This window comes from Nothobranchius furzeri, chromosome 3, assembly GCF_043380555.1.
Source record: "Nothobranchius furzeri strain GRZ-AD chromosome 3, NfurGRZ-RIMD1, whole genome shotgun sequence".
NCBI lineage: Eukaryota > Metazoa > Chordata > Actinopteri > Cyprinodontiformes > Nothobranchiidae > Nothobranchius > Nothobranchius furzeri.
The window spans coordinates 81,513,793-81,631,469 of NC_091743.1; the positions used below are offsets into that span (position 1 = coordinate 81,513,793).

Below are 117,677 nucleotides of genomic sequence, written 5' to 3' on the forward strand. Positions count from 1 at the left end.
CAAAAAGATCTAGTTTAGGCCTTTTGGCCGGTAAAATAAAAATAATCACCATAACAGAATTGTTTGCATTTGAGTTTTTCATTGAAACTCTCCTCTTTCTATTGGTGGTGTACAGAGTAAGTGCCTTAGAGTCTAACTCACAGATAGACTCCCCTCATCTCCTCACATCCATCCTCAAGTCAAGAATCCTCAAAACCTTTTACTAGCCACCATGGAAAGCATCCTGACCGCGAGTATCATGTCATGGTTTGAGCTGACATACCTGGTGCTACAGTCTGGTTCTTGCACATTTCCTGCATGTTGTAGATAATGAGCACAGCTGATTTGTTTAATTTAGTGATCAGTCACTCTTGTAGACACGTATGAAGGCTGGGGAGACATTTCAGCTGTTAGATTTAAGTGTTCAAAACACCAACACACATTGAGAAGATCGGTTTTGCTTTTGGATTTACTAAACAGACACTAGGGGGTGCTAAAAGCAAGCCAAAACTGCCTAATCTCCATTTTAAAAAATATGACCCATTTTTATTATTTCTAGCCTGTTTTGGAGGGTCCAAAGGCCCACTTGTGTCTCCAGAGCTACAGGTTGCAGACACCTGATCTAGAAGAAGTAAGCTAGCATTGGCCTGACTTTAGCTAACTCTTTACATGGAAACAACACTCCTCCCTATGCTACTGTTAACTGCTTTACAGGTCAACATCTTCTTTCTTCTTAGCCTTTAACACCTTTTTGTCTGGAGCTTTGGGTTGATCTATTGCCTCTCTACCCACTGAGCTCAAGAGACTCCTTCAATATCCCTGCACAGATCAACAACTTTTAGTTTAATCAGGAACTTAAAGAATTTATTGTCCTAATTATAATGATGGAGCCGCAGCTAATCAGGTCAGCCATGGCTGAAGTGGAAGCATCCATACTGCTGTCATGGTGCAGGATGAAGACCTCCTGCTGGGACCTCTGTTGTCTCAGAAACACTTCAGTAAACGACCAAGAGCTAACATTTTTGGAAAAGTTGTCATCAGTTTTCTGCCTACATTTTTCTACTTGTATAAACTCCAAGATGTTCAGAAGAGAGGTCAGATCAATTAACAAACTGTTCCTTCTTTGTTATGAAAATGAACCACTTTCTTTTGCGTTTGTGTAGATGACCTGAGGCCAGGGTTCCTAAAGCGGGTTGGTGTCCCTTTGAGGGTCCTGAGCGTATATTCAGAGATCAAATAAAAGAGATAAATAATAACTTCTACTGTGGTTGATGTAAAAAGGTATAGGTAGAGGTTGGAAGGATTAGAGATTTTTTTCTACAATTGTTTTTTTATTTTAGAAGGCTTACAAGTGGCTCTACATCACCCAGAGTCCTCAGCAGCTGCTACATCTGCATCACTGAGTCCATCTTGACCTGCTGCATCACTGTGGTATTGGAACACCGCACATAATGAGAACCAGCGCCTGCAGAGAGCGGCAAAGACCGCTTCAAAGTTTACCAGGACTCCACAAGCCTCTCTGCAGAGCATATATACCATCACAGAGTTCACAGGAGAGCCACCTCCATCAACAGCAACCCCACCCACTCCCAACTTAGACTGTTCACACTCTCATCTTCTGGTCAGAGGTACAAAAGTGTGATGTGCAAAACCCATCAGACTCAAGAACCCACCACCATCAGAGGACTACTGAGCCCCCCACTCCTACCATCACCCCCTTGCCACAAAGTACACTTTATTCCATTTGTACATGAATACTTGCACCGGCACTCCTGTAAAGTTTTTAGTTTTGATTTGCCTCCTTTTATTTCCTTTTACCTTTAGTATTTTTATATATGATTAGAGTTTGGCATCCAGTGTGGGTAGCAAAGCAAGAATGTCACTGTGCAGGAAAACACATTTCTTTCTGCACATTTGACAATAAAGTGTGAATTAGAAGATTAAAGGTATAAGAATCAATGGTCTAGATCGGGGGTCGGCAACCCGCGGCTCTGGAGCCGCATGCGGCTCTTCCATCCATCTGATGCGGCTCTCTGTGCTTGTAAAATAATGAATGGATATTTAAATAAAATGCTTTATATTTTACTGCATTAATTTTATATCTGTAAGCCAATTCTAAATGTAAAGATTGTCTGCGTGTACCGGAACAGGCCCAACCCGGTCTTACTATGAGACCGGGTTGACGCGTCACGCTTGTGCGTAATCATAGGCGCGTTCTGAGCTGACGAGGATGTGAGATTCTGGGATTCTCCACAGACGGCTCCTGGATGTGTCGCCACACTGGAGACAGGAACAAGCACTATTCAGCCAAAGTTTCATAATCAGGGAACATTTTCTAAGTGACAAGTCTCGCTTCAGTTGGAGGAATCTTCCTGCATGCGCTCTGGTTCTGCGACGTGCTCCAAGCCCCCCTCTACATCTTCAGCTCGCTGTGGACCGTAGGTACGCGCTGACAGTGAGCTGCGCTGAGTGGTGTCCAGCTCAGATGTTCAGATGGGAATCTTTTCTTGAGTGATTTAGCTGCATCTGCGATGTGTGTAGAATAAAATGTCAGTTCGTCTGCATGCGTCGGGGTAACAATGGCAATAATGGATTTAACAGAAAAAATATCTGAAGCGATAGACAATAGAGAATACTTTATTAGTGTTTTTATTGACTTAAAGAAAGCTTTTGACGTTATCGATCATTCAAGGTTACTGCAAAAATTATATCAGTATGGAATACGAGGGGTTGCTCATCAATGGGTTAGAAGTTATTTAGATAACAGAAAGCAAAATGTTCAGATAAATGGCATTACATCAGAGCTACAAAATATTGCTTATTGAGTGCCACAAGGGTCGGTCCTTGGACCAAAATTGTTCAACCTGTATATCAATGATTTGGTAAATGTGTCTGACAAACTAGGTTCTGTTTTGTTTGCAGATGATACAACATTGTTTTATTCAGGGTCTGATATAAATGAAGTAACTCATGTGATAAATATTGAACTGATAAAAGTTAAAAACTGGTTTGATATAAATAAATTAACACTTAATCTTAAAAAAACTAATTTCATTCTATTTAATGACAAAGAAAATATAGACGTAATATTTGAAATAGATAACATGGAAATTCAAAGGGTAAAAGAAATCAAATTTTTGGGAGTAATGATTGATGAAGCTCTAAGCTGGAAATCACATATAGGCTATATAAATGTAAAATGGCCAAAGCCATTGCAGTATTATTTAGCGTAAAGTTTGTACTAAATAGTGAAGGATTGTTATTACTATACAATGCACTGATTCTGCCATACTTAAATTATTGTGTAGAAATCTGGGGAACTGCATATAGAACGTATACACAACCTTTGTTTGTTTTGCAGAAAAGAGCAATGAGAATTATAGACAACACTCATAGTACAGCTCCATCTAACCCATTATTTATAAAATATAAAGTAATTAAATTTCATGATTTGGTCAACTGGAGAATATTGCATATAATGTATAAAGCAAATAAAGGTACATTGCCAAAGAATATTCAGAATATATTTGAAAAGAGAGATAGCAGTTATTCGTTGAAGGGATTTGAAATCTTCAAAAAACCTAGATTTAGAACAAGAATGAAGGAAATGAGCATATCTGTGAATGGTGTGAAGTTGTGGAATTGCCTGGACAGAGAATGGAAAGAGTCAAGAACTCTAAAAGTGTTCAGTCTACACATTAAATCACGTGTGTTGAGTGGATATGACAACGGACAATTGATGTGGACATAATAATTAACAAATGTGAACAGTTACGGGACTGAAAGAACTGGTGAGGGACTGCACAAATATAAATTGATATTTAAGTTTAAAAAGGGGGCAGAAATAATAAGATTTTTCTTCTATCTGCTCCCTTTCATTCAAATATATATTGTGTTTTTATGAATATTGTTTGTATCTGTTGTGTTATTTTTTTATTGAATGAAATAAAGATAATAAAAAAAAAATTCTTTCTATTCGTTCTCCGTCAAAATAAACGGCCAAATACGGGAACTATCTGGTCAACACAACACATGCCCTGCTTTTAACTGTTCTGTTTTCTTGTGAAAATTGTAGCAAAGAGATAAAATTTAACTTGATTAACACCAGAGCCAGGCGCACTGCGCCGGTATCTCCGTCGCTGTAAATGAGGGAAAAACAAAATGATCGGATCCTTTTCTGACCTTCCCCACCTACAAAGTTTAATTACAACAATCAAACGTGACAGAGCCTGGATTTGTATTCTGAACAGTCTAAACATGTTTTAAAAAGAAACGTATGACAAAAGTGGCACCTGCTCAGTAAAACCATCAACAGGGGGAAAAATATCAAAATATTGTAGGCATAGATGGGCTACAACTTCTGGATCCACTTTATATAAATTGTTTTATTGATTATCTTCTTATGAAAGATAACTTTGACGTACACGAGCGACCGGTACTGGCTGCTGTCACCTGTTGTGAGCAGCTCTCTGCTGTCTGAGGGTAGGCCCCGCCCACAACGCCGTGGCTGCTGTGGCTCCCAGTGTTTTCTTTACAGTGGGAAACGGGTAATAATGGCTCTTTGATGGGAACAGGTTGCCGACCACTGGTCTAGATAATCAGGAAAGGTCTAGCAGCTGCAGAACTGTCCCTTAAAGATGATCCATCTGTGCTACGGGTTCCACTAGGTCGTAGTTGGTCTGCTGCTCAGTGAGGAGACTTCTGGTGGATGGTCTGGTGTCAGGTAGGGCAGCAAAGAAGCCACTTCTATAAAACACCAGGGACAAAGTCCTGGGATAGGACTGCTGATGACTGGAGGAAAGTTATTTCATCTGATTGTTTGGAGCATCTGAAACAAGGATCATCTGGAGATGAGAAAGTGGGTACTCCAATCAGTCCTGTGTTCTCCAACAGTAAAGCATTCTGATATATTTTGGGCTAAGGGAGTGGACTCAATCACAGTTTAGTCTCAGAACAGCCGTGAATAAAGAATGATACCTAAACATCCTCCCAGAGGAACATAATGAGCTCCAGAAGTCGCTATCTGGACTAGAAGCTGGTTGACAGCAGTGCAGGTTGAACTAGAGAGCTCTAGAAGGACTGGCACTGGAGATACGGACTCAAACTCATGAAATGCTGATAATTCTACTATCAAACTTCACAAAAACTAACATTTGTTATATTCTCCAAATGCCCTCTTTAAGTGTCTCCTGTCCATGTGTTAGAAAGAGTTGTCTCTTGTTTTTGAGCCAAGTCATTTTATTGTGGAGCAAGAAAACATCTTGATAGCTTTGATAATTGATTACCTCATCAGGAGAGCTGCGTAATTGTTCGTGGAGGACTTTGCAGAGCCAAAACGTATAATTTGTTCTAATTGGTCCTTCATCTGGTGATTTGGTAAAAAGTACGTGTTGCCATGTTTATGTCTGAGTTTTTTGTGTATTACTGTATATGCAAAGCCTCAAATAACAAAATGAATAAATAGTTTGGATTTTATTTGTTCTTCATATTGGTATAATTTGCATTATTCTCAGACATTAATTTAATTATGCATTGTGTTGATTGTTTGTGTTGGTGGACTGTGGCTGGGCTGCATGGTATTTGTCTTTATTTCAGCCTTTTGTTGGAGGGCAGAAAATTGAATCCCATTTATGCAATTTTTGCCTACGGACCCCCGGATACCTGTTGTGAAAGCCCTTCTGCCGGGAAGTGACACATTTATTGTAAGGCCCATGAGGTACTGCTGCTGCTCACCTCCCTCTGGAGGAGCGTGCGCGTGCGACTGAAGTCAGGCAGGTGGAACAGCCAGCACACAATTAGCAGGAGGTTATTTTCTACCTGGCCAGCTGAGGGAATGCAGTCTCACATCAAAAGAAGGCATGAAACACAGACACAATTACACAACTCACCAGGTTTAGCAGCAGTGTTTAAGGACACACAGCTCTGCTGAAGGAAACCAGGTGAAGGTTCAGTAGCTAGTTTATCAGACAGGTCAAGTCTCAGATGCCTCAGGGACACAAAGATTTTATCACCTTTGGCAGTGATGGCTGTCAAAGACGGGACTCATTATTCTCTCTGAACCAGGTGGAGTTTGGACATGCGGTGTAGAAAATACTGGCATGTTTGACACCCATCAACTCTGTGACAGTGCTGTAAATCACTACAAGGATTAGCACCACAGCGCCCTAATAAAAGCCTCTCCTTGGCTCAAAGGTGAAATGAAAGGCCAGCCACCGAAACTTTCCCACATCCAATCACAAACTGGTACCACTGCTGGGGCTTTGGACTCTTTTAGCAATAAATACAGTCTTTGTGCTCTTGAACGATTCATTTAAGATTGTTTTGTTGTTTTGTATTCATGAATGTCCCATTTTTCTGATTTACCCTAATTGTACAATGTAGGGCTGGTGATAGTAGCTAGCAGCCCTGTTGCCTCACAGCAAGAAGGCTGCTGGTTCAAACCCCACCTGAATGGAGTTAGCATGTTAGCATGGTTGCTTTCTTTTAAAGGGATGTTCCAACCAAAAGTGAAATTTTGTCATTTGACATCAATCAATCAATCAAAGCTTTATTTATAAAGCGCCTTCCGCGACCATGTCGGGAAGCCCAAGGCGCTGACATGTTTCCCAGAGTTAGATACGTGGAAAAAAAACAATATGTAACCAGCCCCATCATTCTCCTGACCCAGCTGTACTACTTTAGATTTAGCTTAGCATAAAACACAGGAAGTGAATGGGTCCAATTATGTTATTAACTATTTTTCACTTAAGGTATGATTATTTAGGTCACCAAGCTGAATTAGGATTACTACTAAGTCATTTTAAAGAGCAAATTGCAGGTTAATTTTTTTTCCAATTCATATAAAATGCTGTCCAAAAAAATCCTATTTGAAATGTTTATCGTGGATATTTCGTTTTAAAATACATAACAGCAGAGTTTTCTAGTAAAAAGTGGCCTTTCTCAGCAAAGCTTCGAAAAAGGCTCTTTTTTCTAAATCTGAACCTCTGACGTAACCAAAGGGAGTTAGAAGCTTGGCGCTGCCTCAGCTCCGTGTGGAGAGTGGCTAGTTTTAGGGTAGAGAGGTCCTGTTAACCAGTCAGTGTGTGTGTTAGTGGTGGGTTGTGTTCATGTTGATAAACTATAGTTTATGAAGGTAGTTCCAACTCCAGCCTGTCTAGACATCGAGTCCACGGGTTTCCAGATAACAGAAACAACGCCTCTATCTCCGTGCCTGAGGGCGTTTTATGCAGCTGAAAAGACGGATTTCTGTAGCCCACATTGGTCGTTACTGGGACAGAGAGGTGCGCGCCGGGCTCCAGAGACCCGTGGTGGGGTTTAAAAAATGAAATGCGGATTTCTGGAGCTCAGATCACCATCAGAACCAGGTCAGAACCGACCACCAGAAGAGATGCGTGGCTCAGCAGGCCAGTTGGTTTCCGGGTCAGAACCGGATCAGAACCGCCGCCCGGACAACCAGGAGAGGATCATGTGCAGCTTTTAAAAATATCAACTGGACTGGCTCGCTGGAGTTTGGGTCGGGTCCAGCTCGCAGAAGCCCGCATGAGCTCCAGAACTGGATGACAGGCGTCTCTCTAAGCTCAACTACGTTAGGTGAATGGATATTAATGAGTATGAGACTGCTGACAGATGCTCATTAGTATTAATATATTAACTGACCAATACTGTTTTAATTGTCTGGTACATGATAGTAATCTGTACTATATTTTAATGTAAGCACATGAGTTTAAGCTAGCATCGTGAACTCACCAGCTGCCCCCCGCTGCTTCTCCTCCTCAATCTCTCTGCTTTGGCCGATGGTTTCTCCCTCTGGTTTGTCTCTGCTCTCTGGGACGAGCAGCAAACTCATAACTTTATGGTTTTAGTCCATCATAAGTATAATTATAAACATTTAAAGTTTCCTCTTTGTCAGAGCCACATTTGAGTCCGTATTTTTCTCTGGATGAAGCTTACAGGACTCCCTCAGCTGACATCACTTGGTTTGGCCCCCAAAAAACTCTCACAAGAATGACTCTAAAAGCCTAAATAATTCATGTAAATGTAAAAAAAATTTTTAAATGAGTTTCTGTTATGTTTCTCTAAACATTGGTTCATGGGAGTCTCTAACCTGCAATTTGCTCTTTAAGGACTTTTTGCTCACAATAGCTACGTTTACATGCACCAAATTTCCCCTATCCGATTCAAACGCTGGTTGATCAGAAATCCCAAATCTCTGTTTACATGGACACTAACTGGAATGATCCGATCATGCCATGAGGATACATACACCGAGCATTCAGTCAGATTAAATAGGTAGAGCATGTGCAGAGTTGTCTTTCCCGGGAAAAAATATTATAAACAAAAACCATCTTGTCTGCACATCTTTCCCCTCGCATTTTATTTTCTTATTCTCTAACTTTGTCCGTTGACTTACGTCTTTCCCCCGTTGTGGACCTTCGTCGCATTTTTACCTGTATGCTTTTGATTTTACTGATTGCTTTAAGTAAGCTGCAGGCTCAGTAGTACTACTACGCTACTGCTCCTCCGCCACAGGAGAGGAGAGCAGGATTACTTCTGTTTACCTCCTGCCATGTTTTCGACTTTTTCTGAGCGTCTGCAAAGGCGGAAAGACGTCACGACGAAGTTGCACACATGCGCAGTGGGCACTATTGTACTCCAAGAATCGGAAAGAGTGTGTACATTGACATCAATCAGAATGGAGATCGGACAAAACGACCTCTCTCAATCTGCCTACATGGAGCTAACTGGAGTTCTGGACCTGGCTCGCTGCAGGCTGGCATGGCCTGAGTCAGGGGTAGGCAACGCTGGTACTAGAGAGCCGAAGGCCTGCATGTTTTCCAGCCATGCATGAACTTGCAGCTTCTAACTGGCTGAACTAACCTGATGCAGATAATCAGCAGCAGGAACAACAAATATAATTGGAAAACTACCCCTGGCCTGGGTGATAAACTGTGTGTGTACACATCATAAGTCATATATTAAAAGTGGAGATGCCGCTGACCTTTGGTGGAACTTCCTCCCACTGGTAAGCCTACACTACTTGTATTAAATGTTTTATTTTTTCCTAACTGATTTTAATTGCTTTTAATGGATTTTATTCATAATAAATCATAGTTTTAACTAAATGTACGGAACCAGGCCTCTTGCCTTCTTGAGCAACATGAATTATTCACTGACTACTACATAAGTAAATAGCAGGTACTAATTAAAAGCAGGGTTACGGGCTCTAAAACAACTTAACCATTTAAATAAATGCTTTGAAAAATAGTCACTAATTTTGTTTGTAATCTTTAGGAATAAAGCTTGCTGATAGGAATGAAAATTGTTGCTATGAAAGAAATTTTGGAATAACTCTTTTCCTGCAGATCGTATATTTTAAACTTGCCGTTGGAGAAGTACAGAAAATCATGAATAAAACTCAAAAACAAGCTATTACCATGCTAAGAGTCCAAAATAAATGTCTGAAAGGAAAAGTCTCTAAACAAATCTAAATTCTGCATTATAAGTGTTGGTTTTTGGTATTTTTCAATGCAAAAACCCGGCCGTCTATTTGAGTTCAGCACATCAGATTAAATGCCGAATGTAAACGGTCACCTTCCAATCTAAGTGACAGGAAGACGGCCCTATAGAAAGTTCTTTTCCTTTCAGAACCCGCACCTTTCACAGCACCTGACAGCCAGAGCGGCTGAAGTAAGCATCGCTGCTGCTTTCATCTCTATTTGTTTCCATCTCTTATCTAACGCTGCTGTCAGAGTCGGCAGCGGTCCTAGCTGAGTAAAAAGCCTGCAGGCGTGTAGAGAAAACCCTACTGTACAAACTCATCTGACTGACTGACTTCTCTTCTTCACCTCCACAAAGATGAGGAGCAGGAATCAAACAAAGAGAAGACTCAGAATAGCACCAAAGACAACTAGAGTGAATGAATGAGGAATGAATGGAGATGTTTCTGTTCTGAGCTCCCAGCAGATGGCTTAGTGTCTTCAGCCCTAAAGAGAAACCCCCTTCTGCTAGTCCCACACAGCTGAGCTCTGGAAGCTCCACTGGTTAATTTAATGCTGTTCCTGCTGGCTGTGATCTGGGCTCACCACCGTGCCCCGCTCTGGACACAGTGTGAGTTCATACAAGCCAGCTCCTACAGAAACATCCGCCAAACAGGATAATTAGAAATTAGCTGTTTTTCTTCTATTGAGCAACAAACTGCACCAGTGAGCATCATCAATCACCGGAGAACAGGAGATCAAACAGCAAAAATTCATCATTGTAGTTGCTATGCAACACAAACAACCCCATGAGCTGTGTTTTTAGTATCAGAGATGTAGCCGCTGGTAGTGTTAGGGTAGTGAAAGATTTACGAAATCTTTGCAGTCAGCCTGCTCCCTAAGAGAAACATAAAAAATGAGACCTTAAGAACGTTTAGAGGTGTGTGTGATGTTCAAGTGTAGGACCTTGCACCTGAAGCTCTGATGTACATGCTAAATCTGACCTGGAAAACTCTTTAAAAGTTCAGAGAAAGTTGTGTTGAGATCAACAGATAATGTAGATTTTACAAGACTGGAACAAGGTGGTTTTACCAGAAGCTGAGGGGAGAAACAGAGATGCTGTGATGCTGCTATGCTAACATGTCCAGTACACCAGGGGTGTTTCTCAATGTCAAGGCGTCTGGCCTTGCGAGGCGATATCTTGCAAGGCCAGGTGCCTTGCTTACGAGGACACTGTCCTTCCTTGGTCAAAGAAAATAGTTAAATTGAACAGACTCGCATCACGTGACCGCGGCTTTCACGACGGTCACGTAACGTCACGTGACACGGGACGTTATATTTTACACGTATGAGTTTCAATATAAATTCATAATGAGACTTTTACTTTTTAAATTGTGTATATTTTTGTTAAATAACATATTTAAGTGAGTCAAGTTACTACCCACTAGCCACCGAAGCTGTAACTAAAAAGCAACTAACCAACCATAGACACCTCCCGTGCTCAGCTAGCTAAACGGCTAACAAACGGAGAACACACGCCTCGGTAGAACATAAACATTGGAACACGTCTTGGCGGTTCATGATGATGTATCTCCTAGGCAACCGGGGCAGGCCAGGACATCAAGGCGAGGTTCCTTGGCATTGAGAAACACCCCAGGTTTAATGTGGATGACAGAAGACTTACGGGGACTTTAGTTGTTGTATGACATTCTGTCAGATCATCATTTGTGTCCCTCAGTTTTAGATGCTGCTCAACGTCAAACAAAAACTGTTTCTTTACACACAAGAGAAGGATTTTGATGTTAACAGGCCACTGGTGGTTGCCATGTTGACCATGACAAGGAACTGGTGGTTACCACAGTGACCTTATTGAGCCACTTTTCATAATGACTTAACTAGCTAGCTGTGGTCACCACTGAAACATTAAAGAGCAAGTCACCCCCACATCAACATTTTTTGGCCGATAAACTGCTTAAATGGCTGTGTCTGATAGTGCTGTAACCATTATTTTGGCATTTTAGAACATCTTATTTCAAATTCAAAAATTTGGCCTAAAACCATCATTGTTGCTCATTGTTTTTTTTTTTTCTTTTTTCTTTTTTTTTTAACCGTGTCCTGTCTGGCTGTGAAGCAAGCAGAATTGATGTCTGAATGCTGGTAACAAGCCTTACAGATTTATTCTCAGGTGGAGCATCAAAGCGTCTGCTTTAAATGTCACGCCTGATACTTCAAATTTTATTGTTATTGTTTTTGAATGCTTTGTAATTCCAACCAGACACGGAGACAGAGGTGAAAGAGAAAGGAAAAGACAAATGGTGGGAAGGGGGGGGGGGGGTCCACAAAAATAAACAATAATGAACAAGAACCTGCTTCTAGACCTGCAGAAAGAGAAGAGCAGCAAAAAATGGGACACACAATACAATACAATACTGTGTCAATGTGATGATGAAATATATAATCAACATTGTTTAACTGAACAATCACATGATAATAAATCACAGTGCATTAAGTGCCCACCATAGCCTTAAGACATGTGTTGAACGTGCCCAAGTCTATACTTATGAGAGCACCATGTGAGCACCTGTGTGTGTACACACGCTTGTTTATGTAAGGTTTCTCTATAGGAGTGTCCAATAGAGAGTGTAAGGGGCCACATATCTGCCCCCTAAAGATGTGCAGGAGACGGAGGGAGCTCCAAGTCCCAGAGATCCAGGAGCTGCCTCAGAGCACAGCGACCCCAGGGAGACTGCGACCAGAAAAGCCCCCGTCCCCCTCGAGAGGCACAGAGGATCGCCCTGGGGGGCCACAACCAGCAGCCGGCAGAGTCCCGGAAGATATCGGTGGCAAACCCACCGGCCCGCCCGCAGCCTCCCACCCCCTAGCCAGCCGAGCCCGGGACCCAGCGACCCAGAACCCAGGGGTGACCACCTCCGCCGGGGACCCAGCAGAGCCCAGGGACCAAGACCTCACCAGGCATCCACCGGGATTGGTCAGGCAGATGCCAAAAATCTTAAACTCCCTGACACGGGGGCCACGACCCAGGCAGACCAAGGCACCGCACTCCACACCAGGTGTGGCAGGGAGAGGGGAGACGAAGATCTATATCATCAAAAGAAGTCCCAGGAGAAGGGAGGAGTCAAAGGCCCCACCTGACATATACAGTCAGCTTCCGGTTTGCTATCGCTCACAATTCAAAATCCTCGTCTTTGTTCATCATTTCTTCCAGGGTGGTGGTCCCCCCCTATCTAGCCACACTCCTGAACAGACATTCCCCATCACTCGCTCTGCGCTCCTCTGACCAAGGCCTGCTCGCTGTCCCTCGTTCGAGGTGTCGTACTTGCGGGGACTGGGCTTTCTCAGTCCTAGCACCGTCACTCTGGAACCAGTTGCCACCCTCAGTTATGCTGTCCCCATCTCTGCCAGTCTTTAAGAGTCGCCTAAAAACACACCTCCTCCGCTTGGCGTTTCCTGAACATGTTTGATTTTGGCCCTCTTTTATGTTGAATTTATTTCACAGTTTTCATTGGTTCACTCTATCCATTGTTTTACACATTTGTCCTGTACCAGAATGGTTCACCTATTTTGTAATTTGTATTTTGTAATTTGAATTGCTTTTATTTTTGATTTATTCAATATATTTACCTTCAACTGAACCATGTTCAGCGCTTTGGGCTTCCTGACAGGGTTGCGGAAGGCGCTTTATAAATAAAGCTTTGATTGATTGATTGATTGATTGATTGATTGATTGATTGCAGTCATACACAAACACAGTCACACACTCCCTCCCTCATGCTCACACATACACATACAACCAAAGACTTACAAAAATGCACGCCGGACACCCACTCATGCTCCCCATACACACCCTCTTCACTCTGGTCCCGGTACTGCTGCACATGGGGTACAACCATTACCGGTTCCCAGAGTTCGACCCTTTCTGCTGGGGTGCTGATGAGCAGGCTCCCCCGCCCAACGCTGAGCACAGCAACCCACCACCACAGACCCCAACAGGACGGCCGGATCTCCCTCCTAGCCTCCAGCCCCAGGAAGCCAAGCGACAACAAGTTTGAGTTGGAATAGTAAGCGAGTGTGCCACTGCAGATCTTGTGGCACATTTTTCAAACAGGACATAGGATTGTTACAAAGGTGACCTTAATGAGCCAATGGTGGTTACAATGGTTACTTTGTTGAGCCATTTGTGGTTATAACAGTGACCTTAACAAGTAACTAGTTGTTACAATAATTATCTTGATGAGCCAATGAGGGTTTACAACAGTAGACTTATTAATATATTGGTGGTAATAACGATTGCCATAACAATGTATTGGTAGTAATAATAGAGATGTTACCAGGACATTGTTGGTTACAAGTGGCCTTATTGAGCTAGTAGTGGTTACAGTGGCGATCGTTATGAACCACAGGTGGTTTCAACTGTGACCTTAACAAGCCACTGGTGGCTACAACTCAATCTTAATGAGCCATTGGTGTCATGGTCTGTGTCTGCGTCTCACCTCATGTGTCTCCTTTTGTCCTCATTCGTCTCTAGGTGCTCCTTTTGTGTCTTCTAGCGCCCTCATGTGTCGTGTCTGCGTCTTCCTCATGTGTCTCCTGGTGTTCCCCATTTGCCCTCTAGGTTTCCCTCCTCAGACTTCCCTCTCCCAGGTCCTGTGCTCTCCTGGCCCCCTCTTAGCCACGCCCCTGTAGTTTCTTTCTGTAGTGTTTTCCTTTAGTGTCAGCTTCCCCTTAGAATATTAGTTATGGTTCATGCCTTCTGGACTTTTGTTTTTCTCTTAGGTCATTTTCCTTTGTTACAGCCTTTCATTATTTAGTGTGTTTTTTCCCCACCAGTGTTTTCTTCCTCCTCCCTGAGTTAGTAATTGTGTTTACCTGGTCCCTCTCCCCACACACCTGCAATTCATCTCCCTCTCATCTTCCCAGTCTATATAAGCCCTGTCTTGTCTCTGTGTGGTTGTCGAATAGAATTTAGTTTTTGTTTTTTGGGGGGGGGGTTTTATACGCTCTTACTCTGACTCACACTCCAGCACAGTAGGTGGCGGAAATGCACCTAGAAGTTAGATGCCACCCGCCAATAAACAAGAAGAAGAAGAAGAAGAAGAAGAATGTGTGGTTGTCGGTCCATTGTATTGTTGTCAGCGTTTGTTCGTGCTCTAGTTGAGCTTTGTGTCTCTAGTCTTTGGTGCTCTGTGTGAGCTTACGGTGTCCTGTGTTCCAGGACTTTTGGATTTTTGGCTCACTGGCTGTGGATTTATTTTGTTTCGTCCTGCCAAATACAAGGATTTTTACTTTTTACCAACTCCTGCCTCTTGTCGTCTGGGTAATCTGCACTTTGGGTCCTAAACATCCCCGCAACATGACAATTGGTGGTTAAAACGGTGACCTTAACAAGTCAGTGGTGGTTACATTAGTGACCTTAATGAGCCACTAGCGGCTACAAAGGTGAGTTTAATTAGTTACTCTTTGATATAACAATGACCCAAATGAGCAAATGGCAGTTACAACATTGGCCATAACAAGTGGTGGTGGTTACAATGGGACCCTTATGAGCTATCGGTGGTCACCAAGGTGAGCTTACTAAGCCACTGGTGGTTACAAAAGTGATGCTAATAATCTTCTGACAAAAGCTTTAACTTGTTTTTTTTATTCTGAGTTTCTAATCCATTTCTACAGTTCATGTCACACTGGAGCATCTTAAGAGTAGAGTATTATAAAAGTAGGTCCTTTATTTATTACAGACATTATAGGAAATTTCAACTTCTAGAAGCTGCATTGTTGCCAATAAAAGTTCCTTTAGACAAGTCCTGTTTTCTGTTTTCTGCTCTCAATATCTGAGATGTGGACATAAACCTATTCTAACGACCGCGTGTTTTATTTACAACTATATTAAATATAAGTCAAATGCTGTCAGTTGTGAAGAATGTTTGGTACATTTCTTTAAAGCAGTGTGTTGTTAAAGTGATTGTTTACCTAATTGTCCGGTACTAAGCCAATATCTCAAGGATCTACTGATCCCTGTGGTCTCGTCTCTTTCTCATTTCACTGCACAACTAACAATATTGCCGTAATTTCTCCTGGGCACACTGATCATCTCCTCCACTCATCCTTTCTGCTTTGGAGTTGAAATTCTGGACTGACAGCAGCTCACAACTATGAGTGTATAGTATAACCATCATTACAATGACCATTCTCTGAAATCAGACCATAACCAGTAACACACCAGTGACTTTCTATCTCAAATCCTAGTAACACTTGCTAATATAATCTCAGACTTTTTCACATTTCTGCTGCTCTAGGTCTAAGATCTACCTAACCCCTAATGGCTCATGTAGTTTTGGTTTTCTGTGTTTAATCTACTTTAGAATTCCCAAAATGGTTGATCCATTCACTGCCTTTCTCTCAATTGTTGCATTGCCACCTCTCTTCCTGATTTTCAATTTCTTATTTGCAACAATAGTCTATAAGAGGTTAAAGCATTGGTGTTAGCTTGTGTTTAATTTGCTTCTGACTCCAACGACCAACAATTCACCATGACGATGAATGAAATGCAACATCCAACAGCCTAAAATCAGCCACAGACTCAGAAGCTATCCAAGAGGTGGTGTGACAGGAGCAGAGAAAATAGGGCAGAAAAAACTTCAGATAAAGAAATTACACACGCACAACTTAATTGGCTTTGTTCCAGTTTTTATGACGCCAAATGTGTCATGTGCAGGTTTCTAAAGTCACTTGTATCAGGAACTATGACCATTCCCTGAGGAATGACTGGGCATACAGAGGAACAGGGCAATTATCCAGCAGCACTTTCATATCTGCTTAGCTGCAGGACTCTGGAGTTTGAGAGAACTGGTTTGAACTTTGGTCATCTTCTAGTGACTTGGAGCTCCACACCTGTCACTTCCTAGTAACTGGCTGTGGTGGTTGAGAATTTTAAATGAACCTTAAATGTTGCATTCTGTCTTAGAGATTCTGACTGGAGAAAGAATACCTATCAGTGTTGTGTTACCTGTTGCAGATTAATGTCATAAAGATAGATCATTTGCATATTAGTAAGGAAGAGAGAGAGACAAATCACTCTGTCTGAAGCCCATTAAATTGAATTATTTAATTAAGACATTCAGTTGTCAGTCCTTGAGTCACTTGTTTCATTAGGAGGTGAAACCATCACTGGACTGGAGCATACAGGTGTTTGTGTAGCTTCCAATCAAACTAAGTAGGAGCAAACATATGGAGTCAATCAATCTACACAGAGACAGGTTATTATTTAGAACAGCTGATGGTCTCCACTCCAAGGACAGAGGTCAACCCTAGGAGAACATCTTGGAATTAAATGACTTATCAGACAAGACAAATTTGAGATATGTACCCATAATGCACAATGCTAGGGATGTCCCAATACAACCTTTTCACTTCCATTACGATACCAATATTGCAACCTTCAGTATTGACCAATACCGATATCAGCACCATTCATACATACTTTTTACCTATTTCATAGTGTGGAATGTATAAAAGCCTTGATCAACTGTTATTGCTCAGAGAACAAGAGCCAATAACAGTAAGTATGCTGTGCAAAAATGTGAACCTTAGCGGATTGCTTATATCGGAGATTTTTTATGCCGTCCGATATAATCCGATCTCCTGATGCACACAAGCTGTTTTAACAGACTTACTGATAAAATATAAATAAGATATGGACACAGATTTGAGTGATAATCTTTTAGCAAAATCATTTCTACTTTCTCTACAGCAGATAGAACCCAGAGAACCAGAGAGAAAAGCCACTGTGTGTGTGTGTGTCTGAAACATATTTTTGCCATTTCCCAAAGGCTCAGATATCTACACGTCAACTGTGCCTGGCTGTTCTGCATAATAACTCAAATTCACAATCTCAAGAGCAACAGATGAGGTGCAACCAGTTGGGGTTATATAATACACACAAATACTTAGAACCCCATAGGTGGTTTTACTAATTTTTCTGTATATTTGCATCATAAAAATACAATTTTAGGATATTTTTAATCAGGAGTGAAAGCTCAAAGATGCTTAAGTAACATGTGAAGCATAGATACAAAAATATTTATGGTTATGCTTAGACATAAACAGTCTAACCAGTCAGAAACGAGACGTTTAAAACCAGCTTTGTAAGCTAACAGTGCCACCTTGTGTACTTCTAGAATGTCTATAGAGCTGAGAGCAGACAGGAGGAGGAGTTGGAATGTTATCTTTTAAATTCCTGAAAGGATCCCTGATATGTAGCATATGAACAAATACAAGAATATTTTATAACAAATAGATGAAACACAATTTATCAACATGCATATAAGGCGGGTCACTCCACTACTACTGCACTTGCTCAGATTACTGATCATTGGTTAGAAGAAATAGATGATAAAAAGTTAGTTGGCACTATATTTTTAGATTTAAGTGCAGCTTTTGATGTGATTGATCATAAAATCTTATAAAAAAAATTAGAACGTTATAGATTTCAGTCATCCGCCATTAAGTGGACAGAAAGTTATTTAACGAATCGTAAATTCAACTTCTATTTTAATGACAGTTATTCTGAAACAGGTCAGTTAGATTGTGGAGTGACACAGGGCAGTTGTTTGGGCCCTCTTTTGTTTTCTATTTTTATTAATGACTTACCTTGGATTTTAAAACATGCAACCATGGCTATATATGCAGATGACACTACATTATTTGCATCAGCAAAAACAGAAGGCCAATTAAATTATATTTTTAAAAAGGAGTTGAATTTAGTTACACAATGGATTAGAATGAACAAACTAGAAATCAACGCAGAAAAAACTAAATGTATAATAGTTAGAAATAAATGAACACTACAGATGACACCTAGACTGCATTTGAAGCTAGGTAATATAGAGATAGAGCAGGTAGAAGAAGAAGAAAATATCATTTCTATAGTGCCTCTCAAGATAAAAATCACGAGGCGCTTCACAAAAACAAAAAAATGTTAAAATATAAAAAAGCATTTAGAAAATATTTAAAAATATATTTAAAATGAGCAAAAATAGGCAATTGGGATATAAAAGAAAATATGTTAAGAAAGAGAGAGAGTGAATAGGAAAGAGGGAAATCAGTGGATCCTGAGGAAGGTGGAATAGGTGGGGAGAGCAGAATAAAGAGAGAGTGGTGAAGAAGGTCATACAAAAGCCAGCTTGAACGTGACTCTTCAGCTGCTTTTTGAAGGAGACCACTGAGTCTACTGATCTCAGACTCAGGGGGAGAGAGTTCCAGAGTCTGGGGGCCACAGCAGCAAATGATCTGTCACCTTTGGTCTTTAGCCTGGTGCGCTGCACAACCAGTAGGCTTTGATCACTGGACCTCAGGGACCTGCTGGGGGTGTAGGGACAAAGAAGATCACCAATGTATGATGGTGCTTGTCCATGTAAGGCCCTATAGACCAGAACCAGGATCTTGAAATGAACCCTGAAGTTGACTGGCAGCCAGTGAAGCTGGAGAAGCGGGGTGATGTGGGTGTGTTTGGAGGATTTGGTCAGAAGCCGAGCACAGGCATTCTGAACCACCTGTAGACGGTTCAGGGAGGTTCTGCTCAGACACGTGAAAAGAGAGTCACAGTAGTCTAAGCGTGAGGAGATGAAGGAGTGGATAACTCTCAAGTTCAGAGCGAGACAGAATGGGACTCAGCTTAGCAATGTTCCTGAGATGGAAGAAGGAAGAGCGAACAAGAGAACTGACATGAGAATCCAGGGTGAGAGCTGGGTCAAAGGTCACGCCAAGATTCCTGACAGAAGGTTTGGTGTGAAAAGCAAGTCGACCAAGAGAGTCTCTGACTTTGGGAACCAGCTTGTCTGGGGCACAGATGAGGATCTCAGTCTTATCTTCATTCAGCTGCAGAAAGCTCCCAGCCATGCATGTTTTGATAGAGTCTAAGCAGGTGTGTAACAGCTGCAGCTTAGACCTCTCATGGGGCTTAAAGGAGAAGTACAGTTGGATGTCATCTGCATAAAGATGGTTGGAGATTCCTTTGAAGGAGCTCAGGATGTGCTGAAGAGGAAGCAGATAGAGGAGGAAGAGCAGAGGCCCCAGCACAGAACCTTGTGGGACACCATGGGTAAGAGAGGTGGTGGAGGACCTAAACTTGGAGACGGCCACAGAAAAGGAGCGCTCAGAAAGATAAGAGGAGAACCAATCCAGAGCAGATCCTGATAGGCCTACCCAGTCTCTCAGCCTCTCCAGTAGCAGGTGATGGTCAACCATGTCAAAGGCTGCAGTCAGGTCCAGCAGGACCAGAACAGAACAGTCCCCTGCATCACTGTGAGTCAGAAGGTCATTAGAGACCCTAAGAAGAGCTGTTTCAGTAGAATGAGCTCTACGAAAACCTGACTGGAAGCTATCATAGATGTTATGTTCATCAAGAGCAGCTGTGAGTTGTTTAGCCACAACCTTTTCCAAGATCTTGGAGATGAACGGAAGTTTAGAGATGGGTCTGAAGCTGCTATGGAGAGAGGGGTCGAGACTCGGTTTTTTAAGAAGCGGGTGGATTACAGCATTCTTAAAGTAAGCAGGGACCTGACCAGAAACCAGAGAAGCATTAATTATAGAGAGCACGCTGGGACCGATGGACTGAAAAGCACTTTTAAACAAAGATGATGGTAAGATGTCGAGGGGGCATATAGAGTGCCCTGATTGGCCCACAACGCAGATAAAGCTCTGTGATTTGTTCACTAAGTAGATAGAGCACTATGATTGGCCCACCATTATGGACCAATCACAGCTCTTTATGTGTTTGAAACCCCTCTAGAGAGCTGTGATTGGCCAGCCAGAATGCTGTTGGGGGCTGCAGAGGTTCCAGTGGAACGTTCCTAGACCAAACTTTGCAAAGCAAGAATTTGGTCTAGTTCATTAGGCTAAGGCAGCGGGGTAAAATCCTCTTGCTTGCCTGATCCACTCCTGGCGTGCATCTACTGAGATGTCGAGGCAGGCTTCTTCCATGGCTTGGAGGAGGTGAACACAGACACAAAGTTCTCTGTCGAACACTTTCCACCGCCAGTCCGAAAAAAATTCTTCTATCAGGTTTAGAAAGGGAGGGTATGCAGGCAAAATATGTTTGAAAACCTTGGGTTATTGGTAAACCATTCTTGAACCAGAGTGAAATGACACACATTTGGCTGGACTTGTTGCCCCACCTCCTTCACAGTCACACCATAGACAAGGACTTGGTCAACTACTAAAGTGGCTTGAATTTCATCTGAGAAAACTTGTCATCTTGCCCTGGCTCTTCCCCTTTCGTGTCACTGTCATCTTCGACCTCCTCCCCCTCCTCAACCCTGGTGTCCTAGACCTCCTCCTCCTCTTCCTCGACCCTGGTGTGCTAGACCTCCTTCTCCTTCTCATCCTCCTCCTCCACTTACTTCACCTCCTCTACCCTGGTGTCCTAGACCTCCTTCTCCTCCTCCTCTTCCATCTCTTTCACTCTGATGTCCAATACCTCCTCCTCCTCTTGGTTTGCACCTCTTTGGCTCCATTGTTTCAAACCTAAATGAGTGGACTTTGGCCCTCTTATCTATCCGTCACAGTTTCTGATTTGTTGTGTGTTAAATTGTGATGCCTGGTGTTTCCAGATGGTTAATTGTGTGCTAATTGAGCTCAAGCTGTGCTGACTTCAGTTAACATTATTGCCTGCTAATGCCTTCTAAATGACCACATTGTCTCAGCACTGAAAAATGTAGGGATTTGTGTCTAGAGGTTTGCAGTAACAGTTCACCAAATCTGACTCGTGTTAAAACAGGGGAATTGTGAGTATGGTTCAGAGAAATGAGTGTGCTTCTTGAAAAATGGCATTATTGTGTTGGAATTTGAGTTTAAAAGGTTGGTTATAATGTTTAAGCAATCAAGAAAAACTGTAAAAAGAAACACAATATACAACAAGGGCCAGGTAAGGTCCTTCAGATTTATTGGCCACGTCTAGATTTTCAGGCTTCTATTAAATTCCTTCATAAAATGTGCAATCATCATTTCAACAAGAAACATTAACTATGGCAAATATAGTTATTACAATTTTAGATTTCCTGGTAGCTGTTACTGAGTGGTGTTTTGAAAGTAGCACATATCATAAATTCTTCCCCTTCTTTTGTGCTTGTTAGATATTTGACAGATCAGTGGATTTTCTTCAGCAATTCCATTCTGTCAGGTTACCAAGGTGTTGGCCAAAACAGCTTTTCAGAGCTGTGGAAACACAGAGCACTCAGCCATTGTGTGTCCCATTGATAAAAACTCAGAATGCTGATTCTGCTGAACTGCAGCCAGTCTCGTTACGTTTATGTGCGGTCTGTAGCCGCTAACAGCCTCGAACCCAACAGTCTGCCCAAGCTGCCCCTAAAACATCCTAACCCTTACTGCCTGGTCCAGTTGCTCTTGGCCTGGGGATGCATGGTGCTGCTAAGCCCCGTGTGCTGGCTGACCAAAGCCCCATAATAATAATGCAGACAATGGGAAGCCAGAGGGGTTGGAGCCAGAGACATGGGAAACTTACTTTAGAGTTCACTCCCAATAATGCACAATAACGTGTTGCACAGTATTTTTGTGTTAAGGCATCTTGAAAGACACTACCCAGAAGGGCAATAGAACCAAATTAGTTCATGCTTAAAGACAATATTAAGTATCTTGTGTTACTTTTTTCTTAAAATTTAGCTGTTATGTTTACAATTTAATTAAAATAAGAATTGAATGACACTACCTTCCATTGTGCAATGAAGACTTTAGAAATTCACATGTGAATTTCTAGACTGAATGTCCAAGATGGCAGGTAGATGTGGTATCACTTTTGTCTCAGGTGTTACAGTGGCTACTTCACTCTTGTGTAAATCAATATGTATTCTCTGTCCAAACTTTAATGTCTACAAAAGAGTACCCCTTATTCTTGAGATGGACAACTTAGGAGATTTTAGGAGTTGGCTTTATGAACTGAGAAGAAGTCCCAACACTTCTCTTCCTGGGAAACTGGAGTAGGAAAGTCCAGTTCTTCTACAGGTGTCATCAACCCTTTTCCAAAGTGCTGGCTAATGGTATCATTTATGTTTCAGTTTTATTAATTTTGTTGTGTTTTACAGCAAAAATACTTCCTATTTTAACCCATCTGTCTAAAGAACGTTTAGCATTAATTTATTTTTTTGTAATTTCTTAGACGATTGCTTCACTGGACCTCATAGTGGCCTTTGTCTGATTTCCACCTCTTAGAAGAACAATCTGTCAATATTTTTCGTTTCGTATTTTCGCATTTGGTCGTTCCGAGGTCTGGCTGTACTGTCAATACTTTTACGTGAGTCTGTTCCAGATTGATATTCCTGGTGATATTTATTTTTCTCTTAGACACCTGAATACTCAAGAGATGAGTGCTTACTTTCCCCCATAGCTGTATGTTCTCATTAACTTTGTTTCGGTTGGTGTTGGCCCATTGATCCTTGGAAGCATTGTTTCTAAAGCCCACTGCGCCCAGCCAGACAGGCAGCACATTGCTGCAGTATTGTGCTCCTGACTGACTGACTGATTTGTGTGTTTGCTACATGAATTACCATTCAGGTAAACACACCCAGTGCCTTTAGTTAGCTTCCTGGCCTTTTTGTCCCTGCCATGCCCTATTCCACCCTCCTCTCCATCAAGCTAGGCTTGTTTTGGCAGCCCTGTTTGTATTTTGTGTGTGTGTGTGGGGGGGGGGGGGGGGGGGGCATTGGGTCGTTCCAAGGTCTGGCTGTAGAGGAGGTGTGCCCCCACCCCACCCCAAATCATCCCTGATTCTGCTGACAAGGCCCAACTCACCATGAGATAATGCCATTCCAGAGGGATCGTGGTTAAAGCCTCTCTTTCTAGCTATCAGGTATATAAAGAGGACTCAGCTGTGGAACTAAGAACCGTGGAATCATTCTTCCCTCACTGGTCATTTTTTTCTCCAAATCTTGCTTTATTTCCATCACTTGACCTTCTGGACTCTGAACTGAGCAGACATTTCTGCTAGACTGAGCCACACCCAGCACAACGAGATCAAACTATCTCCCGTTACTATGGATATTGCTATCCAACACCCCTGGTTCAGACGTGCCCTGGGCTCCTTCTATCCCGCCCGCCTCTTTGACCAGTTTTTTGGAGAGGGAATCTTTGACTACGACCTTTTCCCCTATGCTTCTTCTACTATCAGCCCCTATTACAGACATTCACTGTTCCGCAACATTTTGGATTCCTCCAACTCTGGCATATCTCAGGTAACAGCATTGTGAAGCTGACATCATGCTTACTAAGTGAAATCTTGGTCAATATTTGGTCAGTGAAGTGCTCATCTTTCATTTATTGCTGAGTAATGTGCTAGTTTTGAGTTTACCTACACTGAATCATAGTTTCTGCTGTGCTCCATACAGTATAACGTCATGAAATGATCTTACACTGTATGCCCCTCAGGTGAGGTCTGACCGGGACAAGTTTACAGTCTACCTGGACGTCAAGCACTTTTCTCCCGAGGAGCTCAGTGTGAAGGTGACTGAAGACTATGTGGAGATCCAGGGAAAGCATGGAGAAAGACAGGTAATGCTCCTCTTTTTCTTCTGAGATGTTTAGTGAGACCAACAGGTATTGAAGGATTTATGTAATGCTCTGGGTTACAATTCTCTGATTCATAACTGCACATGAAATAAATAACATACTAATAAACTGACATAAACAATAATACTGGGTAAAAATACCTAAATAGTACAAGCTACTTGTCACGTTTGCTAATTTTTATCATTTTTGTTTCAAGAAGCCAAAAATAAAAGTACAAATAAGTTCCTTTTAAATGTGAAAGTAACAGGTAAAGATCACTGATATCTAAAAGGCTGGATACTGTTGGATATCTCACAACAAAAGCCAATGATGTTGGTCTACACGTCACGGTTAGTTCGAATCTAGTCTATGCAACAAACATTTTAATTCAATATGATTCTGTTGTTTTCCAGTCCAGTACAATTGTCCCAGTACATCTTTCATATATGCAAATGTCAGAAATAAGATTATTCTATTCATTCAAATCTAAATTGTGCAATTTTGAAAGAAATGCCACTTGCACAAGAACTAGACTCAAATATGGCTAATGATAGTGCTCATTGAGGCAAAGTATTTTGGTTCAAATTAAAGTTAGCAAGACTATTTTTAACAGTGCTTGATTTAGTGAAGTCTAGTCCTGTTGGAAGAAACACAAAAACATGTTCTCATCCAGCTTAGGAGACTGAATTTACCCTAAAGCACATGCTGTGGTCAACTTTTCCTCCTGTGAACTAATAGATGTGCTCAGTAGGTGAGTGAGTGATGATGGTATGTTACAAGCTCATACTTTTTTTTTTTTTTTTGTAAAAGTAGATTTGTTTTAAGCACATTGCACACCTCTGGGATCATCCTACAAGCAACCTAATAGGCTTATACATGGTCGGGGTGGGTCTATTACCCCATTGCAAGATGTTCTCTTTGCTCTCCTAAACTGACAGTAGTTGAAATGTTCATATGTAGGCTCTCACTTTATGTGTTGATATTCTGTTTTTATTGTGTGTATCACTCGTAATGTATATGTGCTCATGGATCTGAATGCAAACAGAAGACCATATATCTAAAATCTGATTTTTTTCTTGGTTTGATCATATACCACCTGGACTGTCTTAACAATGGCATTGCTTTTCAGGATGACCATGGTTACATCGCTCGTGAGTTTCACCGCCGCTACCGCCTCCCCTCCAGTGTTGATCAATCAGCCATTACCTGCACCCTGTCAGCTGATGGCATGCTAACTCTGACCGGGCCCAAGGTCAGCGGAGGGAGTGAATCTGGTCGCAGTGATCGCAACATCCCTGTTACCCGTGATGACAAGCCCAATGCTGCCTCATCCTCCTAGAGTGTAACGGATTCTGATGTGATTAAGTTCCCAAACAATTTGATTCGTCTGGGATAACCCACAACAGAATTGTTCCTCTCCCTTTTCCGAAGAGGATATCTGCTTCCTCACTTTTACTTCTGTAGTTCCTTCTTAGTTGATGCTTACAGCAACTAGCTTCATCGCTATTGAGTCTAATAAAAGTCAGCTCATAAGATAATGGTCTTAAGTGAAATGACACATTGAGACTTTTTTACCGATTGTTACCTGAGAATACAGATGGCTGGGGATAAGTATTTAATCCCATATATTCCACCAGTAACATCCTCTGAGGCCCTGCTGACTATGACCCTTTTCTTTGTCTTCTATATAACTTGTAATGTAGCGTAGACCTTGTTCAGCGAATACCTGAACCCCGCTGAGAAGTTCATATTAAAGAAACCTACAATAAAGCTGTACACTTAAAACACTTTGTGGATTTAGTCATCTTTCATCTCAACATGTTTTAAAGACTGGTTTGGGGTAGTGAGGAGTTCTTCATTATTTTAATTTAGTTTTCTTTCTCAATTGGTTTTCTAATTCTTATATCCATACACAGAGTAGCTACGTTTTTTCTACCTTGTTTGTTGATTAAACTTTCAGCAAAAAGCAAGTTAGATAAATAATTGTTAGACTGTGTATGGATATAAAAATGTGAAAAAGAAGTGATGAATTATGTTAACTATTGATCAGTTACTTTTACTTTTATAAATAATCATCGTTGTTGACTATGTTATGCACCAGACACTACTTTTATGCTCATTTCCTTTAAGGTCCCACCACCACCTCGCTTGAAGCTGAGATGAGATACTTGCTCTGACTGGTGTCCACCAACATATTGGTAAAATCTTCACTTCGGTCCAATGTGTCCAAAGGACATTGCTCCTGAAGTCATTCAGAAGCAAATTCCTGCTATCAAGTAGTTTTTGAAACCAGAGGATTTCTCCTGCAACCCATCCAAACAAATATCCTTGTTCAGTCTCTTTCCAGTTGTCCTGCCATGAACTTTAACCTGGAAACTCAGGCCTGAGATGGAGCTCTTTTTTTCATTTCTCTGAGTACGGCAGTCTGAATTGGATGTCCACAAGGATTGGCTGTTGTCCTAAATGTTTTTTCAGACGATATCTTTCCACGCTGGCAACACAGAACAAACACAAAATCGACAAAGTTCCAACACGAAGCTATGAGAGTGTGAACATCATCTTTAATATTTTAAAATCTAACAGTATCACAACATTCGTATTAAAATAAAACACTTTAATAGCTAAGACACGAGTCTCTTCTTTTGTTGTCTTTGCAAAATATGAACATGTGTAGAGAGATATGTTCTCTTCACCATGGCAACACAGAAACCTAACATGAAGGGGCTCTAACTGGTAGAAGACCGGACCCGGTTCTGTTGACCTCACCAGGTCCAGAACCAGAAGTAATTAGATCAAGTCTGCTCATTGGGAGCGGTGTGCCAGCTGAAGGGCCTGCAGGTCCTCAAGAGTCTGCTGAGCTGTGGCTCTAAGGCTGGGCTGAACACTGGAAGTGAGCTGGCTGACGCGAGCCTGGAGCTCTGGATCCAGCAGAAAAGAGCCCAGGGGGAGCAGCATGTCCTCCTCTAGAAGCACTGACTGCAGGAGGCGCAGACAGTGGAGGCACACCTCCCAGTGTCCATCTGACAGATAAAAACCCTAATTTAGTCTGAAGCAGAGATCTAATACAAACCTACTGACTTTACCAATAAATATATGTTCAGGTGCTTATTTAAATAATATCAAACTGATGGAACACTTCCTGTTTTCAAACACATCAAATTTAACTGTTTATCTTGTTTTCATCACGTGGACGTGTGTAACAACGGCTCCTCACCTTCAAGCAGGGTCCAGATAAGCTGAACGAGTCGTTTGTTCTCACTGATGTACTTCAGTCCTCTAATGCTGATGCTGACATTATACAAGATCATCAGCATCAACCTGCAGCAAAGCCACAATATTACTCTGTGCCAACAGTAGAGGGGCTGCTACATGCATTAGTATGGTTTATTCAGAATAACACCAGGGACTAAAGCCGATATACACGAGTCACAGATTATAGTTAAGTTACTAAAGATATAGGTTCTAATAGTCAGGAAATACTTACAAGTGTTGTTGAAATGCATTTGAAGCTCGTTAAAATCATGTTAAACTGAAAACAGGGTGCATCTGCCAGGACTCTTTAGCTAATTAAACTAAATATATTATAAATATATAATACAGCCCAAAGGTTTGGACACACCTTCTCATTCAATGTGTTTTCTTTATTTTCATGACCATTTACATCAGTAGATTCTCACTGAAGGCATCAAAATTAATTGAACACATGTGGAGTTATGTACTTAACCAAAAAAGGTGAAATTACTGAAAACATGTTTTCTATTCTATTTTCTTCAAGATAGCCACCCTTTGCTCTGATTACTGCTTTGCACACTCTTGGCATTCTCTTAATGAGCTTCAAGATGTAGTCACCTGACATGGTTTTCCAACTATACATATATATATATATATATATATATATATATATATATATATATATATATATATATATATATATATATATATATATATATATATATATATATATATATATGGGGGTGATGGAACACTTCCTATGTATGTATGGATGGATGGATGGATGGATGGATGGATGTATGGATGGATGGAATTAAGAACACTTCATTTCAAGGACCACATTAGGATAAAACATGAGACAACTTTGTATTTGCTGTATTCTAGCTAGCAGCCAGCTAGACAGATTCATGGTTTCCTCATCATATCCACTTACCCTCTTTGTAAATGATTGAGAGCTTATCTTCTACAACCTTCCCATCAACATTTCAATCACTATATAAATATAATCCATTTTATTAACAGAATATAAAACCCAGTCTGACAACAGATTTGGCCTCTGGAGAACAACACTTGAGTCCGCTCACTGCCCTCTCCTCACACCTGAGAATAAATACTGTAACCAGGAAATTTTACCACTTAACCATTCAAACTGATCAATTATCCTGACAATTCCAACACATAAAAATCAATAATACAGAATCACAGTTAAGAAGAATAAGCTGCGGTTGTCACGGTCTGGGGTGGTTTCTCCTCACTAATCTGTGCTGAGCCTTTCTTCCTGCAGGTGGGCGTGTCAGGGAGTGGGACAAGCTGCAGATCATCAGCCTGCCAGGAATATTTAAGCGACTGAGAGATGTCTTCATTTGCTGGATGATTAGCTCAACCTGGGTACCAGATAATCACAGCCTCTGTTTTCGTGATAACTAGTTTAAGACTTAGAATTTCAGCTCAGCCTTCGGAATGTTTTATTCCCACTCTCTCTCTCCTTTTGCAGACTTCTACCAACACCAACAACTGAACGCCTCTGACCTGGACTCAGATACTCACCACTTCATCTCTCAGTCCATCCCTGGCTTCCCCACTCTCCACTGCCCACCCTCAGCTCCTTGGATCTTCAGCACCATAAGTGCTCAGCTCCCTCAGCCCTTGTGTACAGGTTTACCCCCGTGGATCTTGTCTCACGTAAGCACCCCATACCGGACCTCCTCGCCTCACGAGCCTCCGCTTCTTCCTAACCATAAGTCCCCAAACTCCGTTATCCATCAGGATCCGAAAGGACCACATCTAACACCTTTGTCTCTAGATCATCCCGCCCATATCCCGGCTTTGGAAAACCCAGCAGGACTTTCTGCTGTGCCTTTAGTTCAACCTTTTTCTAATAAAATATTGTTTGTTTAATTCCTCCCTGATCTTGTGGACTGATTCTGTATGTAATGGGTTAGGCTTCTACCGCACAATATGACAGCGGTGTCCCACAGGGCTCAGTATTAGGACCTGGCTATCTGTTGTGTGACAGAAAGTTAAAAGCTGATAAATTGGATTTCACTAAATGATTTATAGAGCAACAAGCTGGGAGAAGATGGAAACTACAGAGGAATGTATCCGTAGTATGTTCTGGACAGCATTTACCTTTAAAAGGGATTGTTGCCCTTTCAAACACCAGTGTTTCACTGCTGCCACACAAATGACTTAAATGAATGAGTGATTAACAGGAGGTGATGTTAATCAGTTGCGTTGAAGCAGAGACATGGAAATCATGCAGGTCAGTGGGCCCTGAGAGGGTTGAGAAACACTGGTCTAGATTTCTGGGCTAGATCGTTGTAACAACAAACAGATTTGCAGAATGGAATTTCGTTTGTGCTCCTATAGCTTATGAGAGTACCATAAACATCATGTTACTGTACATTTATCATCTGTAATTCAAAATAAATTGTGATTCCAAGGCCCTGAATAGATTTAAACTATTATATGTAAAATGCTAATTAGGTGTAACTTATGAAGTATTTGGGATTTTTGATCCCTGTCTTGGTAATTGTTGTGTACATTGTTGAACTGCGTATACAAAAGCATCAGCTTCAGTCACTAAATGAACATGTGTGTTTTCTGATTGTCTAAATTTTAATTGACGCTATATATATATATATATATATATATATATATATATATATATATATATATATATATATATATATATATATGTATATATATATATATGTCTCTGAGTCGATGCTGTAAAAAAGTAGGCCTAAACTAGGTGACATGGGTGTGTCAGGACCAGTGCAAGTGTGTAATGCCACAGTCACACTCACACTTTGAGTTTGGGGTAGACACCAGGCTTCATCACCTCGAGCAGCATCATCAGAGTATCCAGTAAGACGTGTCCTGAGATGGACAGGAAGTCCCGCCCACATGTCACTGCTGCTATGTCTGATGGATGACAAATAAGAAGTTAGAAGAAGCCAGGTGACACCATGAAAAATGTGCCCAGGTGAGTGGTGAGAGTGTAAAGTAGCTCACTGGTGATAGTTCCAACCAGACCCAACACAAACTGATGCTCATGGGAGTTAAGGTCTTCAGCTTTAATCTCATCGTCCAGAGACTTGACAAAGCTCTCCAAAGTCTGAGCAGCTACCAACAGGAAGGGCTGTAGCTTCCCCTGCACCATCAAAACACACACATGACCTTATAACTACTATGAACACCAATCAGTCGAAACCACTGACCCCACTGAGTCATGGACTCCTCTGGAACCCTGAAGGTCTGCTGTGGTTGAGCACCAAGCTGCGAGACTGGGACTTTTGGTTAAACAATCACACCTTTTGTTCTGGAACCAGTTTATGGAGTCCACCCTTGAAGGGGTCAACTGAGTCAGCTCCAATTCAGTCTAGGACTCTCAAGAGTTACTCTGTTGTCCCGGTGACGATGATCAACCCAATCGTCCACCAAAAGCTGTGTTCACTGATGTAGTTCAGTCTTTAAACACTGAGGGTCAAATAGGGCTGTAGCGACGCATCGATGACGTCGACGGCTCGATTAATAAAATTTGTCGACGTCAGATCCGGAAGTCGACGCACCGCGCCCACTTCTTGCATCCCCAGGAGTTTGTAAATAGAGGAGGAATCTGCCTGTTTTTCCTCTAGTTCGCCCTCTTCTCCGCCTTCACTAACATCTCCGCCAAATACCGAAGACCCGGAACAATGTCCGTCCACTACTAGATTATTTTCCTGTTTTGCCCGCCTTCGTCTCCCGGCAACGGACAACAACTTCCGGGGTCAGATGCGCTGCTTCGTCTCTACCGCAGATGTAGAAAATCACTGGGAGCGTTTCTCCCTTCATAAAGGAGCTTCTTTCGGACATCAGGAGAGCTGTTTTGGTGGTGGCAGTCTCTTCTCCGTGCTGGTCTGTTTGCTGCTGGGTGTTTTTGGTTTATTTAAACTTGGTAACTTGAACTTAACGTTGGTAAAGCTACTGTTAGCATTTTCGCTAACAGCTTCTTGCTTTTGGATCAGCTGTTATGTTTTGGTTTAGAGTTCATCTTTTTTGTGGTGCAGATCTCCCTTTTATTACATTTAGAGTGTTGTGGGTTTTCGGTTTAGTTTAAAATATCACCTTGAGTTTGGTTTAACCACCCAGTTTAGAGTTTGGATCCCTACTTATTTGTACTTTGTTTTAATTCCCCACAGGCAGAATTAGTTTTATTATTCCCAACCTGTGGATGGAAAGATTTATGATTTTTGTTGTTGTAAATAAACCTGATCATCATTTTAACTTTTAAATCCCGTTATTGTCCCTTCCTTTTTGCGCACGAGCCAAACTCCCCAGGAAGAGTCGTAACACCACTCCCCTCCCGCACATAAGTGACCAAAACAAAGCAGCATGGAGACACTCCATCTTCTACCACCTCTCAGGCAGCAGCCTGCACTCCCAAGATCTACACGTCATCACAACATAACCAACCGCAACACAATAAAAGCAGTGTTATACAAAATGGAAGGCCCGTAGTGTTTATCCTCTCAGTAAGAATTTATCAATTTTTTTGATGAATTTATTTGAGATTTTCTGATTTTTGTTAATTGTGCAATAGAAAAATAATCATTAGATTAATTTTCTAAATAGTCATTAGAATAGTCGATTATTCGATAAAATAATCGTCAGAATAATCGTTTTAAAAATAATCGTTTACCCCCAGCCCTAGGGTCAAATGACATTTGTAGACCCATTCAGTGGTGTAGACCAGTGTTTCCCAACCCTCCGCCGACTTGTGGAGGACTCACATCAGCTAGCCAGAGGGTGACGGTGTCCTCCCTAGAAGAGCAGCTCCACAGTAAACTGCAGGCAGCAGATCCAATGGAAGAGCAGAAGTCTGCCTGCTGCTGCAGCTCAACTCCACTCTGCCACAGCTGGTCCCGCAGCAGCAGCTTCTCCTACAGGTGGTCAGAAACATCATCTGTACCAGACAAGACAACATCACCTCTGACAGGTGGTAAAAACACACATTGTGTGTGACAACAACCACACCTCACCTCTCTCTCCTTCTGACATTCAGTTTGTGCTGCATCCAGCCTGGACTGAAGATGCAAACAGTCCTGCTGCAGCTGCTCCTTCTCTGCACGCACGCACGCACACACACACACACACACACACACACACACACACACACACACACACACACACACCTCTAATAACCTCACATTATCAACATCAATGTGCCCCTGGGCAGCTGTGGCTAAACTGTAGCACATCACCAGTGTGTGGAAGGATGAATGTTTCACTGTAGTGTAAAGTGCATTAGAATCCTCTGACTCAGAAAGGTGCTCTAGAGGTGAAGATCATTCACCATCAATAATAATAAAACATGTAAACACAGCAGCGCATTTCACAACAGCAGGAGTTAATATCCATTTTGGGTGATTTAATCTAGAAAAAAATGCTGCCTGTTATTGTTGTTCAAGACATAAATGCAGATTCAGACTCCTGAAGTGACTTCCTGGACAACTTGGGTAAGTTTCTAGGTGGCGTACTTGTTTCTGCTCCCCGAGCTTTGTGCAGATCTCTGTTCAGAACTTTGGGGAGGAACTCTCTGAGCTGCATGACTTCTGTGGTTAGTTTCTCCAGATCCCTTTTCCTCACTCTGACAAAAACATCCTGGGATGGAAATAACAGCAGCAGAATGTATATCTGAGTCTCTGTATTTAAAATAGTAGTTTATCTTTACACCTCATACCTTTCCTTTGTGCTCAAGCAATTTCCCACCAAATAACGCTGATATTTTCTGTTCCTGCTTCTCCATTTGGCCGGTTCCAACCTGTTAGGATTGTCTAAAGCAGAAACAAAATGATTTGTTCCAGATTAACAAATAAATAGCTAGCACACCTCTATTGTAGCAGCAAATTAGAGGAAAAGTCACAACAAAGAAAAATAAATTGGAGTTATTTGCGTCAACTATGACATTTACTTATAAAAATAACGCTAAAAAACAATGTTCCTGATTTAAACTTTAGTAGTTACCTCACTGGTCCAGTACTACTAGCCTAAAACTAGCAAAGGAAAAGGCGCGAAATCCAAAAATCCAGTCCGCGTTTTCAGATTCTCCACACGTGCGGTGAGCGATGGCGGTGAAGCTTATGCCCCATTCAATGGACATCGGAATAATAATACTTACGTAAAAAATCACGTCATTTCCACCCTAAATGCTTTTTATCCATAAGGTGAATAAAGGTTTTCTGTGTTCCTGTGCCGTTTAAAACAAAAACTCGTCAAAAATGGTGCGTTTTACCTAGTTTGGAGAATGTTTAACTAAAATGCCTAGAACACATTTTACAAGATAAAAAAATAATACAAGACATGATATAAAAGTGGTGTAGTTGTTTGAACTAAGGTCAAATTTATGTTTGACAAATATGATTTTCATAATTGACCCTAAAATCGGACCACATTTTGGAATTAATTCGATTGTCCACTGTCGAGGTGAACATCCCGAGTTTCCTGTTGCCTTTGACCGCAGCATCATCCACCTTTCTTTTGTGTTTGAAACTGTCCTCTGAGACCAGAAGTTCGGTGGAGAATCTGCTGTTCTCTTATGTCTGTAGGAGTGGGGGCCGACCTGTGTGGGGATGAGGTGTTCTTCAGCCGGTTTCCGGTCCACCGAGCCTGTCGGGATGGAGACCTGGACGCTTTGATGTCTCTGTCAAAACGGACTCATCTGAATGCTGAGGACTCCTGCTACGGATGGACTCCTATTCACTGGGCTGCTCACTACGGACAGGTAACCGCTCACTTACGTTAGCTAAAGGAACACTGACCCCAGGTCCACCTGGGATTAAAAACACTAGAATATTAATTTTTAACTTCCGTCACAGAAGCCTTTTGCTCTGTAACTAGTTTTTACTACTCTATGGTGGTGCACTTAACAGCTACGACTTGAAAATAGTTTTAGATCGTTTTATTATTAAAATAAAACCTACTGTTTATTCCCTAACACTGTTATGTCTAGTTGTTAAAATGTTACAGTTCAATAAAGTTTTCTCAAAAGATAAAAAAATATATAAACCGGCGTAAGTTCTGATTGGTCATCACAAAGCCAATCACAGCGTAGGCGGCAAAGTGAAACCAGGAAATGACTTTCCGGCAGTTTAGAACGTTCATTTTTTAATATATTTTCAAGAATTTCGTCAAATGTAAACACAGTAAATGTTGGTGTAATGTTAAAAGCTAATGATGTTAGCCACAAATGTTTTGCAGAAGCACATTTTAACATTCTGAGATTTAAAAAAAAACGTTCAAACCCAAAGAACAAACACTTTCCCAATTGAACCAGTTGTTAGTTCAAACCATGGTTCAAACGTGAAAATTAAATATTTTGGACATTTTTATGGTGTTTCTATGTTAAAGGGTATAACTGGTTGTATTAATCTAGTTTTCTGAACAACCCCATTTGTAAAAACTGTCATATGGGACTGACAAGCTAAAGGCTAGTCTAAACGTGTTTGCTGTCTGATGTTGTGTGTGAACAGCTGGAGTGTGTGGTGTACCTGGTGCAGATGGGCTGTAAGGTGAACACGGCGACCAGCCGCTTCAAACAAACACCGACACACACCGCAGCGTTGGGAGGTCACCCTCACTGTGTAGTGTGGCTGACTCAGGCGGGGGCTGACATCAACAAGCAGGTCAGTGTGCCGGTACGGGGCTCAGGTGTTAGACGAAAGCACACAGCAGCTTGAGTTTCATTAATTACACTGATGTTTATATAAGTTTACAGCTGATCAGACACCAGCTAGATGAGTGGAGAGCATCAGAGCAGGATCAGATATGAGCAATAAATCACAGTCCTGCTGAACCTATCCTCAGTGTTAATCACACACACACACACACAAGTAACGTGATAAACTTTTTGTTTACAGGACTTGGTTGGTGAGGCTCCCATTCACAAGGCGGCTCGATCAGGCAGCCTGGAGTGTATCCAGGTTCTGCTGATCGCCGGAGCAGAACCACAGTAAGTGAGTTCAGGGTCCAGACAACAGACGGGCCGTCCTACAGAGAGTGAGATAGGGACTTTCAAATCCAATCAGCTGAAGAAGTCAGCAAAAAAAATGAAAAGTAGTTGTTGGCTCTGAGCTGTTTGGGTGGATGTATTTCCCACCTGGTTGGACTGAAGCAGCTGTGTCCTTCATTCCTTTGAAACAATCTTTTATAAAGAGCTTCTCAAGATAAGGTGCTTCGCAAGAACAAGAACAACAATAAAAAAAAGATTTAAAAAATATCATCAAAAAGAGAAAAATAAGACATCGTGGTTAAAAAGTGTGCAGAAAGGGAGAGAGAACATGAATAAAAAGAGGAAATCAGTGGATCCTGGGAAAGGTGGAATAGGTGGGGAGAGCAGAATAAGGAGAGGTGATGAAGGTCACGCAAAAGCCAGCCTGAACAGGTGAGTTTTCAGCTGCTTTTTAAAGGAGACCACTGATCTCAGGCTCAGGGGGGAGAGGTCCAGAGTCTGGGGGCCACAGCAGCAAATGATCTGTCACCTTTGACCTTTAGCCTGGTGCTGCACAAACAGTAGGCTTTGATCACTGGACCTCAGGGACCTGCTGGGGGTGTAGGAACTTAGAAGATCATCAATGTAAGATGGTGCTTGTCCATGTAAGGCCCTAAAGATCAGAACCAGGATCTTGAAATGAACCCTGAAGTTAGAGAATCACTTCCTGTTGACCCGTGGTTTGGTACCACCTTGGTGTTGTCAGGTGTTTTCACCTTTTATGAATCTGAAAAGAAGAGATCTAACTATCTGTAGAGGCCACACAACTCCAGCTCCTTCATCAGAGTCAGCCGCTGTCAGAACAGCTGTGCCACAGCGCCCCCTGCAGTCTACAACTAGCAGGCTAAGTCTGAGCTAACACTGTAATGTCGGTAACCTCAGGGTGATGGTGGATTTGGACCTGAAGCAGATTATCAGTTATTTAAATATTTTTTCTGTTGGACTCCAGATTTTTTTGAAATGAACTTTGACCCCTCTCACATTAGTGTCCAGCCATTAGCGACATCTTGGTCATGTTTTTCTTAATCCCCTGCCCATTGGGACCGGGATCCGATGCTTGAGATCAGATCTGGACCAGATGCTTCTCTTCCAGGTGGTGCCGTTCCTCCTCGTTAACACACACCAGTATGCTCCAGAGCAGAATTTTGCTGTAAAGGCAGACCTTTCACGGTCTATAATGGACCATAGAATAGTTTTATATTCAGCCCTGCTGATTGGTCCGGACCATCCTGCTCGTGTTCTTCAACACAAGTGTTGTTTGCCCCCTGGTCTAGTTTGAGGAACGCCAGCGGACAGACGGCAGCAGACCTCGCCCATGCTCACGGCTTCCACGACTGCTTCTGCTTCATCTCCAACACGCCGACACACAGGGAGGGGGCGCCGCTCAGCAGGAAGAGGACGCTGCCCACCAAGGAAGCCTGCAACTTCATGAAGAAAGCCAGGAGAGCTGAGGGTGAGCAAACATCCTGAGAATCAGAACGCCCCTCAGCCAGAGCGAGTTGTCCAGTAATCGGAAGGTTGCAGGTTCGATCCGGGTTCCAACCAGAGAATTCTGCCGTTGTGTCCTTGGGCAAGACACTTTCCGCCTTTCCTGCTGGTGGTGGTCAGAGGGACCGGTGGCGCCAGTGCTCGGCAGCCTCGCCTCTGGCAGTGCACCTCGGGGCAGCTGTGGCTACATCGTAGCTCATCACCACCAAGCATGTGAATGGGTGAATGGCTGATTGTGTTGTGAAGCGCCATGGGGAGGTTGTAGAACCCTAAGATGGCGCTATACAAATACAGACCATTTAACTTTTTCTTTACCAGAGCTTCAGCAGCCACCGGCTGATCAGCTTCATGAGGTTTGCAAACACCAGAGCTTGTGGTTCCGATGTTGAACCAAACAGGAAGGAAGTTCTGGTTCATCTCAGACTGACAGTCTCACTACCTGATTTCTGTTTCTATGGAAACGTGATCTCCATCAGTTGTCCTCTGATTAGTCCTCCTCGTCCACGTAGGAACGCAGCAACATCTAAACCTCACATGAAGCTCAAACGTCAGCTGAGGATTATGGGTAGAGGACAAACTACCGACTAACTTTATTTCTCTCACAGGAGAGTCATTTCCTGCAGCCCTTCACAACAAGTCTTAGATACAGAGGTTTTCCAAACATCTAGCAGCAGAACGTTCTGTTAATGGGTTCCACTAATGGAAGGTTTTGTCTCCATCTTTGAAACTCCTCCAGTGTTGGAGCAGCAGGTGGTGCAGAGCAGCTCAGGCGAGGAGGAGGAGAACATGGACCTCAGCTCAGGTGGGTTCTCAAATTCTTTTGGATTTTGTTAGTCTAACGGAGTTAAAAGAAACAAGGACATGTTTTTGTTTGAGTAGATGACATCACCAGAGCTGGACTCCACCACAGCCCGTCCTCTGGTCACAACAAATGCCCCTCCTCCCCGCCCTCGCCTCCGCCCACTTCAGCAGAAATGTGCGGCTCGCTGCACCTGAGCAGCAGCCCGGGCAGGTCCGGGTCCCACCAGCTGAGGGGCGTGGACTGTGGGGACTTCCTGCTTTATGGACACTACCATGGCTTTGGAGACACAGCGGAGGACCTGAGCGACAGTTGTGAGTTCCAAACTGAGGGCGGCTACAAGCAACCTGGCCACGCCCACCTCTACCTCGGCTCATAGGACTGATGCTTCCTCCAGTCACCCCCAGATTCTTCACTGCAACACGTGATCTTCATCATGGTTCTCCAGATCAGAGACTGGCTCATTCACAGTTAAATGGTCTTCATCAGACGTCCTGAAGGTCTTTCAAAGACCTTTTGGGACATTAGCGTCGTTTTGTGGTATTTTCAGTCAGTCATTCCCCATTTCTGGGAAATGGTTTTGATTTTGCTTTTAAGGAACTCTGACCAATTTAACTCAAGGGATGAGCCAGTGTGAAATATAAATTTTATTAAGTTATATCAGAAAGATGACTAAATAAAAACTATAGTAGTGTTTCTGCACCAACAAGAAGATAACCAATCTGGTCCCGTTTCATGAAAAACCGATGTTCAGTCTGGAGAACCAATGATCCAGACCACTTCAGTGGTCATGAAGAACACGAAGGCACCGTGTATGAACTGTACTGGGAGGTGGGGGTCTGATTCCTGAATGGGAGCTAGACCAGAGTCAGCTATGATGTCATCATCTTGCTGTAGATGGTCCTAGACAATCCAGACCAGCAGGGTGGGGTAGGGTTCAGGTATTTAAAGTCCTTTCACTTCGTCGGAGTAGGTGGAGTTTGAACCCCCACCCAATAGAGGACATTCAAAGCTGAGTTTTTTTTTTATATAAGTAGAGATGATTCCAGAAGCAGATCACTACAGGCACTAGTGGAGCAGAGTTCTTCTAAACCAAGGGCTGCTTCTCTGGTTGGTGTCCTTCCTGCTCCACCTTTACTCTGCTTTGCACTACCGAGGGCCGCCATGTTGGGTTGTCCTCCACATAAATAAGGTTCTCCGTCCGTTAGCGAGAGGAACAAACCTGCACTGAGACGGCCCACAGCAGCCCTCGCTCTACCAAAGGGACTGTAGATAGTTTAGTACGGTGCTGATGTGGGTGTGTTCGGTCCGAGCTGTGCACCAGCCTGCCTTACAGCAGCACGCCAGGGTCAGAGGTCACCGCTGCCCTTTCAACGACCGTTTTCTACTGTCTCCTGGTTTTCTTAATAAAAACCTTTTTCACTTTTGCAAACAAACGTCTGCTTTTTCATTCGGTGTTTTTGGATGCCGTGACTTGTCCAAGGCTGGGTCATGGAGGGGACAGAACCCAGTGATCTGTCCCACAGGGGCACCCATAGTGCTTCAGGGCTAGAGATGCTCCATCAGGTGGGCTTTATTCAGAGTATAAAATGTTTGGTAAAATTTAAAACTGAACTTTAAAAACACAGTTCTGGATTTTGTTCATCTTGGTTTTCCCAGACGGCTCCTTTAGAACTTGGAGGACCAGCAGGTGAAGCAAAATGAGAATATGGCCTCACACAAACCACCACCCACAGTACACCGGGCCTCTTCCACTGGAGAGGCCTGGCTGGAGTCCCAGCTGAGCAGAAGAGGCTGTAACAACGAACAAGTCTGAAGTTTCAGCTCGAATCAGAGCAGGGCCACCCGACACGTCTAATGGATGAAATGTAGAAGCTCAACATCAAACTGCTGTCAGATCTGAGACAGAACAGGGCCAAGTGGAGACGTATCATTCATCCTCCCATCACGACAGGGGAACTCCTGAACTGGGTGGAGAATAAATTATTAAATAATGTTTTAATGGGCAGTACTTTATGCCGGCTCATTTGAGAAAGAGAAGGCAGAAACATCTGTACCGGGTCGGCCCGGGCCAGTCAGCCCCAGCCTGGCCCGGTTGATTCCACACATCCTTGTCTTAAGCCCATGTGAGCTGATCCTACCCACCAATCAGAGGCTTGCTCTAATGGAAGGTGTGAATTTGCTGTCAGCAGTGGGCGTGTTGGCCCTGGTCGGCCTGAAGCAGACCCCCTCGAGAAGAGGGCTGAGAATGAGCCTTGGTTGGCCCGGAAAAATACCAGGCCACCCAGATATGTAAACAACCTACGCTACCCGGCCCGGGCCGACCCGGTACAGGTGGGAATGGGGCTTAAAAGCGCCGAGTTATGGGTCTTTTTCAGCCTGTCCCTCTGTTTTTACGTCTCCACGACCCGGGACAACAAGAGGACGGGGACGAGACGACGTGATGTTCTGAAAACCCGACCAGGAAAAAACAGCAAATCCTTCAGACACCTGATGAAATCTGATTAGTTTATTTCAGTTTGTTCAAAGTAAAACAAGGAGAGCGTATCTGGGTGTAGAGTTGGGGACTGGTGTCACTTCTTCAAATCCAGTCTGATGGTCTTCTGCAGACTGGCTATGCTGGCGTCCAGAGCAGCAAGTCCATCACGAAACGCCAGCTCGTCTCTGGTGTCGAAGGTGGAGCCTGATCTCACGCTCCAGCTGGAGCAAACAGACTCCAGGTCACAGGTAGACATGTCCATCACTCGCCCATGAGGCTGGATGACCTCTGACCTGGACAGGCTGAGATGAGGTGGATGTTTAGACGGACCTTGCTGAGGTCTGATGAGCTGATGTGGTGTGTTTTCATCTGTCTCTGCAGCCAAACGCACCAGCCCTGGGTGTGTGTGCTCCACCTGGCTCAAAGACATCAGGTAGTGTTTGATCAGGTCACTGGGGGGCGCTGGTGGGTCCTGTTCAGGAGACTGGCGGACCTCATCTGATCTCTTCTGACTCTGAAGACATCTAGAAGCAGACAGAAGGACTAAAGTCACCCACGTACACCCAAATATTACCTGTAGGGGTCCTGGATCAGAAAAATGCTCAGCATCACAGATCAGGTCCACTCAGACCTGCTGAGGTACCACGCTTTAGTTCCTGCCACAGCGGACTAAAGGACAACGTAGGGGCCATCTTGAATGGTGCTAAGTTTTCAGTTTTTGACGTTCATCCAAATTATACCATCTAAGACTTCTTTAAACAACACTCACACACACACACACACACACACACCTCTGAAGGGCTCCTATCTCCTCTAGTCTCTGCTGGGCGAGCGAGGCTAGCTCCATCTTCTGTTGCTGCGTTTGCTGCAGATGTTCTCTGGTGGCCTTCAGGTCTGAAGACACACACACACACACACACACACATCCCATCAGTAACATCAGTGCCATCCTCACACGAGACTAGACTGAACATCTGGACTGTTGCTGCACAGATGTTCCTTTTAACTGCTTCATTTAAAGACACACTAACAAACGGAGCCCCAGAACTCAGAAGAAATGTTTATCTGATAAAAAAATATATAAAAAGAACGTGCGACCACAACAGGACCACAGCTTTGAGTTGGTTATAAACCTATGATGAGGATAAACTCTAATGAGTGAATTTACAGTCAGATTTCCTTCATCTGAGGCAGCTCAGCTGTTATTGAGGACACCTCCAGCACCAGGAGGCTAAGATCATTCCAGACATAATCTGTTCAAGGTGCTTCCTGCTGGCAGGAGGTTGAGATCCATCAGAACATCAAAACAACTTTGTTCCTTCTGCTACTGGGCTCGTGAACAGAGGCCCTGCTGTCCTTCTCAGGTCTTTGGGACCTCACTGGTCCATCTAGTGCCTGATGCTGCACAGCTCTGGTCCCTTTAGTTCATCAACATTTAACATTGTTGCTGCTGGTGGTCAACACCATGATTGTTATGATTCTGAACCTGTCTTTAGGAGTGTGTTCTCCTCTTCTTTGTCCCTCAGCTGGCTCTGGGTGTCCTGGAGGGCTTTCCGTAGCTCTGTGAAGTCCTCCTGGAGCTCCTGGAGTCTGGACTGAGCAGCCAGAAGGTCCTCCTTCAGACTCACCGCTGTAAACATGACAGGAAGCTGCTTTAGCTACAAGAACACAGCTATCGCCTCCAGATGGGTCAGAGGAAACTGTTGTGGTACCATTCAGCAATGGGCCCACACCCAAATGTGGCTGAGGACTCGCAGGTGGTCGTAATGTTACTGCTGAGCAGTGTGTTTACCTCCTAAGTTGGAAAGTAGTTCCTGTTTCTGGTGTTCATCCGCCTTGCCAGAAATCTTCACACACCTGAAAACACAAACACACACCTTGTGAGGAGTCGACTCTGACTGGCTACAATCCAAAGTTAAGGAGCGGGTTTTACCTGCACAGGTGAGCACTCTGACCCGGCAGCCATGATGGATCTGATGGACTTCCTGTTGGGACGTTTGAACAACCGACATTTATCTGTGAAGACACAACCTGCTCCAGACGGAGGAGCAGCCTCTCTGCTACACTGCCTACACACACACACACACACACACACACACACACACACACACACACACACACACACACACTGAGTACTGAGCTTTCACACGGTAGTCGGGAGACATCTGTTCAGGTTGGACAGAAATGTCCTCACGTTGGACTGAGACGGCTGGTGGAAGAACATCTAAACACCAGGAGGTGGTCTCAGGTCCCACCCACACGGCTTTAAATCTGATCTCAAACATCCACGCCTTCATGCACGTGACCAGGACGTGATGTCATGCAGACCAAAAGGGGGGTGGGGTGTAAATTAGCTCACATTAATGGCGCTTTAAGAACCGTGCAACAGATCTTTCCCTGGATGAGATCCAAGGCGTCTTCAAGAAAGTAAAAACGTCCAGTACCTACCAGTCCATGTCCAACGCTGAACCAGTAAGAGGGTCCACCTCATCAGGACCAGTCCTTGGTCCCCATTAGGACTTACAGTTTCTGATTCACAACCACACCAAACCCATGCTGTTTAGTACTGGGTCCAGTTACCTTGACCAGCAATCAGAGCTTTGAGTTCTCCCAGCAGACAATCAATCGTCTCTGCTTCTGTCCTCCGGCTGTCCTCCCCTCTGACGGACGAGTTCTCAGGGACTCCAGGATCTACCTGCAGGTTTAGCCCCATCGTGGTATGGGAGTCTTCATGTGGGACCTGGACATCAGAGTCTTTGACGGGAACTTCCTTTAGTCCATCCCACTCTGTCGTGGAACGTGGAACTTCAGGACCAGAAGGGCAGCTGGTCTGGACGTGGACGGAGGTCTGAGGTGGAGGGACCAAGCTGAGTGGGGGCCGAGGGGTTTGGTTCTGAGCAGCAGAGGGAGACGGGTGTAGCTTTTGTCTTGACAGAAGAGCTGGAGGAGCTGGTCTACGAGTGTCTGGTTCTGAGTGCCGAAGGTCTGCAGAGAGGAGGCAAGACAAGTTAACAGGAGCTGTAACTGGTGGCTGTAGACACATCTCATGTAGCCCTATTCCAGTCCAAAACACGCTGCAGACTAAAGGTAAAGACCAGGGGTCTCATTTATCAACCACATGTACGAACAGATCCGTGCGTAGGAACTAATTTACACATTGTGTGGTATTCATCATTTTGTACCTGTGTGTGGAAATGTTCCTAAACATAAGAAACCTTCAGACCATGGTAGGAACAGCATCTAGTGGTGGAACAGGGAACCGCAACACCGAAGGTCTCAGTCATCCACACATGTTCCTCATCCACTAATTTTTTTACCCAATAAATAAAAACTTTAGTGGAAAAACAGCTGAGTCACATAACTGGTGCTACAACACCCGTCTGACGTTGTAGAATGGTTGTCGTGTTTCATGTTTCCATTTTTATGATGTTCTTAATTGTTTTTATTACTTAATATTATTTTTTATTTTATTTTATATTTTTGTCCTTGTGAAACGCCTCATGAGTCTGCCTGAAATTCGATAAAAGAATGTTTCTATATTATTATTATTATTATTGTTATTATTACTATTATTGTTATATTACTATTATTGTTATTGTTGTTATTATTATTATTGGTGTTATTATTATTATTATTATTATTATTGGTGTTATTATTATTGTTGTTATTATTATTATTGTTGTTGTTATTATATTGTTGTTATTATTATTGTTACTATTGTTATTATTATTGTTGTTGTTATTGTTATTATTATTGTTATTGTTGTTGATGATGTTATTATTATTATTAGGGTTTGTCAGAGCGAGCTCTCTGGGGTAAACGTGTTTCCATGAGCGCGCTGACAGGAGATCCGTCTGGAGCTGTGCTGTAATTTGGGACCTTTTGTGGAGCGACAGATAAACCGCACAAATCTGATTCCAGTCCATATTCTATTTTACAACTACGAGAACCCCCCAGAACCTCCTCTGCTCCCCAATCACACACGCGTTGCCAAGGTAACCAGACTGAATGACAGCTAAGAGGCTGCACTCTCATACATTTCCAAATAAAGCCAACTCCAACCAGAACGACTCCTTAAATGTAAATGACAACCCGTTACTCTACGATTTATCATATAAAGGTTTATATTTATTCCTGATGGGAACCTCTTCTCTGTCCTGACCGTGTTTATGACCTTGTTTGGTTCTTTTGCACCTCGGCAGACATTGTTTCGATCTCGCAACAAAGATTTATTTTTTTATGGGTAGAACACAGCGAATGCCCTCCTGTGCTGAAGACGTAGCTTGACCAAATATGGTTAATTGAGGACGTTGCTGTATGTAAACGACTGAGAACGGACACAAACACCTGGTACACACAGGTGGGATTTATCATTAGACGAGTGTGGAGGAACGTGTGTACGAGAGGCCACCGCATGTTTCATGAATCAAGATTTTGACCGTATTTCGTTCACAGGAAGGATTATAGGAATATTTCTACGAACGTTTGATGAATGAGGCCCCTGGTCTGCTGCTACGGGAGCCCAGGGGGCCAAACAAGAAGAGACTGAGATTAAAGACCAAGTTCACTTGTTATTTCAACACATTGGCAGTGGTCTCTGATATAAACGAGTGCCTTAAGTTCTGGTGCTCCTGTTTCAGGAGGCAGAGTCTTATTTCCTGATATTTGGACATCTGGCCTCTGATTGGCCAACAGCAACATGACTCTACCACTGACTCTGTTTGCTCTGCAACCTTGATATTTAATCTCCACCAATAACACAAGCCGGGAGCTCTGCTGTGTGGTGAAGTTGCTAATGGTTAACTTCTACTAGCCGAGATGTTCTCTGTGGTTTCCTGGATGCTAAACCAACAACAGCTTTCCCCGTCGTGAGTCAAGATGGGCGAGTCTATGAATGTTAAGCGACACTATGACGTAGATCTGTCAGGATTTTCTAATCTAGAGTTTCACCGTCTATTTTCTGTGAGAAGCTAAAGCAGGAGATAGGTGCACGAGACTATTTTCACATTCAGCCTGCATGAAAAACTCAGTGACTGATTGGACTTAAAGAGCAAGTCACCCCCAAATCAACTTTTTTTTTGCTGATAAACTACATAAATGAGTGTCTGATCGTGCTGTGGACACATACAGTAGATAATTTGGCATTTTAGTGGTTAAAATTTAAATATTCTATCTAAAATTGTCAGTGTTGTGCCCTCTTCAGGTAAAAACTCTGTACTGCATTTAAATTTAAATCTGCCATTGCGAATGGCTAAGAAGTATCATATGACGTCAGCTGGTATCATATGATGTCACAATGTCATTGTGAGTCTGTATTTGTGTATTTGTTAGTAGCTCCGCCCTCTCGGTCTGCCAGGCAACAGCATTTGTTGCATTTTTCAAACAGGAAGTGGGAGTGGAGTAAGATTCTGGTAGGGGTGACTTGCTCTTTAATGAGAATAAGACTTGAACAAGAACTGTATGAAAACACACAGCTGTTAGTTTAATACTGCGTCTTTGGTCCTGAGACCGCATCGTAAAACACACGTGACCTTTGGTCTGAGGCTTCCTGAGAGCGGCGGCCCCCTGAGAGGTGGAGGGTCTGGGTTTCCCTGCTACAGGCTTCATGCTTCTGGAAACACCTGCAGAAACTAACACACACACTAATCTAGAGCATCTGTAAAACCATCAGGATTAAATGATGGTGACCATGACAACCACAGACCTCAGCTCAGTGGAGACACAAACCTGTTCCTGATTTTGTAGGACCTTTCTTTATGGTCTTACTCCCCTGACAAGTGGATGCTCTTGGTTTAATCATCAGCTTCTTAGGTCCTGGTGAGGCTTAAACACACACATCATCACATCAGCTCTTTGACTCCACACCTGTATCCTTCAGTAGGGTTCCACTCTATAAGATCACAGCAGATGTGAGGAACCACATCTGGATCTGATCACAGAGCTGGACTCATCCCATCCTGAACACAACAGAAGCTTTCCTTCTCATGAAACTAAAGGATGTTTAGTTGTGACATGAAACCCAGCTGACCTGCCTTCTCTGCCTGGAGAATGCCACTGAGCAAGGCAGCACACTGGTCCAGACCCTTGTGAAGAGTAGTGACCTGAGGAATGACCAGTATATTTATATCACTCTACTGAGACATGAGACCAGCTGTAATAAACACGTCCATGACCTAAAGTCACTAATAAACCTCTAATCTAAGGGTCAGAGGTCATGAAGCAGCTGTTCCTCAGCATCTTTGTCCACTACCACACATTAATCTGTGCTCCTCTTCCCACAGATGTACCATCTTTACGAGTTCTCCGTCGGTGTGAAGGGGACTAATCTGAATCAGTAAGGGTTTATAGTTCAGAAGCATCGTTAACACAAAAGAAAACACATAAAAAGACATTGATTAGTCCAAATTATCCACCCTCCTTCAGGCAGAAGCGTGAGCAGTTTTAAAGTCTAGAGGAGCAGCTTGTTCCTTGTGGTGATGACGAGGCTCGTGACCTCTGACCCTCAAACTGGTGCAGCAACATCAACACCTCCACACCCAGCCAACCTGTGCTCAGGTGTTGTTACCTGATCGGAGTTTGTGGAGTAAAGGGAGTCACGTGGCTCAGGCCAGGCAGCTGGTCCTGGATCAGGAGTGGCTCTGCTGACACACAGTAAACCAGTGCATTACACCAGTGAGCGGACTCACGTAAGCCCCCTTGAAGCCCCCTTCAGACAGGCCATGAAAAACGGAAATGTTCCGGAAGCTGTCCGTAAGACCTTTGTGTCTGAATACAAACATCCGGATAACGTGTTCCGGAATTTAACCGGACGAAGCCCCTAGTAACAGGTCCGGACTTGTTACGGACAGGGTGGCTGCTTCAGACTGGTGAGGTAGAGTTCCGGACAAGGGGGAGGGGGAGGAGGAGGGGACCGGGGGACGCTGTGCGCACCTATATAACTTGCTCCTGTAGCATGTGGCGAACCACGGCAGCTTGCCTCCTATGGTACCGCCTAGACGCGCGACGGAGCGCTTCACACCGCTTCAGTGATTCCTTTAACCATTGAGCTTCATCATCCAGGTCTCTTATGCGTCTTCGTGTGCACAGAATTAAGCTTAAGCGCCTCGTGAGTTTTATCTTGAGAGGCGCTATAGAAATTATATTTTCTTCTTCTTCTTCTTCTTCTTCTTCTTCTTAACATAAGTCCGATTCTACCCCCACCCCACCCCCGCCGCCGTCAGACATCTGGAACTTTTCCCTGCTGTGTGAAGGCAGCCGAAAGGACAAGTTCCGGTACAAAAGTGGTGTGTCTGAAAACTCAGTTCCGGTTAAAAACCGGATTGAATTGTCCGCAAATGTTCCAGAATGTCTGTCTGAAGTGTAATGCTGGATGCTGTACTCACCTCCTCCCGGCGGTACCTGTGAGCCTTCCTGACGTCACCACCTGTCAGTCAAACTACATTTAACATTTCTGTCCATGACACCACACTACAAGTCATGGCTCTCTACTGGCTGGGTCGGGTGTTTTGGTAGTGAGTTTATTTTTGAGTGACTAACATAAATGTGACATTTTAGCAGTAAGCTACTTAAGCTAGTCTCGTGTTGAACAAAAGCGCTACTCTTACCTTTTCTTTAGCTTTTCTGTTCATGGTATGTGGCAGTTCTGCGGTCTAACTGGAACATAAATAAAAATATTTAACAAAAAAGGTTCTATTCCGGCTCTACCGGGTCAAGAAAACCGATAAAATCGCGTCTTCGTTAGCTCTTCTATTTCAAAACCGAGCCACAGCGCCATTGAAAGCAAAACACACAACTGACCAATCACATCACGTTGCCTTCACTGACGCCTGGCAAACTGGAGGAGAAACGAGTATAAACACCTCAAAGATATTTATTTCATAATGTCTTATTTATTTATTGAATTTTGAATACTTTTGAGTTCCATATCATTCTGGTACCACTGGTATTTTATTTAGGATCACAGACTGTAAACGCGTTTATAAAAATAAAAATTCCAATGTATGAATTTTGTGAAAGTTATGAATTTGTCAAATTCCCGACTGACTTCGAAAGTAGCATTTTACACGCAAAGCATATTGTGCGCGCATTCACTCAGCATTACGGTATCCTCCTTGCCGGTATTTTGGTCATGACAAATATATCATTAAAATAATTTAATAAATACTGGTACAGACACAGGGAATACATAAATAACTATACAACATTTCACCGTGGGCAGATTAGACACAGGTTTATCTTTCATCATAATTATTGTGTATTTTTCTTTTCATAATGCAACTACGGGTAACCTAAAATAGAAAACAAGACTTCCGACATGTGTAAACACGCCGACTATTTGGGGTCATTTTTGTCAAATGCAAATGTATCGAACATAACTCATAATATGGCAGCTGTGCCGCACACGCACGCTGCCAGTTGGCGAATTCCCCTTTGATACTAAAAATGTCTTTCATTGTGAAGGTTTGAGCACATGTTTTTTGTTTTTTCCCTTGAAAGATGTTTCGGAAAGCTTTCTACAGGAGGTGTGTCGATACCACACGGCCATGTACCGTAAGCAGCTGAGCTGACATTCGACCTCATTCCCTCAGACAGAAGGCTAAGCAGCCTCAAAAGCTGTTTTCTTCTGTTGCTTTGATCTCTGACCCTTTCCTCTCCTCTTTGTTTATAAAACAGGATTTATTCTAAGGTGTTTTTCTGGATTCTCCAGGAGACAAACGGATGAATGGATGGACCCTTTAAAGGACACTTGTAATGTAATTGTTTTGTGCTGCCTTGTACTGTTGTCCAGTCAACTCAAGGGTCCCTGGAAGAGCGAAACAATTAATGCAAGTCAATAGGACTAAGAGTTATTTTCTAATCCGCTTCACCTTAAGCCCCGGATCACACGCTGTACTTTTATTTAACCCTTATATTGTGTTAGAAAGCTGTTTACACCTGTGGTGTTGGTGGGTCCATTTGGACCCATAATTTATAGATGCTTGAAAATGCTTAAAATCACAACAGTTTTCTTCAAATGTTGTTTTTCAGCTAATTGCTGGCTTATGTATTCATATAAATGGAACCAGTGTGTGAATTGTTTTTAGTTGGCTCCACAGACACAGTATTTTAAAATATACCAATCGTTTTTTATTGCAAAAACTGTTTAAATTCACTAAATATATTTCATTAATTTTTATAGAATGAGTAAGAATAAACTGTAAATGTGTAAATGTGTTATAAACTAATATTAGAGTACACCTACCCCCAAAAAATTATCATTTTTTTACTGTTTAAAATTATTAACAATAGTGCCATCTTTGTAGCCTATTGAACTAATTCTTGCTTTGCAAAGTTTTATATACCGGTATGTAAATATTTAGTCTGGCTTGCCAGGCTAACATCTTTGGTGTTTTGGGTCAAAACGGACCCGCATAGATAAATGGTAGGATGAAGACAACAAGTCATTTTTTCCCCCATAAAACATACTTTTATTCAACCAGACCAATTAACCAAACAATTTAACCATGAAATGAACAATGATAAACAACACTGTGTGTGGTTGTGTGCGTGCACATGCACCTGCATTGACCAAAAACTGAACATTGAGAATAATATGGTGTTTGTGCAGGTATGTTGTTCTGAATTAACCATAATCTAAACAATGAAAACAAACCATAATTTTAACTCTGTGTGTGTGTGTGTGTGTGTGTGTGTGTGTGTGTGTGTGTGTGTGTGTGTGTGTGTGTGTGTGTGTGTGTGTGTTGGTGATATGGGCCATAACTGTGCACACTGGGCCATAATCGATCCTCAGAGCAACCCATAGCTTTTAAGTGATGCAACAGACGGTTTTCTCTGCCGGGTAATTTTGGACCCGTAACGCCACAGAAGTAACTTTTTTTTTGAGACCTTTAGAATTTACCAAAATTGTGAAAATTGATGTTGCTGCAGTTAAATAGGTGTGTCTGAGGATTAGATTAGGCCTCATCCCAGGACAAAAGGGAAAGTGTACTTTTTACACAGTTAAACTTGAAAACGGGTCGATTTTGACCCTAACACAACAGAAGGGTTAAATGAAAACTAATGATGTGTGTTTCGGCCACGCCGGTCACGTACTTGATTCATCAGCTTGTCAAAGTCTTCAGACTGAGTCTATTTCCGGAGTTTTTTTTTTTTTTTTTGCTTATCTGGTGGCACCCTCTAGTGGCTGACAAGCATATCACAACAATAGTCTCGATCTGCTGTTTAAGATGGTGACTTCACGTTTCTTGTTTATAAATGTGCTTCTGAGCCGACAAACAGTTAAAGCACGTTGTTTTACCGGTATTACTCTCATGCCATGATGTGTTCTCATATATTTATATTTTAAAGGCTTACTTGTCAGTAAAAAGTTCAGCTCAGCATCAGCCGAGGAAGCAGGTAAGCAGTAGTCTAACTATTGGTCAGTTCTGGTCGGCGCTCAGTTTCCTGTTGCACGGAAGTCTGCGGGGCAGGGGCCGTGCTTTTCAAAAATACAAAATAAAATACATTTTATTATATCACAGTACATAAGACAATCACTTTTACGGAATTCTGAAAAATCATACATATTTTCTGAAAGAAGAAAACTCCAGAAAGATACTTTAACTCAGCCAAAACATGTGGAAATGATTGGCTCGAACTGTTGTTCTACTTTGAGGATCTCAATGCATGCATTCAAATGTGTGCATAGATCTGCAAGTACAGGTGATGAATGAGGGCCCTGGAGATTTTGGAGGCCAAATCAAATCCTGAAGCTCTCTAGCTTTAAACAAATGTGATTTATCTATTTTTGTTTTGATCAAAATCAGTTATTTGCTGTGTATTTTTATCATTATACCCATTATAATCACCCAAGGTAATGTTAAGTAATTCATTGACCTCTCATGTATAAATAATCTATTAGTCCAGGTTAACTGTTAATAACCTGTTGGTAAAGGCTCATTGCTGTATTTCTGCATAAAATGTACACTGCTCACAAGAATTAAAGGAACACTTTTTCTGTTGGGTCTGGCATGAAATCAATTAAACCTGTCTGATAATTTCCTGGTTGATTAAGCAGCTGGGGGCATTGTTAATCACTTTCAGCTGTATTGGTGTTCATGGACTTAACGACAGGTGCACTAAAGTGGCAACAATTACAAGACAGGACTGGTTTCACATGTAGAGGTCATTTCAAGTTTCTCCCTCTTGATCTTTTTGGGCAGGGTTTCCACTTGTGCTAGTTTTGGCTCTCTACTGGCAGCATGAGGCGATTCCTTTACCCTACAGAAGTTGCACAGGTTGTCCAACTTCTCCAGGATGGCACATCCACAAGTGCTGCAGCAAGAAGGTTTAATGTGTCTCCCAGCACAATCTCCAGAACATGGAGATTTCAAGAGACTGGCAGTTATTCTCAGAGAGCTGGACAGGGCCGTAGAAGGTCCACAACCCATCAGCAGGACCGATACCTGCTCCTTTGTGCAAGGCGGAACAGGCTGAGCACTGCTCGTGCCCTACAGAATGACCTCCAGAGGGCCACTGGTGTGAATGTCTCTACCCAAACAATCAGGAACAGACTTCATGAAGATGGCCTGAGGGCCCGACGTCCTGTAGTGGGCCCTGTGCTCACTGCCCAGCGCCGTAGAACTCAACTGGCATTTTCTCAAGAACACCAGAATTGGCAAGTCCGCCACTGGCGCCCTGTACTTTTTACAGACGAGAGCAGGTTCCCCCTGAGCACCTGTGATAGATGTGAAAGAGTCTGGAGAAGACAAGGATAATGTTATGCTGCCTGCAACGTCGTTCAGCATGACAGGTTTGGTGGTGGGTCAGTGATGGTCTGGGGAGGCATATCCATGGAGGGACGCACAGACCTCTAAATGGTGCTCTGACTGAATTCCTTGAACCCTTTGTCAGACCCTACGCTGATGCAGTAGGTCCTGGTTTTCTCCTAATGCACGACAATGCCCGGCCTCATGTGGCAAGAGTATGCAGACAGTACCTGCAGGATGAAGGAATTGAAGCAATTGAATGGCCTTCACGATCCCCTGACTTAAACCCAATAGAACATTTGTGGGACATTATGTTTTGGTCCATTAGGCGGCGCCAGGTTGCTCCTCAGACTGTACAAGAGCTCAGGGATGCCCTCACACAGATCTGGGAGGAACGTTGTCAAGCATACACGCAAGCTCGTGGGGGCCACACAAGATACTGAAAAGCAATTTCAGTTGCAGAAATTAAGTTTTTGAAATAATGGACTAGCCTGCCACATCTTCATTTCACTCCGATTTTAAGGTGTCTACACAATTGAGCCCTCTGTAGGCTGACAAATTTAATTTCCATTAAAAGACTTGGCATCCTTTTGTTCCCAAGACATTGCCCTGTCGTTATTTGTATAGATATCCAACTTCGTATTGAGATCTGATGTATCTAATGTGTTTCTTTAAAGTGTTCCTTTAATGCAGTGTATGAAACAGATGAACATTCACACAGCTGAACATGTTTAGTCTCATCTGAGTTGTTTATCCTACGTGAACCAAGTCGGTCCAGGCTGCACCTGGGGGTAGGAGAATGCTCCCCAGCAGAAGAAACAGATTATCACGAGTGCGAAATATGGGATAAAGTGGATTTGTGTGTGTGTGTGTGTGTGTTTGTAGAACCATTTCAGAAGCTGCAGAGATGTCAGCCTGTGGTTTCCCCTGAGCTGATTAAAATCTTTCTGGGTTCTACAATCTGCTCTTTGTATTATTTCCTGCAATTTCATCTGTTAATGTTATTTTTTTCTCTAAGTGTTTTTCTCCCCAGAAGAAACTACAGTGATGTTCTGCTGAGCTGTGGTGCCCTCATGGAGGGGGCCATCGTCTTGAACACTGTTGCTAAACATTTAAACATTCTCCCTCTCCTGATAACAATTTATTTTCCTTGAAATTGAATGTGCTACTACTAGTTTACCTGTTTAATTATAGATTCACTAGGATAAATACAATAAAGTTTATCTCTCACCAAATAGAATATTTACTAAGAAATCACAGTGTAACCATGGAAACACTACTTGATACATGGGTCCTTCTCAGAAAATTTGCATATTGTGACAAAGTTCATTATTGTCTGTAATGTACTGACAAACATTAGACTTTCATATATTAGATTCATTACACACAACTGAAGTAGTTCAAGCCTTTTATTGTTTCCAACATTGGTGATTTTGGCATACAGCTCATGAAAACCCAAAATTCCTATCTAAAAAAATTAGCATTTTTCATCCGACCAATAAAAGAAAAGTGTTTTTAATACAAAAACGGTCAACCTTCAAATAATTATGTTCAGTTATGCACTCAATACTTGGTCGGGAGTCCTTTTGCAGAAATGACTGCTTCAATGCGGAGTGGCATGGAGGCAATCAGCCTGTGGCACTGCTGAGGTGTTATGGAGGCCCAGGATGCTTCAATAGCAGCCTTAAGCTCATCCAGAGTGTTGGGTCTTGCATCTCTCACCTTTCTCTTCACAATATCCCACAGATTCTTAATGGGGTTCAGGTCAGGAGAGTTGGCAGGCAGGCCAATTGAACACAGTAATACCATGGTCAGTAAACCATTTACCAGTGGTTTTGGCACTGTGAGCAGGTGCCAGGTCGTGCTGAAAAAAGAAATCTTCATCTCCATACAGCTTTTTAGCAGATGGAAGCATGAAGTGCTCCAAATCTCCTGATAGCTAGCTGCAATGACCCTGCCCTTGATAAAACACAGTGGACCAACACTAGCAGCTGACATGGCACCCCAGACCATCACTGGCTGCGGGTACTACTGGACTTCAGGCATTTTGGCATTCCCCTCTGCCCAGTCTTCCTCCAGACTCTGGCACCTTGATTTCCGAATGACATGCAAAATTTGCTTTCATCCGAAAAAAGTACTTTGGACCACTGAGCAACAGTCCAGAGCTGCTTCTCTATAGCTCAGGTGCTTCTGCCACTGTTTCCGGTTCAAAAGAGGCTTGACCTGGGGAATGCTGCAACTGTAACCCATTTCCTGCACAAGCCTGTACAAAGTGGCGCTGGATGTTTCTACTCCAGACTCAGTCCACTGCTTCCGCAGGTCCCCCAAGGTCGGTCCTCCACAATCTTCCTCAGGGTCCGGTCACCTCTTCTCGTTGTGCGTTTTCTGCCACACTTTTTCCTTCCCACAGCCTTCCCACTGAGGTGCCTTGATACAGCACTCTGGGAACAGCCTATTCGTTCAAAAATGTCTTTCTGTGTCTTACCCTCTTGCTTGAGGGTGTCAATGATGGCCTTCTGGACAGCAGTCAAGTCGGCAGTCTTTCCCATGACTGCGGTTTTGAGTAATGAACCACGCTGGGAGTTTTTAAAAGCCTCAGGAATCTTTTGCAGGTGTTTAAAGTTAATTAGGTGATTCAGAAAATTAGGTGAAAAGCTTGTTTAGAGAACCTTTTGAGTTCGGATGGCGCTCGCGCGAGTGCACGCAGCAAGCTGCGAGTCCGCTTTACACAATAGAGCCTTGCCTTTTATTGGCTTTTATGTATTTTTGTTGTCTCTGATGCTTTTGTTGAATGGTGGGGCTTCTCTGGTGACTTATGATCGAGCTGCGCTGCTGAGGCTTCGTCCTCCCGTTGATGTAGCGGGCGCTGCACGCTGGGAACCTCACAGATGGCGTTGTTCGGACTGCCTGTGTTCTCTCTCCCCCCAAGCTGTGATGTGTCTGCCCTCTGTCTGCCCCAGCTTGAGAAGGAAACATTGTCGAAGATGGGAAAAGCGATGTAGCCAGCGTGTGAGACATCGGGCTGGACTTCCTGGATCCCTGAAGAAGCGGATGGTCCGATTCGGCCCAGCTTGTGACCCGGTGGTTCCGAGACATCTGATGGTTTACTTTGTGCCCTGCCTTGTTAACTTGGCCGGCTTTGAGGGTGAGCTGGCACTGTGCCACGGCCAATCGGCTCGAGGACCTCGCCAGAGTGGAGTTTGCTGGGAGAATCTATGCTCGGTTACAGGCTTAGAGTTGGAGGAGACGTGCCCGTGCGCAATCTCAGTGCTGCGGCCCCGCCGCAGACTCAGTTTGGTCTGGTCAATGCCAGGTCTGTGCAGAACAAAACTTTTATTCGTTGGGATTTTTTTATTCAACAGTTTTCTGTGCATCTGTGAGTCCTGGATCCCATTTGGTGACTCAAGCGCCCTGCTGGAGCTGGTACCACCTGGCTGCTCCTGTTTTAATATCCCTAGATTGCAGGACAGAGGTGGTGGGCTGGTTGTTTTAAAATCCAGCTTTCCTTGTCAAAAAAGATTACACCCATGATGTCATTTTCTGCCTTTGAACTGTGCTTATTTGAACTGTGCATCTCCCCGCGCCTACTCGTCGTGCTGCTTTATCGCGCTCCAAAGACAGACTCTAATTTCCTTAACGATTTCTATGATCTTGTGGCAGACTGCATCCTAAAATATGACTATGTCCTGTTTTTTGGTAATTTTAATATCCATATCTGCTGTCCTGATAATGTGCTTGCTAAAGGTTTTTTTAATTTGCTAGATTCATTCAATTTAACTCAATGGGTATCGTCCCCAACTCATGCCAGGGGTCACACCTGGACCTGGTTCTCTTTTGGTCTCCCTGTCATGAACCTTGTGACTTTGCCTCCTGTGTTCTCTGACCACTCTCCAATACTCTGTGATGTTACTTCGCCATGTCTTGTCCCTGTGTGTGAAGCTCCAGCTACTAGGTTCAGAGCCCTGGATGCGGAAACTGTTGCAAAGTTTGTGGACTGAATGTAAGGTTAGAGACCTTTAACCCAGATCCATCTAACATTGATCATTACTCACAACACTTTGATTTACTTTGTAATAAGGTCCTGGACGTGGTTGCCCCTCTCAAGCTTTGCAAGTCTAGGCCTAGAATGGAGCCTAGTCTCTCTGATGTCACACGGGCTTGTAGGCAGGCGTGTAGATCCTCTGAGAGAAAGTGGAAAAAGGATGGCCTACAGGTCTCGTTTGAGTTGTTCAGAGCATCTCTGGTTGTTTATCAGGATGCTGTGAGGGCTCCAAGAACTGCCTATTTTGCAGACATCAAGGCAGAAGCCATCTGGCTCTCCACTTGATGTTCTGCCGCCTCACCTCTGGAAGGCTGCCTTTCCGTGTCTTGGCCCATCACTTGGTCAGATTATCAATGGGAGCCTCAGCACAGGTGTGGTCCCAGCTGCTTTGAAAGCAGCAGTTGTTCGGCTGACCCAATCAAGGTTCAGGTCTGGCCATAGCACAGTCAGCTCTACATAGGGTCTTAAATTATATCTATTCTATCTATCACTAGATCAGAGTACATCTGTGGTGCTTCTGTTAGATCTGACGACAGCTTTTGACAGTTGATCACATGATTCTGCTTAATCACTTAAAACGATGGGTTGGGATCAAAGGGTCTGCTCTGAATTGGTTTAGATCGTATCTCCACAACAGGGCATTCTGTGTTAAACTGGGTGATGTTTTTTCTTCTTGGGAGGGGCTCTGCTGGGTGGTCCCGCAGGGATCGATCCCTGGTCCTCTTGTTTGCAATTTCTACTAAAGTAAAAGCAGTAATAAAAAAAGGCTCAATTAACAGTAAAAAGGTATTTGGTAAAAGGACTACTAAAGTATCAAGTTGCTCTGAGTTCATGGAAAAAGATTTGTTTAAAAGTGATGTAGTTGAACACAAATGTAAGGATATGTGTACATTTGAATTTGGTATCGGTTTTTAATTCAGGTTTTCATCATATGACATCCTGATGCGTTTTTGGGGCATGATTCAGAACGCTCTGCCATCCATGGTCAGTGTTCGGCAAGCACAGAGAGGAGCTCCCATGGAGTCAACTGCTTTAACCCATACCCTGCAACCCATTGATGAATTTTTCCTATTTCTAAATTACCTTGCACTTGGGCTCAAGCAGCGGGATCTTGCTGACCGATACGGTATACACCAGTCCACGGTCAGTAGGATTATAACATCATGGAGCAACTTCCTGTTTACAGTGCTCGGCTCAGTGAGGATATGGATACCAGAAGAGGAGATCCGAAGAAATCTCCCAGCAGACTTCAGGGACTATCCGGACACCACAGTCATCCTTGACTGCACTGAGCTGAGGTGTCAATGCCCATCTTCCCCTCTGCTCCAGAGTGAGGTGTTTTCCTCCTACAAGTCCCACTGCACCTTGAAGGGGCTCATTGGGATTGCACCACATGGGCCAGTAACATTTGTGTCTGCTCTGTATGCTGGCTCTATCAGCGACAAACAGATAACCCGCAAATCCGGTATCATAAACCTACTCAAACCTGAGATGGCTGTGATGGCAGACAGGGGTTTTCTTTTTAATGATATTGTGCCCTGCAAGGTTTACAGGCCACCTTTCCTCTCTGGCAGACCTCAACTCTTTGCATCTGAGGTCAGGGAGACCCAATCCATTGCACGGCTACAGGTGCATGTGGAGCGCTTCATTCGTCGGGTCAAGGAGCACAAGTTTTTTGATTCGGTGGTTCCCCTTCGGGCTTTTGGGAACATCAATCAACTGTACACAGTAGCTTGTCTCCTCACAAACTACCAAAATGGGCCACTAGTAAAGGCCTGGGCAAAGTGGCCTGTCTGAGGAAAAAAAGCCAATCATAATTTATACTTAGACTTTTATAAAGACACTGCATATCAAGCTTTCAGTCAAATGTCCACCTTTTGATAAAAATCTGAAAAATGTGGCATGCATTTAGTTTAATAACAGTACGTAACTACCTGAGGACCTGCAAGGCCAATTTGTACATAATAGACCATATGTGGGACAGTAAACTATGATGCAGGACATCGGACTTAAAGCTTGATATTCTGTGCCTTTAAGAAACCTTGGCAATGGTAAACATTGTTTTGATCTAAGTGAGTATAATGCTTGTTTGTTGTATTTAAGTTTTCAGAACATTTTAAAATACTTGTAAATATTAAGTTTTATAAGTTTGTATTTGTTTGAAATTTGTTTGCAATGAAATGCAAAATGAACTGTTGTATATACAACGATTTTCTATCTAGGCCTTCACTTCCAGCCCTGTTGAAATATGCTGTGGTCAATTAAAGCAGTGATTTACTTACTGGCATGTTTGGTCTATAATGTTTTGTTAAAGGAGCATGGGGCAGGAATTGTCAAAAAACAAGAAGTAAATAGGATACATGTTCATTCTTGTGAAGCTTATGGGTGGTGAAGCATTTTAAACTAAAAAGAATGATGAAACCAGTTCATCATTCCATTTTGTTAATCAGGCTGTGTGCTGCAAAATGCAAAACATTCCTGATCCGAATTTCCCGCGCTGTTTTACGGATGTGACGTTAATTGACGCTTCAAGCGTGTTCTCGACAAGGTTCAAACCCGGAAAAACATTTGGAAGCTTGCTAGGTGGCGGTAATGCGTCTTTCACTAATAGCCACGTTAAAACCTCAAACAGAAGAGGAAGAACCCTGGAAATGGATTCTACAACTAGCAAACGACCAAGCGCAACTCAAAGCCCACTTAAGTGGCACAAAGAAGGTTTTATCAGCGGCATCTCGAGAGCCAAAAAGAAAATATAAAAGTCGGTCAGGGACCCGAATATGTATTGGGTACGCTCTGGAAGAATGAGGCTGGTTTGACTCAATTTGGGCCTGAAAAGGATGCGGACATGGCGCATTTTCTAGTGAGCAGGTAAGTGTTGTATTAGCTGGTCTCCTTATGTCTGCTGTAGGTTTCAGTAACGAGTAGGTAAACATATCAGAGCTGTATCTCCACAATTTAAGAAAAGAAAATAAAACCTATGGATTTAGATAATACTGATTTAGGTAATCTAACTAATCTTTGTGCAGATGAACAAGAAACTTATCTAAGCTAACGGTGTTTAGCATATGGCTTCCTGATCAGTTTGAAAAAGCTAAAAGCAACTAAGGAGTAATCAGATCACTTCTACGTTTTGTGGACGACACACCGCTTGTGTTTGTAGATAAATGGATGCTCCGTTTATTCTGACGAGAAAAGTAAACAGAGCTTGATTTGATTATATGACGTCACCGATCAGCCGGAGAGAGCTAGCGTACGTTAGCATGTTAGCTGTGATCACGCTTCAGTTAGTATGTACCACAGAAGAGAACGGACACTTTCCAAACCAAAGATGAGTCTTTAGAATTATGTCATATTTGATCTACAGTCCAACCTCTAAGCAGGACTGTTACTTCAGTAGATAATGTTATTCGTGGGGTTTGTGTAACAGAACCCATCGGAATATCTTTTCCTAACGTTAGTGCTGTGCTACAAAAGAGTAAATAACGAGTCAGCCATCTACATGTTTTACTAAAAGTAAAGTTGTGCAGAAGTTTGTGTTTATTTTTCTAAATTTGTCCAGTTGAATGTAGGTCAGAATAAAATAGGTTTGTGAAAATGATAATTTTTTTATGACTGACATGCATTTTCATATTACTAGTTGTGCTTAGCCATTATTGATCTATGTAAACAGAAGGTGTAGAGTCTCAACCAACTTGTTGACATTTTTGTTTAAAAATGTGTTTTCCAGCTACCGGAAGAAGCAGGCTCCTGAAATTGCAATTCAGGGAGGTAATGTGCAGTCAACCTCGACACCCAGTAAGAGAACAGCAGCTAAAATGTTGCATCGATTATCTCCAATTGAACCTGTGTCTGAGGGGTTAGTATCTTTTCTGTAAAATATTCACGTTTTTGTGCTATGATATTTCATACTTTAAATTACACCTTGCATATCCACACTTGGTTCAGAACTAACATCACACCACCAAACACTTCTGACATTATCTTTACAGGGAAGATTTTCTAATGGCTGGTGTTGAGGCGCTGATGACCTAGATTTGGATCCTTTTGAAGAAAGGTAAATTTGTTCATGAGAAGTCTGGCCATATACGCAGGAAATTACTGCTGTACTATGTGCAAAAAAGATAAAAACAATAGATAAGCAAATATAGGTCATTATATATATTTAATTATGTTGTGAAGTGTCATTTCACAGCAGATTGTTGTTATTTGCAGAAATAATCAATGACAGATGTATTAGGCTCCACATTTATCTCTTTAGAATCAGTACCATTTCAGGTGAGTTCCAGTATTTATCTTTACGTACAACAAATATTACTGTGTTGTCTGTAGTTTCAAATCCATGGATCTAGCTTCGGATGCAGTCCAAATTGATGAGGACCAAGCAAACAACTTACTCAACAGTGTGTGAGTTGCAATGTCTTCTTATCTAGGAGTGGGCAATATAAACGATATAAGGTAGAAATGATATAAAATTGGGTAATGATAGTTTTTGGCTATATCGCAATACGGCGATATTGTGATAACACATGACGTCACTAAGATGTGCACCCTGCTGACAATGGGACAACAGAATGGCAGTGACTGCAAGCATGGAGTGGGCGGAGGAGGAGGCCTATATGCCTCAAGTGGCATATATTTGCCACGTGAGGATATCTAAAAGCATGTCAATTTGACATCTATAAACAGATGAAAAAATATATCGCAATATATATCGTTACTGCACATGCTTCAGATTATATCGCAATATAGATTTGAGGCCATATTGCCCAGCCCTATTCTTATCTACACTCTTTTTTTAAACTCCAAAGTCTTAAAACAATATATTAATTCTACTTTTATTTATTGTTTTCATAACAGAATAGAACTGTTATGAAAACTTTGTCAGGCTGACGAAGTTTGCAGCCGCAAACAAAACGTTGCAGGTAAATAAAACCCTTCTATGTTTTAAAAAGAACTAAAAGATGGAATTGTTGTTTTATACTTGTTCACAGGCTGGGATCCTAAAGGGAATTTCCATCCTACTTGTGTGGCTGAAGGACATCATCAACCAATTTTGGTACATTTGCCAGAAAGCACAACATCGTGATATGTTTAATGTAAGTATTGTGACATCTTTTGGACAACAAGACAACAATGCACATTGACATAATTACCTTTCTTTTCATAATAGTGCCAGCTCTCGTGTTTCTGTTGGTGAGCGCTTCTGTGACATGTAAAGTTTTCAAATAAAACTTATTTTTTCTGTTAGGACATGTGGGTGGGTGTGCTTCACCATGTCACAGGGAAGCATGAATGGACCAGTGGTAAATGTGACCATGGACCACTTGATGCAACGACCAGTGATGAAGAGCTCATGGTACCATGATCTCCACCACACGAGGCTCTTCAACGAATCATGTTCAACAGACGCTGGTTGAAGGATGTCACCAATCTGACCTTTAGGTATATTAATAACATTTTCAAAAGCAAAAAAGCTAAAGTGTCAATATCAAAGCTGACAATTTACATATAAAAATGACAATTGTGGGTGAAAAGGCAATCAAAAGTGTGATTCCTAATAATCTATAAAGTTGTAGCTTTTGTTTTTTTTTTACAGGTCAACTTCGGAACTGGAGTTTCCAGAATTGCATTCTCATGTAATCTATGTATGATCTAATGCTGCTGTTCTCCTCTCTCCATAAAGGCCCCAGCTACGTGAAGCATCAAAAGACAGGAATGACTTCTTTCATGCACACAGATTTATTAGAAATTAAGAAAAAATTCTATGTACAAATGCAAATAACAGAACTTTTTTGTACATAAATAAATATATTGCACAAACTGTTTATTTTTGGTTGAAAATGCCGTCTTCAGCTAAAGTTATTTTGAGGTATTGTGCTGTTTTGGAACTATTGTAGTTGTAGATAAACGGTTTGGATTTTTGGGTTAGGGTGCCCTCAGTCAGGAAGACTGTGTCCTGGCGTCTCTTGCCGAAACTCCAGGATATCCAGCATCACCTCTGGAAGACGGGTCACCACTCTCTCGAGAATATAATCTCTCTCCTCCTGGCTCAGGTGTTGTAAAGCTGTCTAGAAATTAAAGAGCATATGTTTACATGACTAGATTCATATCTCCAGTGAGTGATGTTTTCGTTTTTGGCATCTCTATTATTTTATTTTATTTTTTTACACAAATGGCTACAACCAACCCTGCATCTCAGCTATACTGGCAGCTCTCAGCTGTGCAAGCCGGTCTCGGTCCTCTTCTCTGAAAGCTGTTCGCTGCCTACCCCGGCGCCCTGGTCCTCTTGAAGGAGCTCTGGACCTCAACCTGCTGCCCTCACCCCTTGAGCGTGTCCTTCCCCGACCCTCGGAGCGACCTTTTCCTCTCTCCTTTCCTTTAGCCCCTGGTCTCAGACTTTCCCACGACACATCAAAGTCTGTGGCAGGCTCGGGCACACTCCATCTGAACTGTCTTCCATCACTCCTTCCAATGTGAATTCCTGAAAATCAATGACAGTAATGAAAAATGACTATTACCCTGTAGGTCTTGTTGATATTATGATTTTATTTTGAACTAAATATTGATATTTATGTTCTTATTTACATTGTTGTGATGCCTGTCCTGTAATGAAATTGGTTTCACAAATGATGTCAGTGACTTGAAATTGGACGTTCTTACATGACGTATGAACAATAACATTAGCTTGTTAGTAAGCTTAGTGCAAAATAATAACTGTAATTGGTCTAAAAACATCAGAAATCACCTGCAGCCACAAAGCCTTATGCTGATAAAGTAGCATCATGTTACTGTCTTGCTCGCCAGTCACAAAACTGGCTTAAGAATATTTCATAGGAAGGAGCACTTGCTTTACATCACGAGTGTCATGGCTAAATTAAAATGCTAATGTTGTCATGGAATTATACAAATATTAGACTAAAGTAACAATGTTACTTACTTCATCGCTCGACACGGTGTCTTGTTCGAGCCGCGCTCTGGCCGTACATCACTGTAACTTTTTTTTTTTCTAGTGAAGAGTTTGTGCGTGCTCTCGTGCCGGGCTGCAGTTACTCACAGCGCAGAGTGCGTCGCTAATGAGTTTCGTTTCTTCATCCTGCCCCATGCTCCTTTAAATTCATGCCTCCCACCTTTTAAACTAAACTTAAGCCATTTAAAAACACCCAAAAATATTGATCCAAGTAATTTATTCTTTAAATATAACAAACAAGAACTACATTACATTTAATACACAAAATAGATTTAACTAATGACCTACATTTTATACAATAACTATACAACTAACTGTTAACTATTTGCATTTACATTGTAGTGAAGTCTTTAATTTGCCAAGAATGCATTGAGGAAGAAGGAAAAAAAACGGTCAACTTTTACTTTACTCTCGTGTGCTGTTTTCGATTTTGTGTGACATTTCAAATGATGTCGCCAGCGAAGACAGATAATGGTGCTGATGCTCCGTAAGGACAAAGGCACAGGCAGCCGGTTCCAGTTGGTAATGTGAGAGTGGCAGCTGTGGTGGAGCAGGGGCGTCTGTGTGTGGACGGGTGTTGGGGACCTTCCTCACAGGCAGCTGATAGAATAGCACACTTCCCTCCTGCACTGGACCAAACGCAGACTCAACCAGAGGTACATCGCTGGAGATGGCCATGGTTGTGATCATGGAAGCTTCAGCTGCATCCAATCCATGATACGCCTCCTGAACCTTCAAAGTGGAGATGTCTGGGAGAGGGCAGCTGACTCCTTTATACAAATTACTTCTGTGAAAAAAAGGCAAGTAAATTTTATGACAGAAAGTTTGCGATAGATGAGAAAAATAACACAGAAAAAATAGAAATATGTAGATCAGATACAAACATAGATGGGATAGAGAGACATAAGAGAAAGATTATATATATATAATATAAGAGAAAAGATAGAAAGATACAGATAAGCTAGAGAAGATAGGTACAGATAAGAGAATAGATAGAAAGACATAAAGTTAGAAAGATATAGATAGAAAAGATAGCAAAATATAGATAAGATAGAAAGAGATTAGGACAGACAGAACTGCATGTTCCACTTCAATCAACCTCTGCATAGTGTATACCTAACTCAAGCTGGTGAGGACTTCTCTGTATGTGTAAGTACACACATCCAAATGAATCAGAGTTTATTTGTAGAACAGACAACAGCACATACTTGATTCCTTCCAACAGTCTCCTCTCTCTTGGCCTGGCTGACACTATCACCATGTCATTCACTGGAACAGGTTTCATACCCTGTATTCACATAAAAAACATGTTTAAGTAACATTCAAGTGATGTCCATGCATTACTTGAAAGGGTAATACAAAATATTGTTACCATGGTCCTTGGTTTATGCCACTTTTGTTCAGTTTCTGTACGGCTGAACACTGGGGGAACTGATGTAAGCCTCAGCTGAGAGTAGTGGGCCGTCTGGTACAGCAGAGCCGCCACATGACTGCAGTGCTGTGCCTGCCACACAGGTACACTGACACCTCAGGAGCACCACTGGCTCTGAATCCCGAAGCACCATCTTTTACAATACAAAATATTAGTCAGACTATAACAGCAAATGAAAGAAGACAACTTTAAACACTGTACTTGATCACTTTTTTGTACAACATTTGTTAATGAACTTTAAAATGTGCAAAATGATACCAGATTGGATACAAGGTTGTTGTTTTACAGCTGAATATGTGTACCTCAGTGACATGTTAGTATGTTATCATGTTTTACGTCCCTCGGCTCGGCGTATGATGTTATTTGGAGGGAGTAAAGAAAGATGTCTGGGAATGAAACCAACCAAATTTAAACTCTTAGAAGGAAGTTTATTAACAAAAACAGCTCTCTGGGCTGAAATAAGAAATGGGGAAACAAAAAGGTCATCCAATAAACTGGGAATTAATAAACAAAGGGGTCTCGAGTAAACAAAAAGCGATCTCTAATAACTAAAACGATTGTGTTTGTTTACATAAGAATGTGCGCAATCATTAGCCTGACAGAGCACTGATGTTAAGAGAACGCGCAGGAAGCCGCAGTTTTCAAACTAATCAGCTGGAAAAGTGAAACTGTTTAGCACCGACATCCCTCACGTTTAATGGTTCACTTATCTGTATCGAATAGCTACAGAGCAACGACGCGACTTGAAGACTTGATTTAAAAAAAGACAAAAACATTTGTTGAACCTGAAATGAACATGCAGAGTGACTTTTCCTTACACTTAGGCAGTGAGGCTTCTGGCTTTTCTTCATGGATCTGAAGCACTCTGACCTAACCGTCACCTCTCCTGACTCCTTGCTGGAAACTGAGATCAACATGCAGATTAAAGTATTTCATTTTAGAAACACTAAATATATATTAGGTTCACCTATCACTCTGAAAACATGGTAAACGTAGCTTGAATGACTCTTCTTCACTGTGCTAACTTGAGCTAGCATGTCTCAGCATTTAGTAAATCAAAACAGAAGCTCAACTTACCGTCATAATTGTGTAAATAACTCGACACATACAGCTTAAAACCCTTATCCTTCTTTGATGCCGGCGTCTTGGTTGTGACTTGAATAATCCGGTGAACGTCGTTCACAGTTATCCTCGGCAGATCGTGAAGTGATCTTGTAAACAACGCCATAGCCGAACTGGGTCACAGTGCACCGGAAGCACAATATCTGGCTGAAAAACCCGGCACCGGCAAAGTGGAAGTCGGCAGCATCTAGCCTATCACTCTACTAATTATGCCCGAGGTGAAGGCTGCTTGCGGATCGGGTGATGTAGCACCGCTGCCGCCGCTAGGTGTGGCTCTCGCTCTGGTGATGAACCAGCTGGGAGGAGGAGTGGCGGAACTGGAGCTGAGACTGGGGCTGAATGGCAGGGGAACAAGAAAACAGCAGCAGCATGACCGGAGGGCTGGAGCAAACTTACAGACCGTAACAAGTTTTAAAAGTACATTCGGAAATTTTACTCAACTCTGCAAATTATCCAAAAAAAAAAAAAAAAAAAAAACTTAGGTCAATACATTGAATTTAAAATCTACTTGTTTTGAAAACCTTGACTTCCTGATGTACAGCTCGTGCTTTTCCACTCTGTCACACAGAGCTGCCAGGGGTCCAGGATCTGCAGCTCTCATTGTAGTTACTGAGGAGCTCAGTAGCTGAGGGTTCTTGTTGTAGGTCTCCTGCAGCCTGCTGAGTAGTGCTGTGGCATACTCTGTAATCAAAGTAATTTAAGAATCAGTTATATATATAAACTGAATATTTACTAAACCAAAAATAAAAATAGGGCCGGGACTTTAACGCGTTAATTACGATTAATTAGAAAAAATAACGCGCAAAAAAAAATTCACGCATTTAATCGCAGCTTGCATTTCGAGCAAGGCGGAAGTTACCTTTGTCATTGCACGACTTCCTCGTAGACTGAATATCACTGACGCACACAACAGTGCTAATGGCTACTAAAACGGAATAAAAACAGAAAGAAGTTGCCTTGCTTGGACTGATGCAGGATTTAGGAAACACATCCGCGTCTTTTCTTTACTTGGAAAAAAAAACCTTAAACAACGAAGTCCGTGTCGCGGACATTTTTCAGAGATCGTGGCACCGGAAACTTTACAAAAGTTGCAGTAAGCTATATTTTTTACATTTACGTAACATCTGTGCAGCGCTGAAAGCGCCAGACAGAATAATTCTGTGCCCTAACAGTAGTTTATGAAAGTAAGACAAACGAGAGGCACCTGGCTGCCGCTGGGAGAACGCTCCGTGTTCTCACTACTCTGTAAACAATCACAGACAACGTGTCTTAAAGTTGAAAACAGAAGTTTAAGTTAAAACAGAAACACTCTGAAACTTTTCTGATGATTTTCTAAACAGTTCTGTCGGGGAATTATGTGTTTGAGACGAGTCTCTGTCTAAACATCACATGCATTACTATCATTAAGCAGCGAGGTGTGTTGAAGCTGTCATCAGCTAAGGGACGGATGCTTAAGTGTATCCGGGGCAGCGAGGAACGAGAAAGTTGTGATCAGGCTGGAGATCACACCAGATTCGCTGCTGCAGGCGTGAATCTGCAGGATCCCCTTATTAACGTGACAGCAGGACTTCCCATGTAAGGAAGGTCCGCCCACCTGTTTCCTCGCCAGGATCTTTTACCATCCCATCATCCTCTAGTCATCCAAATGGAACCAGTTAGTGTTCCTGATCATTCTCAGAACATGTCATGCCTGCTCTGGTGTTAAAAGTTAGTACATTTAAGTCCTAGATCATATTTGTGCCTGTTCTACTGTCATTTTGAAGGGTTATTATTTATACGTGTGTTTTTACTACATTAGGAGTAGAAATGCTAATAAAAACTCCCAATTATACAAACAAGTCAAAATGGAAAAATTAGAATCTGGTGCAAAGTCAAATTTATTTCAGTAATTCAACTAGACAGAGACTAAAGGCTCAGGAACCCTTTGCAGGTGTTTTCTATTTGTAATTATAAATTTTAATAGATTTGGGTCTTGTTTCATATCACACAGTGACTTTTGAATAATTAAAATGCATTTTTTTATTAAAAGCTTTAGTTTACAGTAATAACCATGTCTAATGTTTGATTCTCTGTCTCATGATTTTAATTAAAAGTTTTACTTTGAGAGCACATTTTCCTTAAAGAGCAAGTCACCCCCAAATAAACGTTTTTTTGCTGATAAACTAAAACAAGTGTCTAATCGTGCTGCAGACACATGTAGTCAATAATTTGGCACTTCAGTGCATCTTAGTTAAAATTTAATTGTGCCTAAAACCGGCAGTGTTGTGCCGTTATCAGGTAAAAACTTTGCACTGTATTTTAATTTAAATCTGCCACCGCTATTGGCTAAGAGGTATGCTATGATGTAAACTGGTACATTATGATGTCACAATGCTGTCGTGAGCCTGTGTGTGTGTATTTGTTAGCAGCTCCGCCCTCTCGGTCTGCCTGGCAACAGCATTTGTTGCATTTTTCAAACATGAAGTGGGAATGGAGTTAGAGTCTAGTAGGGGTTGACTTGCTCTTTAACAATTAAAATGCGATTTATTTAGATTAATTAATTACAAAGCTTTTAATTAATTAGATTACATTTTTTAATCAAGTCCCAGCCCTAAAAAAAAAACATTTACCATAAGTCGGTTTATGTTTGGCTTGCTGCACAGACCATCCACCTTTTTTCAAGCATGGATAGCGCACTGCACATCTGTCCACACCGGCCGTGGTTCTGGCCATGTCTCTTATTGCCATTGTTGTTATAATGAAGAGCAGCCAGCAGCAATCTGAAATAGAGAAACAGGAAAACCATGGTCACAAGTCCACACACACACACACACACACACACACACACACACACACACACAAAATAATACTTGCCTAGTGTACATGCCCAGGTACGAGAACCCCATATGCTTCGGAGCAAATTTCAGGATCAGGGAGTGGAATGCCTCGAGTGAATATGTCTGATGCTGTGGTGACAGCTGTCTGACATATTTCACAAACAATGGCTGGCATGCTACTTGTTCCAGTTTAACTGCTGCACTTGATCCTGTTGGTCATTTAAAGATAAATTGAAATAAATCACACATAATTATATAACTTCTCCTAGGGTGTGTACATCAGTTACCTGGAATTAGCCATTGTTTGTTCCGGCCCTGTCCTACTAGTGGAGGGTGGAGACAAGATGGAAACACTTCTGTTCCATGTTTGTGAATGTCTTGTGCGTGGTTCACCAGTGACTTCCACTTAGCTTCCATTAAATCTGGATTTGCGTCGGGTGTGGATGCTGCTGTCCAGTAGAGGTGGTTAACAATGGACTGCTTCCACAATGCCAAATCCTCACAACCGCTCTCTCTGCTGACAGTGTCCAGTTTCTTGGCCAGACCTGGAAAAGTTAAAGAAATATTTTGCATACCTAAACGAAACTAGCTGAGCATTTAAACCATAACAGGAAAAATGTGGTTTTCTGCACCATACATCTGTAATGGTGAAACATTAAAATATTACCCTTTCCACAATGCCAGACATCATTGAAGTGCCTTGTTCCTTGTGGTCCAAGTTGTTCTCTGACCCATTTTGCAACCTGTCGATTGTGATCCATTACAAGTACATCGACACTCATGTCATTATCTGAGAAGAGCCTGATGCTCCTCTTCAGCCCCTCAAGCTCACACCAGGAGCTGTTTGGAACCTCAGAACTCTAAAGTAATAGATGAAAAATACACAACACTGTTAAATTCACTACCACATAAGTTTTGATGAAATATTTATCTGTCTGCATACCTGCACAAGCTGGACATCAATGACCTTGTTTAGTCTCTATGAGTGTGTACGTTCCCGCTGAAATAGTCTGTACACCTAACAGCGACAGCATCCGTAAAGTCTGAGATACCAAACACCCTGTGAAGTGTATGGCCCCAGAAAGGAGAAGGTTGCAGGCTGGCATGTTTTTTTGGAGCATGGGCTGATTTCGCCAGGATCTGTTGTAACCACACAGATCACATTCCTGGAATAAACACAACCAAAAAAAATAAATAAAGATGAAAAGATAAAAAAAAACTGGGTGTAAATTTAAAAATAGGGTGAAAATACGTTTAGTTACTTTTGAACAAATACATAATCGACCAACCTGCTGAATTTCTATGAAGGTTCCAGACTTCTTGGCAATAGCGGCCTCTGCCCATTCACCACAAATGCAGGTGCAGAACAGCTCCATCAGCTCGCTGTGGCAAACAATGTATTTGTTTGCCTGTGGATTTTGGCTGAGAATGAAAACAGATCATTAACATACTACACGTTTCATTTGTGTTCCATTTTTAAAACCAAACAAGCACCAACTAACCAGCCTGGTTCATCCTCTAAATATCCATCATCTGATAAGAAATCATCAATAGACATGGGTTCAGATTCATCAAATGGATCGTAGCTCTCCTCCTGGTCATCTAGGGGCTCAAGTGACGACACTGGTGATAAAGGTGTTGAGTGCCACAACACATCACTCTCCTCACACTGGGTCCCCATGTCTCTGGTGGATGGATGTAGGTCAACCTGTGTTGCTGAGAATAGACATTTTTTAATGTAATGAGTTTGTGTTACATTAGCCATCGCAGCGTAGTTTGTGAATCAATAAACAGTTTTATGGAAATCCTGGAAATTTCAGTTTAAATTGTGAAGACATGTTGTGCTCTGCATGTTAGTTTACCTGTAGAACAATAAGGAATGAGCTGTCTGAATCCACACCGTGTTGCACGATCCACTGTGGTAGAGGAGTGTTTCTGACCAGACATGCAGTCATCCGTCATGTCACAGGAGATGCAGCTGCTTCAGGAGTTTGTTCTGTTGTTTCGACTTGTGACAGATCTGCTATCATCTGAAAAGCAAGCATACAAATATGTACTTGAATTTGAAGATCAAGAACATTTAGGGCAAAAATAATTAACACACATTAGCAAACTACTCATCGTAAAAGATGTAGACATAAAAATGTTGTTTAATGCAGACAAGATCACAAATGTTTGATTTGGGTCGGAACCTGTCATAATTTTGGGAGTCAGCAAATTGACATGGGGATGTAAAAGCCCTGATGAATAGCCCAGCATGAATCTCAAAGTAACACATGGAAACTACACTAAAGTAGGAAATATTTGAGTGTTTAATAAAAAAACAAAAACGTACACAAACATTAGCACGAGTCACTCGAGAGAGCACAGCTGTACAAAATCATGTTATGAACTGGTGAAGCAGCTGGTTGAAACCGGAGGCAAGGGTTGTTCGTGGTGCTCAAATGATTTTAACCAGAATCACCGTGTGTTATTTTTCTGCTCACCGTCATTATAGAGAAACTTTGTGCAGTTTATCCCTCACTCAGCTGCACAATTGTACCCCAACATGGCTTAATAGACGTTATTTGTATTAACACATTTTTATCACTGAACGTTTTTGTCATTAATGGTTTTTAGAGATTCAACAATTACTCTGGCTACTTCCAGCTTGTGAGTTGCTGACCTGCGTGTAGCTCCTGAGTCTCTTCTGCTGCTGGAAGGAGCCGCCATTGTTGTCGTTCCGGAAGCAGCCTTCTCCCTTGTTGCCTTTTCCATGCATCGATGGTACTGCAGTGGATTTCAGTCTGATTTTGTTCATTTTTCTGAACCCCATCCTGTGTTCGAACAAGTCTCCTTCAATATAATCCTCCTCGTGGAAATGCACACCACAAATCACGGAGTTGTTCGAGACTTCTGGTAAAATCCTGCCTTTTTACCCAAGAAATCTCACCCAAGCACGGAAAGCTGGGTTTTTCTGCTTTGGGAATTGGAAAACACGATGTCCAAACTTGTTTGTCTCTCACCCCCCCCCCCCCCCCCCCGGTAAACATTAACCATATTTGAACTAGTTTACTTGGTTGGACCTCAGCAACTAAAATGGCCGATTTGTCGTTGTCCTCTCGTTTTAGTGATGCAACGTTCACGAACGAATCGAATGATGAGAGATGAGCCCCTGCAGAGAGCCGTTCATCTCAACAAACCTCCCCGGGAGTTGGCCAAACTCACCCGCTCAAACCCCAGAACCAATAAAATGCTTTAACTACTTCAGTTGTGTGTAATGAATCTAATATATAAGAAAGTCTGTTTATCAGTACATTACAGAAAATAATTAACTTTATCACAATATGCTATTTTTTTAGAAGGACCTGTATATGGTGTGTGTGTCTGCTCTGTCCTCTCCATCCCCAGTGAGTCGTGGTGGATGGCTGCTTATACTGAGCCAGGAAAAGCTGGAGGCTTCTTCCAGTTAAAAGCGAGTTTTCTTCTCTACTGTCGCTGCATGCTTGCTTAGTATGAGGATTGCTGTAAAGACTGACACTAGTCAGTGACTCGATGCAATTTGCTGGGTTCCTTATATAGGAAACTTTTTTCTGATTGCCTTAATGAAATGACCTGTATTGGAATGTTTATTATGTGAAGTGCTTCTAGACGACTCTTGTTGTGATTTGGCGCTTTATAAATAAAGTTGAATTGAATACGTTTCTCTCCAACCGATGCCAAAACAGAAAAAATGTGAGGAGTCAATTTTTTTAGTGCAACAAATTAATTTCCAACCAAAACAGAACAATTGAAATGTGACAAATCTGGGCATCTAGTCATACATTATTACCACAATAACACTACATAGAAAAGGAAGGACACCTGGACTCTGCATGCAACACCAACATCCCAGGAACAGAACAAACACTTCAAACAAACTGTGCTAAACACGAATGTGCTGAACTAGACTTGGAGCTCCACTCTACTCCCACTCCTCGTCCTCCTCGGCAGCAGCAGCAGGGGCTGGTTGGATCTGGGAGCTGCTTTGCTGGAAGGACCCAGTATTGGGACCCTAAAGAGAAAAAATCTTGTGTAACATAAATAAAAACCTCTCAAGAGGTTCAGACACCAAAGACCTGCTTTGTTACCTTTCTGGAGTCTGTGGAGGAAAACATCTTCCTGGCAGCGTTGAAGCCTCCAGGACCGCTCAAGGCACATTCCTCTAACCAGGGGGGGACCTCCTGCTGGGCCTGTGACCCCAAAACAAAACAAAGTCTTTATTTCTCACTCTTCACCATCAATGAACTCAGAGGGGTCCTGGGGAAGTCCACACTAGACATTTCATCACTAAACTTGAGTTACACAGCTTCTGGGTCACGTTTACAGCTTTAATATATAGCCATGATGGACCTGGTGGAACTTAAAAGCTGGAAACGTCGTCCTCAGACTGGAACCAGTGACTCCTGCTGGAGGACTTCAGAGTCACCAAAACAACATCAGTAATACAAATGAACTAGAACTTCTTTATCAACTTTGGCTAAAACATCATTACTGATGTCATGTTTCATCTGGTGAGCGTTTCCCAGACTCCCAAGGTTAAAATGAATAAACGGTCAACTTATCTTTTAATTTAAAATTACATAATAACTTTAATTAAATAATTTAATCTACTGAAGTTTACCGACCTGGTCATGTTACTAGAATTTTTTAAGTGCATAATAAAATATTCCCAGATGGTGTTCAGACGCTGTGCCAGTTCAAAGAGAGTATGGCTGAACGGACGCGGACACCCCGCTTTTGGCCGTGCGAGCGGAAGAACAGATTAGTCGCCTTTTTACGGGGACGGTGAGAGACAGCCAGCTGTTCGACAGAGTGGTGAAAACACTGGCTGAGCGGTGCGTCAAGCAGGACAAAAAGCAGGTCACATCAAAACTAAAGGTCCTGAAAAAGAAATTTCAGTCTGATGCCGAATGTGCGACCCTGTACGTCTCGGGGGGGGGGGGGGGTTGGAGAGGTGTCTGATGGCAGTTTATTCTAGCTTCAGCTTTGCTACTATAAATGACAAAATCCTCCCCAGGGTGCTGCAGCAAATCCCGTTTTAAAAACGCCATGGTCCTGTAAAAACAGCTTAAGGTGTGCACCCTGCTGACAATGGGACAACAGAATGGCAGTGACTGAAAGCATGGAGTGGGTGGAGGAGGAGGCCTACAGAGCTCCGGGAGTTGATGTCACTTCTCCCGGCACGCAACAGTTCAAATCGAAACGGCGCCATATTGGCATGCAGAAGCCGGCAGCTGAACTATTTGTTATTGTCAGAAAACTCAATCAAACGGGAAATATGGTAGATTCCTGTTGTGCCCCAGGATGCAGAACAGACGCAGACAACATAAGGAATGAGCCATCTACAGGATTCCCCAAGATCCGAAACGCCGCAAACGTTGGATGATTGTAATAAAACGTGCTAGTGACCGGGCTAAAATGAAGCTGTGGGATCCCGAGAGTAAAGGTTTTCGTTTATGCAGCGACCGCTTCATATCAGGTACTTAAATGTTTCCTCAACTGTGTATGGTATTTATTTTAAATGCTTTTATTACGATTCTTAGTGGGCTTCCTAAACTTATTTTGGCGTGGGCTTTTTCTGTCTTATTACTCACAGCAACAAGTAAACATCACGTAAAACGTTGCCTCGTGATTTCTGCGTGCTGCTGTTTCCGTGTTTTATGATCACAGCAATTAACCGGCTAAGCTGTATTTAATTTTTAAGCAATGGTTGATCAATTGTCAGATCACACATAAAAAGCACTTTGGATTGCTATTATCTGTCTCACCGAGACTGCTTACGTGTAAATCTTTTATTTGTCCGTCCATCCATTTTCATCCGCGTATCCGGAGTCGGGTTGCGGGGGCAGTAGCGTGACTTCCCTCTCCCCAGCCGCCGGAGCCAGCTCCTCCGGGTAAATCCCAAGGGGTTCCCCGGTCAGGTCCGGTGTTGTGCCGGTAAGAAGTCCGCTCCGACAGCTTCTGGCGTCGGAGCGGGCAGTAGAGTTGAGAGTCCCAGACCTTCTCCCCAGCTCCTCCGGGTAAATCCCAAGGGGTTCCCCGGTCAGGTCCGGTGTTGTGCCGGTAAGAAGCCCGCTCCGACAGCTTCTGGCATCTGAGCGGGCAGTAGAGTCGAGAGTCCCAGACCTCTCCCCAGCTCCTCCGGCCGGGGAAATCCCAAGGGGTTCCCCGGTCAGGTCCGGTGTTGTGCCGATAAGAAGTCCGCTCCGAAAGCTTCTGGCGTTTTTAAAAAGTATCCCAGGGGCACGGGTCGGAGATGTTTAGTCTATTTAATTTCTGACTATATAAAACGATTTCTTCTGTTTTAAAGTGTGAAGTAAACTCCGACGAAGTAAAATCCAAGCGGATCCCATTCATGTTCATGGTTACATCCGTGTTTGTTTACCTTTTTTGCATGCCAAAATGGCGTCCACTAACTGAGAGTCACGTGGGGTCCGGAGCTCTATATGCCTCAAGTGGCATATATTTGCCAAATGAGGATATTTAAAAGCATGTCATTTTGACATATATAAACAGAGGAAAAAATATATCGCAATATATATCGTTACCGCACATGCTTCAGATTATATCGCAATATAGATTTGAGGCCATATCGCCCAGCCCGAGGTCAGACATCAAAGGGCTATTTAGAACCAGAGGAGATGGGAGTTCCCATCTGGACCCAGTTTGACTAGTCTCAGAGCCTAAAACTGATTAAATCAAATGATAATGACCCGCACTTGTATAGCGCCCGTGTCTAACTGCTCTAGGAGCAGTAGAACCAGTGAGGGGTCAATAGTGGGCGGTACATCTTACCTTGGACAGGATGGACACCAGGGCACCAGCCAACTGGCTGTCATTATCGGGGTCAAAGAAGGACACGGCTCTGCCGATGTTACCACAGCGACCGGTCCTGCCAATGCGGTGGACGTACTCGTCGATTTCTTTAGGGAGGTCAAAGTTCACCACATGCTGCACGTCAGGGATGTCCAAACCCCGAGCCGCCACCGACGTGGCCACCAGAACCGGGTGTTTACCAGTACGGAAGTCACGCAGGGCCTGCTCACGCTGCTGCTGTTCCCGGTCCCTGTGACACACACACACACTTTAAACACTAGAACCACACTGGAACACCACACCAAACAGGGTTCCTGACATACCCGTGGATGCTGGTGGTTGGAACCTTCTCCTGACACAAGAATGTGGCGATGAAGTCTGCTTGTCTCTTGGTCTCTACGAACACCATGGTTCTCTCTGATCCTGGACCCAACAGAACCAGAATCAACCTCCCTTCTAACCTAGCAGGAACCAGCAGCTTTAAGACTAAAGTCTGATTCATGCTTCTCCGTCTGCGTCAGTGGGGAGACACGCTACATCCTTGCGGGCCTGCCGGAGAGCTCCGCAAGGACGGACGGAGTCGAGCTCTCTTTTCTAAACATCCGTCAGGCGAGATGGACAACGCAAGCTTGTGATTGATCAGGACGTCGCGGTCGTCTACACCGCCGGCATTGCACCCTCAAAAACATAAAGAGAGCCAAGGATAACTAGCGGCAGACACGGAGCAGCTTGAAGAATACCTTGCAAAAAAACTCTAAAACGTGAACGTTTAATTCCCCGTGACTGGAGGAGTGAAAAGATGCGCAGCAAGCGTTTTATTTGTGGACGGAAATGACAGGAAACGTGGGTTTAGAGGTGGCAAGCACATGAAGAGGTAGAGGAGGATAAGAGACAAATTTGTCCGTGTTAAAAAGTCTCTTATATACAAACAAACACAATATAAACACACTATCTTGGACCAGATACATGACAGGATACCACAGAACAGCGCTACGCCCTCTGTTGTCCTGGTGGGGAATTGCTTTGCAACACTCTCCAGGAGACGGAGAAGTATGAGAGCAAAATGCTTCCGTCAATCCGTGCGTGTCTGTCCCTTGCGGAGCTGACGGAGAAGAATGAATCAGGCTTCTCAACATTAAATTCAAGACCTTTTCAAGACCTTTAACCCCTCTGAAATAAAATTAAGACTTTATTCCAATTGTCAGCTTGACTTTTAAATAATGTAAAAGCCAATTACGGAAATTATTTACTTTTTATTTGTTTTGGAGAAGATTTAAAGGATAAAAAATGTTAGAATATCTTATTTTGTAATGTTGTTAACAGTGTTTGGCATTCCACCTGATAGTGAGACGTCATGTAATCAGCGGTGATCCGTTAAGCCGGAAGCAACAGTTAGTAGACAGAGCTGTACCACGATTATTTTCTAAAGCCTTGTTTATTCGTCTACATCAGTGCAGACATGCAATGCCATCATCCGTTGTCGCAAGGCCTCTCCAACAGGCACACAAAGACCGAGTAGAGCCTAGTTTTCTAACTATCCATCGGAAGTGATTGCGATCAGAAGCGATAGACAAAAACTCTGGATCATGTTATGGCAGCACAAAATATCACAAATATATTGTTATCGCGATATCAGCATGCACAATAAGCATATACAAAGAACAGATAAATATCTGAATGGTCAGCTCAAATGTTTGCTACACATAATGCATTCTGTCAAATGAATGCGTGACTTTCATTTTATCAAATAGAGCTCTTCACCCATTTGGCCAGTTGGATGGGTTCTCATAGGTTAGATAGAGTCCAACCCCCGAGGCAGACGGCACTTAATTTTGATGGTTAGCAAACACCTGAGTTAGCTTTGCACTGCTCTTTCTGCTGATTCTGCTTTTTCTTAATTTTCTTTTTCCCTTAACTTGCATCATTTGCTTTTCTCATTTTTAAGAATTTTTTGGTCATTTTTTTATTTCTTTGATTTTGAATAATTTTGATCCAGACTTAAGTTTTTATTTATCGCAAGTAATATCGCCATCACAATATTAATCACTGTTATTGCATATCGCTGGTTTTCCTAATATTGTGCAGCCCTAATTCACATGAACATTCGACTTCCTTGCTGGAGAGCGACAAGTTTTCAAGTGTGAGACAAACTGATTTTAAATTCACATCACTACAAATTTCTTTTTTAAACACAGATAAGGTGTTTAAAAAAGAACCAAAAATGGAATTAGAAGACAAACACAGCAAGAACGTACAAGAGGTATACCGTAAATCCTCTAATACAGGCCCGGGCCTGTATTTGACTCAAGTTCATCAAGCTCCAGGCCTTTATTGGAAGGAGGGCCAGTATTAGAGGCAGGCCTCTATTTCTATTTGAGCAAAATGAACTAATGGTTTGCTGGAGTTTTTGACAATTAAAATTGTGCCCACATTTTCAAAGTTAAACACATTTCTTTTAACAACGGTAGTTTCTGCTTCAGCCCCCTCCCCCTGCGCAGCAGCCGCAAACTCACTGATGCTCCTGCAGCCTCTCAGAGTTCCTGCTGCTCTAAACATTAAAATAATTATTTCATTTTCTGTTCCTCACTTCTGATTACCTTCAATGGTGTCTGTTTGTTTCAACAGCAGGTACAAAAACTAACTTGTTTTTATTTGACTATTTTTCTGTCCTGTCTGTTTATTATCTTCCTGCATCTCCTCTCAATCCTAAAGAAAAGCTGCTGCCTGGGTTCATATATATTCACCTCATGAGTTACCTTTGAACTGCAGGTCTAAAAGATCTATCGACCGCAAAAACAGCGGAGCGCTTGCTGTTTGGCGGCCGTATCAGTGATCAGTGCGTCGGAGGACAAGGTGATGCCCGCAGCGCCCCGCTCCACAGCATGCAGCGAAACGCATCAGGCGCAAATAAAAGACAGAAAACATTAAAGGAAATGAACTGACATGAACGATCGCGTGTTAAATTCGTTTTTGAGGTGGCGACACCTGATTGTTACTGTGGCCGTGCTCAGGAGGCAGATCTACCGACCGCGAAAACAGCGGAGCGCTCCCTGCTTGCCGGCCGCATCAGTGATCTGTGCGTCGGAGGACAAGTTGATGCGCCCAGCTCCACAGCAGCGATACACATCAGGCGCAAATAAAAGACAGAAAACATTAAAGGAAATGAACCGACATGAACGATCGTGTGTCAGTACCTACGGGAGCGTGGTTTCACAGACGCGGAAGTGATAGCGTCGGTGAAACGCCGGCTGCTCTAGGAAACCCCCGAGCGTTCGAGCGTCAACGAAGTGACACGGAAATGCCGGGCTTTCCAGAAGTAAGTAAGATAGCTTACTATGAGCTGATAGTTCGTTGGATTGATTGGTAGGTTGGAAACTCTGATCGTGAATCTGAAGAAACGATGACTGAGCTGTAAAGGCGACTTCCGTTTATAGCCGCGGTTTGTGACGTAGGTGCGACGTGGAGGGAATCCCCGCGAGGGGCATGCTGGGAGTCCCTACTTCGCGGATTTTCACCTATCGCGGCCAGGTCTGGAACGCATCTACCGCGATAAACGAGGGATTACTGTAGTTCATACACCCCCTACTGCTGCTCTCCAGAGTGTTCTGCAGCATAATCAGCACGTTCTCTTTGAACTTGATAGTGTAATGACCTGGCTGGGGTTGTAAGCCAGGTGCATTCTGGGTATTGTGTTATATGTGTTTCCTATCGTTCTGCTAGTTCCTATGTGCTGATTTGCGTGTTGTGTGAGTGTTATGTAAGCCACAGGGAAGGTGATGTGTTTTCTGTGGAGCGGGTTGAATTAGCATGGTTAACTGACACCGTGACTCTGTGTGGTAGGAGCGTGATAGAGGATCGTGTCTGAAGCCTTACAAAGCTTGGAGAAAAAGCCTAATAAAGGTCTGCGTGAACCCCTACTGCCTCCTGCTGGTTGATTTGGGGACTATAACCCTGCCGCTGGGACTTTCGTACTTGCTTGTTACCACATTCCATCCGGCCACAATAAGAGACCGGCCATTATTTACCTCCGCTGACTCCGACACCGGCCAAAATTGGAGACCCGGCCTTTAATTGAATGCCGGCCTGTATTAGAGGATTTACGGTATTCTTTTTTTTGTTTATCCATGTAAAAATGTTTTTGAACAATCTAACATTTCTGATGAATATCAGAACAAATAATCCTAAAAAGTATAGAATACATTTCAGCATAATTATAAATTATGTTTTTATTTAAAAACTTACTGATATGAATACAAAATATCTCAGTTTTTATGTTAAGGTTCTTTTTCCAAACAATGAAACACAAGGTTATAAAATGAATAAAGATGAAGATACTTTAAATAAAATACAAAATACAATGAAAACACTAAATTCTTAATTGTCTGAATTAAAGTCAAACATGTTAAAACACATAACATTTTACCCTATTTTCTTGATTAATTTTTCATGTTTTTTTGCTCATAGAAGTTTTACTTCAGGAGTTTGAATAACTGCGTTTAAAAGAATGCTCTGATGCATTTTTTGCCACTAGCATCACTTTCTTGTTGGAGGTTTATCAAATGTCTTTTACCTTTGTTTAATTGCGTTCAGATCAGCTGATCTGTGCTGGTCTGACCCAAGCCCCCACAATGCGGCTCAAATATTGAGGCCAACCCGGAAGTACCATAAATTGCAGTTCCATTCTCATCCACTGGGGGCTGGTGTCAGAAGCGAGCAAATCCTCATCGAGTCCCATGTTAAAAATACCAATTTCACAGCAGAAATAAACATGTTTACAGCCTGGTACCAAAACATGTTTTTGGTTTAAATGATCTAGTTTACACTCATGACAACTCTGAGGGGGGTGAATTTTTTTCCTCACTCTTCTGTTTAAGTGTATTAAAAGCCTAAAATTCTGTATAATTAATGAGCATCAGACCCACGTGGCCACAGAGCTAGCTCCGTGGAAAGGCCTCAGTAGAGCCTCGGTCTGGCCTGGAAACTGTTCCGGGATTTTGAGTCTCTGTGTTTGTGTATTCTTTTTTGGATATTTTTGTGCAATTGTTGGACAAAATGACTTGCTGTGGCATTAATTGCACTAATAGAGCGTCCAAGGAGTCTCCACTTCATTTTTTTCGGTAAGTAAAATTATATTTATGTATTTTAGGTCACTGCCGAGCTCAGCTTAGATTTTAACATGTACTGTTTAACCATGAAATTTAAATGTAATAGGGTAAAACCCAGTGCATTTAACATAATGCTGCACTTTAGAAAATGGGTTGAAATATAACATGTTGGTGGAGCTGGGTTCCGACTATCGGCTTGTGGAGCTCTCGGGAGACCGATGTTTCCCACCCGTTCTCCCCTCCCCGCTAGGGCTGTCGCGGTAACCGCAAAAAATGAAATATCGCAATATGAAGAAACCCACCGCGCTGCATCATGCGCCACCGCGATTACTGAACTTGGTTCAACTCAATGATGCATGTTGAGAAGGATGGCTGCACTGGTATCAAAACGAAACGTTACTTCGCTCCTTTGGGAGCACTTTGGTTTTCAGTACGTCAGCTGCTGCGCAGCCAAGAGTCCTTGGCCGAGACAGAGCTGCCACCAGCGGCAAAAAAAAAATAATAAACGCTCGGAGACCTGCTGAAGTCCCGGACAAGCACTGCTTCTGCAACCGTCCCGAAGAGAGTTTGAGCCGAGCTGGAGCTCACTCGCTACCTGTAGGAGGAATGCATCCACCCTAAAGAAACCCCCCTGACATGGTGGAGCAACAACCGGGAGAGATTCCCTTTGCTCGCCAGAGTCGTACGCAGGTACGTGTGCGTTAGTGCAACGAGCGCACCATCCGAGAGGGTTTTCAGTGTTGCTGGAAATGTTGCCACCCCTCTCAGATCCTCTCTCAGACAGAGTATATGGTTAACATGCTGGTTTTCCTTGTAGGTAACAAGGACGTGACCGAGCTATAAATCACCGTCATTCATGTGTGTGAAAGTGAAATGATAGCGTGCGCCCGGTACATGTAATTTTTTATGCTTGATTTTAAACAACTAAACAAAATGGGGACTTGTTTCATATTTGTTAGATGCTGCAGCCAAATTTGCATTTAAAAGTTTAACCTCCTGAATTTTGTTGTTTTTAAGTTCAGTCGGACTCCGACTGTCGGAGAAACAAACGTTACTGCAATCTGTGTTGTTACTGCCCTTTGATCTGCATTCAGTAAAGTGTTATTGAAGAAGGCACAGCAATTTTTAACCTTTTTTAAATGTGTAAACATTATGTTTAGATAGTACTGCAATAAAAAAGGGCTGCAATAATATCGCACACCGCAATATTAAGCCACCCTGAATCACCGCAGGGGGAATTCCTCAACCGCGACTACTCTACTCCCCGCAGCTCAGCGCATCTCTGTCTGATCGCGGCTTCTGTCTGCTGCACAGGCTGCCGGCTTTCAGCAGCTTTCGGGAGACCTCTGTGTTCCACCCGGTTTTACCCAGCGGTCAGCCCGGCGTATCTCTGACTCAGAAGCTCTGGTGTTGTGCACAGTTAACTCCGGTCGTAGCTAGGTTGCTACCTCCGTTAGCTTAGCTCCCACCTCTGCGTTAGCTTTGGGTTAGCTTCAGGTTAGCATGTAGCTAGTTCGACCAGGTGTCGTCAGTTGATCCCAGCCTTACAGCCCCACCCTCAGCTCCACCTCTCTTCCCTTTTGTGGAATTGTCTGGGCTTGACGGAACCTGTGACACTGTCAAAATGGCGGTGGTGGCCACCTCCCATCTTAGCCCAAAAACGTATTGGAGTCTATGGAAACTCATTGTCCAATATTTATATGTCGATGGTCTGACTCACCGCGGTGCACACCAGCGCAAAGCGAGAGAGAGGAGACTAGATCCGTTCAACTTAGCGGGCCCAACAGCTGAAACTAGGAAGGACTGAGGAGAAACTGTTTAAACTAAATCACAGGAGATGTCTAAAACGCTTTAGTGTCCATGTTGAAAAACTAACGGGATTTAAGAGATTTGGCCTTAACGAGATTTTGACGTTACGACTTTACTCTCACTCGGCATATTTCACCGAGGATGTTTTTCGGCTCACCATCTGACCCCTATAATCCAAATCAGGTCCGTGTAACCAAAGTTATCCTGTTATCACTTCTTTGTCCACGCGCTCCGCTGCTGCGTTTTGTCCAGAGCTGACGCAGACTGACAAAATTTATGTAAAAGCGGATGAAGCGCTAGTCTGTCTCGCCATTCATCAGCAAGTGCAACTGCTTAGTGGGTAGTAAGAATTCTAATCATACTGGGTATATCATACCATTTATACTGCATATTACTACGACTAACCAAATGTAAGACGTAACTAAACTGATTCAAGACTTTTAACGGTCTTCATTTTTCTTACATTAAAGGGACTTTACGGAGTTTGGAATTTTTATGCTTGCGACTGCTTCCTCAGGCCAAAAGCGTAACGGCAGATTCAATAGTAGGCTCGTGCACGAGGCGCGCATGCTGTACGTGCACACTCCTTAATGAAAATAACAGCTGAGACAGTCCCTTGTGTGTGTGTGTGTGTGTGTGTGTGTGTGTGTGTGTGTGTGTGTGTGTGTGTGTGTGTGTGTGTGTGTGAGAGAGAGAGAGAGAGAGAGAGAGAGAGAGAGAGAGAGAGAGAGACCCAGAGGACAGGAGAACACGCAGCTAATTAATTAAATAATTTGGTTCTGTACTTTTCTCTTCAGCACAGCCGACAAAGGTTTAAGATGGGTCAGTCCTCCTGCATGCTCAGATCATTCCCTTCCCTTGCTTGAAAAATTGTTCCAAAATGAAAGTTGAACCTAGTTTAAACCTTTTTATCCGTGAATTCAATGCCGTTCGGCGAGTCTCAAATAAAAATTTGGGCATCTTACTGTAAAAAAATATACCATTATTGTAAAAAAAGAAACTAAATAAACTATGTTCACATCCAGAATCGAACCCAGGACTCCTGCACGAGAGTCTGACGTCTTACTAGGTGAGCTAAAGCACCAGTGACATCCTTTCTATCTGTAACATTTATATCCTTGATGACACCTGAAACAACGTTCAAAGAACGGTTCGGAGCGAAAATGGCTATTTTGTTGCTAATTTGCAGGAAATATCTAGAAGAAAGCTCTACAGAAAGTAGCTAAGGGTCCTCAGAAATGTAGCTAGCTTTGTCACTAGGTGTTAGGAACAGCGACAAAGACTAAAGCTACGGATAGCAAATGCTACGGGCGATGCCTGAGCGTGAACGCGCATGAAGCAGCCTGCTCGACCCGAGCAGCTCTCTTTTTCTGTGATTTTACAGAAAAACAGGCAATCACAGTAAAAATGCCAGGGCTCATTCTACAGGACCAGGGCATTGCAGGAGAAAGTATGAAGAAGACATTTATTATTTCTATACATGTTCTGACTGTCAAACTTCCATAATGTCCCTTTAATTTCAAGACTTTTCACAACCCCGCGGATACCCTGTATTTGATCATCTTGCCTCGGACTGGACAACAACAACTCGACTGTACCACTGATTCTGTTTGCTCTGCAATGCTGCTGTTTAATTTCCACAAATGCCACAAGCCTTAAGCAGTTCTGTTGTGTGGTGGAGTTGCTAATGCTAAGCTTCTGCTAGCAGAGATGTTCTCAGCTGATTCTGGACACTAAATCAACAGCCTTCCTTGTCACGGGCCAGTATGGGTAAGTCCAAACGGCCACTTGTAGATCTGTCAGCATTTTCAAATCCTAGTTTCACCAGTTTACTACCTTAAATCCATTGATCAACTATAACACCCCACGGATACCCTGAACACCTACCGGTGTTTTTCAGGAAGTCCAGCAGCTGCTCCCTCTTGGCAAACTTGGTGACCTTAACAAACTTCTGCTCCACATCACTGCAGGCTCCGCCCACAACCCCCACAGCCAGAAACACATAGTCCACTTTGAGGAAGTCCGCTGCCAACCTGTGAACAAAACCTCCAGGTTTAGTGGACTGCCTTAACAACTCAGCTCAGACATGGAGACCATGGAGTACAGACCTCTGGATGTCCTCAGGGTAGGTGGCGCTGAACATCACAGTCTGACGGTTTTCTTTGGAGGGCATCCCAGGAGATCCCACCAGACGACGCATGTCGGGTTCAAAGCCCATGTCTAGCATGCGGTCGGCTTCGTCCAGCACGAGGTATTTCAGCTTACTCAGACCAACCTGGAATAGGAACTGATTTAGAGCTTTCTCCTGACGTTTGAACATGCAGACGGACTCACCACACCTTCTCTCTTTTGATCATGTCTAACAGACGTCCAGGAGTTCCACACAGAACATTGCAGCCCCTGCAGATATCTCTGATCTGGTAGCCAGTGCTGACTCCTCCATAAACCACCACTGGGCGCACACACGTCCTGCAGCAGAGGACAGAACAGTTACACCCCAGCATGCACCTGTGGGACAAGTTCCCTTGCAGCCGGCCCAGCGCACCCATGTGAGAACTTCCGGGCCTCCAGGTAGATTTGGTTTATGAGCTCTCTGGTTGGAGCCACAATGATAACTTCAGGCTCCTGGAGCTCGCTGAACTGACTGGCTGCCACGCCGTCCGCCATCAGCTTCTGCAGGATGGGCAGCAGGAACGCAGCCTGGAAGACAATACCCAGGGTACATTGACACTAGTTCACAGCTTTGGTTCGGACACGACTTGTTTTGGTCTCACCGTTTTACCGGATCCGGTTTGGGCAGAGGCCATGAGGTCTCGGCCAGCAGAGATGATAGGGATGCCATGTTTCTGGACTGGAGTCGGCTTTACGTATCCAGACTTACTGATGTTCTTCTTCAGGGACTCACAGAGCCCCGCCTCCTCAAAGGTCTGAGGAGAAAGCAGCTGTTAAGATACATGGTCCAGAAACTTGCTTAGTTTTCATCCCATTAGAACCATGTTACCCAGTCCCTCTGCATCAAAGTTCTGAACCTTCATCTCACCTGTTCTAGATAAGTCTGAACAGCCTCTGCTCAGACAGCTCTGCAGGACTGATGAGCTAACGGCTAGTTTGAGATTAACCCAGGCTGTTGTAGGGAAACAGCCCAGATTTCTGTCATTTTAAAAACTTTTTAATAACACGCGTTTGTGATCAAACCAACGTCTGAGGCAGACAGGATGCTTCTATCTAGACTAGGGCCCGACTGATATATCGGCCGGCCAATACAGGGGTCATCAACACTATCGGCCAAAAAGATGGCAGATATTTCGCTACCTATCCAGCAGATGGCGCCAGCTTTATGAACTCATGTTGTGTGGCTCCACTCCTCGGGGGGGGTGGAGCCACCATCACAGCACACATGTAGCGGAGCAGCAGAAGCAATTCAGTCAAGCAGAGATGACGGTGATGAGGAAGTAGGAGGAAAGTCTTCAGTTTTAAGCATATTTGTTGTGTCAGTGGTAAGTTGAACAGTAAAATAAGCAATGACAAAAGTATGTTTCCTCTCAACATGCTTCCTAAGTTTACTGTGTGCCTCGTGGCCTCGTATTGAAAAGTTAACCTGAAAAAATAAAATAAAACTGCTGCAGCATTACGCTCTATGCAGAGCTCACACTACTTCCCCTTTTTCTGGTAGATATTCTGGAATATTCTCAGACAATTTCCTCCGCTCTTCAGCAGTCTTTTCAAACTCACGCAGTTCACCCGCGGCTCGCGAAAAAAATAGTGCAGACGCCGAAACGATCGCTGCACAGAGCGGGCTGGAGCGCCGGCGCGCAGCGCTTCGGCGGCCCATGTGGCCTATAGAATAGGATAACAAGGGTGACGAATGAAGGCGATCCCCGTTTCGCAGCGCTTCGGCGGCACACGACCATTGTCGCAGCTGAGGACGGGCGAGGGGGGGTTGGCAACAAAGCAATGAAACGCTGTGCAGGGAGTCCCCCCTCCTCTCCCAGCTAGGGAGAGGAGGGGGGGGGGGCCGGTAATACGAGAAAATAAACATTCCTCTCTATAATAGAATAAATCTATTGTATTTTTCAGCCTTATATTTTACATAAGGCTTATACATTGCCACATATTAGTCATTTAACGTATCTTATTTTATTTTCCTAATAATAATAATTTATATAACGCCTGTTTAATTAACCAACATTTTTAGTGTACAGCGCCTTGTTTGGTTGTAATGCCTTGTGAATGCGCTTCATAAATAAAATTGGATTGGATTGGATTGGAATACTGTCGGCTTTGGAAAGGATCAAAACACAAAAGTGTAAAACTCAAAAGTATTTTTATGCCAAAAATCAGGTGACAAATAAAAACAGGTAGCTAGGACGCTGAAACCAGCAGAGTATGACTGAAACTGAACCGTGTGCACTGAGGAGTTAGAGATGACAGAGGACTACTTATGAGGAGGAGCTGTGAGTGGGAGCAGAGTACAGCAGGGGAACACAGGAGGAACTATAAATGATTTTTAAAGAAGAAAGAATCCTAAAAGGGAAAGAAGAATAACTAGATAAAAACCTGACAAACGGAGTAGAAAATTCAGTGGAAGGAAAAAAAAAAAAGACTTGAATATTAAATGAGAAAACCTTAACAGCTTGGGAACCAAACAAAAACAGAGTCATTAGTTTTGAGCCACAATGTCATATATCATTTACTTACGTGATAATTTTTAAACTTTTAAGTATAAAAATGCCACATTTAATGTATTGTACTTTGTCTTGGTATCAACAGATATATAACTGTACTTTGATGCTGATTATTTTATTACAGATGGAAAAAGTGGGTCGTAGTAAGGTGTGGGCCTGCTTCGCTTAACATCCATCCGGTGATGTCATCTGTTAGCCTAGTGAACTAGACCAAATTCTTGCTTTGCAAAGAATGGTCTAGGCACGCTCCATTGGAACCTCAGCAGCTCCTACCAGGACTCTGGCTAGCCAATCACAGCTCTCTAGAGGGGTTTCAAACACATAAAGAGCTGTGATTGGTCCATAATGGTGGGCCAATCATGGTGCTCTATCTGCTTAGTGAACAAATCACAGAGCTTTATCGCTTTGTGGGCCAATCAGGGCACTCTATATGCCTGGTGGGTGGGATGATGCAACAGAGTGAAACAAGAGTATGTCACATTCATTGTCCAGTGGAATGCGGAGATCATTTGAAAGACAACGGTAGAACCCGCCCCACAACCGAGAACCGTCAATGGAGCATGGCCAGACTAAATAATACATTTATTTAGTCTGGCTTGCCAGGCTAGTCATCTGTAGCATCTGCTCATCTTCAGTAGTAGTTTGTGTGTTCTGTTGTTTTTGAGATTGCAAAATAAATCTTATTTGTATTGCTTGGAAACCCTAGTGAGTTATTGAGACAGTTCTTTGGTGTGCAATATAGAAAAATGTTAGCATCAAAAAGGCAGAGAATGAAGGGTTTAATCTTAAGAACATTTGTATTTATTTCTTTTTTTATGAGGGAGATTTATCGGTCATTATATCGGCTACCGGCCTTTGTTTAGTTTTATATCGGTATCGGTCCAAAAAAAGCATATCGGTCAGGCCCTAATCTAGACACGGAGACTGGAGCAGATTTGGTCTGGTGTAACCTGCCAGAGGCTGAGACCAGTCTGTACACACAGGAGAAAATAAACCAAGAGTGGTTAAAATTTTAAATGTTCGTCAATGAAGTGATTAAAAACATTGTGAACAAACAAAAAAGGGAACAAGAACATCATGTTAACTTAATACTGAATGATGAACATTCATCTCATGTCTCTCGGTATAATCCAGGTTTGTATTCTGATGCAAAATTTGGTTCCTATTACTTTGTTTCTATAGGTCTTGTTTCATCAGGACCAAACAACAACAACACTACAGGTAAGGTAAATATCTGACCCCTCGGAGCAAGGAGCTGGAACAGAACTGGTTCGTCTCCACTCAAACCTCAGACTCACGTTGGACCAGACGTTCGTCTCTCTTCTTCACGTTTAGATAATATCAGACTTACAGACCACCTTCTTAAGTGCTGATTCTGATAAAAACACCTACAGGACTCTGATGTCACTAGCTGGGAGGGGCTTTAGTGTGTGTTTTTTTAAGCTCTCTTTACAACCACACACACACACACACACACAGATAAGCAACACAGACGATGTGTCAAAGACCATTTGGACCAGAACCTGAACCTAGGTGTGGATGAGGAGTCTGGGAGCAGCCTCCATTACATTTTACTCACATTTCAGCAGATGGGCGAAAATGATCCTTTAAATGAAAACAAACTTAAGGCTGTAATTTAGGTTTTCAGATGTTTAATGTTAACCTTTCAGGACCGGCGGGACCGCCGGTACTCCTCTATTTGCATATCTGTGTTCAAATGCTTGTAGAACTGAAACTACATAAGATAGAACAAAAATGTTTTTTCATATTAAACCGGAGGAATTACGCTTATATCAACACGTCCCAGAGCGCTACGCATTTTCAGCTAATGAGTTTGCAAAAAAACAACCAAAATGTGCAAGAAAAACGTTTTCATTCAGATGGCTGTGTTGCTCTGATCTGCAGCTCACACAGCTTCACACGCTAAAATAAACCTCATCATATTGTCAACGTGAATTGTCACATGATTATAACTCACATCACCTGCTTTGATGTCATTTTCCCGCAAATTGTGGTTCTTTGTAGTCCCAGGTTTTTGGCCTTTTTGCAATAATACGTTTAGACAAACACACCCCAAACCACTACAAACTCCTGACACACATCACTACGAACGTTTTGACTTACGGACCCGCCAAACAGTACAACCTCTCCCTTTTTGAAGCGGTTGATGCCATTACATCTCTGGATGATGTTTAAGTTTCAGTTTTCTCATGTAAATATTCTTTATTATTGTTATTATTAGTGAGAGAAAAGGAAAACTATATGCTACAACAAAATTAGCCACAAATCTTCAACATTATATTAGACTCCTGCTGAGTATTATTTATGTTTTTGATAATTCATAAATTAGTGCATCTCAGAAACTAAATTATAGAAGCTTTTCAAATGAATGTGTTTTTTAAAGGATTGTGTGCAACTTGTTTTCTTTGACAATTTGAGATAAAGGTGTGGCATTCCTGTATGATGAAAAATGTGTAAAAACAAAAAACGATTTCTACGTGGATAATTGCATTTTTTAGTAAATGATTTAATTGCTATGAACTTTATGAAACATTTTAGCCTTAAATTTTAATTATTTCCCTCTATTGCTTCGTTAAATATTGTATTTACTTCCTCCAAGGCCTGAGGATGTCAAACAGAACCATGACTGTTACAGTTTAACCTGACCGTTATTAATTCCACTACGACATTTTAATGATGGGTGACATGATTTTGACTTCACATGAAACCAGTAGACCCAGTACCATGATGGCAGGTGGTGGGTTGGTGCCGCTGACTTCCACCGGGATGTCGTCGTACTTGATGAAATTGATCCCAGACTTGTAATGAAAGAAGATGGACTCTTCGTCCTCGGGGAGCGTCGGGGGGATGTACGTGACCCTGGGTCCTGTGGATAAGAACAGAACCTGAGTTCTGCTGATCTAAAACTTGTTGGTCCTGTAAACGTTTACTTACGTTCCTCGCCGTTTGCCTCCTTCTCTGGATCTCCGGAGTTTCCTGCAGACATGAAAAACATCAGAGTCGTTTCCAATTCATAAGAGTTTAATCTTTAGTCTAAAGGTCAGAACCTGTTGAGAAGTCCTCTTCATCCTTCCCACGGTAACCTGAAACCATCATCATCATCATTAGCAACAGATACAAACTCCTCAGTAGCACCTGGTGCTGCTCCTGTACCTCCTCTGAAGCCGCCTCTTCCTCCATTGTCACCATCTTCAACACATCCAACAGTCAGTTTATGATCAGAAAACACAAGTCTGTGTGTGTGTGTGTGTGTGTGTGTTACCTGATCCAAACCTTCCTCTGCCTCCTCTTCCTCGTCCTCCGAACCCTGTCAGAATTACAGATGGAGCTTTATTTAAGGTCGACGACAGAAACTAAACCGAGAAACGGGTCAGAACAGAAACTTACCACCCTCCGAGTTACCTGCGGATCAAACAAAAACTTGTTAACTCAGGCAAACTCTTTAGTTACGCAAACTCAAAATCTACTTATTTACCATGAGATCCATTCTGGTCCGATCCGAACCTTTGACCCCTTCCTGATGAGATACACACATACTTTAGTTATGACATCACTGTTTCCTTTCTGATGTTTCTGGCTGTGTCTCAATTCAGGGTCTGCATCCTTCGTCGGCCGATTACGTCACAGCACCGCGACTAGGCCTGTCTCAATTCGAAGACTCCTTCAAATGTGGTCGACAATTCCGGCCTTCTTTTCGCCTGTATGAAGGATGGGTCCGGTATATCCTTCAATGGTTCACATTTCCCAAGATGCCTTGCGGGTCGGACGGCAGAACTTTTAAAAACAATGGCGGACAGTGAAGGATTGCGCATATAAATGTCAGTATAAAGTTGAAAACTGTTAGGTCAAGGACTCGTTGTGATACATGACCGTTATTTTAGTTTGAAATGTTACAGTAAGAGTGCTTGTATTGCGGTCTCGACTTGTATGTTCGGCCGCTCTGTGACGTACTTCTCCCGCTACGTTTTCCCCTGATTTTAATAGGAGTTTGTATTTTAGGGACAAAAGAGAAAACCAGGGAATTTATTAAGCTTAGGGCAAAGATGGACCACATGATCACTGGAGTAAAGTATTCGGCGGCTGTGGCATGGAGGTACAATAACATCTCATATTTTAAAAACTGTCGTTTGAGTTTATTTTTTTCTGCGAAAACATGAAAGGAATAACCCGTTGTCCTCTTTTCTCTTCCTGTTGTTTTTCTTACACGTTTGTTAAGACTATTCTGGAGGAAATGGGCATCCAGGAGAAGGTGACCGCGATGACCAGCTTTTGGAGCTGATCAGGGAGGACATGAGGCTGCAGAGGGAGGCAGAGCAGCAGAGGGCGCAGGAGAGAAGGGAGAATTTTGACAGGCTTTTTACTTTGCTAGAAAAAATGGTTAAGAAAGATTTAACATGTACATATTAAAGAAATATCTAAATAAAATCAGTTCTGTATTAAACACTTGAATTTTATTTTTGTTTACAAATGTGAATTGTTTGATATTACAGGGTATCCGCTGGGTCTTGAAAAGTCTTAAAAGGTGATAAATCGGTTTTGGTCAAATGAAGACCCTTAGACAGTATTAAAAACTATTATCACATCTTTGCTCAGGCTCAGCTTGTCGAAAGTGCTTTCTCTGAATTAGCTCTCCAACAGTCAAGGAAACGATTAAAAAGCTATATTTAACTTCGAGCTCCATCGTTTAAAGTTCCTTCTCCCTTCTGCTCAGCGGTTCCACGGTTGCTAGGCGACGGAACGTTCGCCGAGGGAGTGGCGGGAACTCATGAAGGCCTGTCCAAATTCACAGCCGTTAACATCCGGTCTACTCGGCCGACGGAGGACCCAGCCCACGTAGGCCGAACAGGCTGGGTCCTTCGAAGGATGCAGACCCTGAATTGAGACACAGCATCTGTGAAAGTTCTAATCACTAAGCCCTGGACGAACAGTAGAGCTGCTGCTTTTTGTTAACTGAATTAAATCTAAACTGAGCTGGTAAACCAAGAGCCGTGTGATGGTTTAATAAAGCAGCATCAACATGAAACCAGAGGAAATATTGATAGGAGTGTTTAAGATGACACCGTCACTTTGGTCTTGTCTACATTTAGACCAGCCATTAGCTCATCGCCTTGAAGAGCGTGAACTCTACTTCTGCTAATTGAGGGTGTTCAGGAAGCAGGTGTTCATCTACAGCAGCTGTAGATGTAGCTGTGGGGGGATCCATAGCTTAGCAATGTGTCTGCTGAATCCCCCATCAAAATAAAACTAATGTATATCGTTACTCTCGTATGAATGAATGATTATTTACATCGTGCCTTACATAACCCAGAGGGTGATCTAAGTTCTTAACATTAAACATGGAAAGAAATCAAAAAATAAAAAATAAAAAATTTACAAACTACTGTAAAAAAAGTACATAATCAGAGTCAGTTTAAAACAATTTAGAAAATTTTATCAAGTAATAAAAAATGAAAGTCTTTCACTGATTCTCTACATAACTTTTATGGACAGGATTTCTAGACACAGCCAAGGTGTTGAGGGCATTCATTTTGGTGGCCTGAGGATCAGATCTCTTCTTTTTGCAGATGATGTGGTCCTGTTGGCTTTATCAGAATGTGATCTTCAGCTTTCGCTGGAGCGGTTCGCAGCCGAGTGTGAAGCAGCTGGGATGAGAATTAGCTCCTCTAGCTCCGAGACCATGGTCTTAAGTCAGAAAAGGGTAGAATGCCTTCTCCGGGTCAGGGATGAGGTTCTGCCCAAAGTGGAGAAGTTTAAGTATCTCGGGGTCTTGTTCACGAGTGAGGGAAAGCTGGAGCGTGAGATCGATAGGTGGATCGGTGCTGTGTGATCGGTCAACTGACTCTATACTAAAGGCTATTGACTCTCTCAGAAAACGGGTTGATGACCGCATGGACGGAGTTAGTTAACAAATCCAACACCACAGCGCTATGCTAGCTTCCATTGCAAAGTCGGTGCAGTTCAATTCAGAGGAGATAAAAGAAGCTAAAAAAAAGATAGTTTCTGGAAAAAGAAGTTAGTTCGCTCAAAAAAGATAATGACGAGATGAAAGATCGTGTTTTATACCAAGAAAGATACTAAAGATGGTGTCATCGCATGAAGGGTTAAAAGGAGAAAATAAATTAACAGAGCAGAAGTGGTGGACCTCCTGGGAAGAATTGCTCCAGACTTAAAAGATGAAAATGGAAGAAGCAGTTGACGTCGTTCAGAGTGGGAAGAGTGGCGAAGAACTAACAGTGACAAATCATCATTCAATTTGTGAGACGCGCCGCGAGAAATGACATATGGAGGCGAACAAAATTTCTCCTGTCTGCAAGGAAGAAGGCATCCGCTTCGCAGAGGACCTGACCCCGGAGGACTGGAGATCCAGACAAGCTCTGTGGCCAAAAATCGATCAGGCTTGGAAGGAAGGCAAGGCGGCGGGCTTCAGGGGCCCTTTTGGCTTCATAGAAGGTAAACACATCAGGGAGGGGACTCCAGGAACGGGCTGAAAATTGAACATTAAAGTGATCATTTCGGTTGACGGGACTTTCACCTCAAGACCTTCGTACTCCACCTCCTAAAAACGTTCTCTTTAAAGTGGTTAATGTGTTCAGTGTTCCAACTGAAATCTAACATTTCTTTCTTTTCATTTGACACAGGGGGAATTAATTGAGAGGAAAGCTGTTTTTTGTTTTTCAAGGGGCAACAAGCTAATTGTTTTATCTTCAGGAAACTCATTCTGATGAATCTGATACAAAATTTTGGTCACAAACAATGGGGAGATAAAATATTTTTTAGTCATGGTACAAACAGGTCAGCTGGGGTTGCTTTTTGTTTTTACAGATGTCCTGGTAAGTTTCTGTGAAATATGGTGGACAAAGATGGACACAGAGTTTCTTGTGTGTTAAAACATTGATAATGGTATGGTTATTTTGATGAACGTGTATGGTTACAATGATGATCAAAAGATTAAGAACCTGTTACATCATATTTCTATAGTCTTAAAAGAACTTAATTCCAAATTTAGTACTGATTATATAATAGTTGGTGATTTCTATGTGACTCCTGATGATTGGATGGATAGATGGCCCTCAAAATTTTTAAGCAAACACAAAAATCCAAATTTTGATGGTTTTGCTACTGATAACCTGATTGATATATGGAGATCATTAAACAAAGATGTCAATGTACCTGGCACGAACCTAATGGTTGACATAGATCTCGAGTTGACTATTGGTTGGTTTCAAATTCAGTTTTACAATATGTTAAGGAAACAACTATTTCAAACGGTCTCTTAAGTGACTATTAACATCCAAAATGATGATGCTATCAGTACAGATATCCAAATGGGAGTATATTAAAATTAGTATCAGAAAATTCTCAATTACATTTAGTAAGAAATTAAATAGACAAATGAAAGAGGAAGAAACAAATGCTGTAAAGATCTTATCAGGAGGTGTCTCTGCTGGTACAACCCTTCAGTTTGTTTATGTAAAAATATACCATGAAAATTAATTTTGCAGATACATGTTAAATATATCAGACATAAGGTGCAATCAGTCTCACAAAAACTCTTGCTTGCAGCTTTAATGTATACAATCAAAATACATTAAGTCATATTTTTTTATCACCGTGTTTCTTTTTTTGCAGGTGATGCAATTGTCCAGCAGTTAACTGAGGTCTTATCAGTTGGAGCGAACGTGAGACCTTTCTATCCTACAGACCCACAGAGTGTAGACTGGATGCATTTCTCAATGGCGTCCTGAGCCAATGCTATCAGGAGCTATTGGAGTTTAGCAAGAAAATGCTACTTCTGTCCCATGGACAAGCAACAGTGGAGAGAGGATTCTCTGTAAATAATTAGGTGGAGACCTACAATATGCAGGAAGACACAATGATTGCTCAGCGACTGGTCTGTGATTACCGTAAATCCTCTAATACAGGCCCAGGCCTGTATTTGACTCGAGCTCATCAAGCTTCAGGCCTTTATTGGAAGGAGGACCAGAATTAGATGCAGGCCTCAATTTCTATTTGAGCAAAATGAACTAATGGTTCGCTGGAGTTTTTGACAATCAAAATTGCGCCCACATTAGGGTTGTCACGGTATGAAAATTTAACCTCACGGTTATTGTGACCAAAATTATCACGGTTTTCGGTATTATCGCGGTATTTTTTAAACGGTGTTGCATATGTTCAGAAAGCATTGATAGTCCTGTTCTACACAAACTGAAATAAGTTTTGAAAAGGTTTAACAGTGTTTATTAAACCTAAAATAACACAAAGCCTTAGCAAAAGTGCAACTTTTCACAAGTAAAGGAACAAATAGCTTATTTTTCTGGAACATGTTACAGTAGTCAGTGCAGGTTTAAATTATACAAATCTAAACATTCAAAACATAAACAATATGTAAACAAATCAAAGAAACACCACTTGTTTTCTCATTACTTGTTTTCTTCATTATCAAAATGAAAATCTAAAACTCCAGTCCACACTTGACTTGAGCACTGTACAAGTCAACCTTAAAAAATATGTATTTAAAATAAATAGCCACTTTAAATAAAATTACTAAAATAACTACTACACTATGTAATCAAATCCAAACGTTCAAGTATAAATGGCATCGAATAAGTAAACAAATCAATGACAAGGAACTAATTGTATATTTCTCTTCATCATCAACAAATAAGATGCTTCATCCAGCAACAGGGTGTCCGTGACACGGTTTAAATGCTGGCAGAGGACGCTGCGGCTGCAGTATATAGTGACTCGTTGCATTCTCCGTCAACCAAAAGTCCTCACGTCATGCATTTAAGCTAAAATGCTGATGTTAACTTACCTTGCACTGGCTGTAGAGACGTGGGTGATGGTCACGCAGATGTGCCATTAGATTCGAAGTGTTACCTTTTGCAGACACTTGTTTCCTGCACGTTCTGCAAACGGGATAGCCGTCTTCTATTAACTGTCCCTCAGCGTTTTTCAGAAATCCCAAATATGCCCATACTTCCGATTTAGTCTTCTTTGAGGGCTGATGGATGTCCTGGGCGCTGCCGTCTCCTCCTTCGGCCATTATTTCAGCTTCAAAGTTTTGGTGCCGTTGCAAACTAAAAAGTGCGTGTGCGCGCCGCGGGAACTTCAGCTGAAGCGACGGTGGCTGGTAAGGGTCATCGCGCCGAAACCGCGGCCACGGTAAACCCACCGAGATAATTTAGTTTTTTAAAAACTGGACGGTTATTTTTATTGTCAACTTTTTTACCGGGGTTTACCGCTATACCGGTTACCGTGACAACCCTAGCCCACATTTTCAAAGTTAAACACATTTCTTTTAACAACGGTAAAAGACCATTAGAAGAACCTTAAAATGGATCCTGAAACATACGGGGAGCCAATGCAATGATTCTAAAACCGGTGTCATGTGCTCCCGCCTCCTGGTCTTCATCAGGACACGTGCTGCCGAATTTTGTAGAATTTGTAAGCCTGAGATGCTCTTTTTGGGAAGACCAGAAAGCAGGGCATTGCAGTAATCTATCCTACTGGTGATAAAAGCATGCATCAACGTCTCTGTATTGGCCCGAGAGAGAATGGGGCGGACTCTGGCGATGTTCTTTAGATGATAAAAACCAATTTTTGTGATATTTTGAATGTGTGGTATAAAAGTCAGCTCAGAGTCAAAAATCACACCCAGGTTCTTCCACTGGAGCCGTCAGCAGCGCGAGTCGGCCGCGTCTCAGGAGCAGCATGTCGCGGCCTTTATGCGCCGGTTCTATTTTCTACGCGCGACGCCTCTGAAACGGGTCAAGTTCGACATTTTTGGGGAAGGAAAGACAAGAAATCGGACGCGGAAATGGAGAAGCTCCCGAGATTTTCAGAATAAAGAACGTACTGCCTTCCGGTTGCTTTACTTTAAAAAACGTTACTAACTGTGCGTCCCTGTGAGAAGTTATCACCTAGCTAGCGGTCTCCTTTGTTTTTCAGGTCCGTATTGGCGATTATAAAACGAACAGAACATAAAACACAAACCATGTTGTAGTTCTCTCCTGTTTGTTGTTGTGTTTACTGACGAAGTCGCTCGGTTGGTGACAGCTGCTCCCCTGCTGCTTTGCGTCTCGTGGGAAGGGCCAAGCAGCAGTTTACGCGAGCAAGACGTGCTGCTGCAGTAACGTGCTGCTGACGGCTCCTGTGGAAACCCGGGGTAAGAGTCATGCCCCGTCCCCCTCCCCAACCCTACCGTGTCCGCTGACACGAACGGGGCAACGAAACTAGAGCCCTCCATCAGCTGATACTGTTGAGAAACAGCAGGTTTTGCTGATTTTTGTAGCCAAGGCGCTAGAATGTCAGCTGTGGTGCCGCGCCACGCATGAGCCTATATATGGTAAACACTGAATCTCTACACAGACCAACTGACCTGCTGTAAAAGGTGTGTGTGTGTGTGCGAGAGACAGAGAGAGACTTACGACTCCAGCTCAACAGGACTGTCTTTCTAAACATCACCTGTGTGACACTTTCTACATTGTTAGTGTTTGTATGAGCCTGTAGCTGATGTCCCACCTCTGCCTCTGAAGCCACTCCTTTCATTGTTCCAGCTTCCTTCATCTGTAGACAAGATGAGGAGGTATACGTTTAATCAGCACCTCCTAAAGACCCCCTGCTGTTCAGATAAGTTCTCCATCTCAAATCCTCAAAGGCTTTAACTTGTTTACAGACCAACATTTTTCTGATTGTTAAACCTTGTTTGGGTCATTTTACACCTTATTAATATTTTTAACATCCATTATAAGTAATCTTTTGTAATCATAAATTAGAGTTGACTAAAGCAGGAGGAACAGTAAACCAGCATTTATTAACACACCTGAGTTTTCAGATCCTCTTCCTTGCTCTCTTCCACCACGACCTACGAGAACAGAACACAAAATGATTCTTCTGCAGCATCTAAAGCAAATCACCACTCCTTAAAACCTTACCTCTTCCAAACTCTCTGCGGTCATCTTTCCACGAGCTCCTCTCTGCACCTGCTGATTTCAGTTTTTAACTTAAACACCTTTTACATTTAGTCAAAATTATTTGAACCAATTTCTTCAAGTTAGAGCTCCCAAACACCAAGAGGCAACAGCTGAGGCGGTTTGTGATTTTATCATGATCATCAGACCACTAATATTCAGTAATTATTGGGTTATTGTCTAATTTAGAGCCGAATATTTGAGAACAGCCGCTGAACACTTTCATAAAATATGTTTAATTCTTACCACCGTTAGAAGTGAAGCCTGTAAAAGTAGTTGTAGTTGTTGTAGTTTCCTGAAAAAAAATATATATTTGAATAAATTAAGATGTCCAAGAAACCTGTAAAAGAAAACACCTCACCTGTTCTTCCCACTCGTCGTCCATGTTTCCTTTAAGCCTGAAAGATTAATTAATAATCATGAATTGAACTTGGGTCTCAGCCACACTGAATGTTTCCATTTGTAAAGTTTTTTTTAACCCTTAAAATTATTTTAACTGTTAGAATAAACATTTTTAACCAACAATAATGTGAGCCTTTAGACGGTGACTTAATTTAAGGTCTCATAAGTTTTACTTCTACACCAGTTCTGTTGGTTTCTACCAGTGAGAACCCTGAAAATCCACCATTTTGTGCCATGTGCTCAAGTAGCACAGACTTTTTGGTGGCTAGTCGATTTTCGGATGGTAGAAGTCCATTCGCGGGGGTCTCGTAAGTTCTCGCGTTAACGAGCGTTGACAGGATTTTGGGAAGCACTTTGCCGCCACCAGGGTTCGCGTCTCCGCCATTAAGGTCGGACAGGCAAAAGCCTCCAGTCAAAAAAAAAAAAAAAGAAAAAAAGAAGCCTCCAGTCACCATTACCAACCCATTAATGAAAATGAGCGTAAAAGTACGGATATAAAACACTAAACAAATGTATAAGTAACTTTTAAAATTCAAATCCAGAAGAATTAATGTAATTAATTAGAAACGCTGCTAGCTTAGCGACCTAATGTACAATCCTTTCCGAGTCCTGGTCAGGTGGCCTCGGTTTAACAGCAACACCGAAAATCGAATAAAGTCGAATCTTGAGGGAAAACAGAACGTTGCAAAGTTCTATACAAATAATATATCAAATGTTTTAGCGACAAACGCTTCAAATGGAAAACTAAATATTTCGATCTTTTAAATTCGCTAACACTTAATTGACAAACATGCCAAATAAAATTACGCTTAAATTAATAATTGACTCTCAGAGAATCTCCGACGAACTTAAATAAAAACTCCATTACCGTGAGATACAGAAGGAACTTTCGGCGCTATCCCTTCACGTGCTCGGTCCACAGCGTTCTGTTCGCAAGAGGGCAGGGCAGTCCTGGTCAGATGCGGGGTTGCCAGTTCCACTGTCATCCTCCTTCACTGATCTGCAAATAATAATAATAAACTTATGTTTAAGAGTGACTTTAGAAAAACACTGCTTCTTATCTATTACGTATTGATCTCATGAAAATGATTTAAAACGTGAATTATGTTTACTAAACTATGGTTCGAGGGTTGGTATGTGAGTGTCAGAGCTTCAGAACATGGCAACACTTTTTTCCTTCGAATCATCGGTTTTTTGTGTTTTTTTGTTTTTGTTTTTTTTTACCAAATGTAAACCTGATTTTTAGAAAAAATAAAAAAACTTAACATTTTAAATAAATAATTATGAAGAACGAATATTAATATATTCGATTATATTTGATATTATATTTTCAGTGACAAAAAATAATGTGTGGGTCGTTTAGATTTAGTCCGACACTGGCCTCCAGCGGACAAATGACAAATTAACTCAGAAACAGTCAGAAATCTGAAGATGTATTATCACCTATCCTACTAAATAGAGAAGGAAATCTATGTTAACTTTAAAATGTACTTAATTATGTCTAATCATTAGTCAACAATGTAGAGAAAGGATGGGACAGAACAAGATTAGGCTTCTACCTGTACTCATTTTCATGCTGGTCTGTTTCTGTCAGTTCTGTCTTCTTGGGATCCAGCGATTATCTATCTATCTATATCTATATCTATCCATCTATCCATCTATCCATCTATCCATCTATCCATCTATCCATCCATCTATCTATCTTACACTAAAACGTAAGCAACAGTTGAAACTGCAAATAAATTGACAGAACTACAAAAACAAACCAAGAAATGTAAAAGAAGGTTTGGCTAGGCTGCAAAGCATTAAAGGTAAATACCAAATAAATATAAAACAAAGCAAACGTGTTAATAAAGACCACCTGAAGGAGCCTTATATAAATATTGTGGGTACCAGACAGCAACTCGCTGAACAGACACAGTTTACATCCTGCTGTGGGAGAGCAAACAGCTCAACTAGAAGGGATTTGAGACATCGTGACGTTTTCATGTAATAGGATTGGATCTTTCTACACAAATGTCCTCAAATGATACAGCTGTAATTTCTATAAGTTCCTTTATTTATCAGGCTTTTATTTCTAGTTTCCTCTCTGTCATAACAATGTATTTTTACATCTAAAACATGTTTGTTGACATGTTTGTTTACATGTTTGTTGACAACAATAGTTTTTTTTGCTGGATTTGGAGCATGCACAATGCAGTAAATCAGTTTTTGTCCTACCTGTGTCTCAATGCTGTGGAAACACCATGAATTTATTGCACAAAATGGGTAGAAATGAGCAGGTTTATGCTAGTTCTGGCTGAAGTTGCAAACAGCTGCAGGTTGACCATGACTAACCAGTGGGGGTTATACTGGTGTGAGCTTCGGAGAACAGTTCCCTGAACAGTGGCGTGTCCAGATCTTTTAAAATGGGGTGGCCCGGGTGAGGCACAACTTTGTGCATGAGTGGCACCAATGGTTTTGCTTTTTTTGTTTTATCCCCAAGCCTTTTGTGGACAATGAACATTCACTGAACATTCTGAATTCTGCTGAACATTCACTACCACAAACTCCTTCAAGCCCAACCATCTCAGGCCCTATGCTTCATTTCACTCTTTTTCCCCTGTCACTGAGAACTGTGTGTCCAAGCTTCTCACATGCAGCTGCCCTACTACATGCCCACTTGACCCCATTCCGACTAAGCTGCTCCAAGCTATTGCTTCTACAGTAGCCGCAGAAGTCACACATATGATCAACGCATCACTGACATCCGGTACATTTCCCACCCCTCTCAAGCATGCTCAGGTTAAACCGCTGCTGAAAAAAAAACCATCACTTCCTCCAAATCATGTGGAGAACTACCGACCTATCTTTCTCCTCCATTTTCTGTCCAAAATCATTGAAAGGGTGGCTTTCAAGCAGATCACAGAATACCTCTCACAAAACTGTCTGCTTGACCCTTAACAATCTGGGTTCAAAAAGGGCCACTCCACTGAAACTGCTCTGTTAGCAGTGACTGAATCCTTAAAAGAAGCTAGAGCGACAGGCAAATCCTCAGTGCTAATCCTGCTCGACTTATCGGCAACATTTGACACTGTCAACCTTGGCTTCCTTTTGTCCACACTCTCTACCATGGGCCTCACAGAGAAAGCACACGCCTTGTTTGAATTGTACCTCATAGGACGATCATTCAGTGTATCTTGGCTTGGACAATCCTCTACCGTGCACCATCTTGCCACAGGAGTTCCCCAGGGCTCAGTACTAGGACCTCTTCTCTTTGCCATATACACCACCTCACTGGGTGAGATCATTCGATCACATGGCTTCTCCTACCACTGCTATGCAGACGACACCCAGCTCTATCTGTCATTTCCACTGGACGACCACACTGTCTCTGCACGAATATCAAACTGTCTCTCTGACATATCAAAATGGATGAAATCCCACCATCTCCAACTCAACCTCTCTAAAACTGATCTACTTGTCATCCCAGCAAAACCATCCATACAGCACAATATATCAATCCAAAATGACTTCCTATCTCTGGTTCCTTCAAAGGCAGTTCGAAATCTGGCTGTTGTGATTGATGAAAACCTGACCTTTAAAGATCATGTTGCCTCTGTTGCTCGTTCATGCCGCTTAGCGCTGTATAACATACGAAAGATCAGACCATACCTAACACAACATGCCACCCAGCTCCTGGTGCAATCTACTGTCATCTCCCGCCTCGATTACTGCAATGCCCTTCTAACTGGTCTTCCAGCCTGTACTGTGAGACCTCTTCAAATGGTCCAGAACGCAGCGGCGCGTCTGGTCTTCAATCAGCCAAAAAGAGCACACGTCACCCCTCTGTTCATTGAGCTCCACTGGCTATCGCTAGCAGCATGCATCAAATTCAAATTGCTAACACTAGCATACAAAGTCCGAGATGGTACGGCTCCCATCTACCTGAATCCTCTTGCAAAGGCTTACGTCTCGGCCCGGCCGCTCCGGTCATCACAGGATCGTCGGCTAGCAGTGCTCAGGACAATCCAGACTTTTCTCATGCATTGTTCCACAAATGTGGAATGACCTTCCAAGCACTACCAGAACTGCAGCTTCCTTTTCAATTTTCAAGAAACTCCTGAAGACCCTGCTCTTCAGAGAGCATCTTCTTAACTAGCACCCTCCCTGCACCCGTCCCCCCTCTCTACTGTCCACTCCTTGTTCCCTACTCACCATGACTGATGTCAACGTTGTTGTTGTTATTGTTAGCCTCAAGGGCAATATGCCGATTATCACTTGTAAGTCGCTTTGGACAAAAGCGTCTGCTAAATACATAAACGTAAACATAAACATAAACAATGAAAAGCCTGTTTAAAGGTAAATTAGTGTGTTGGCACCTGGGGTGGCCAATTAGATTCCAAGGGTGGCATGTGCTACCCCAGGCCACTCCCTGGACATGCCCCTGTCCCTGAAGGCTTCAGTTACTGGGAGGATAATGAGTGAGTGGATGTGGTTGTTCTCTATAATCAGACAGAAGTGGTGGGCTCCTCTGAGCAGCTGGCAGCAGTCTGAAAATAAAACCTAATGAATGTCTACGGGAAACGACAACAGAGAGCTCTCAGGAAGTTGTTTCCTCAGATCTGGATGTTGTTAGCCTGGAAAGCCAGACTTTATATGTGAATATATGTAAGACCAAATTCTTGCAAGAATTTGGTCTAGTTCACTAGGCTAGGATGCTGTTACATCGTTGTGATTTTACACTTTATTGTTTAGACGTCCATCCACTGCTCAGATGCCTCTATATTTTGACACAGTTTAAAAGAACAAATACCCGAAAAAACTCTACAAGACATAAAAGTCTAGGATGTTTCCCCTTGATTCCTACCAAGCCCGTGTTGTGAACGGAGTACTCTGGACAGATCAGGTGCACAAGATGTGAATTACTGTAATGAGCTTTTCAGTTTGGGTTGTTATTTTTTTTCTGCATTCACTCTAATGAGGGTTATTTTTTGGTAAAAATACTAATAATTAATATTTAATGGTAACCAAATGCCCAGGCGTGGATGATGTCTCTACAATTAATCAATGTAGCATCTAAATGTGTTCTGTAGTGAATTAATCTTTACTTGCTGTGTTTATGTGCTTATGACATTCTCAGTATTACTAATTTGAGGTGACAGTTTTATTTTGACAGAAAATTTGGGGTTTTGTGAATTTGGTCATGGTTTTTGGATTTGTGTTGAAGGTTTTGAGAACATTGGTAGAGGTTTCAAGAAACTTGTTTGAGCATTTTTGAAAAACTGTAGTTAAATTTTGATGGGAGCTCTAGCTAGGGATTGACCAATATTGTTGTTTCTAATGGTGATATTGATATGTACTACCAATTTTCATGACCGATATCTGGACATTTTCCACCTTATTTTCATGCTATAATGTCACTAATAACATTGGTTGATGCACACAATTTCTGAAGCTGAATCAGTTTTTGAGCTCTGAGTTTAACTAAATCTTAACTTTGTGCACGTCTCAGTGGTAAAGTCAGACACCTAAATGAAGTCCGTTTAGAGTATTTATTAAGCAGTTGTTATTAGTGAACATAAAAATAATTTAATTAAACTCTGCAACAGTACCGGGCTGCTGCAGGAGGTGCCTGACTTTAAATCAGCTTTACTAAGCACAAATATCGGCCGATGCATAAAAAACGTAAATATCAGCTGACAGATGCATACCTACCTCTAGCTCCAGAAGCACTGGTTTAATATTTGTTGTTTTTATTGTTCAGCAATTTTGTCGCCACTATAACGTGTTCTATAAATAAAAATGGATTGGAATGCAGGTCCACACCATGATAGTGCCTCCACTGTGTTTTACAGATGAATGCATTGTAAGCCAGTAATACTCGTACAGCAAAAGTACTATTTTTATTTGTTTTTGCTTGTTTGTTTTATTAATAATGGTGGTTTAAGTTTACTTTTAATTTGAAATGGTAATTTACAGAGTTTGATGACTTATTAAAAACTATGGGTAAAGATGCCGGAAGCTCGTTTTGGTGCCATCCCGCCCTCGGAAGGTCAGAGTCCGGTTCCTGCTGCTGTGATCCAGGCCAGCAGGTCTTGAAGCTAGAGCCCAGAGCATTATGGGATGTTGGCTGATGGTGAAACCAACATGGCTGTGAATCTCAGGCAGAGGAGAGAACCTGCAGCAGGAACAAGACCGTGAATGAAGTCCAGCATATAGACGGAGCTCCCAGCGTCTACCAAGCTGTCTCGAACCGTCGCGCTGCTGAACGTTGACGCTGCCTGACGAGGGCTGAAACATTCACCAACAGCAGCAGATAACAAACCACTGCGGATAAAGTCTCGTATGAATTCCGACGAGAAGGAGGACTGTGAGTGTGCGACACCACAGGCCGAGACGAGCCCCGCCAGAGGACCAGATAGGTGGGGACACCGACAGGAAACAGCCGGGGATGCCGGGAGGGAAGCTAGCCAGCTAGCTAGCTGTTGCTGCTACTAGCTTGTGTGAACATCGCTGTTTTTAGGCTAAGTTGCGAGTTAGCATTAGCTGGTTAGTAAGATAACGAACGCGCTGCTCCGTGTGTGCCTGTTAAACAGAAAGCTAACCAGTGTTTGTTACACTAGCTTGTTGGGTCAAAACGTCCGTGACATTTCCGTGCCTGGCTAACCGAGGCTACCTTCAATGAATGGGTAGCAAATTATTTTAAAACACCAGGTCACTAAACCTGCCTCCGCTTCCAGCTGGAAGATGCTGTAAACATGCTGTGAACACCGTAGAGCTGCTTCCAGTCTGCTTTATACAACCCTATATTCGTTGTTGTTGCGGGTTTATTCCATCTAATGAAGCTAGGGTGCAGAAACGGACTACTGCTGTGGCTCTTCTCACCCTTGTTCTGTTCTGCTGTTTTAGAGAATACGAGGACCCTGACGCAGAAAACCCAGAAGCAAGCCGAATGTAAGTCAAGCATCAGTTTTCATCTTTATTTATGCTACTCAGCACAAACGTGTGGGACCTCAACTCAGACCACAGCCTCCGTCTGCACCCTCCCATCCTACTGGGAATATTCCAGCAGGTGCTGGTGCAGTGCTGCTGGTCTCATTCATGTTATAAGAAGATGTCTCAACTATGTCTCTTTTTGCCTTGTTTATTCTCATTTTATTCACGATTTGGTTGCTAACCTCTCCCCAAAAGCCAGCTCATGTTTCTCATGCTTTATGGCTCGAAGCCAAACTAAGAGGGATTCCAGACATGCAGGGTATCTACCGGATTATTTCGAGAGAAGATAAAAAAACCTTTTAAACTTACTCTGCTACACAAAATGCGTGACTTAAGACGCACTTGAGAAAAGAGACGTGAGCGTTTCAGGATGTTTCTGTATCTTCCTCGGAGTTAGTTGCCAACAGCTGCAGCCAAGTCAGATACCGGCTTTAGGTAACACTTGGTGTGTTTACGTGGACTTGTGAGCCAAGCTACGTTAATAGTTCAGGTAAAACTGGGTGTCTTTGTTCTACTTTACATGTCTGTTAGAAAACCGAATTATTGAACAAAGTTCATTCCCCTCCACTACAGTAGGTGGCGACGTGTGCCGTTTCATGTTGTATTCTGCCGGTTAGCCTATAGCAATACAAATGGCTGACAAACGCTGGCGGGAGTGAAGCAGACGAAGTAAGAACAGGATATGCACAGTGGCCGAAGCAGCAGACAACAACAACACGTAGCACAGCTTATTTAGTACCTACTGGACTGTTTGATGGAGTTGCACGTTTTTAAATCAGATTTTTGTAATGCTGGTGTGCACAGTCTTTGTTTAGGTCAGTAAATAAGTGATAGTTAAAGGCCTGTCATATCACCCGCCACCTGACATCGATCAATGAGCTGCAGTAGCCAACTTGAATCTGATTTTATCCAGAAGACCGGTTGTAGAAAAACACCCAGCGATGACCTCAGTTTCATTGAAATCCATAAATTTCGTTTAGCCAACGAACACGCCAATCCGTGGCTCGTCATTTCCTGACACAGCTGATCTTACCAATGTCTTTAAGGTTTTACTAACCAGTTTACTTCTGGAACTGTAGATACTCTCTGATGCTCGGGTGACGTGTGAATGTCTGCTGAAAGGTGAAGTTTTACACAGAAACACAAAAAAAGAAAAAAAAAACCTCAAAAATAGTGAAAATTCACCTTGGAAAGTCTTGAACCTGATTTGCCCGCCAGCCCTGCGTTGCATCGACGTAGCGTTATAAAGTGGCGTATGTTCTCTGAACACAGGAAGCGTGCAGCTGCCAAACATCTAATAGAGCGCTACTACCACCAGTTAACGGAGGGCTGTGGGAATGAGTCCTGCTCCAACTCATGGTGTGCCTCGTCAGTGGGATTCAGCCGCATGGACAACAACGCGGCGGCGGTTAAAGCTCTAGAGCTCTATAAGGTCAACGCCAAACTATGTGACCCACATCCTTCAAAAAAAGGCACCGCGTCCGCCTACCTGGAGAGCAGCAACAGCAAGATGAACCACAAAGACGTCCACACTGTTAGAGATAACTTTAAAGGTGAGTTCACTCAAAGGTCAACGGTTTCTTAGTTTTTCCTGTTTTCACCGCGAGATGTTTGTTTTTCTGTAGAAGTAAACTACCTGACAGAGGAGAAGGTGTATGAGATCTTGGACATCTGTGGAGAGAAGGACGATTACTCCCCTCTGATCCGGGTAATAGGTCGGGTTTTCTCCAGCGCCGAGGGTCTGGTGCAGAGCTTTCGGAGGTCCAAACCTCACACCAAGGAGGAGCTGAAGTCTCTCCAAGGGAAGGACGAGGACAAAGATGAGGATGAGAAGGAGACGGCGGCGTGCTCTGTGACAGCCATGGACGAGGACTCCCCCACTTCTTCGTCGTCGAGGCTCGGGGAGGGATCCTCGGGTGAGAACGATGTGCAGAAGCTGGCCCCAGACGAAGTTTCTGTGGACATCGAAGCTGTGCGGCGGGTCTACGAGCGCCTGCTGTCTAACGAGAAGATCGAGGCAGCCTTCTTGAATGCACTCGTCTATCTCTCACCTAACGTAGAGTGCGACCTGACGTACCACAACGTGTACTCAAGAGACCCCAACTACCTGAACCTCTTTGTTATAGTGATGGAGAACAACAACCTCCACAGCCCCGAGTACCTGGAGATCGCTCTGCCTCAGTTCTGCAAGGCCATGAGCAAGCTCCCGTTGGCGGCTCAGGCCAAGCTGGCACGCCTGTGGTCTCACTACAGCGCCGAGCAGATCCGACGCATGATGGAGACCTTCCAGCAGCTCATCACGTTCAAGGTGATCAGTAACGAGTTCAACAGCAGGAACCTGGTCAACGACGACGACGCCGTCGTGGCGGCCACCAAGTGCTTGAAGATAGTTTACTATGCAAATGTTCTAGGAGGCGACCTGGACACCAAGAACAACGAAGAGGACGATGACGAGCCGATTCCAGAGTCCAGTGAGCTCACTCTCCAGGAACTGCTGGGTGAGGAGCGCCGGAACAAAAAAGGGCCCCGAGTGGACCCGCTGGAGACGGAGCTGGGAGTCCGCACCAACGACTGCCGACGGCCGCTCATTCCCTTTGAGGAGTTCATCAACGAGCCCCTGAACGAGGTGCTGGAAATGGACAAGGACTACACGTTCTTCAAGGTGGAGACAGAAAACAAGTTCTCCTTCATGACCTGCCCCTTCATCCTAAACGCCGTCACCAAGAACCTGGGGCTGTACTACGACAACCGCATCCGGATGTACAGCGAACGGCGCATCACAGTGCTCTACAGCCTGGTCCAGGGTCAGCAGCTCAACCCATACCTGAGGCTGAAGGTCCGGAGAGACCACATCATCGACGACGCTCTGGTCAGGGTACGTAGGACATGTTCACAGCCTCGTGGTCCTGTTTGGTTCTTCAGGTTTCTGAGCTGGTCTGACTTCTTTTGTTCTTGCAGCTGGAGATGATCGCCATGGAGAACCCTGCAGACCTGAAGAAGCAGCTGTACGTGGAGTTTGAAGGAGAGCAAGGCGTGGATGAAGGTGGTGTTTCCAAAGAGTTTTTTCAGCTGGTGGTGGAGGAGATCTTCAACCCTGACATTGGTAAGGACACACACCTGTTCTTAGCTGAAGCTCATCAGGCTGGGAAAAGATCTCAGTGGGAGGGGCTAGTGGGCTTGTCCCACTGCATTGTGGGACCTGTAGTTTATGTGTGTGTGAAGAACATCACAGGTCCTGCTGAGATGAGGGTATTTTAAAGCACTTTTCTCAGACTTACAAAGGTGCAGGTCATTTATCAGCAACGACCCTGACTGTTCTAGAACAGCACTCGTCACACATCTGGTCATCAGAAGTGGGCTTCAGGTAGAGAAACACCTGCTGTAGCCCTCCCTCTGATCGCCATGCCTGCATCTCTCAGGTATGTTCACGTACGACGAGCGGACGCGACTGTTTTGGTTCAACTCGTCGTCGTTCGAGAACGAAGGCCAGTACACTCTGATCGGCATCGTTCTGGGCCTGGCCATCTACAACAACTGCATCCTGGACGTGCACTTCCCCATGGTGGTCTACAGGAAGCTGATGGGCAAGAAAGGAACGTTCAGGGATCTGGCCGACGCTAACCCCGTAGGTATCGCCACGGCTGATGTTCTTGGAGCAGCAGGATGTAGTCTAATCCTCGGTTGTGTCTGAAGGTTTTGTGCCAGAGTCTGAAGGAGCTGCTGGAGTATGAGGGCAGCGTGGAGGATGACATGATGATCACCTTTCAGATATCCCAGACAGACCTGTTTGGAAATCCCCTGAGTTACGATTTAAGGGAAAACGGGGACAAGATTCCCGTCACGAATGAGAACAGAAAGGTAAGGCTGTGGCCCAGCTGGTTCCACTCTTCATAGGTCTGTAGCAGAACTCCGCTGTCCCTCTCCATCTGAGAGCCTGCAACTGTCCTCAGTTTTAAATATTTATAATGTTACCATCCGAGGCTGGTGAGGAAAAACGCCTATTATTAGAGCTGGACAGCATTAGGCCCTGCTATGATGATGATGATGATGGAGGAAAATGAGCTCAGCGTGTTCACCTAGCCTTTCCACTGGATGCGTTAGCAGCGCGTGAAGTAATAGTGTTTTAGCCACTTGTTCCCTTCCCACCGAGAGTGTTTCAACTGTAAAATGGCAGCAAAAGCGTCACAGCTGGTCCCGTGAGGTCACAGAATCATTGGATAACTGCAACACCACGCCTGATCTCAGCAGTTCGTGTGATAACAAGCAAAGGGAAAGATTGCAGCATGTATCCCTAAAGGTCTGGTTTATTCTCTGTTCTGTTTTCCTACGCTACAGAGGTTTCACAGGAAATTGCGTACTTTTGTTACTAGTTAAGCAGCTAGAAATCTGCATGTGAGTTTTATTTTGAAAGTTTCTGAATGTCTTACACTGTTTTCATGTCTGGCTCGATCAGAAATGAGGAGCCTGACACATTCCTGAAGCATAAACCATAAAAAATAAGCTTGAAGCATTATCAACGGGTACCGATGCAACAATGCAAACGCAACCATCCACTAAACAACGGCAAATTTCTGTGTACTACATTACACAGACGTTACGTGATGCTTACACCGGTGAAAGGACCCGGTGTCGAGTACCATGACACTCAGTGATCCACGATCACACAATTACCATTAAACAGTTTGCAAAAGCAAGCCATGAGTGGTTGGATTGTGTGATAAAAGCCTCACTGCGTCACACTTGTGAGGATAGAGGCTGGCACACCTGATCTTTGGGTTAATGGGTTGCAGCCTTTTGCTCAGCACAGAGAAACCCCTCACCCGTTAGATCAGGTAAGATGTTGGTCAAACGTTAACATGTCAGGGTCGGTGCTGGACAGGTTTAAAGCTAATATGAAGATGCTAACGGAGGTTACGATCAAAACTTTGAGATTAATCTGAAGAAAATTTCAACGGCTTTCCGCAGACCTGTTGTGGACCAGCTGTTTTATTGGAGGACATTAATTGGACCCATGAGGGTACAAAGACATTTGTGGTAGAGATGATTCTGTTCTGCTAATAATGAGGCTCGAAACAGTGAGTTGGGAACCATTTAGATTTCCGAGTCCTTTACAAAAGCGTGTGTTTTGTTGTTCGTGCTACATGAACTGATTTAACCCAGAAGAACGTGATGGACCGCCAAAGAGTTCTCTGTGATCAGATGCAGCAGAACTCGATACGTCAATATCGCAGGGTTAGAAATAAATCACAGAACAGGTTTTTTTTTGCCTTCGTGTTGCCCTAATATTCAGATAGACTTTGATTTGGTGTGTGTGTGTGTGCGCGCGCGTGTGTGTGTTCACAGGAGTTTGTTGCACAGTATTCAGAGTATGTTTTAAACAAAAGTGCGGAGAAACAGTTCAAAGCGTTCAGGAGAGGCTTCCACATGGTCACCAACGAGTCGCCGCTCAAGTACCTGTTCAGACCCGAGGAGATCGAGCTGCTGATCTGTGGGAGCAGGGTGAGACCCGGACCTCTCAGGTCACCACTTGTCCTTGTTGACTTGTGGACTCTAAAGTCCAGATCTGGCTCTCTTCCAGAACCTGGACTTTTATGCACTTGAGGAGACGACGGAGTACGACGGCGGTTATAACAAAGATTCTAGAATCATCAAGTAAGAATGGGAATGTTCCTGAACAGCTGGCACATGTATGTAGGGAGTGGGCTTGTGACGATTAACCTTTGACCCCACAGGGAGTTCTGGGAGACGTTGCACTCATTCAGTGAGGAGCAGAAGCGCCTCTTCCTGCAGTTCACCACCGGCACCGACAGAGCGCCTGTGGGCGGCCTCGGCAAGCTGAAGATGATCATCGCCAAGAACGGTCCTGACACAGACAGGTGAGCTGAAAACTCCACAAGTTGGATGAGAACATTTTAAAAGTACGACAGTTTTTGGTCAAGTCCAGGGGCCTCGTTTATAAAACTTTGTGTAGATTCACTACTGATGTTCTCCTTAGTAGCGATAAAATATTAATGATGATAATAATAATAATGAAGCCAGTTGTCGGGGTCTCCAAAGTGTTTTACACTACACACTGATGGTGACCACTAGGGCTGCAGCTATTGAATATTTTGGTATTCTAATGGTATGCTGCTAAAAATATGAAAATAGAATAACACATTTGTAGGGATGTAAAAAAAATATCGATATGGCAATATATCGTGATATTTTTTCCAGCAATATTGTATCGATATTCAAAAGCCGTGTATCGGAAATATCGATATGGTAATATATCGTGATATTTTTTCCTGCGATTATTACATCGATATTCAAAAGCCGTGTACCTAATTCTTGAAAGAATTTACATGCAAACATTTGTGTATTTTCATTTCATTTTGTGCAATTCAGTCGCCACCCGCTAGTTGGCAGCAGTGTGCAACGGGTTTTGTTTCCACCATTGAAATGTAAATCCCTCCATCATAGTTCAGATACCTCATGTTAAACACGTTACGTATCACTTTGGACTGTTTATTGAACATTCTTACAATAAATTCAGTAAAAAAAAAATAGCTTGTAACGTCTGACTGAATGTATTGTGATATATCGTATCATCTCCCCTGTATCGTACAGCTCAGTAATATGTATTAAATAGGTGCTGTCTAGTTCCCTCTTTCCCATCTGATGTTAACCCTTTAAGCACCAAAGTCGCAATATTGCGACAAGCGTCATTACTGACTTTAACGAGCCACAGCTACAAAAATGATCCCTCATGAAGTTACTACTTTACGCCAGAAGATAGTGGAGATGTGTAACTTCAGCCTAAGAAACACTTAGGGTGTGTTTATATTGAAAATTTCGTAGTTTTTAGAGTTTGAAAACCGCCTCCCGCCGAGATGTTCCCGGTCGGGGAGAAGACGAGCGCAGCACGAAGAGGGCGAATATTAGAGGGATAAAACTTAAAGTTGTTTGACTCTCTGAAGAAGAAATTCACTCATCCAGCCGAAAAAATTGATGCTGCTGCAGCGCGCAGCATCAGACAGCTGGTGCTGCACGAGTAAGGTGTGTGTAGCTTACACACTCCAAACATTGGGTTTGAAGTGTGTTTCACCGTTTCTGGGGCATGGTGGATGTAGAAATAATGGTAAAAACACAGTTAATGTGACAGACGTAGCGGCAATGTAAAAAAAAGCTGTAAAAATCAGCAGATGTGTTATGTATGGACGTCAAAGTGTGCCACATAATCATAAAAATATTCTTTCCCTTGGATCAAATGATTGTTATATTCAAGGGAAGGGCATTCCTGAAGCTGTACAAGCCTAAATACACCTGTCAAATATGGCTTAAAAAGTCTTTTTCTGGAGTGAGACCAAAATAAATATCAAAAACTACAATAAATAAGGTAAACAATGTAAATAAATATTCTAAAGAGCTTTATATTTGTACATATCAAATAAAAATGTCAAAATATAGTAAAAATACCAAAATAACATGTAAAAATAAGAAGGGACACCATTACTTCATCCATTTCAGCACGACTACAAGGGAGGTCCATTGCTTCCTCCCCAATGGTCTCATTCCGCCGCAATCTCCGCAATCTGGCACCCAACTACTTCTCCTCTCTTGTTGCCTCCACTCTTCCATCTCCCAGCACATTCTCTGCTTATGAAGTGAATGAAGCCACCGAGTCACTCTGCTCCACACTCTGCTCTTGTCTTAATAACTTGTGCCCTTTAGCCACTAGACCTGCTAGATCCTCTCAGTCGCACCCTTGGCTAAATGATACCCTCCGGTCTCTACGCACCAATCTTAGAGCTGCGGAACGGAAATGGCGCAAAACAAAAGATCCTGGTGATCTATTGGAATTTCAGGAATTACTGTCCTAATTCTCTGCCAGCATCACTGATGCAAAGAAAGCTTTCTACACTGACAAAATTCTCAGCTCTACTGACTCTCAGAAACATTCACAGAATTCAACATTCAAATCTCTGCTCAGCCCTCCATCTCCACCTCCTACCAACAATCTATCAGCTGACACCTTTGCCTCATTCTTCACTGACAAAGTGGCAGCTATAAGCTCCTCTTCTCTTTGCCATATACACCACCTCACTGGGTGAGATCATTCGATCACATGGCTTCTCCTACCACTGCTATGCAGACGACACCCAGCTCTATCTGTCATTTCCACTGGACGACCACACTGTCTCTGCACGAATATCAAACTGTCTCTCTGACATATCAAAATGGATGAAATCCCACCATCTCCAACTCAACCTCTCTAAAACTGAACTACTTGTCATCCCAGCAAAACCATCAATACAGCACAGTATCTCAATCCAAAATGACTTCCTATCTCTGGCTCCTTCAAAGGCAGTTCGAAATCTGGGTGTTGTGATTGATGAACACCTGACCTTTAAAGATCACCTTTCTCAGTGGCCTAGTGGTAGAGTGTCCGCCCTGAGTCTGGGAGATCAGGGGTTCGATTCCTGGTCGGGTCATACCAAAGACTTTGAAAAAATGGGACCCAATGCCTCCCTGCTTGACACTCAGCATTAAGGGGTTGGATTGGGGGGTTAAACCCCACACCACTGCTGACATCCACAAATTGTTGGTGGGGATTTTTCTTCCTCTTTTAGAGTTTAGTCATTCACAACCGTCGTGTTTTTTCTGAACCCCACTTAATCGTGAGAGTGCTACACGCTAGCTTAGCATTAGCCAGTCTGCCCGTGGTTAAACTCTGGATCTTAAACTTTGGAGCATTTCTGCCTTTGCGGTCTGTTTGCTTGGTGTTATGGTTCTGAACGACTCATTAAAGGAAGTAAAATGCTGCGATGGACTCTTTATTCACTTCACACACACACACACACACACACACACACACACACACACACACACACACACACACACACACACACACACACACACACACACACACACACACACACACACTTCACTGTCATATTGAATTGTTGGTAATTGAAAAGGTAGCTTAAGATAGTTTTAGAGCAGACTGCTTCTAATTCACCATTAGCATTGTTAGCGCATTGTTAGCCTCTAGCCTGCTTCTCCTGAAATTTGAGTAAAACAAAAAGATGCTGTGGCTTCTTAGGGGTACAAGAAATGACTTCTGGGTTGCTCCTGTTTACAGGCTACTGTCCTTTAAACAACTTTTTGCCTGTTGGTTTTGAATTACAAATGCCTGAGCTGCTGAGTTAGCTCACTGCAGATTCGGCAACCTCACAAACTCTGAGTGTAAACGGTGACTACGTCCCACTTTTCTTCTTTTCAAAAAGAGAAACATTGACAGACTCTAAGCTGTGTGAGAAGGACATCGGTTCCAGTTTCACCTTTCTTCCAACCTGACAGACATTAGACCTTTTTGGGATTATTTCTCACAAATTGCACCTTTATGTGGGATGAAACTCTTGCATGGTTACAACAAATAAAATCTGACCAGTGTGGCGTGCATTTGTATACACCCACCCATAAAAAGTTTGATTTTGGTCTGGTCCCACCAGAGTACCTTCTTCCTCATATCTGCTACATGACTAAGGTTGGGCATTGTTTGATTTTGAACGATTCCAATTCCTCAGTTTGATTCCGGTTCCTATCGATTCCCGATTCCGGTTCTTTCAAGACATGGCATGTTTTACATGAGCCAGCTAACCACAGGTCCTGCTTGATGAAATAATCTTAACTTCAACATTAATTTTAACTCTATGAACAACAACATCACCTTCATTTAGACAGAAACATGTTTTGGAGGAAAAAAGAAAGACTTGCAGCACAACCAGTGTGTTTGTTTCTGACCACAACCAAAGTCTGGAAGCAGCCTCTGGGATGAGAGGCTTAATGTCTCCAACATATCCAGAAACGTCCAGCTGTTTTCAGCTAAAACTCTCAGGAAGATCATGTCCAGGATGACTGAGAACTACACCTCCATGCAGCAGCAGCATTCAGTTAGAACAGAAAGTGAAACTTAATTGTAGCTGCTGTCAGTAACAATCTAACAGACACGAGTGTTGGTGAGCGGCTGCATCTGACTGCTGATGCTCCGTGTGTGTTTTTATTTCAGCAGTGAGACAAACTCACCTCACACCGTCCAGAGTTCTTTAAAGCTTCTGTTAAATCCACCGTGTTGACGTATTTTAACACGTTTCCTCTACGCTGCAGGAGTAAAGTTTACGTTACGGAGTAAAAGTTCGGCAGACGTGTTTGTTTATATCTGGGTGGGGGGAGGGGGGACTCGGTGCTGCACACAGACAGCTGGTGTGATCAGCTCTGAAAAGCGTTGATCACAATTTGCAGATCACGTTTATTTTTCATGATCGGCCGCGGATTCCTCTTCCAGTCGGCATTCTAGGAATCGAAATAAAAAACTTTGAACGATTCTGGGGAAAACTAACGGTTTCAACCGGTTCCAATCGATGCTCGATGCCCAACCCTAAATGACTCCTGGAAAACAAAAGCCCCTGATGACTCGTGTGTAACCTGAGTGGGAGTGAGTGGTGACCCCAGCTGTGTTGTGTGTTTTGTCTCCAGGTTACCCACGTCCCACACTTGCTTCAACGTGCTGCTGCTGCCTGAGTACAGCAGCAAGGACAAGCTGAGAGAGAGACTGCTGAAAGCCATCACCTATGCCAAAGGGTTTGGCATGCTCTGAGCCCCCCGCCCCCTCCTGCTACTAACAGACTCCTACTCAGAAAGCCCATGAAGCCCCGCCCTTGTTTTACCAGTCCAAACGGTGACTGATCACCCCCCACGCCGGGGGGTGTGTGTCCAGAAGGAAACATCAGTGAAAATGAGAGGACCCGTGGTTGTACGCCAGCGCACTATTACATCTGCTGCTGTGCCTGCATCATCCTACATCCGTCAGTGAGAGCACAGAGACCTCCTGAAGCACCCCCTCCTTTATGTTCCATGTACAGAGAGGATCATTTTCCTTATTATTTATTTGAAGGTTAAAATGGGTTCATCCATGCCTGTCTGTTGTGGTAGCTTCCCTACTCTGGGAAAGGGGGAGGGTTCCTATTAATCCATGTACATTTGGGACAGTGTCAAGTCAATAAAACCAGTTTATTGAACAAAACCTTGCTAAAGTAACCCTGATCTATCCAATCTTATGATCTAGTTTAGAGTAGCCTTTACTACAGATCCTGTACTCCCCTCTGAAGAGAGCCTTCACTCACCATTCCACCCACTCCTGTTGCTTTCTGTGTCCACAGACACAAAAATGATTAAGGTAAGCATCTGAGGGAGGACTGTCCTTTGGTCCAAAACGGCACATTATCGTAAATCTGTAGCTTATTTTTTAGTGCTTGGGCTTTTTTCGTTTGTATTCTGGGGGGACTCTGTTGGTTAGATTCGATCTTGTCAGAGCTGTGTAAAGTGCACTTAGACATTTTCAGAATGTTTGTTTCTTTGGCCACAGGTTGCCATTATTGTTTGGAGCATTTCATTTCCTTGTCTTCCTGTGTTGACAATTCCAAATAAAAACAAAACCAGTGTTTATATATGAGTGCAGCTGGAACTGCAGCAGTGGATGGTGCCTACGCACCTGCATTTATTTATAAAGCGCCATCTAGAGTCCCAGAACCCCCAAGGCACTTACAACACACACACTAGTGGTGGTGTAGCCGCAGCTGCCCAGGGGCACACATTCAGCTCCATCAGACCCTTCAACCATCACCAGCAGGTGAGGAGAGTGGAGTTTCTTTCCAACAGACCAGGGGTCTCATTTATCAAACATTGCGTAGAATCCTTACTAAAACCCTACTTAAGCTCAGAAACAAAATGTACTTACGCCAAGTAGGTTTGTGATCCAGTGGAGTACGCACAGCTGCACGCAATCTCCGCTTCATAAATCGGAGACTAACGAGAATGTTTCTCAGCTGCTTTTTAGTCACATCCCGCCCTCACCACGCCCACTTACTGCCATAAATAGTCAATGCAAATTGCCTTGTGGATCTCATGCATATACATAAGCCGGCTGTTGCAGCACTCCGCCAATGACATGGCGATCGCAGATCAAGGAAGTGCTGTTTCACAGAAGCAGACATTGAGGTACTTGTGGGTGAGGTGGAGAAATGAAAGGAAGTACTTTTGCAAAACAAATAATGAAAATCCACGGAGTGGCACAGCGTTGCTGAAGTCGTCAATGCTGTGAATTCTTCAGAGAGACCTGTGGCGGATATAAATAAAATAGTCCAATTGGGATTTGGTCCCCAGATTCCCGGGTGAAAGTCACGTGCGCTAACCAGTCAGCCAAACAGACCTCCCTTGTTCAACTAGCCAGGGCGCATGATCAATCAGGTCACAGTGACAGGACACACACTGTCACAGACGCATGACAATCTGTCTTAATCTGTCCCCCTGCTGATATTCTGCATTCCGTATTCTGTGCTTCAGGCTGCGTGTTTGTGTGTGTGTGTGTGGGGGGGGGGGGGGGGGGAGCCAAATTGCAAGTCGTCTCGAGGCACTTTACAGAGCCAACATCATTAAACCTACGCTTCAGTGCAATGAGTTCAGTTCATTATGCCAATTAAGTTTCCTATGTAAGGAACCCAGCAGATTGCATGGAGGTCATTGCACTTTCCATCCGGCCCCCAACCCTTTGGGCCCTAATGTCCATCAATTAGGGGACTTTGAAGTTTAGCAGCGAAGTTTGTGTCCCAAATATCAAAAATTGTTTAATTTCTCCAAAGAATTCA

At 43.0% G+C, this 117,677-nt stretch overlaps 7 protein-coding genes and 1 long non-coding RNA gene across 14 annotated transcripts; 4 read left to right on the forward strand and 4 right to left on the reverse strand.

The window, feature by feature from the left end:
- The first annotated feature begins 23,308 nt into the window (after nucleotides 1-23,308).
- On the forward strand, nucleotides 23,309-25,426 carry cryaa (crystallin, alpha A). Its single transcript, XM_015957839.3, has 3 exons — nucleotides 23,309-23,713; nucleotides 23,907-24,029; nucleotides 25,156-25,426. The coding sequence occupies exons 1-3, from the start codon at nucleotides 23,516-23,518 to the stop codon at nucleotides 25,363-25,365; spliced, it is 531 nt and encodes a 176-aa protein (XP_015813325.3). The 5' UTR covers nucleotides 23,309-23,515; the 3' UTR covers nucleotides 25,366-25,426.
- A 1,144-nt stretch (nucleotides 25,427-26,570) lies between these two features.
- hsf2bp (heat shock transcription factor 2 binding protein) lies at nucleotides 26,571-33,975 on the reverse strand. 2 transcript variants are annotated; one of them, XM_015957837.3, is made up of 9 exons: nucleotides 33,862-33,975; nucleotides 32,983-33,076; nucleotides 32,780-32,903; nucleotides 32,282-32,364; nucleotides 32,033-32,182; nucleotides 30,276-30,414; nucleotides 30,068-30,185; nucleotides 27,241-27,344; nucleotides 26,571-27,046 (listed from the first exon to the last, which is right to left on the reverse strand). In XM_015957837.3, exons 2-9 carry the CDS (start codon nucleotides 33,046-33,048, stop codon nucleotides 26,829-26,831), a joined length of 1,002 nt encoding a protein of 333 aa, XP_015813323.3. In that variant the 5' UTR covers nucleotides 33,049-33,076; nucleotides 33,862-33,975; the 3' UTR covers nucleotides 26,571-26,828. The 2 variants fall into 2 exon arrangements, with proteins under 2 accessions (XP_015813323.3, XP_015813322.3); XM_015957836.3 differs by lacking the exon at nucleotides 33,862-33,975 and adding an exon at nucleotides 33,267-33,581.
- Nucleotides 33,749-39,012, forward strand: ankrd10a (ankyrin repeat domain 10a). Its single transcript, XM_015957838.3, has 6 exons — nucleotides 33,749-34,023; nucleotides 34,772-34,924; nucleotides 35,159-35,250; nucleotides 36,564-36,742; nucleotides 37,514-37,579; nucleotides 37,657-39,012. The coding sequence occupies exons 1-6, from the start codon at nucleotides 33,838-33,840 to the stop codon at nucleotides 37,953-37,955; spliced, it is 975 nt and encodes a 324-aa protein (XP_015813324.3). The 5' UTR covers nucleotides 33,749-33,837; the 3' UTR covers nucleotides 37,956-39,012.
- Nucleotides 39,013-40,070: 1,058 nt separating this feature from the next.
- On the reverse strand, nucleotides 40,071-47,860 carry ccdc14 (coiled-coil domain containing 14). Of its 4 annotated transcripts, XM_054735499.2 has the most exons (13): nucleotides 47,660-47,860; nucleotides 47,438-47,478; nucleotides 46,621-46,693; nucleotides 46,084-46,156; nucleotides 45,783-45,878; nucleotides 45,587-45,685; nucleotides 42,636-43,040; nucleotides 41,989-42,124; nucleotides 41,848-41,912; nucleotides 41,542-41,685; nucleotides 40,847-40,949; nucleotides 40,447-40,579; nucleotides 40,071-40,357 (listed from the first exon to the last, which is right to left on the reverse strand). In XM_054735499.2, the coding sequence occupies exons 1-13, from the start codon at nucleotides 47,681-47,683 to the stop codon at nucleotides 40,298-40,300; spliced, it is 1,452 nt and encodes a 483-aa protein (XP_054591474.2). In that variant the 5' UTR covers nucleotides 47,684-47,860; the 3' UTR covers nucleotides 40,071-40,297. The 4 variants fall into 4 exon arrangements, with proteins under 4 accessions (XP_054591474.2, XP_015813327.3, XP_015813326.3 ...); XM_015957841.3 differs by having other exon boundaries at nucleotides 40,071-40,579; nucleotides 45,587-45,676; XM_015957840.3 differs by having other exon boundaries at nucleotides 40,071-40,579; nucleotides 47,660-47,859.
- A 10,566-nt stretch (nucleotides 47,861-58,426) lies between these two features.
- Nucleotides 58,427-61,948, forward strand: LOC129155655 (uncharacterized). 2 transcript variants are annotated; one of them, XR_011520160.1, is made up of 7 exons: nucleotides 58,428-58,712; nucleotides 59,572-59,700; nucleotides 59,834-59,898; nucleotides 60,174-60,248; nucleotides 60,836-60,940; nucleotides 61,093-61,286; nucleotides 61,528-61,948. It is a non-coding gene; the product is annotated as an uncharacterized lncRNA (long non-coding RNA). The 2 variants fall into 2 exon arrangements; XR_008560146.2 differs by having other exon boundaries at nucleotides 58,427-58,712; nucleotides 61,093-61,948.
- A 6,199-nt stretch (nucleotides 61,949-68,147) lies between these two features.
- LOC107384595 (uncharacterized) lies at nucleotides 68,148-71,133 on the reverse strand. The gene is made up of 7 exons (XM_070549592.1): nucleotides 70,044-71,133; nucleotides 69,684-69,897; nucleotides 69,471-69,603; nucleotides 69,125-69,347; nucleotides 68,849-69,041; nucleotides 68,469-68,726; nucleotides 68,148-68,390 (listed from the first exon to the last, which is right to left on the reverse strand). The coding sequence occupies exons 1-4, from the start codon at nucleotides 70,141-70,143 to the stop codon at nucleotides 69,141-69,143; spliced, it is 654 nt and encodes a 217-aa protein (XP_070405693.1). The 5' UTR covers nucleotides 70,144-71,133; the 3' UTR covers nucleotides 68,148-68,390; nucleotides 68,469-68,726; nucleotides 68,849-69,041; nucleotides 69,125-69,140.
- Nucleotides 71,134-71,896: 763 nt separating this feature from the next.
- On the reverse strand, nucleotides 71,897-98,984 carry ddx4 (DEAD (Asp-Glu-Ala-Asp) box polypeptide 4). Of its 2 annotated transcripts, none has more exons than XM_015957844.3 (22): nucleotides 98,882-98,984; nucleotides 97,973-98,009; nucleotides 97,858-97,906; nucleotides 97,576-97,623; nucleotides 97,464-97,505; nucleotides 97,163-97,207; nucleotides 90,114-90,155; nucleotides 90,026-90,040; nucleotides 89,901-89,945; nucleotides 89,792-89,827; nucleotides 89,686-89,721; nucleotides 89,573-89,614; nucleotides 89,362-89,504; nucleotides 84,707-84,859; nucleotides 84,478-84,632; nucleotides 84,272-84,401; nucleotides 84,041-84,207; nucleotides 83,820-83,965; nucleotides 75,342-75,441; nucleotides 74,998-75,268; nucleotides 72,291-72,392; nucleotides 71,897-72,214 (listed from the first exon to the last, which is right to left on the reverse strand). In XM_015957844.3, the coding sequence occupies exons 2-22, from the start codon at nucleotides 97,994-97,996 to the stop codon at nucleotides 72,125-72,127; spliced, it is 1,881 nt and encodes a 626-aa protein (XP_015813330.1). In that variant the 5' UTR covers nucleotides 97,997-98,009; nucleotides 98,882-98,984; the 3' UTR covers nucleotides 71,897-72,124. The 2 variants fall into 2 exon arrangements, with proteins under 2 accessions (XP_015813330.1, XP_015813328.1); XM_015957842.3 differs by having other exon boundaries at nucleotides 97,576-97,626.
- A 5,003-nt stretch (nucleotides 98,985-103,987) lies between these two features.
- On the forward strand, nucleotides 103,988-116,478 carry LOC107384545 (ubiquitin-protein ligase E3A). Its single transcript, XM_015957845.3, has 11 exons — nucleotides 103,988-104,417; nucleotides 104,905-104,949; nucleotides 106,264-106,544; nucleotides 106,617-107,866; nucleotides 107,950-108,094; nucleotides 108,411-108,616; nucleotides 108,685-108,849; nucleotides 110,335-110,490; nucleotides 110,570-110,643; nucleotides 110,724-110,867; nucleotides 115,510-116,478. The coding sequence occupies exons 1-11, from the start codon at nucleotides 104,341-104,343 to the stop codon at nucleotides 115,628-115,630; spliced, it is 2,664 nt and encodes an 887-aa protein (XP_015813331.3). The 5' UTR covers nucleotides 103,988-104,340; the 3' UTR covers nucleotides 115,631-116,478.
- The last annotated feature ends 1,199 nt before the right edge of the window (nucleotides 116,479-117,677 follow it).

Excerpts from the sequence above, each read along its gene's own strand:
- cryaa (XM_015957839.3), top strand. The coding sequence starts at position 23,516 with ATGGATATTGCTATCCAACACCCCTGGTTCAGACGTGCCCTGGGCTCC. Across the intron at positions 23,714-23,906 it reads CCAACTCTGGCATATCTCAG|GTGAGGTCTGACCGGGACAA; the intron begins GTAACAGCATTG and ends TATGCCCCTCAG. Across the intron at positions 24,030-25,155 it reads GAAAGCATGGAGAAAGACAG|GATGACCATGGTTACATCGC; the intron begins GTAATGCTCCTC and ends ATTGCTTTTCAG.
- hsf2bp (XM_015957837.3), bottom strand. The coding sequence starts at position 33,048 with ATGGAGAAGCAGGAACAGAAAATATCAGCGTTATTTGGTGGGAAATTG. Across the intron at positions 27,345-30,067 it reads GTCTACCCCAAACTCAAAGT|GTTGATGCTGATGATCTTGT; the intron begins GTGAGTGTGACT and ends GCTTTGCTGCAG. Across the intron at positions 27,047-27,240 it reads TATCTGGACCCTGCTTGAAG|ATGGACACTGGGAGGTGTGC; the intron begins GTGAGGAGCCGT and ends TTTATCTGTCAG.
- ankrd10a (XM_015957838.3), top strand. The coding sequence starts at position 33,838 with ATGTCTGTAGGAGTGGGGGCCGACCTGTGTGGGGATGAGGTGTTCTTC. Across the intron at positions 34,024-34,771 it reads GGGCTGCTCACTACGGACAG|CTGGAGTGTGTGGTGTACCT; the intron begins GTAACCGCTCAC and ends GTGTGTGAACAG. Across the intron at positions 34,925-35,158 it reads GGGCTGACATCAACAAGCAG|GACTTGGTTGGTGAGGCTCC; the intron begins GTCAGTGTGCCG and ends TTTTGTTTACAG.
- ccdc14 (XM_015957840.3), bottom strand. The coding sequence starts at position 47,683 with ATGAACAGAAAAGCTAAAGAAAAG. Across the intron at positions 47,479-47,659 it reads ACAGAAAAGCTAAAGAAAAG|GTGGTGACGTCAGGAAGGCT; the intron begins GTAAGAGTAGCG and ends TTTGACTGACAG. Across the intron at positions 46,157-46,620 it reads ACTCCACAAACTCCGATCAG|GTCACTACTCTTCACAAGGG; the intron begins GTAACAACACCT and ends GTCATTCCTCAG.
- LOC107384595 (XM_070549592.1), bottom strand. The coding sequence starts at position 70,143 with ATGACGGATGACTGCATGTCTGGTCAGAAACACTCCTCTACCACAGTG. Across the intron at positions 69,898-70,043 it reads CATTCCTTATTGTTCTACAG|CAACACAGGTTGACCTACAT; the intron begins GTAAACTAACAT and ends GTCTATTCTCAG. Across the intron at positions 69,348-69,470 it reads CCTTCATAGAAATTCAGCAG|GAATGTGATCTGTGTGGTTA; the intron begins GTTGGTCGATTA and ends TGTTTATTCCAG.
- ddx4 (XM_015957842.3), bottom strand. The coding sequence starts at position 97,996 with ATGGACGACGAGTGGGAAGAACAG. Across the intron at positions 97,907-97,972 it reads ACGACGAGTGGGAAGAACAG|GAAACTACAACAACTACAAC; the intron begins GTGAGGTGTTTT and ends ATTTTTTTTCAG. Across the intron at positions 84,208-84,271 it reads ACATGATCAAAAGAGAGAAG|GTTGGTCTGAGTAAGCTGAA; the intron begins GTGTGGTGAGTC and ends TTCCTATTCCAG.
- LOC107384545 (XM_015957845.3), top strand. The coding sequence starts at position 104,341 with ATGAATTCCGACGAGAAGGAGGACTGTGAGTGTGCGACACCACAGGCC. Across the intron at positions 107,867-107,949 it reads TCGACGACGCTCTGGTCAGG|CTGGAGATGATCGCCATGGA; the intron begins GTACGTAGGACA and ends TTGTTCTTGCAG. Across the intron at positions 108,095-108,410 it reads GATCTTCAACCCTGACATTG|GTATGTTCACGTACGACGAG; the intron begins GTAAGGACACAC and ends TGCATCTCTCAG.